Genomic DNA, 105,058 nt, shown 5'->3' with positions numbered 1-105,058 from the left:
ATGACCAATGATACAGCAATTACTAGTACATGATTTCTGGTAATTTTTGGTTTCAGTCAGAAATACAGATTATGATAACATAACGACTTTTAAAGTACTTCCCGTTGGTACTGTGTTGCAACTCCCATAGGAAGTTGTAGAGGTATGTGACATCAGAATAGACTACTTTTCCCATGGCAAAAATCAACAACAACAAAACTAAGCATAGGTCAAATTTTTATCCAAAAAGCCCCTGAATATGTGTTGATAACATGAGAAATATCCCTGGGCCGTAGACAAAACTCTACAATGCTATATAATATAATAAAATATTCCTGAAATTTGTGAAGGTCCCCTGCTGGCCTTGATATACATGACGTAATCAACTCTGGTAAACTCGTCTGTTTACTGATCCGGGATTACTTCGGGTCATGAAACGCTTTATTCAATTTTTGTTTTCATGATGTTTGTTAGATGAAGTCCCTGATAAAGATCTGATTTTGACCTTTTATAACTGAGTGGGTTAATTTTATCAGTCTGCAGGGTAGGTAGCAGCCTTACCAAATTGGCTGGATTTGGTGGGGGGGGGGGCAAAATTAATGCAATCTTGCATTTAAAATTGGGGAAAGCAGTCAATTTGCATAACTTTTGTAATTTACATTATATCCATTTTGGCATGCGCAATTTTGGATAACAATAAATATGGTATCTTTTAATGGTAGCTGATGAAAAGATGTTACATCCACAGTGAAACAATTAAGCCTCAGTAAAAAGTACGGTAAATCAAGTCTTGTTAGCTAGCATCCCTTTTAAGCTAATTTAGCCAAGTGTTTAAAATCGCTAATTTAAAATGCCGCTAATTTAAACTTTCCCCCATATTGGCTATGGTCAAGATGTCTTTTCAGCTAATTAAAAACCCGCTGATTGCCATGAAAATCCAAAATTGCTAAAGCAGCATGCAGCTAATTCAAAGCGCTTTACAGTAGTTGGTACAATGTACGTGCTTTCTCAAATACTTTTTAGAACAGCATAACGCTCTTTCTCTCCCAAACTATTTGCCTTACACTTTGTGCAAGTAAAACTAGTATTTTGGACAGGTATTTCCTGCCAGTTTTGAAAACAATTACATGTTTGTTCCCACTGTTTGTCGGACTCGAAGATTCTCGTTGTCTTTGTCGTTACAATGAAAATTGAATTTTTAACTTCGATCCAATGTACAACTTGTTCCTCATACTAAAACATTAACTGGCAGATCCCCAGACTTTATTTGGATTAGTCGGTAGCCCTTAAAAGCGAAGTTTGCGAATTATCACAATATCACTCTGAATCGTCAACAGCATTATACCAGAGCTTGGTGTTTCATCAGATGCGTTTAGTTTGGTAGGACAAACTTGAAATTTTGCTGCATTTTAAACCTCGTTTCTGTCAATGCGGAAATTGTACCCTCAATATCCTTGAAGACAATACCAAGCTCTACGTTTTTACTGGGCACGAGACTGTTCGGCGTGAATGTTGTCCAGAATTTAAGTTCTGGCGATGTGTTCCAATTTACGGAGGATCTCACAAATGGCTCCCTATTAATGAAGGCATAAAGGTTAACGTGCTGCCAATTTATTAAAGGGAGAGGGCGCATATTGAATATTAGGGTACGAGCACAGTTAAAGGCGTGGTGGGATGGGAGGGGGGGGAGAGAGAAAATGTTTTGTCATTTTTCACAGCGCCCCCTTTCAACATTAGGGACAATTTTGAGAGCCCCTTCCATTGGCAAGGAAATTTTACGAGGGCCAAACCCGTAAATATTAAGCTGTAGAGCCGACCATAAGCTCCCAATGTCACTGTGTGTATATCTATCTCAGGGAGTGTTCTCCGACTTGAAATTCTTGTATATGTCATTGTTTCCAAATTAATCTATACAGCCTAGGGTATCTGTTCAAAACTACCCGTCATATCACGATCAATGAAACCATCGCGAAAATGAATTAATGGTCATGACCATTAATTCATTTTCGCGATGGTTTCATATATCGTGTCTAAAACTGGGGTCGAATGTATGTATGGTCACCCATTCATTCAGTATCTTTCAACATGCCAAACAATATAAGCTTAAGTAGTATCTCTCATAATAAAAAATCGTGAAAAATGGCCCACTTTGTCCCTTTGGCAATTTGTAATTTCTGTAGCACAAAAATTTACACGGTAACCCCGAAATTTTTGTTCTTGATTTTGAAAGGGTATGGTTGAAATACTGCTGACGAAAAGTTTGAGCAAAAGTTTTAAGCCTTTCATTGAGGCGCATACTACCTTAAAGTTTACCTGCCTCTGGAGTAGCAAATTTGAATAAAGTTTGGGCCATTACTATAGTAAAAAAATTGCAAGGTGACTCTCAATTCTTGTTCTTGATTTTGAAAGAGCATAGTTAGGCACAAACAACCTTAATGTTTACCTTGCGCAGGTGCTGCACATTGAATTGAAAACAACGGTAAAACTTGGCCAATTTGTAATTTCTCTAGTAAACAAAATATTGCACAGTGACCCCTAATTTTTATTCCTGATTTCGAAAGAGCACCAATGAAATATTTCTTACGAAAAGTTTTGAGCGAAAGTTTAAGCCTTTAATTGAGACACATAAAAAAACTTAACGTTTACCAGCCTCTAGAGCTCTACTTTGAATAACAAATATCGGCAAATCTAGGGCCATTCGTAATTTCCTAAGCACGAAAATGTGCACGGTGACCCCGATTGTTATTCTTGATTTTGAAAGAGTAGGGTTGAAATATTGCTTGAGAAAAGCTTAAGCAAAAGTTTAAGTCTTTCTTTGAGACGCATACTACCTTAAAGATTATCTGCCTGTGGAGGCGTTTTACCCAATAATTGACCTGCTGGGCGGCTGTATGTTTGGAAAAGGTCAATAACATGCTTGAGTTACAACTTGAACTTCGAAAAGAGTTTATTTATTTCAATGTCAAGAGAAACAACAGCAAAATTCTGCAGATTTTGCAAACTTTTGACCTCTCCATCGGACGCTTTTTTTCAGTGGGGAGGGGGGGGGGAATCGTGGTGCCTCAAAACGCCCCCACACGGCCGAGTACTCCACTCTGCTTCCTTGAGGGGACAGCATTTACTGAAGCTATCTTCTCACCATAATTTACATATCCCTAGGAGTAAAAATCTGTTTTTATCACGTAACTTTCACATTTTAATCTAAAGTTCAACAGCTTCATGTAGGAAACATCAAATTCAGGTACTACTTTCATTACGGACTATCTTTGTGGGTAACCCATGTTATTTAACCTGACAGTGAACTAATCTTCAAAAGGTTTCAACTGACTTTAAAAAGACGGTTAGTCATCGTAGAAACAAAAGAAATCAAAACAACCAATAAATAAACAACTGTCTGTACTTGGACTTGACATGGGGTCACTTAAGGTCATTGACTTGACAAGTTCACTGGAGTAAAACAGGATATGCTTTGCTGGTTTGGGGAAATATCGAAAAGATGCCCGACAGTTTCGCAACTAAACGTCTTCTACAAAGCAAGTAACACTCTTAGATTTTTGATTGGATTAAGGTAGAATTCGCATTGAGGACAGTTATTCGGACTCTCAAAGTTTTTCTTATTCTTTTCTTATCTACCACTTGTGGGGCTTAATTTTAAAGCTCTTGGTGTACTAAAACTTTCTACCGTCTTTGGTTTTCGAAAATCAAACATTTTATATTCCTACATGGAGTTAACTCAGAGTTGGCCGCCAGTTTGAATTAAAACTATCGGTAAACGTACAGTGATCAGAAATTCAGTTTTTCTGGTTTTTGAATTTAAGGAGAAATTATGGGAGACTTTGAAATTGAATGATGGCCTAGTTTGAAGAGTTAAACGTATTGGGAACTCTGTTTATCTGAACCAAGTAATACTGATTCTACTACAGCAACTGCGACCACACAGTACAGCCTGCACCACAGCATAAATTTCTCCGCTTGTATTATCGGACTCCAAAGTCTTGTAGGGGATTGTTCCTTAATTAATCTATACACCCTTGGGCATCAGCTCAAATCGATCCGTCATATGTAGGTTCGCGACTTGAACTGATTGTACAATTTTGAGGTGTGACTCCGGTATGTTCAAGTTAAAAGTGATCCGGTGTGACAGCGAGGTAATCCGCAAGATATGAGTTAGAAGGGCACTAAATAACAGGAGACAGTCTTGAAAAAAGTATTTTCTGCCGTTAAGACTGATTTCGATGTGATTTGCATCTTAGCAATTTTGCAATACATTGAGGAGCGGTAAGTGAATGGAAAGCCCAAGGTCACGTGACCATTGCAACGTATCCCTGCTCTTCATAACTTAGTTTAGGGTTTTGCCTCACCTAAAAGCTGTCTTACGCTTTGGCTTATAATGCTCAATTTGGAGCATTCACCACCGCTAAAACACACACATGGATTGCTCCATTTAGAAAAGACGTCGGATATTATCGCTTGTCATTTTGTGTCAATTTTAGGGTATTAAAACCTTCTAAAGCTATACTGCTAATTACTTATTCACTTTATTTTAATATAACGGTGCTACTATCACGGTCGACACTCGTGGCTGAAGTTCTCCATTAACACGCGCCTTGATGTAACGGATGGATGTTGGCACTTTTTGCAGGTGTTCGATTACTAAAATTGGGGTCGATATAGCAACGGTTAGCTGCTTGAACTCTATGACGTACGCGGTCTGCTGCCGTCAAATACAAAGCTCTTAGTAAACCATGAATTTAATACAAATATAATGGTAATAAAAATCATTATTTTTGTAGGACAACGCGGACGGTAGATGGTAGCTTTTCTGCAAAACACAACAGGTTTGATTTCGGCGACCTAATAATTTCAGCTTGTGAAGTCTTTTATTAAGGCTCATACTAACTTAAAGTTTACCTGCATTTGGAGCTGCACTTTGATTGAAAACATCGGCAAATCTTGGGCAATTTATACTATGGGTTTGTCAAGCAGAAAACTCTTTCCACGGTGACATCTGATATTTATTCTTGATTTTAGAAAGAGTATGTTAAATTTAAAATATTGCTCGAGACGCATACAACTTAAAATTTACCTGCCTCTGGATCTCCACTTTGAATTGAAAAGAAGGGTAAAGCGTGGATTATTTAAATTTCTACTGACATAAAAAAATGCAAGGTGACCCCCCATTTTCTTTCCTGATTTTGAAAGAGCATGGTTGAAACATTGTTGAAGAAAAGTTTTAGCAAAAATTTAAACCTTGGATTGAGGCGCATACAACCTTAAAGTTTTCCCTGCCTGGAGGTGCACTTTGAATTGAAAATATCTGTATAAATCTTGGGCAAGTTGTTATTTCTCTAGCAGAAATATTTGCACGGTGACCCCAATTTTAATTCTGATTTTGAAAGAGTGTGGTTGAAATATTGCTCGAAAAGCGCTTGAGCGAAAGCCTAAGCCTTAGGATGTAACCACTCTCCCACAACATATCCTTGGCTGGTGTAGGTTATTTAAGGTCACAGACTGAGAATATTACCTAAATTATACAAATATGGGAGTTTCCTTGAGCAGAAGATTTATCTAACTAATAACATCCTTCAGAACTTTTATATCAAATTAGAAAGTTATCGGACAAGTAGTTTTTGAGAACAAATTTTCTTGACCAAAAATGATAAACTTGTCTTAAAATACGTTTTCTTGAACGAAAATGACAAAATTGTCTTAATAATACAAATTTGCATATTTCAGGACAATTTCCACATATCCAACTATTGTCACCCCTGGGCATCTGTATGCCAAATATGAACGCTTTCTGTCCAGCAGTTTTAAAGACAAAAGATTTTTTACGTTTTTTTTATCAAAAATAACAAAAATTGCCCCCAAAACGGTAATTTTGCCAATTTTGTCATAATTTCAACAATTTAGAAGGGTAATACCATTGCAAATATTCAACCCAATTTGAGAGCCATTGGACAGGCGGTTTAAGAGAAGGATAATTTTTACTTAAAATGAGGAAACTAACAAAAAATTTCAGCAAAAGTACAAAACTCAAGATATATTCACGATATACATAAAACTCTATAAGGTCTACATAAGGTACTTGCACACTAATTTTCAAAGCAATCAAAACAGCGGTTCTTGAGTTACTTATTTTTTACCATTTTCACATTTTTATAGCTCATTTGCATAATTTGGGCAATGCAAAATTCATTTGAAAGAAAATCTCATTAATAGCCCAGGATGCATCCACACACCAAATACCAAGCTAAAAGGTGCAGCGGTTCATGTGTTTTTTATGTTGACGGACATACTGTACGTACATACATACATACATACACACATACATAAAGACGCAACCGACTTCAGCTTATACGATAACCTCACATTGGTATATGAAAAGTGAGCTAAAAAACTGTTTTTATCTTATCCTTCACATCTTAATCTAAAGTTAAACAATCATGGCTGCATACGGACTTGCATTCACCTGATTTATATGAAAAAAAAATGGCAAAGAAGAAGATAATTTACTTGTTTTACAACCTACAAAGTCATTGAAATAACGTTGGGCCAGCCTCTCTCTGTAAAGGACTAAAAGTTTGGCGAAGTTGAGAACTGGATGACCCGGTTGAACCAAGGTCATCAACCATTTTGTACTATTTGTTTCTCGAGACATCTATAATGATTTTGACCTGAAATTCCCAATAGTTGGTAAAAGCATTGGGTAATAAATATCTTTAATTTGTGTCCTACTAAACCATGTGAAAATCTTCGAGGTATAACAACCATCCCCCTCCACCCCCATCAACCTTACAATTTGTTGAGCCTGACATTTGCAATTTAAAACAGCAGACTGGCATTTCAGTCGGAAAGAGAAACCTGTCTGAGTTGAAAATCACATGAAAAATACAAAGATAGTGCCAAAGAAAAAAGTTTGATTTTGGAGTTTTGTTAATGTTGACCGTTTTCAAGTATGAAAAATACCGCAATTATACAGTGTTGCTCTTAAGTATTTAAACCAGAAAAACAAGAATGACAAAAGTAAATAAGGTCTGAAACTTTAGGAACTGGAGGTCAACGTTAGCAACATGCATAGCAGAGAATGTTGCAACACAGCTAAAGTAATCCCTCTTAGTTTGAGCAGGTCTGTTAATATGTAATAGTTCATAAACAACGGACAGGAAATGACTCAAGGTCCGTGGAGTAGCCTGTTTCAGTCATTGGCATGCCAGCACTCCTGCACATTTGCAGGATTTCCCCTTTTTCTTACCTCATTTGCATATTTTTGACACTGACATGTTCATTTGAACAACGTCACATCTCAACCCCTGCATCTACCAGTACACCAAATACTGAGATGGTAGCTTTGGCGGTATGGGAGCCTTTGCATGTGACGGACATACATCCGCACATACATACATACAGACGCCACCGACTCACCATATAAGCTCTTTTTGGTATTTATACACATACCAAATATGAGCTAAAAATGAAAGCCCACTTTAATCGATCTTAGTCTGAGGACAGCGGAGACAGCAAGGCAGTAGTTTTCTGAAATAGATAGTCCTCAGGAATTTAAAAGCTCCTTGCATCGAATGCCCGACACTTTCCAACTAAATTTTCACTAGAAAACATGTAACACTCTTACTTTTTATTGGATTAGGGTAGAATGTGCCTCAGCTCATTTAATCTGACTCTAAACTTTTTTCAATTCTTTTCTGATGTACCACTAATCAGGGTTCATTTAAACCTCTTGAACGCATGATATCAAAATTATCAGGAGTTGTTTTGATGGTGGACTCCATATTGTGACAAACACTTTATTGAAAGTGAACCATTGACAAAAAAATCGGGAGAATACGAGTTCGAACTTGAGGTAAATGACACACGAAAGTTTTGTAAAAGTTGAGTTTCTGCAGTTGAGTTTCTCTAGATATAATATTTATCTAGGCAGTTTGTGATGTGTACTGTCAAGTGAATGGAAAGCCTGAGGTCATCTGACCAATGCCATAAATGTCCGCTGTTCATAACTTAGTCAACAATTAGTTTGATTGTCATAAATCGTGGTAAATGTGATGCTCAACAACAAATACAACAAAACCTATATACACAATATTATTGCAATCATTATAATATTTTATTGCATGGATCAATCATTCATATTCCACAAGCTACAAGTAAGTATTGCATATACATGGATACATTTCCAGTTTGGTAAATAATTTGATTTAAGGTCAGGTAAACATTTTCTTTGAATATTCTGCTTTGACAGATGGGTTAGCCAATGTAAAAACATATTTCATCTGAAATACTTATATTGTTTTCCATGAACAGAATTATTTTTTGAATCATACGACATGTTATGTTCCTGGTAGTCACAAAAATGAATAAATAAAATAATCTATCAAGGTGTTATGCAGGAAGATTTCAATGGTACATAACATTATATCTGTAAGGTTTAAATTTTGCAGTTGAAGTGATCATATCTAGTTGGTTGGAACTGTTTGACCATGTTGACACAGAAGAGATCTAGTTACTTGCACACGTCACTAGCTGCCCATATGACAATAAGAAATAAATTATAAAGAATTTGATTAAACTTCTTACTTGTTATAAATAGGTAAGTAAACTTTTTACATTAGTTACATCTAATTAAAGCAAATTTGTATATGATTCTAAAAACATACATTTTTTTAAAATCTTACAGTGGTTTTCATTTGGAACAGGTATACAGTCTAAACCAGATATGAACTGTAAATGCTCACGTGTTTCATTATATATTGAAGTTATGTGTAAATTTGAACCTTTGCCACATGTTTGCAACTTCATTGAAATTATTATGATCAACATAATGAACAATAATCACCGCCGATTAATTCTAAAAGGTCATGAAGTATACAAATATGTAATTAGCTGAAATAAAAATATTAAAGTAATTTTACTGCTCTTATTGTATCACCACTTTATCTAGCAAGTGTAATTACCGTTGGCCGAGTCCTTCAAGCCATATATGCCGAGCTGTGAAAGCTCATTAGATATGCAAATTGACATGAAAATGTGAAATGACTTTCGATATTGTTTTGATCTAGTACCTGGTATAATCATCAATGTACATAGCATGTTTTGCCAACTTTGATCAAGTAAATCCCGGTATATATCCCTTATAAGCAAAGTTAATTAAATATGTAAATTAGGAAGTGGCTTTAGTAAAAATGCTTAGTGATTGTCAGTAATGTTGTATCATGGTATCTGCAATATGTGTAGCAAATTTTGTCAACTTTGGTCAAGTCAATTCAGACATATATCTCTAATTAGGAAAGTTCATTAAATATGCAAATTAGGAATTGGCTGAAGAGAAAATGCTTGATGACTTTCAATAATATTGAATTATAGAGTCTTTAATATACATAGTAAGTTTCATCAATTTTGGTCAAGTCCATTAAGATAAATATACCTAATTATGAAAATTCATTTCATATTAAAATTAGGTTTTGGCTGAAGTAAAAATGTCTTTTGACTTTCAATAATGTTATATCACAGTATCTTTGATGTATATAGTAAGTTTCAACAACTACAATCAAGTTAATTCAGATATATATCCCTAATTGGGATAGTTCATTAAATATGCAAATTCGGAATTGGCTGAAGTAAAAATGTTTAATGACTTTCAAAAATGTTGTATCATAGTGGCTTCAATACATGTAGCAAGTTTCATCAACTTTGGTCCAGTCATTTCAAATATATATTCCTAATTAACAAAGTTCATGAAATATGCAAATTAGGAATTGGCTGAAATTAAAACGCTTAATGACTTTCAATAATGTTAGATCATAGTATCTTTAATATACATACCAAGTTTGGTTAATTTTGATCAAGTCAAATCAGACATATATCCCTAGTTAGGAAAGTTCATTAAATATGCAAATTAGCATTTATCTTTCATGTCACCCTTAATGGTTCCCACTGCTGATATATCTTGGTGTGATCAACATTTGTAGCAAATCTCATCAAATTTTGTGTAGTTGTTTTTAATATATATCCATTTTTTCTAAAATCATTAATTATGCAAATGAGCAAAAAGTATGCAAGCCAGACCCACCAAAAACTAATCAATTCTTGCCATTTGCTAACTGAATATATGTACCAGATTTGATTCTGATCTGATGAGCCGTTTTTGAGATAATGGACCAACAGACAGACAGACAGACACACAGACACACAGACGGACAGACAGACAGACAGACAGACAGACAGACATCGCTGCGACATATGCCCACATGTGTAAACACGTGAGCAAATAAATTTCTAAAATGTATTTATGGATGACAGACTAACTGTTTGATTTATGAATTATAAGCATTGCAAAAATCTTACTTGTGTATCTCTATTTTATAAAACACCAAAAACACAACACTTTGATTTCCGAGTTCATAAATGGTTTCATAGAATATAAATTATTTCACTACCAGACATTGCATAACAACATACTTTCCCTGATGAATTTGTGTAACTCATGAAGGACCCAAGATTCACTTTGCTATTCTCTGCTTGAACTGCCTTATACTCAGTCATATCTCTTCATTCTGTGATCTCAACATTACTATCTGCAGCAAATCTACAAAGAGAAGATGATTCTGTCAGTATTATATATATTTGCAAAATGCAGTGGGAAAATGTATTGCACACAAAGAGTGCAATGTCACAGCTACTATGAATGTCATTAGATATTAAAATGTTAATCTATCTGGCACTGGCAGTCATGTCAAATCTCTAACACTGTCTGGGACTGCATGTATTGATCATCAATTATTATGACAGTATAAGTGTCAGTAACAACGCCATTTGCAATATCAACGGTACTGTCTAATATTGTCACTAGACATGCCAATGTCAGTGGTACTGTCTATGTCACCAGACATGCCAATGTCAGTGGTACTGTCAATATTACTAGACATGCCAATGTCAGTGGTACTGTCAATATCACTAGACATGCCAATGTCAGTGGTAATTTCAATATCACTAGATATGCCAATGCCAGTGGTACTGTCAATATCACTAGACATGCCTATGTTGGTGGTAATGTCAATATCACTAGATTTAATGCTAATGTCAGTGGTACTGTCAATATCACTAGACATGCCAATGTCAGTGGTACTGTCAATATCACTAGACATGCCGGAATGTTAGTGGTAATGTCAATATCACTGGACATGCCAATGTCAGTGAAACTCTCAATATCACTAGACATGCCTATGTTGGTGGTGCTGTCAATATCACTAGACATGCCAATGTCAGTGGTACTGTCAATATCACTAGACATGACGTCGGTGGTTCTGTCAATATCAGTAGACATACCAATATCAGTGGTACTGTCAATATCACTAGACATGCCAATGTCAGTGGTACTGTCAATGAAAACAAATTTAACAAACAATTATGAAGTCTTTTGGAAAAATTTGATCACTGAATTGATGAAAATAATAAACTAAGACTAAAACATAATTTTAGATTAGAACCCTACTTAACACAGTTGCAAGGTGAGAAAAGAAAATTGCTCACCAAACTTCGCATTAGCAATCATGAGCTAGCAATTGAAAAAGGGAGACACTCTGTTCCAAAAACCTAATTACTGAAAGATACTGCAATCAGTGTAACACCAACAGTATTGAAAATGAAACACACTTTTTATTAGTATGTCAGAAATACAAAGTCCAAAGAAAGAACTTTTTCAGTAAAATCAATTTCCCAAATGATACAACTGAAAATCAGCATATTTCTCTACTCACAAAACAAGAGTTATCTTTAAATGAACAACTTGCAGATTATATTTTTACTTTATATAAACAAAGAAATACCTAGTAGTTATGTTTTATTATTAGCTACTATTATTATACTGTATTACTTTATCTTTATTGGAGAATATTTGAACTTATTTTTGTATCACACTTTAATTGCCACAAATGCGATGTAAATCCTATATTTACAAGCAAGCAATAAAATATTATTATTATTATTATTATTATTATATCACTAGACATGCTAATATCAGTGGTACTGTCAATATTACTAGACATGCCAATGTCAGTGGTACTGTCAATATCACTAGACATGCCAATATCAGTGGTACTGTCAATATCACTAGACATGCCAATGTCAGTGGTACTGTCAATATCACTAGACATGCCAATGTCAGTGGTACTGTCAATATCACTAGACATGCCAAGGTCAGCGGTACTGTCAATATCACTAGATATGCCAATGTCAGCGGTACTGTCACGAGATACATGTATGCCAAGGTATTGGGATATCATAAAACAATGTTGTGATCATCGTGGTCCAGCTGTTATGAGTAAGCATGTGTACTTGGCTGGGCCGATCAAGTTTCTGCAAAAAATCAATTCACCGTCATGGACAAGCTAAAGTGACGTCTTTCATAATGTCCATTATCCTAAGAAAATCAAGGCTATCAATGACAGGAAGAAAGTTTGTTTGGAATTATATTTTCTTTGTAAACCACAGTTCTTTGATGCAGTGCGGTAGTCTGGCAATATCATAGCAGATGTAGTGTATGCAACACACAGTCTACACCCCAGTCATGCAAGCAATGATGTTTTTCTGTTATAATGCAATCGGGTTAATATTGTAGCAAGGAACGTACAAAACATTGCAGATAAATCAATTTGGATGATCTATGTTGATCTATGCAAATTTCAAGTTTAGTGGACATCTGAAAATTATGCTTTTTGCCTTCATGTACAAGATGGCACGTTTACCAAGCTAGACGCTCACTGTTAAAAAAACAAAAGGTTTTATTACAGTTTCACATTTCAACCCTTTCTAAATTGCATCTTTCTCAGCAATATTCCCAAAACCTCTCTCCTTGCATCCCTGCAGCTAAATGCACTGAGGAGCAACAGACTGTCATCATTATGCTATTTTTTGCCTTGTTTTCATTTCTGCATAACTTCCAATGGCAATGATATGGTAGTACAGCAATTAATAGTTTCTGTTGTAAGTATATAAACCTATTCCTTAATTACATTGATATTAAGGATCGATATTTCATATCATTTACAACAGCTTTACATGTATGTTGACACAAGATCATTAAGTCAAATGATCATTTGATATTTTTGACCAAAGACAATAGCAGGAAAATTACCAAGTCAATCAAAAACAATGCTGGTAACATTTCATGACAGCGCCCTCTGGTGAGAGTCATGATTGAACTTTGGCCTCAGCATGTCATCGTGTTACCAGGTAATATATTCCTGATGCCAAATCACGTGAGCTATAATGGCTGGTTGTTGTTGATACATGTACAGCAAACGTCTGTGACCAGTTTAACTTCCTTGTGAATTACTAGTTTCAAATCAATTATCCGGTGTGAATCTACGGACCTAAAAGTCACCTTGTGTGGTGACATTCAGAGACTTGGGTATGTTACACTCTTTACTTGACATTTCAGAGTTTGTGCTCAGACTATTAATGTACTGCAAAATGCCATTCAAACTTTGATGGGCTAACGTAGTCTGGTTTTACCTTCCTATTAATATCACTAAATGCTTTTGACTATTCTGTCAAAGAATTATGATCAAAATGTAAATATGAAGACAAGCATGCCTGAATTTTCAGCAATTTTCTCTTCAAAGTATAAAATGGTCAGAAGCTTCAATACAATGGCCAGTTTGATTGTTTGACCTATTTTTTGACCTTAAGTGACCTTTCTGAAACAACTAGAAAAGAGGAAATGAAAGTGGTGGTGGGGACCTTTTATTGAATTTGTATTAATTAACCCCTTTCCTCCTATGTATTCATCATTAACTAAATTCTTTAAAATGTGATCTTTCTCTTTCACTCTGGTAGTCATTATTTGTAAAACTCAGAGGGGTAAAATCAAAGAAATCTAATCAGAAATCAATTGCACTAAGTAACAAACTTTGCAACTTCAATTTTCTAAAGCATACCTTGTAAAAATAGTGTCAATAACATTCCTATTTGACAATATAGCATGTGTGTGAATTATACTGACAAATGTATAGTTGTGTGCCCAGTGTAAATTTCTTGAACTGATTGTGACAAAAACATATTTTCCATAAATTATTTTACAAATTTATTTAGGATTGTGTGATTCATATACCAGATATGTCACATGCAGCAACAATTCCAACTTGACTGCAGATAAAAACATCTTACCGAGATAAATCTTGGTGAAAATTCAGATGAGGATAAATCAATAACACAGCATTCCAGTATTGTTCCTTAGGCCAGAGACAAAATATACTTCCCTGGATTCTTTGGCAAAGCTACAGAGGTAGCATTCCAGTATTGACCCTTAGGCCAGATACAAACTATTCCTCCATGGATTTTTTGGCAAAGCTAGAGAGAGGTGGCAAGCTACAATGTAGCTGTAATTATTACTAATTTCTAAATGCAACTCTACACATTTCTTGAATAACATGTGATCTCGAGCATTTAAAAAGCACAGCTTCCCTGGACTGAAAACTTTCTGATTTTCCGTTTATTAACCACACATGCCATACATTTGAATGCTACAACTATGCAGTTTGTATAGGCCGATTATAATCATGTAAGATTTACTGGTTGATTTACTGACCATTTAACGTGAACACAAAGTCCTGAGTGCAGGTTTCAGGCTCACCAGGTTTATGACCTGATCATCAGCTGCTATTAAAGCCCTATTACCTTTAACTCTTGAAATTTGTTGACCTCAAAATATCTGCCTATTCTCTCCTGGTTTTCTCTAAATTCTACCCTCAGAAGGGATATGGGCTTTTACTGCATTAGGAAACCATTCCATTGTAAAAACATTTGACAAGTACGGTAAATTCAAATTTTAATGGTCATTTTGATTTCTGACCATTTTCAAAACTTGATAATATTACAAAGGAAGCAGAACATACAATGTCACAGTTGAAAACATTCACCCCTATGTACCCTGGTCCCAGTATTACTCTGTGCAGTTAATGTGAATATCAGTATTCATGGTTTTTGCTTTTTTGCACTTGGTTGTGATGTAATGAGTGGGTACACATTTAATCGCAGTGTAATCTTTATCGTGTTCAAAATTGCACATACAGTCCCAGTGGATAGTAAATTAGTCTATACACACTCCTACATTAGTAAATTCTCACAAACTTATTTTAGTTTAGAATTAAAATCATAAAATAATGCTGAAAGATACAGCTACTAGGGCTTTAACTGTTGACATGAGTACACATAACATGGCAACCAATACATTGTGAGAGATGTTTTTCGAAAACAACGATGAAAATTACCTAATGCCATCTGGTCTTCAATAATTTCATAGAACATTCTTAATGCTGACCATTTGGATTTAATTGTTATTTTTTGGAATTTCAGTTATAAATTAACTTGAACAATCACTGATGGCCTTTGTCTAGAAATGCAAGCATATTTGATCATTATGTGCACTTAGAAATCATCTACACTTTTATCTTTATGAATGATTTGGTTATTAGTCCCCGCGGACGAAGTCCGGCGGGGACTTATAGATTGGGTCCCGTCCGTGTGTCCGTCCGTCCGTCCGTCCGTCCATCCGTCCGTCCGTCATCAACAGTTTCTCAGACACTGCCAAACCAATTTTGTTCAAACTTGGCACAAAGGCATAGCACTATGACCTACAGACGCACATCGATTTATTTTGCAATACGATCCAATATGGCCGCCAGGCGGCCATTTTATTACAATTTTTTCATGTACAGAGCCATAACTCAGGCATGTGTCAACCGATTTTATTCAAAGTTGGTACAAGGACAATGACCAATGTCATACATATGCACATTGATTTGTTTTGTGATACGATCCAATATGGCCGCCAGGCGGCCATTTTGTTTCGATTTTTTCATGTACAGTGCCATAACTCAGGCATATCTCAACCGATTTTGTTCAAACTTGGTACAAGGACATTGACCTATGTCATATATATGCATGTCAATTTGATTTGTGATACGATCCAATATGGCCACCAGGCGGCCATTTTATTACGATTTTTTCATGTACAGCGCCATAACTCAGACATGTTTCAACAGATTTTATTCAAAGTTGGTACAAGGACATTGACCAATGTCATATATATGCGTGTGGATTTGTTTTGTGATATGATCCAATATGGCCGCCAGGCGGCCATTTTGTTATGATTTTTTCGTGTACAAAGCCATAATTCAGGCATATCTCAACTGATTTTATTCAAAGTTGGTACAAGGACATTGACCTATGTTATACTTATGCACATTGAATTGTTTTGTGATACAATCCAATATGGCCGCCTTGTGGCCATTTTTTTTACGACTTTCCATGTCCTGAACAATAACTCAGACATGTATCAAGCAAATTTATTCAAAGTTGGTACAAGGACATTGACTCATAGTATACATAAGTACATTGATTTGTTTCTCGATATGGTCTGATATGGCCACATGGTAGCAGTTTTGTTATGGTTTTTTTCATGTCAAGAGCCATAACTCTAGCAAGTCTCAACTGATTTTATTAGTTTGTACCTGGACATTGACTTATGTAATACATATACGTGTTGATTTTTTAAACAGTAAGATCAAATATCGCTGCGTGGCGGCAAATTTGTTACGATTTTCTCATGTACTGAGCCATAACTCAGACATACCGGTATTTCCACCAGTATCATTCAAAGTTGGTACAAGGACATTGACCTATTTCATACATGCTCGTCAGTTGTTTCACATCATGTAGCAGTATCATGTCAATTATTGAAGTTTCATAATTAGGTTGATATGTCAGAAATACTGCATCAAATTTCATGAAACTTTGTACAGATGTTGAGCTCACATTGCTTTAACAGTGAAAAAGACATTTATCAGTGTCATTTTAATTAATTTGTAATTGCATATGTAATGAACTTTCCTAATTAGAGTGATATATCCACAAATACAACGTCAAATTTGATGAAACTTGATACAGATGTTGATCTCATAGTGTTGTAAATACTACATAAAACGTTATGAAATATGGTACCGGTTATCTATTAGTGTTAGGATAGAATGAAAAAATGTTTTGCAACATCCTGTCAACTAATTCCCAGTTGACTCATTTAATGACCTTTAGGATAGTGGCCTACATTGGTTTTATGTTTTTCATCACCATCGAACTCATTCTTGGCCATTGAGTGCCATCTGTATCAAAGTATTTGTATCACAGAACCTGTAATCAAAGTACCCATTAGCAAGCGGGGACTGGGTCATCAACGATGACTTGTTTTATTTACACTTTTATTGAGCGGCTGAGTTACTTTACAGTAATTTTCATTGGGGCTCATTCAGAAAAAAATTGAAATAATTACAGATAACAGAAATACGTTCGAGAAGAGAGAAACTAAAGGGAAACATATTCCTTCTGAAATAGTCTTCCAAGTTACATTTGAAGGTTTGATATCTGTAGGTACTTAGCATTCCATATGTTAGATCCTCAAAAGTGAAACCTACATTGGCCAGCTGTTGAAATACACCTTGGTACATCCTGGCATACGCAGACCGTGTATTCTGGTCATGAACATTGCAGTTTAGAGTAAATAAGCTGGATAAATATTGTGGACAAATTTCATTGATTCATTTAAACATTAAAGTTTCCGTAAAGTAAAAAGTACGCTGTCTAATTGACATAACATTAAGAGATAAGAATTAATGAGAATTAATCTTGTGATTGATAATCAAAGCAAAGTTAAAAAAGTACACTTAATGCTCAGATGAGCAAGTTTAGAAAATAATTTTTTTTTTGAAAAAAAATTAGAAATTATCCTCCAAAATATGTGTAAAATAACCTGAATATGATAAACCCAAGCAAGGCATCTGTAGCAAAGTCACATTTCAAACCTATCAGATAAGTAGTTTTAGACAATAGGTTGATGACCATAATGGAGGAGTATATACATTCTAAAACAAATGCTACAAATATGGGGTAATTAGCCTAATTCAAGATTCAAGAGCCATGTCCTGCAGTTTAAGCTAGAAACAGATGCATTTTCACTGAAATTTATTTTATTGATTCATGTACACTGATAACTCATCATTATAAGGGCTTCAACGATGCCTTCTATTCACATGAAGTACCGTAGTAGCCTGTGATATGTGTGTTGACTCATTCTACATATAGGGTAGAAATTGCAGGGAGGGAGGGTGAGTGTTTTACAAAATAACGGCGCCTTCTACATGTATGAAGTGGTTACCTGCGGTACTTGTGTTTATGAATTCTTCATGTAGGGGCTTAGCTCATTATAGTATTAGGGACTTGAAAGAAATCACAGGGAGGGACGGCAGGTGTTTTTACCAAAGTGTCCCTTAAAAAGTGTTCACAGTAAAAAGTGACCTCGCAAAATTAACAAAAGTAACAGTTGGCCAATGAGCTTCAAAGTTCCAGGAAAAAAGATCTTCAGAAAATATGTTGGCATCATTGTTTGTAGAGTTGACATATATATATATATATATATATATATATATATATATATATATATGTCAAAAATCAAGGGGTCAGAAATGGCATTTGTGTTAACTCTGTCTCCACCACTTTCACATATTATGAAGACAGAGAGTACGAACGTAAAGTTGGTGTCATCCTCATCCTCATCCTCAGGTGACCTTTCCAGCTGACGCTAAAATGACGCTACTCAGCATCAGCTTCAGCGTCGTATCCAAAGATTGCGGAGGTTACGATACCCGATGATGGATAAATGATAAAATTCGCCCATAACTTAAGAAAATAACAACTCCATTCTTTCTCAACTTTCTTTTGAATCCTAAAACTGGTTCGCAGGTAATATTTTATCGTTAGAATATCTCATATGGACTAGTTTTTTGGAAATGTTCGTAATTTTCAGTCCATGGATCCGCGGATGTGTTTGTTGGTATCTTCTTAACTCTTGCGTTAAGATTTTCCAAAAATTGGTGCAAAAAAGGTATACATGGTCCGAAATGTGTAAAAATCGCCACCATGACAGGTGATATGAAAGCCCTAATTATTCAAAGGACATATAAAACAATTAACTTGTATAACTATGACTTGAGGCCTAAAAAGTCAATGTATTAAACATAAAACCTTTGAACTTTAAGGAAATTAAGGGCTAAGAATGTTGCGTTATAACTACAACGTGAGAAACGGATATTGAGAGGAAAGGTAACTAAATATTATGAAATGCAAATCCCACTGTGTTTTAATTAACATTTACAGTGATATGAAACTTGGAGCACATTTTTAAAGTCGTTTTCACACTTATCACTCCATCAGACGCATTCGGGAATAATCAGATCTGACGCCGGTGGAGCTGAAGCTGTAGCGTCATCCTCATCCTCATTTTCGCGTGACCCCTGAGGCTAAAGGATGAGGATGAGTATGACGCGAGCTTTACGCTCGTCAGAGAGTACAGATATATTATAGAACAGAGGTCAAAGGTTGGCAGACTACATCTCTGATCTCCAGCCTCACCTAGGTGTGTGTGCGCCCCATCCTGACAGGTGTTAGAACAGCTGCAAGCCATTTGGATTTCTTGGATGGTGTCAGATACATTGTAGCAAATTTTATTGTGGGACCACAGGTCAAAGTTTAACAACCTGTCACTCTAGCCTGATCTAGGTGTCTAGTTTTATCTTGGTTTTACACTTTAAGTAAGGCACATGCAATGTTAACTTCTGTTTTTTTTGAAGTATTGAAAGTTTATTACTGGTATAGACATTTTTCACATACTCCAACTGATTTTTGCAGAAGTTGCTATAGCTTTCTTGTTCAATTTAAAGAAATTGTCAATGTTTTGACACAATTTTCACAATTTAAATGTATGATAGAGAAAGGTTTTGGAGAAAAGAGAAAGAAAAAAACAGATTGTTGATTGCTTTTTATATTTCAAATTGACCTATACTTTCAAGTTTGATTTTGGTAGCGTCCGTGACAAAATTACATGTCATACTAAACAGAAAATATTTTAGAAAGAAGTTCATTTTGATCACACTGAATGGTATTAATGTTGTTGCTATAGCATGGTTAATTCATGACAATAAAACTTTTAAGTACAGTATACCAGCGGAAGGACATAGAGAAGTTGAAAGTCCTATTAAAAAATATGATCAATATCGTTGTATTTCTCACTAAACTTGAGGTTGTGTTTATTCATGGAAAAATTAATTAAATCATACCAGGTATAGCTTATTTTAATGCCAATATGCATTTTTTATATTGTAATAACATAAGAAAGCATTAACAAATAATTGTTTAAAATTTTATTATGACATTTGTGTTTCATGTACAACATTTCTGTAGCGTCCGTGACACTGCGTCAACCATATAAAACAATGTGCACTGTGGTAAAACTAATGACGTTTGCTTCACCAAATTTTAGGAAGATATGCCCTATACCATAACCTTTCAACATATTATTTAACTGGACAGTTATCATGAACTTGAAATTTTGACCTAAGTGACACAGTCTAGCGCACCCTGATTGTGACTGACCCGTTTGATGAAGATATTCTATTGTACAGCACTTTGTCATTTTAAACATATTTTCAGGATGAGAAGCTCACAACAGAATCTGGAATTTTACCAAGAGACTAAAATGGCAAAATCTGCAGCACTCTTTTTAACATCATGGAAGAACAATTCATACGGCCCAGCAAATTGGAAACTGATCACAGATATCTGTGAAAACACACTGAAGAAGAAGTCTAAGTTGTCAGAAATTTACTGCACTGTCCTTGATGTTGAACTGAGTGAAGAACAGAGAGAAGGTGCAGCAAGACATGGAGTTACTCTGATTCCAGCTACAAGACCAAAATGGTCCACGCCAGATGAAGATCCACCTGCAATCATTTGGCTTCTACATCATGATAAATACTATCCAGGACTTGCAAAGTTAGAAGATATCACACATGTGGTTGGGCTGTATGCAAAGACACACAATGCTGCATCTGCAATACATGAAAGTCTCTTCCAACAAGCAAAACTTCATCTGGTGCCTTCCGAACCTGCAGCATTATTTGTTGGAAATTCCTGGAGTGCAGATGAGTTGGGTCTGACAGGATTTCACAGAACTCTTGTCCAAGATTTCTGTGAAAGGAAGGCCAAGGCAGGAGAAGATCTGAAAGCCTACTCTACTGTACTTGATGTCAAAATCAGTGATGACCAGAAGAAAGATGCTGAGAGTTGTGGTGTTACCTTGATTCCAGCACAGAGGAAAGAGAAAGCTGATCACAGAGATGATCCTCCAAAGTTAGAATGGTTGTTGAATCATGAAATCTACTACCCAGACCTGCAGAAATTAGAAAATGTCCAGTATGTTGTTGGTTATGCTCCAAAGACAGGACGTGCTGCTGCTGATATCAAGAGAAAGCTCTTTCCTGGTGCAAAGCTAGTTTACATCAATCACGCTTGTCCGGAACTGAACTACCTGCAAGCTGAAGAGTACAGTCACTCTGAATTTGAAGAAAAGATGCTGCAAATGGCAAGTGAGGCTGACCTGTTGTTTTCCATAGGTCCTGTCATCTATGAGTATTTCCAGAATGCATACAGGGCAGAATTTCAGGGTAGAGACCTGTCCGACATTCCACATGAGGAGATTCTTCCAAAACCAAACAGGTGTTTCTGGGTGAAAGATCCAAAGTTAAGGCCAGTCACACGACACCACATACTCACATATGGTCAGATGGATACACAGATGGCCATAGAAGGGTGCAAGTCTATTGCAGCTTCCATTGGTACAGTAGCCAATCATCGAAAAGCACATTACAGCAGCCACCCAGATTGGAAGATACAAGGGGTTTCTAAAAAAGCTGGCAGGACTGAACAGAAGATTTTAGCTGATGCATCGGAAAGTCCATATGTGTACCCAAAACTCCAGCCAGGGTACTCGGCAAAATCCCTACTAACATCTCTACAACAGTCTCATCTCTGTATGCCTTCACCATGCTATTGGGATTACAGCTTTCATGGTTTGGAAGCCATGGCTTTTGGTTTGCCTACTTCAGTTGATGAGGATTCTCACCTAGGTCACTTTGTTATGAAATATCTAGAAATGCACATTGATTACTGTGTTGTCAGAATTTGTGAAGACAAACTATCAAAGAAAATATCACAACATCTACAAGACACACCTCTTGCTTTCACGAAGGCAAAGGATCTGAAAACTGCTCTGACAAAGTGTGAAGCTATCACTGAAAGTTTTGCCAAATTTGCATCATTATTAACAGAATCGATAAAGAAAGAAAGTGAAGATGATGGTATGTATTTATGTTTAAAATTACATGTCTAAAAAGCTGCAAATCTAATACAAGGATACATGTAGCTGCAGCTGCTTGAGAGGAAATTTCTGCTGTACTATACTATGTCCCAGAAGATTCCCATATCATGTTCTTCACAAAGTATTATCACTTGAAATGTCATAATGGTTCAACTTGTCATAACTTTATAATGTCAAGATGTGCATGATGAAATTCAATATCACATGATATCAGTAGTGAAAGTAAGCAGAATATTTTAATTTGCCTTTTAAGAGACATCCACAGCTCATGAAAATGACAAAGTTATGGTCAAAAGCCAAGTAAATTTTAAAGGAACATATGAAAAAAACAAACTGAGAGATAAATTGTGACTGTGCTTTTGAAAACAATAACTTTTACATGTAAAATAAGCAGTTGAAAATGATTAGCTACAAACACTATAACTTATAAGTTTGCACTAACATAAAGCATAAGGGAAGTGTGTTGACCATTTTCCTTGTTTAATCTTATACTTCATCAGCTGATGTGAAACACTCAAGCTACATTGGACAATCAAACATTCAATCAACAAAGCAAGTTCCGGAATCATTGAATGGAACAATGTCAACACTAGCTGTGACTAAAGATGATGGTACTGGAAGCCAAGGCATCGAAGAAACACATGGTGATGTGATGGATAAGGAAGATACAGAGTCTGGCCAAGTAAAGACCACGCCGTCTGAGAAGGAAAATGAAAAACCAAATACTGAAGAGGCAAAGGTCAGAAATTGCAATGAAGAACACCAAGGTAATTTATGGCCACATCCAATGTTGCATGATCATACCCATCAGTAGCTGAGCATTGCTGTGCTAACAGGAGAGACTGTTAATCACACAATGCCGTAATTTATAACGAGTACTGTAGTTACAGCTTTAGCCTTGGGGACCCTGAAATCTGGTTGTTCTTGTTGCTGTTTGTATTGTTGTTTATGTTTATATTAGTGTTGCTGTTGTTGTTGTTGACCAATAAATTCAACAAACAGAACTGTTGTTGTTGTTGTTGTTTCAAAAGTAATGTAGATGTTATAGGAAACACTACACAAGGACATTATCGTTATTTGACCCGACACAACTGAGCCTCTGCCAACGTATACTCTCAATATGAAGAGAGTGTACGTTGGCAGAGTTGCATCGGATCAAATAATGATAGTGTCCTTGTACTGTTTCCTATAACATCTACATTACGTTTGAAACAACAATAACACAACAGTTATGTTTGTTGAATTTTATTGGTCAACAACAACAAGATTAATATAAACATAAACAACCATACAAACAACAACAACAACAACAACAACCAGATTTCCAGGTCCCCTATGGCTTTAGTAAACCTAATGTTCTCTAAATTGTCACACCTACATGAGATGTGAAATATAGAGCTACATGTACATTTTTAGGTAATTTCAGTTGTGAGTTCTGTTCATGTATTGTATTAATAATTATAAATGTACATTTAAAGTTCCAGGCACACTTGATCAAGTGATTACCTTTTAATGTTGTACAAATTCTACAATTGTATGACAGTGAACACATACCAGTATGGTAGCATTGCAATTTTCTTAACAGATTTGCACCAGTAGATTGATATTAATGTTGGTAATTCAATGTGTACCTTGATTTCTGGCACTCTACATGACCATGAAATGAACATCCAAAGTCAATGATTACAGGTATGATGTCAATCATGGACATGTTTTGCAGACTATTTCCATGACATCATATCTTTCGTCCCTTACAAATGCTCCAGGTAAGAAAAATCAAAACGTCAATTATCACCCCATAACATTGAAGATTCAGTTATACATCTTTAAGACGACTAGCAGCAGTTTAAATTGAGTAATTCCTGGCATTGGTCATCAGTAACAATTATTCACATTTAACCTTTAATTCAAGACACAAATGATAAACAATTTAATATGTTAATTTATCAAAAACAATGTTTTTTCTGATTATTTCCGCTATCTTTACATCAGATTTCCAAGTTAAAGTGGCCCTGGATGATGAGATACTTCAAAAAAGTCTCAGACAATCAGAAGAACAAACCCAAGCCATCTCTGTGCAACAGCAGCAGAATGATCATGAGGTGAAGGCTGCATGGAGAGAATGTGAACAAGGACTGAAACGCAGAGTGCAAGCTGTGCTGGCAGATGAAGAGAGTTGCAGTGAAGTAAAGAAAATCTGCAAGGAGAAAGTTGGTCTGGACCCAAATACTGTAACAGCAAAATCCCTGGGAATCTTGCTGAAGATTTTAACACTTTATTATCTCTACAGAGTAAAGCAGACTTGTAGATCTAGAAGTCTGGCCAAAGCACTGGAACCACTGCTGATAACAGATGAAATGAGAAAGATTGCTGACACAGTTGGAATAACACTGCAGTTGAAAGCTATGTATGACATGGTGAAGTTTGAAGAAATTGAACTTTTCTTCATTAACCGTAAGTTCATTCTGAATTTTGCTCATGAATCATCACACACAGTGTTTGCTTTGCAACATGTGCCAGTTTATGTTAATGTTTTTAACACTAGGGGTATACTTTTGTAAAAGTGCCATGGACCAAAACAGGTCTTTTGTTTGCTGCCTATAACTGTAACTAAATTTTCTTCCTTTCAGGTGATGGTGGAGGAGTTCAGCCGGTTACATTCCATGATGAAACAGAAGACAATGGTGGGCATTGTAACTTGGGTTCAGAGGTAAAAGAAAGAATATCCTGTCTTAGAACTTAAATGAACTACAGATAAAATATTGTGCTTTATAGTCCTGACCTGTTGAAATAATTGCAGTATTCAGCTTACTGTACAAGACTAGAGTTGTAAGCATCACTTCAATTGTCATGGCTGAGTGTTCATCTTAACAATACATGGTCCTAAGCCTTCAATGTTCATTCAATGACTCTTGCTGAAGGTGCTCAGACTAAGTCCAGAACCACTTCAAAAGATCAGAAACGTGCACACATTCATAATATAATTGAAATACACCCTCTAGTGGTCAGTACAGCACATTATTATACACCTGCGTCTGTAACCTCTGGAGTTTCGTCGTACAGTAAGTTTCGGTATCAGAGGACACGGAGTCCAATAACTTTAGGTGTTATTGGACGCTATTTGACCTTTGACCTCAAAACACCTTCACGTCAACACGGGGAAAAGGAAGATAAAATTTTACATTTTTCACAAAAATATAGACTTCTTAGCATTCAGTACTTCACAACGTTACTAGTGATGAATCAAAAACCTGTGAATTTGAGTGAAATTATGCTGTTGACCTACAATTTATATATCACGTACACTGCGCTGCGCGGGTTCGAAATTTCATTCTGTGCGCTCAGCGGACGCGCTGAACGCGTTCTCAGTTTGCTTGCGATCGCTCAGTGCAGTGCGGGACGGGCATGCTAAAAAAGCTTTAATTTTGACTTTTTCGAGGTGAAATTGGACTAAAAAGGTGCACAATAATAAGATTATTCCCAAAATACCGGGATTTATGTCCTCATACATCGTACGCTTCGGTATTGTCCTCGACGCTACGCCTCTCGGACAATACCTCCGCTGCACGATGTATGAGGACATAAATCCCGGTATTTTGGGAATAACCTTATATTATTGGTACACAAGATGTGTATAAATTCTCTCCATTCTCTAGCTCAATGTAGCTAAAGCTCGTCTGGTGACAGTGTAGTACTGTGACAATTCTTCTTCAAGGCACCCAAATCAATTAGAATTATCTACAATTATTTATTTATTTATTTTTTCAGCTTTGACATAAAGTCAGGATGAGTCGCACACGTGACTGACACCTGTAAAAAAGCAACCCTCCACAAAGGAACAAATTTTACAAGTTACACATACAAATTACAAACAGAAAAGACAAATGATTAAAGATAAATTCAAAAATATAACAATTACAAAACTATACAAAAAATGTCAAAAAAAAAACAAAAAAGAGAAATTAAGAGAGACGGCAACTTGGTACTTTCCCACCCAAGTACAAGTGTTATCAGGATAAAATTTATTGTTTAACAGACCCGTGTAATGTTTTAATAATATAGACTTGTATGACCTAACACTTGTTGAAGATTTGCCATGAAAGGGCATTACACTACATGAGTAAAAAGCTCTATTAAATCACCTTATAAGCTCTCTTTGGTGTACCAAATGAGAGCTAAAAACGAATGATGAAAACATTCAGTCTTAAAAAGTGGCATCTTCATGGAAGTATCAGCAGGGCATTTTAATGTGACAAACTGGCTTAAATTTATATCATACATACCAATAAAACATTTAGCTAAGAAGACACAGTCATATAATTCTCTCCTGTAGCTCAACGGGAGCAAATTCAATTTAATCAATGAGCTTTTATCATTCAGTTGTAAAATACATTTCATGTATATGCTAGTATGAAGGCTTTTGAAGCAACAAGAACATAATCACAGCTGCCTTCATATTACAGTTGCATTGATCAAATGATTCTAAGCAGTCACAGTATATATCAGCAGTATACATGATATTTAGTTCACATTTCAATATGTATTATGCCATTAAACCATAAATGGCAAAATTTTAGATTGATTCATAGGAAAATGTCAAGAGATTATTATGGCAAACTTAATCAGACTGAATGTGCCAGACTTAGCTTTTTGCAATTAACTTTTTCTGATTTGTTTGTCAGGGTGAAAAATCTGATTTGTCACAGCCAGCAAGTGATCCAATTGCTGAACCATCCCAGACCAACCTTGAACAAAGTGAGTATATTCAAAATTACCTGGTGCTTAAGCTAAACATTATACCAGAGTTCAAACCTTTGATCTAGCTTCTAAAAACTCAAATCACCTTAATTAGATAATGTATAGTTTAGATATCTACTCCAATGACAAATAATTGTCATACAAACTATATAAACATCCTAACATCAGGACTTTCATACTAATATACTTTGGCCTAGACTAGTATGCAGCATTACAGTGGTGGACTCACTTGAGGTCACAGGTCATAGCCCTGCAGACCAATGATGGCCTCTCTAATCCTGCATACTCATATGAACTTCATGATAAATATCTAGTATCTTACAACACTTGGTTTGTTCTACAGGAGAATCATATAGGCTAAGTAAGAGTATAATTAACAGAAAAAGTTGTTGCTGTTTGAGGTTGATTCCAATCTTGAAACCAACTCATCCATTGAGACTGGTGTACATTAAAGCCAGTGGTGGTACCACAGGGAATTCAGTAATCTTGTTGTTGTTGTTGTTGTTGTTGTTGTTATTGTTGTTGTTGTTGTTGATGGTGATGATGATGACGATAATAAAAAATATTAAAAAACAATGTGTCATTCCTTGCTGTTGTTTGTCGATGTTGTAGATAATTGTAAAAGAAAACTGTAATCGTGACCAAAAAACGACGTAGGTCGCCCAACGTCACTCCCGTCCTATTATACAACCAAGGGTGGAATCGAGATGCCCCTGATCAAGGCTCATCAGCCACCTTCAAGGCCCAGAAAAAACACCCCATTCACGAGCGATCGATTGAAATGTGCTATCATAGGCACTGAAATTTATCTCACTGACCTAATTTGGGCCCTTGAAGGTGGCTGATGAGCCTTGATCAGGGGCATCTCGATTCCACCCTTGGTTGTATAATAGAACGGGAGTGCACTAGTGACGTTGGGCGACCTACGTCGTTTTTTGGTCACGATTACAGTTTTCTTTTACAATTATCTACAACATCGACAAACAACAGCAAGGAATGACACATTGTTTTTTAATATTTTTTATTATCATCATCAACAACAACAATAACAACAACAACAACAACAAAAACAACAACAACAAGATTACTGAATTCCCTGTGGTGGTACCTGCAGCTAGTAGCAGATCATCATGAATTAATCACCAATCCATCATTACAAAATTGTTTTCTTCTTGAATCTTGTGTAGGATGTGTTGTTATGAACCCTACAATATAAGTCTATCTGTGTTCTCTGAACTCTGTTCAGATTAACAGGATATAGAAATCCTATATATACAGTCTAGGCAGTTCATTGGTTTTCCAAGCTGATGTAATGGAAAAGTAGTTTTTATATTACCTATAACTTGTATTACAGGTTTAGAGGAAAAACTCACACAACATGGTGACCCAACTCTGTCCATCACAGCAGCCTATTCATCACTAAGTTTACAGGCTAGAAGTTTACTGCCAATAAAACCAAGCAAATATCAACTCACAGATTCTGACATCAGATACTTGGCACTGGCAAAGTCCAAAGTTCAGTCTTTACAAAGGCAGCTTGACAAGGCTTTTACAGAGAAGTTAATTCTGCAAGGCAGGTTAACTGATGCACTAAATGAAAAATCACAATTCAAACTGCAATGTGATGAATATATGCAGCAGTATCAAAATGCTGAAAAAGTAGTTGCTACACAGCGTAGTGAAATCAATACACAAACAGCTCAATGTGATGAATATATGCAGAAATATCAAAATGCTGAAAAAGTAATTGCTACACAGCGTAGTGAAATCAATACACAAACAGCTCAACGTGATGAATATATGCAGAAATATCAAAATGCTGAAAAAGTAGTTGCTACACAGCGCAGTGAAATCAATACACAAACAGCTCAACGTGATGCACAGTATCAAAATGCTGAAAAAGTAGTTGCTACACAGCTCGGTGAAATCAATACACTAACAGCTCAGCTCAAAGAAAAAGACAAAGTAATAACTGGACTAAGGATACAACTAGAACAAGTATCTGGTGCACAATCTGATATTGAACTGCTGAAGAAACTTGCTGAAGAGAGACAACTTGGTGAAACAATTGTCATCTCTGAAATGGATGACACACGTGAGTTAAACTACCTGAATATTTATTTGTTTGTTTGTTTGTTTGTTTGTTTGTTTACATGTAAGAAGTGCAATCATAAATACAATCAGATTAGACAATTCAGGATATTTTAATTATGAAAATCAAAATCAGTATTGCCATTTCTGCCTTCTCTCAAGTTTCATGTCAATCAGGAATTTCTTGACATTTCCATGAGTAAATTATGTCCTTTTACCTATAAATGCAATATTTAAACTTTTCTTGAATAAAAGACAATATTTTTTCTCAGTGGAGAGTCAAATTGGCTTGAAGAGCACACTGATTATCATTCAAATACTTATTGTCATTGAGCGCAGCTAAGAGCCAGTCATGGCATTAAGGAAGATTGGAATGGATGGGTACTCATTCTTGCATTCATTAATTGCCACTGAAATTTAATCAACCCCACTTAATTTACATGTAGATCCTGGTTTACAGTGGAATTAATACCCCTATTTTAGACCAAAACGCTGTTAACCCACTCTATTGAGCAGCACATATACATACAGTATTGGCAAGAAATTTAAGTGCCCCCCACTCCCTTGGTCTTACCAAGTGCAATCATAGACAGTAGAGGGGGCTTCCCCCTCTGTCTATGGTACAATCTTGGACCAGTGTTCTCCCCAGTGCAATTAAACATAGTGGGATGAGTTTAACATATAACAATTCAATTGTTATGCAAATTAGCTGTTATGCTCTGAGAAATTCTGGGGAGAACTCTGTTAGCACTTTTTAATATACCTGTACATGACTACATGTATGTTACTAAAAAAATAAATCTCATTGTCTTTCTTCAAATTCATCATAAATTTCTGTCAATCCCTTCAAAATATTCATTAAACTCTGAGTGACTTTGAAAACAGTTTAATTTGTATTTCATAATGGATTGTTTTGCCAAGAAACACCCTTTCAATGTGCACAGGTGACAGCTAACAAAGCACATCAATTTTCATTAGGACAGAATTGCAAAGAATAGAAAGGATTTCCAGTCTTCATAGAGATGAATGGACCAATTATCACTTTTCAAAAAAGCTATCATGAGTTTTTCATTTATTTTTGTCTGTGATGAAATCAAAGTTTGGCTTGACACTCCATGCTGTTTTGTGCTTTGACTTGTTCAGGTTGTTTAAGTAATGCAAATGTAAGCATCAGAACAGAAGTTACCTGCTATCAAAACTAATCAGATGCAAAAACAATCCTATGATGAATTGTATCTCACACTGCTTGGGGCTTGAAATTTTAATTTTAGAATGGTTGTCCATGTAGATGAATAAAAATATATTTTGGTGGTCCACATTGGTCAGTTCGAAGTGTATTTCCAGGTCACAAAATTCTAAACAGCCAGCCCTTTAAAGCTTGTGAACGTTGTAGCGTACTGAGTTATTACACTTTTGATAATATTTGTTGTCAACAAAGAGTAATTTTGCTTGATGCTGGACACTTTCAGTTTTCACGGTGAGGACAATATGAGTCCAAAATGATTTGAACAGATAATCAACTGGCAAAAAATTGATGTCTGAGACATCACAATAAAAGTTACCCAGTTCAATAACAGTGATAAAGAGACTTAATATTTCGATATTTTTGAAAGATATGTAATATTTCTGTGATGGTTTCCAACTCTCACACGGTTAACAACAGTGGTTTAGGGAGGGCCATTGTGTTTTCATTTGGTAAACCAAAATGTCCAATGAGAACTGTGACATTTAAAAGATTACATTAACTCTCTACTATTGATAGAATTATATCGTTAATATTTAGAAGTGACTGATATTTCAGCAGATAATGAGTACACCAAACCTAAAATCACTGAGATTGAGAAAGAAGAAGCATCGCAACCTAAGATGACCAGTATGGAGGGAAGTGAGATGGAGACAGCCACACCAACACAACCTGAGATGACTGTCAGGGAGGGAAGTGAGATGGAAACAGGCACATCAACACAACCTGAAATGACTGCCGAAGAGGGAAGTGAGATGGAAACAGTCACATCAACACAACCTGAAATGACTGCCGAAGAGGGAAGTGAGATGGAAACAGTCACATCAACACAACCTGAGATGACTGTCAGGGAGGGACATGGAATAAAGACAGAAGTGGTCACCACAGCAACAGAGCATCAGACAGGTATCAAAAGTTTACCGCTACTTTATATGATGTTTGCAATGTATAGATTGGCATATCAATAAGGATAGAGAAAACATTGTAGTCGCAACTTCCCATGATATTAAACATTGTTGTGCAAGTTATTAAAGTTTTAACCTTGATTTAGCAAAGCACTATGTAAGCACCTGTATTTTTGGACTGATATAGTCATGAACACTGTCTTTATGGTACATGGGAGGAAATATTTCTGAGTATTTATTTTAAAGGAATTTATTATGATAATAGATCATAGTTGGATTGAGGAAGGAAAATAGATCATTCATCCATATCATGGGAGTGGAAGGGACAAGGGATAATTTGGTGGCAGAACACAAGAGAAAGCACTAGTGTGGGATCACTTTGTTCTCACACTCCCTCCTATGGAATGAATGAACATACAGGGTATACATTCATGGAATGAGAGCTCATTGGTCATTACTTATCTTCATGCTTGTAGCATTCATATAAACTGATGAATAGGATGTCACAATCGGACGAGTCATTTCAAAGTGAGCTTTTATGAATTCCTCACAAATGAAATATATTGAAGTAGACCAACAGAGTTATGTTAATGTGGTTATTTTAATATTTATTATATTATATTATAAAAGGTACAACTGTGAGAATAAAACTTGCACTTTTGATGTGGATGACTTTAAACTATATTTTTCTACAGGTAATGATAAAACTAGAATTTTGCAAGTATTGGAGGAACATAAAAAAAACTATTCGAACACACCTATCAGCTGAGATTGAATGCTTTGTACTGTGTTAGGAACTTCTGTCTGATATGAGCTAGACAGATGTTGAAAAATCTTGTAAAACACTTGAATCTCAACCCATTGTGGTGGGATTCTAGTGGTCACAAAAAAGTTTACTCACCACCGGCAATTTTTTATGTCCATCCACAGGGAAGAGAGATTCCAGTGGTATTTTTGGCAAGTTCTTCAAACGTCGTACTGGTCGCAAGGACAAAACTGATGGTAGTAAAGTGATGTCCATTGGTAAAAAGGAACTGAGTGGTTCAGTTACTGCCAGTAGTAAAGAGTTGTCTAGTAGTAGTGGTCCAGTGTCCTCTGTGATGTCTGGTGGTATAGCACTGTCTGGCAGTAAAGAGTTGTCTAGTGGTCCAGTGTCCTCTGTGATGTCTGGTGGTATAGCACTGCCTGGTAGTAAAGAGTTGTCTGGTGGTCCAGTGTCCTCTGTGATGTCTGGTGGTACATCGACACTGCCTGGTAGTAAAGAGGAACAAAGTGGGTCATATAGTGATGGCATTGGCAAGGGAAGTGATTTAGAGTCCATGGAGGAGATGGTTGGTGGTGGAGCATTTTCTAGTACAGAGGCACTATGCGGATCAGATGTTGACAGCGATGATGAGACCAGTGACTCAGAGTCCATGGAGGAGATGGTTGGTGGCAGAGCAACTCCAAGTTCAGCTGGTCAGTATATTATCATAGAGTGGTATAATTACACATACGTGCACCATTTTTGGCTTAAAAAGCAATATCTTGATCAGATCTAAAACTATATTTTTTCAGACCCTAAGATAAAGATATCTTGTACACAGGATTTCCTTTAACGGCATAGAATCATACTATTTCATGGCTGGGCATATGAGTGTAACAAAACCCAACATGACTTCTTTATTCATATATATTGCAAGGCAGTAGGTTGTTTCAAGTAACATGTACACACAAATGAAAATTACAAAGCAGTTTCAAGAATGCTGCAAGACTGACATGTAGCAATTATCTTTAAAAGGGACAAAGTCGGCCATTTTCTACACATTTTTCAACAGCAAAAATCCACGGTCAAATCAATAGCCAACCCAAATAGTGACCATAGATAGCTTCAAGGGTATAAAAAAAACCTTCTTGCTCTTTATGGCAATGTTCAATGTTTGTCTTGGTGTCCATGCGATTTGAATTAACCACCATTTTTGAACCCCATCACATAAGAATTACTACGTACACTACTTCACATCATCATTTGGAAGAGTGCGTGAACGGACTGTAACCCTTATCCTGTTTTAACCTTTGACCTTTCAGGACGTTGGTCAAGAAGAACTCTTAAGGGTCATCAAGGACATAAGTTCAAAGATGTGAGAGGTCTGGCATTCCACAATGATAAACTTTTGGTGTGTGACAGCGACAACAATATTGTACACATCCTGAACCAAGATTACACATGTGAAAAGGAGTTGGGCAGTTTCAGTGATCAGTTTGCCAAACCATTCCAGCCATGGTCCATTGCTGTCTCTCAGGACAACCTCTACTTCATCCTTGATCACAGTAATGAGCAAATAGTTGTTTGTGATCAAAATAATAAAGTTATCAGAATAATTACCCTACCGACAGACTCAAATCCCTGGTGCATAGCTCTTGTAAGCGGGTTTGTTATTGTCACAGAGGTCAAAGGTCACCATATCCTGAAGTACAGCCAGACTGGACAGTACATTTCAGAGTTTGGTAGTCGAGGTAATCGTAAGACACAGTTCGATGGGCCTAGCTTTGTCGCTGTCAACAGTAGGGATGTCATCATGGTGTCTGACTGCAATAATCACTGCATCAAGTGTTTTGACAATGACTTGAATTACTTGTACAAATATGCTCAGATCGGTACCGGCGATGGTCAGCTGTACTATCCAGAGTGTATTGCCGTTGATGGCGCTGATCATGTTTATGTCTGTGAGTTCAGCAATGGTAGGATTTCGATGTGGAGTGGAGATGGAACATGGAGGCGTCATCTATTCCAACGTGAAGTGAGCTGGCCCTGGTACATGGCAGTGACCGCCTACGGTGATAGAATTGCTGTTAGAGGATATCCCAGCAATGAAATCGTAGTATTTTCTAAGTCTAGACAGAGACACCAAGATGATGTGTAATGTCTAAATTTCATCAAAATATTGAAATTTGTTCAAAACTTTTGACGCACTAATTTTAACCCTTTGAGTGCTTTAAATTTTCCCACCCAAATTTTAGTGCAACATATACCAATTTTATGAATTTTTCTGTATTTATTTTGATAATTTTGAAGCAAATAGGCATCACATTGCAATGGCTACAGTTGTTTATCAAACTTTTAGCAAAACTCTGAAAAAATTTGACTGGAGTATATTTTCTAAAGGCGACAAAAATTGACCTTGGCACTCAAAGGGTTAATCGTCACTCAAGCGTGACGAAACGATCAAACTGCACTGTTTACATCACCCTCCAAACTAATAATCGGTTATTTCTCGCATTTAAAACTGATATTTGGGGGCAAAATATTCAAAGTTGTTGTCGCTACTTCTCTAGAGTTTGAACATGATGGTATTTAATAATTTCTGACACATTTTCACTGAAAAAATCAAGGAACTTTGACAAGAAGTGTATGAAAATTGATGGTGATTTGTCAACATCACAACACAGTAGTCATGTCAACAAATCAATATGGGGGTTATTTTTTGCATTTCAAAACAGAATTTTGAACTGAAATATTCAACATAGCTGTCACTTCATGTCTTAGATACAAATATGCCAAAAGTGGGTTGTTTTGGAGACTTTGTAATGAAATATTTGAGTCAATTTGTCAAGGTGTGTTCTGCAATGCAAGCTTACTGCTTACAGAACCGATCCCATCACATCTCAACTTGTAGAGAATAGTGAATCAACAGTTGCGTGTGTGAAATAATGTTTTAAAAAATTACCTGCATATCCTCTGTTATCTCTGTTATCTATGGTTTCAAGTTTTCCTATCGATGAACTAAAATTACGCCGACATATGTCATTATATCCAATGCCCCTATAGACATGATGTTGACCCGATGTCATCGCGATGAACTATGACAGTGGTTGTGTAGAGGGCGCTATCACACAGCTTCATGCACCTGAGACATGACGAGTGTGTACATGGAGAATGACTGGTTAGCTCTTCAACAGATACTAGTGGGCAGTAGGACGATTTTAATGTCAGCTTTTCATGGTGGTTAATTCATATGTTGACATTTGTATCGTAACAAGGACATATTTTCAGTATCATTTATTGATTTGATGTTTTCTATATCATGATAATAAACTCTGGTAGAGGGACTGTAAAAAGTCAACTCAAAAACTTTATTTGTTTTCTGTGGCATGACGCCAAAAGGGTCTGTTGAGATCTGCACTTCATACATGGAAACATATAGAAGGCATATTGTCAAACAAAATTTTGAGTCGCTAAAACTAAAACCAAGAATCAAATGGAGATACACTCAGTGCGACAGAATTCGGACAGGGTAGTAAATTTCGCCTAAAGTCGTTTCGTAAATGACCAGCAATAAGAAATCTTATTACCATACCTTTCGAAACTTTATTGTGGTTATTCTCAAACTCAGTTGATACGACGGGAGTGATATTTCGGGGTCAAAGTTGCCAAAGTTTTGACCCCATGTCGATGGCGTAGTAATCGGACTGCAATCCCAGAAATCGGACGTCGTGTTTGGAATGTGATTAGGAGCTAAGTATTGATAATTTGAAACTTCAAACCACCAATTTTTAATTTCGATGTGTTTAGTAAACTGTATATAAGAATATTTCATGATAATTAGTTATGTTTAATCCATGGACGACTCAACTATATTTCGACGTGTATAGCGCTAGATATCGGACACGGGCTGCCTCTGTGTGTGTTGCTTTCGGCACCTTGTATCGTACGGTGTGGCTAACTTCGCTAAGTTTGTTCAGTGAGTATTACTTATAATTGTTTCCATTGCATATTTTGTTTGTATTAGAATCGCACAGGCATTATTTAATACAAATAGCGAGTATATTTCATCGTACGACATTATTTACCTGTCAAGTTTTTACGCGGTAAGTCACTTACTACGTTTACACAATTATGCTAAATATTGTCTGTCCGAAAACTTGTACACTTCATACGTTCATTAAATGTTCTTTTTTCTAGAAACAACTGCGCAGTTTTCGTTAAAACTACATGCAATCGTAGCGAACAATGGAAAGAATATTTTCAAAATCATTTTTCTCCCCCACATTCGAAATTCAATGCTAAATAAGGACTTTATTCAAAATTTCAGTTACTGTGACCTGACGGCAATATGTTGACAGTATCACTGACGCGGTGTCAGACGACAATTTGTGACATCCGCTCGTAGCGAACTCAATAGCTTCTACCAAAAAAAACTATCGAAAACGGGACAACAGTGTCACCTGACTTAATATGACGTCACATGACCTGTAAAACGCTATCGATACGGAGCGAAGTGAGTGTAACTAACAGCATGTCACTAAATGTCCGAAAACTGAGGTCGTCCGAAAACTGTCACACTGAGTGTACTGTCGATCATTTTATTTTAATGGCTCAGTAAGGTTGCTGCTCGAGTCGATGTTGTGTAGGCTCAATAGGGACGTCATACCTGGCAATCCCGGTTGGCGATAAAACTGAAACCTACACCTCAACATAAGTTCAACTGAATAAATGAGTACAGTATAATCTTCAGGAAAGCGACATATGAGGCACAAGCATAAAGTCATTTGACTAACAATAAATTTCCTTCATTGCACAAAAAATTTCGTAAATTCTCGCTCAGAATCAAACTTGCTGTAGCGAAGACATAAGCTGTTGAGCTGTGCAGCGCTGTGGAATCCGATGTACTTCGAAAGTTGACTTAAACAACACTCAAAACAGAGTTTCCGTCAAGGAACAAAATTAGGATATATCCACGGGCAAGATATGTGTCACTGCAAATGTCAAAGTCCGTTAGACGAAAACACTGACGACCTAGACCAGGATTGACGAGTTGACACCAGCAGAGGCTGGTGACGGCAGCGCGCAGGGTTGTGGGCACAAACATGCAATGAGGTACACCCTGTGTGTCATAGAACGGAATCTTTCGCGCTCGCCAAGGTCGTAAACTTGTGTGATATTTTGAAAAATCACGGCATCTCTTAGAATTAGAATTACTTTTTCGATCGTGTCATTTCATTTACTTCATAAATCTATTTGTAAATATTCTCAATAACTCTGAATACTATAGCTATCCGTCGCTAGCATGGTGAATGCTATGTCCGGCGATGGCCGTTTTGCCTTGGCATTGGTACAGAATGAGCCAATGATTGACATGTTCACGTGACCGAATCCGTATGTCTGGTTGGTGGAGATACCATTCGATGTATCAAAATCTCAGCTTGATGGCATTTATGAATGAAAGTATCTCCTGGGTGACGGGGCGCTTTACTCTTTAAATGAAAGTAATCCGCGTAAGTAAAACACAAATCGCGACAAAATTAATGTTCTTTGTCACGATAATTTTGATCCCTCTACGTCAAAAGAAAAATAAGGAGACTGTTCATATGATAACTACGGTATATAATCCCATGGTATTTTTCTCAGTTTGACGTCATTGTATACGAGTGTTTTTTGCGGAGCCGAACAACTTCTCGCCTTCGACTCGAAGTTGTACAGCTCTGCGAAAAACACTCGTATACGATGACGTCAAACAGAGAAAAATACCATGGGATTATATATAAATGTCTATCAAAAACAAATATTAATTTGTAAGTTCCTGTACTTACATGGACAATGTGTCCCATAAATTGACACCATCCAAATTCTGTGATAATTTTGAAACATTACCACTTGCTGTGCGATCCAGCATTGGAAACCAATCACAAACATGGATTATTCCTTCTGGATTATTCCAGACTTTTCTAGGAGAGGACTATGGATAAATCCTGTGTCTCTGACACCACCTTCCCAGAGTGTAGCTTTGATGCTACGGAAAGCTCAGTTTGAAGTGTAATTCCTGTCAAGATGGCAGCAGGTCTTCCATTGTCAGTGGTGAATACGATGATAGAGTTGTTACAAAGAACAGTTTCTTTGAGGGTCTTAGTGGTATTTCCTCTCTTTAAAGCTTCCTGATAGGTCAATTCTTACCTCTAAAGTCATGTGATCTTCGTAATCTTCTTTCCCATCGTAATAAACAAAGAAGGAATCAAATCCACGGAATGTCGGTGTATACTGCCAGGCAAAGAATCCCAGATACCACTGAGTGGAAAGAAAATCAGAAATTGTGATATCAGAATGTGATTTTGAGACTGCTTTGAAAATTGACAGAAATGATGACATATGGACTTGACTTTGACAGCTTGCACTTTGGCACAGCATTAAATTATCCCTTTCTTTCAGGCTTGACTTTCTGGTAATATACCTTTCTGGTAAAATAACTTCAACTTTATCAGGGTGTTCATGCTTGAGAGGGTTAGATTGCATGATCACATGAGAGAATGTGTTACTGCTCTCAAAACAATGATTCTGAAATGCTAAGTACCATGAACACAAATGATAAAAAGTTTACTTCTATGTATGACAAGTGTATAGCCTACTCTGTGACATGTAGTTTGAATAATTTACACTTGGGGAAGCCACCAAGGCTGATTTTACATATGTGCTAGCTTTGGGGTCATACACTTATTCCGGAAAAGCCATTTTCACCTTTTATTTATAACTCATGCAATTTTTTACAAAAACAGATAACAATAGTGGTGGAAGTTGCAGTTTAGGGCTTCATCAACTATAATGTATTGTGAATCATGGGAAAAAATACCAGGCTTGGTGAACTTCCCCTTTAAATGTCTAGAAGTTGGCCCACAATTCCATGCAATTTGCTGGCTGATGGATTCTTTTCTTAGTACCAATGTATGGTTATTGTTACAGCATTGATACCCAGTGCCTTACCTTGCCAACCATGTGTGCAGAGTATCCCAATTTCTCAAAATATTGTGGAAATATAGGTTTCATTCAGTGGCAAACCAGATGGCATCACTCCCATTATGACATCATGCTGTAAACCTGACTTCAACAAAAACAACAATTCCATTGGTCATTATACTCCACTGGTAACATTCTCTATGAAAAAATTAAAGCTATATTAAGACAATAATTACCAAGATACATGGCCTACATCTCTGTCTTTCAATGGAGCTGATCTCATCACAAAATTTTTTGGCAATTGCAGATATCGGTAAAATTGAGACCTCCAAAATACATAAGATATTACAGGATCTTACTGAGTGCTCTTATACACATACTTGAAGTTCATCATTAGTTTAAAGACAAGTTTACAGGATTTAGCAGATTTGTATACCAGTATGGGTATAAAGCCTAAATCCTGTTTACCCATACTGGTATATATACCAGTATGGCTAAAGCCTAAATCCTGCTTGTCTTTAAACACGGTCCCTCCACAAAAGTGGAGGGAACGTGCTTTAAAGTAATGATGAACTTTAGCTTTTGCGTACAAGAGCACTCAGTAAGATCCTGTAATATCTTGTGTATTTTGGAGATCTCAATCTTACCGATATCTGTAATTGCCAACATAGTCAGCTTATGGAAGGAACCTTAATGCAAAGTTTCAACAAAATCTGGGCTGTGGTTACAGAACTTCAGCAAGTTTAAGGATTTCTTTTCTTTTAGTTTGCCTAATATGCATATTTTTGACACTAGCATGTTCAGTTGAAAAAATCTACATGTCCACCCCTGGATACACCTGTTCACCAAATACCGGTACTAAGAAAGCAGGTGCTGCTGTCATCCATCCATCCATTAACTTACCAACCTTCCCAATCCGGACCTACCCCTTCCACCTACCAATCAAGACAGATATCAAGACAACCAGACAGTCTCCATCCAGAAATCAAGACATCTATCCATTCAGACATCAAGACATCCATCCATCCATCCACACATCCATGCATACATTCATCCATCCATCTACCAATCCTTCAATTCATGCCATCGTTCTGTCCATACATCCATCTTTCTATCCATCCATCCATGCACCCATCCATCCATCCATCCATCAAGACACCCATCAGTTAAGATATTTATCCATCCGTCCATCCAGACATCAACCTATCCATATATTCATCCATCTATCCTGACATCCATCAGCCCAATCCGGACAACCATCCATCAATCCATCCATCCAAACACCCATTCACCAATCCAATCCATCCATCCTTAAATCCATCCATCCATACAGACATCCATCTAGACATCAACCAATCCATATATCCATCCATCTATCCAGACACCTATCAACCCATCCATCCAGACACCCATTCACCAATCCAATCAATCCATCTGTCCGTCCCGTAATTGATCCAGATATCAACCTATCCATAAATTTGAATTCATCCATCTGTCAAGACATCCATCCATACATAAATCAATCCATCTCAGACATCCAGATATCCATCTAACCATCCTTCCATCCAGACAGCCAAGTAACCTCCATCCATCCATTGAGACAGAAACATAAATCTATCAATATATACACCTAGACATACATCTATACATACATACATACATACATACATACATACATACATACATACATACATACATACATACATACATACCCAGTACATACATACATACATAAATACTTTCTTATTCATATGCGTACATACACACATACATAGATACATACATACATACATACATACATACATACATACATACATACATACATAACATGCACATAGTCATGTCATTCATACAGTCATCAATCCGTCTATCCATACCATCCTTCCGTCCTTCTGTCCATACATCAGATCCATATCTATCCATTAATCAAACCATACCTCCATCCATCTATCCATACAGGCGCATACACAAAACTATCTTCCTACCTTTCTATCAATACTTCCATTTCTCCATCTATCCCTTCATCCATCAGCCACTCATACATACCTACATACAAACATACACACATGTACAGTCAATCATCCATCCATCCATCTACCGATCCATCCAAGTGCCATCCTTCCGTCCATGCATCAATCTATCCCTATATTTATGCATCCATCCAGTCATTCATCCTACCATCCATCTATCCATCTATCCTTCAATCAATACATCCATCCATCCACCTATCTATCCATCCCCAGACATCCATCGTTCCATTCATCGAACAATACCCCATTCCCTCAATCCATACAGAGAGACAGACACATCAATCAATCAAACAATCAATCAATCAATCAATCTATCCATCCATCTATCCATCTATCCATCCATCAATACATTCATACATCAATCCAACCATACTTCCATCAATTAAAACAGAAAGACAGATACACACATACATACATACATAAATACACACATACATACTGGTACATACATACCAGTACATACAATTACATACATTTACATACATACATACATACATACATACATACACAGAGTTTTCTCTCGACTGCGCAATTGCGCAAATTGCGCATTTCGAGTCATTGTGTACCCTAAAAAAGTCAATGACTGCGCGGAAATCGCGCACACAACACAGCAAGCAAAGACGTCCACATATACTGACATATGAGGGTGACCAAAGGGCATAGTACAACGAACTGTGTGTATCAATGATGGAAGTTGGGAAAATTCGAGCTTTAGCATTGTATAGGCACGTGTATAACAATGCAACACCATCGTTTGATCAGCGCATGGGGATCGGTGCATATTTTCATTGATTCAAGCCCCCCAAATTCGGACCGAATCGTGCCCGAGGGAACATATTGTCGAATCCTGAGTCGGGGAAACTGTGACAATTAGACAGAAGATAGAGAGCGACCGAGCACATCAAAAGCTGACAAACGTCATCATGTCGATGTTTATGCATATGTGCTGCATACGACAAAGACGACACAACTGAACTGGGTGACGATCGTAATGATATCGAGGAAGCGCTTCATAGGAAGGCAAAATCAGCATCAAAGGTGACTGCCCCCTAAAATGTCAAGTCTACCCCCTAATTTTATTGAATGGGGCAGAAAGTGCCCCTTTCAATGAACATGCAGAGAAAACACTGCATACATACATACATACATACATACATACATACATACATACATACATACAAGATTACATACATATATACATTCATACATACATACATACATACATACATACATACATACAAACAATTCATACATTTACATACATACCGGTACATACATACATACAATTACATACTGTCATTGCATACATACATACATATATACATACAGACATACAATTACATACATACATACATACGTACATACATACAAGATTACATACATATATATACATTCATACATACATACATACATACATACATACATACATACATACTGTACATACATACATACATACATACAAACAATTCATACATTTACATACATACATAGTCATACAATTACATACTGTCATTGCATACATACATATACATACATACATACATACATACATACATACATACATACATACATACATCATACAATTACATACATATACTGTACATACATACATACGTACATACATACACACATACATACATACATACATGCAATAACATACAATGACATACATACATACATACTTACATACATTGTACATGTACATACATATACATACATTAACATACATACATACATACATACATACATACAACCATATACAGTCATACCGTACATACATGCAGTCATCCATTCATCTACCAATTCATCCATGCCATCCTTCCGTCCATACATCAATGTATCCATACATTAATACATCCATTCAGTCTCACCATCAATCTATCTATCTATCCTTCAATCAATCAATCCATCCCCTATCCATCCATCCATTCATCCTCCATCCATTGTCATGCCATCCATCCATATAGACAGACAGACAGACAGACACATACATCAATCTATATATCTATCTACATGTATCTATCACTATATCTATTCCATCCATCCATTCATCCGTCCACATACACACACATATACATACATACCGGTACATTATACCGGTACATACATACATACATGCATACATACAATTACATACCTACCTACCTACATACATACATATATACATACATATACATACATACATACATACATACATACATACATATGGTACATGTACAACCATACAACCATACATACATACATATATACATACATACATACATACATACAGACATACATACAGACAGACGAGGTATGTAATTGTCTCGAAATTGACATTGTACGAGCAGAAGTACTGGCTCGTACTTTCATATTACGAGTGACGTATGCAAGCTATAAGTCACACATGCCTTTTGACCTAATTTTTTATGAATACGCTTAGGACTATGTTGTATTCCATGGATGAAAGATTTTTGTTTATGTGAAAAGATTTTACGACAAACGAACACTTAGACACATTTTCTGTGTATATTCGAAACTCGGAAGTAGGAGCGGGTGTGAACTTCGTATGATTATTTTTTTTGGTCGTGAGAGCGGGTTCAGTGCAGTGGGGAGGAATACTTTTAGGCTTTGACTTTCGGACGAGTCTGTACGTACGGGTCAAGACTGGAGACGACGCGACACTCTCTGACTTATTATACGCCACGATGGTAGACTTTTTTTGCAGACGTCGATTGTAACAGTAAGCTGTTAAAGAAGAACCAAAGAAGAGGTTGCAATGTCCGAACATCATGGAAGAGACCTCGATTGGTTGTAATGCACTTGAACCTACCGCCGTTGTAAATCTTTTTTACTTTCTCGAATTCGAAAGTGCAATGATTTCACAGACATAAAACCTGCGTGGCTCGCGAGTCAGCTTATGACCTCGAAATAATCTGATCACCACATTATTTTAATCACAGTGTACAATGAATAATATGAAGGATTTTATGAGTTGGCTGGTGTTTTTGTGGCACCCGTGTGTACCTCATGTTGTGCAGTCTATTTGAAAATGACCTCTACTCAACAATGATTTTAAAGACTCATATTTTTCTGACCTCGCATTCAACTTCAAGTTTTGAAAAAGCACATTATCGGAACCACACTATTATTGGTGTGTATTGTTGAGAATACGGCCCCGCCTATTGAATAATGGTAAAGTCAGGTCACTGTGGGGTCAATATTCCTGTTTGTCATCGCGGAACTTGCAGAAGCCATACAAGATATCGATGCTTGATACTTCCATATTCAATTCGTTCGTTCGCGCTCCTCAACAACAAAAAAACATCACTCAAAACCAACAAAAAAACATCACTCAAAACCAACTCATCACATTCCAAACTTACCTAGCTGCACTCAGTTCGGTAGATAAGTTCCAGGCATCAGTCGTAGTATAAATGCTGACGTCGATTTGTCAACGTCAATGAAGTCGGCGTCGACGTAATAATGTATTTTTACAAATATATTTATTTATTTGGCGTTAATTAGAGGAAAATCACATCAGAGGGTGGATGACGTATGTATTACAATATCCCGGGTAGGCTTAACTGGCAGTTTTGTTTATCGCTATTATTGCCTACTCCCACCGTACCGCCCATCGTCTGTAACTTGCACGCGATGTTTGCACACGAACGAACGCCTAATGCCAGTCACTCAGAGTCGTCGGTTTTCTTGCTACCCAAGTTGAAATATATGCAATTATGAATGTCATTTTTGAAAATTCACTAATGCATGCAATACCAATTACGATGAACCCACAATTTATTGTTGTTGAGATTTTGTCAACAGTGTTATAAATATAGTGCTGCAAAGTCAGTAGTAGGACCTACCCACTTTGAAAGTACGGCACATTACGTCACTCGTACTTCGCTCGTACGAGCTCATAGGTCTGCTCGTAGTTCGTCCGTTTTGAGACGATTAGATAAATGGCATCCCTGATGGATACTAGGCGCTCTATAAATATTGTTATCTATCTATCCATCTATCTAAAGTTCCATTCAGGAAAGTTTGAGCAAGCCTTTCACTTTTGAGGCATGTACTACCGGTATACCTTAAAGCAGAGTGTTTGATCATCGTTGCCAGTACCATTGCAATAGTAACCTACTGTAAAGTTGAAACGTTCATCTAGAATTTTGCCTCGAAAATCATCACCAGCTTCAAGTTCAAGAAACCACATTTTCTATCTGTTAATACAACATAGAAAGATGTAAGCTACATGTACATACATTCATAGAAGTTGTAGGCATGGTAGGCATATTTTGTATGCTACAGTATTCTATATGTTTGTTTTCACATATTCTGTATGCCCTTACCGAAAATTATTTCTACTGCAAATTTGCCGTAAGTTTGCTGCAAATATGCAGCAAGCATATAGCTTGCAGGAAGGAGTTGCAGAAGTTTGCAGGTAGATGTGACCCTCCTGCAAACCCTTAAGTCAGTTTGCTGCAAATTTGCGGCAAACCAGATTATTGCTGCAAATATGCAGCAACACATGATTGACATATTTCCCACTATTTCATTACCAGGGAGTACACACTACACACTGAGTACTGTTGCACTTCGTGACCAGTCATGTGTAAGCAACATAAAATTGATCTTTCATTTATATTTTATGTTCCTTTATTTCATAACAGACAATTCACTTTTTAAATTATAATAACTGGTAATGCTAGATAATGAACAGCTTCAGTTATGCTGGTGAAAGCATTGCATGGATATAGAGTGCATCTATAGTATATACTGTAGTGACATGATGTAATAAAAGTGCCCTTTGACAATCTGGTTGGGTAAATTATGGTTGGATCGAAAACTGAATTTTAGGGAAACAAATTTTTGAAACAGGGACTTGTCTGTCTTGCAAGTTACACCCTGTATTTTCTGCGAATGATACCAAAATGCAAACAGTTTCGAACGAAATGTGCGTTTGATGATGGTCTGTAAGGACACGTCGTAGACTTTTGTTACTGCAAATCTGTACAGTAATGTTTCCGCTACTACCTCCAAGCAGAGTAGTGGCTGTGCTCCAAGCTATTCATCCCATCAATATAGTACAAGTATACGGTACGTACAATGCACTGCAGCTTTAATAATACAGTCTGTCCCATCGATGCCGCTGACAAAATCTCGCCTTCTGATAACATGGGTCGAGGTAAAAGGCTTTTGTCCATGTTTTCAGCGTTAGAGTTATATTGCCGAGTACAAATTTGAGGTTTAGGATTACACTCCATCCCGAGTCGCTGTATGAAAATTCAAAGCGCTGCTTCACCAACGTCCAACACGTCCTGTGTATCAGCTGCGAGCAGCCGACATGTTTACACTCTCCGGTCACGGTTCATCAAGGTCAGTTCGCGCATTGATATTGATTCTTCGTGCTGAAATAATTTTTACTCTCTTTTTAGTCTTTCTATGATAAAAATAACCATTTTCATTAAACTAATAAATTAAATGCTATATAAGGTATGAAATATAACGGATTGGTGCAGATGTAGAGCATTCTCGCTTGCCAGAGCAATGATTTCCGCTCTGCTGACCTGCGCAAAAATCAATCTCTTGACGGGTAGCGCTGAGCTGTTGCCGTAAAGAGGCGCGTGGTTTACGACGATGATGTAGAGTCAATTCCAGCATTTACAAACGGGACTACATTATCAATCGCGTAATGATTTATAGATCGCAATTCCGTTATCGTCATGAGGCTTGATCGGCGCGAAGTTAGATTTTAGTACCATCGGCCAGTGTCGGCTGCGTACTTGTGAGCAGGGAGTTTTCTAGTGGACAATTTCGTGATCTTTCTATGGAATCGCCAGCCAAATGATATCACATAGTTGCAAAAACGTGTATACAGTACCAGGGACAGGCGGAGTTCTAAATTTGTGAACGCGAGCGGCAGTAAAGATGCCGACTATATTTTCTGAGTACGGTATTTACACACAGCACGGTGAGATGAGACCTGCAACCGGACCGGGAATCGTCCAGCGTCTGCAAGCCGTTCAGAAATGTAAGTCAATGTACCGTTCGTATGTACATCGATCGCTATAATTATGTTCTGTAATCGTTGTATTGCAATCTTTACCTAAAGATAAATTTTCGTTGAGTACTGATTCATACTGAATTCACTTTCGTTTCACAACAGTTACTTACTAACAGTAAGTGCTGAGATTTTTGCAGATTGTCGCCGTCGTGTAAGTAAACAACATACAGCGAGTTGTCCGCTGTCGGACATTTTAATCATTATTAATTTAATTTCGATCATGAATATTTATGCATTTTCTGCTTCAATTTTTCAACTTCATTTTGTCTCATTTTCAAATAATTATCGATTTCTTTCATGAAATTTACAATGTTTGGTCAAACGGTAAAGACTTACACTCTTCCCTGAACGATTTATATTTTCAGAATCCATTGCTGGTACACTAAAGGGGACAAGAAATTCAGAGAACAGAAAGCCAAATCGCAGCCTTTGACAGTAATGTAAATGTTACATGAAACTTCTCAAGTCAAAAGAAAATCTTGACATCATCATGACACTTATGTGGCATGAAATGAACATGGCATATAAAATAAATTGTACCACAATTGAATTTAACCTTTTTTTCTCTGTCATCTTTTTGTTTATAATAACTTTATTTGCGCTGACGCCTGACCATTGTTTCTCATGAAACTGGTATTTCAGAGTTTAGTTGGATAAATAATATTTATACATTGGCGGACTGTGGACAGCACAAGATGTGTTTTTTTTATCCACTAAACTCTGAAATACCAGTTTCACGAGAAACAATGGTCAGCGCAAATAAAATAATTTGCTGTATGGAGTTTGCGGCAAATTTTCAGTAACATTCAAATTAATTTGCCGCAAGTTTGCTGCAAGGATTGTGCCGCAAATTTGCTGCAAAGAGTTTGCAGCAACGTTGCGGCAGGGAGTTTGCTGCATATTTGCAGCAAGTTCACAAGAAACCTAATTTGCATCTGAAAAATGAACCACCCGCATATTTGCGGCAAATAGTTTGCTGCAAATTTACTGCAAAGCTTGCGGCAAATTTGCAGTAACAGTTTGCGGGAGGCCTAAAATTTCGGTAAGGGTGTTTACTATCTTAAGACTTGAAATACATTCAAGCATAATATCAACAGCTAGCCATTTCCATTGTACCGGCAAGGGATTTTTTTCATTTTTAACTGAACTATGTGCACTTCCACAAAGCAATAAAAAATCTTTAGTAGTTATAAAGGAATGTTTTGTAGCTTCCGAAGAAAATAACTTTCTTGTTTGTCACATTTTTACTGTGCTTATATCATCTCTAATGCTAACCACTGCAAAGTTTGGATCAACATTGCCCTATGCAAATTTACCAATTAGCTGTCTTTTTCTAGTGACCAAGCTGGTCTTGTAGTCTTGCACTCAGACTCAGTAGAGTTAAAACGAACAACTTAGGAGGTCGGACTGGTCTCAGCCATGTTTTGAATGCAGAGTTTCTCAATGTCAGCTTTGCTCCAATTGCTTTTTGTAAGTCATTTTTGAGAATGGAAAAATAACAAACAGAAAAGCTGGTTGTCACCGACAATTAGCATTTTATTTGCCAGAAAAACAAGTCAGTGTTTGTTCATTTAATTCAAAAACTGGACCCATTGACATCACAGCCTTCTTGTGACTTTCATTGCATGCAGTCCCGTCTCAGTGACAATGCCATTCACTGAACTCAAGGACTGAACTGAACACGTTACCAAGTGGTAGTGCCACTTTAAAGCTCTTGGAGAAAGAAAAACTGTCACCATCTTAGTTTTTTGAAAATCTAAAATTACATTTTCTTCTATAGAGTTAACACATGAGTGGTGGCCATTTTGAATTTTAAATGTTGCAAAATGTTGGGTTATTTCATTGTTAGTTCCAAACTTTGAACAGTGACCCCCAATTTATATTTTATTGTTGATTTTGTCAGAGAGTGGTTGAAAGTTGTGGAAAGCCTGTGCAAAGTTTTAAGTCTAGACTCAAAACCTACCTATTTAAGAGAGCTTATTGTGATTAATTCTGTTAAGTGCCAGTGAGCATCCCTGATGGATACTAGGCGCTCTATAAATATTGTTATCTATCTATCTATCTATCTATCTAAAGTTCCATTCAGGAAAGTTTGAGCAAGCCTTTCACTTTTGAGGCATGTACTACCGGTATACCTTAAAGCAGAGTGTTTGATCACCGTTGCCAGTACCATTGCAATAGTAACCTACTGTAAATTTGAAACGTTCATCTAGAATTTTGCCTTGAAAATCATCACCAGCTTCAAGTTCAAGAAACCACATTTTCTATCTGTTAATACAACATAGAAAGATGTAAGCTACATGTACATACATTCATAGAAGTTGTAGGCATGGTAGGCATATTTTGTATGCTACAGTATTCTATATGTTTGTTTTCACATATTCTGTATGTTTACTATCTTAAGACTTGAAATACCTTCAAGCATAATATCAACAGCTAGCCATTTCCATTGTACCGGCAAGGGATTTTTTCATTTTTAACTGAACTATGTGCACTTCCACAAAGCAATAAAAAATCTTTAGTAGTTATAAAGGAATGTTTTGTAGCTTCTGAAGAAAATAACTTTCTTGTTTGTCACATTTTTACTGTGCTTATATCATCTCTAATGCTAACCACTGTAAAGTTTGGATCAACATTGCCCTATGCAAATTTACCAGTTAGCTGTCTTTTTCTAGTGACCAAGCTGGTCTTGTAGTCTCGCACTCAGACTCAGTAGAGTTAAAACGAACAACTTAGGAGGTCGGACTGGTCTCAGCCATGTTTTGAATGCAGAGTTTCTCAATGTCAGCTTTGCTCCAATTGCTTTTTGTAAGTCATTTTTGAGAATGGAAAAATAACAAACAGAAAAGCTGGTTGTCACCGACAATTAACATTTTATTTGCCAGAAAAACAAGTCAGTGTTTGTTCATTTAATTCAAAAACTGGACCCATTGACATAACAGCCTTCTTGTGACTTTCATTGCATGCAGTCCCGTCTCAGTGCCAATGCCATTCACTGAACTCCAGGACTGAACTGAACACGTTACCAAGTGGTAGTGCCACTTAATGAGGGGAACGCTCCATTAACTTAGAAGTACCTGAGTAACCTGAGTTGGTTATCAGAGGATTAATCTCTATGTCAACGTATGCGAACAGATTATCTTTTAGTGTAAACAAAACATTAGCACTGCCGGAACTACTTTTAGCATAGCCCACGCCGGTTGGCGCTTAACTTGATGACGGCTCTGGTCTGTCTGGCACTCCAGATTTCCGACCAGCGTTAAAAGTGCCGTCCAGCACTTGCTGTTACTTTGAGGTCATCATTTAGTTCATAAAATTGCATGAAGAGTTTACAAAAACAATGGTACTATAGAATCCCTTTCAATAAAAAGCTGTTTAAACAATACCAGCAGTTAATTAACGTACGCAGATTTTGCATACGAAAAGCTATTTAAGGTAGCTACATACCTTTTAGACACTTTCAAATTTTTATTTTTTTCTCAATTGAACACGTCCCAAACCCCAATAAAGTATACATTTTCTGAAAGCCCTGATATAGAGCTATCCGACCAAGCACAGTACACGGTCATTATTTGCATAAGAGTCACGTGACAAGCGTTTTGCTGAAGCTTCAAAAAAACGGTTTTTCCCGCCTTATGCAAACACGCTGCAAGATTTCCGGTTAGAATTTCTTCATTGACAAGCCTTGACAATATCCTTCAAAACCGTGTCTGCGATTTTTGTCCCGGAGGCTCCATTCAAATTATATGGCGTGATAATTAAAATTCCTTGAAAAGCACCTTCATCTAACACCTTTAAGAGCGCATTAAAAAAAAACAAAGGCATACAAAGAAAATCCCAGACACCGTTTTGAAGGATATTGTCAAGGCTTGTCAATGAAGAAATTCCAACCGGAAATCTTGCAGCGTGTTCGCATAAGGCGGGAAAAACCGGTTTTTGGAAGGTTCAGCAAAACGCTTGTCACGTGACTCCTCTGCAAATAATGACCGTGTACTGTGCTTGGTCGGATAGCTCTATATCAGGGCTTTCAGAAAATGTATACTTTATTGGGGTTTGGGACGTGTTCAATTGAGAAAAAAATAAAAATCTGAAAGTGTCTAAAAGGTATGTAGCTACCTTAAGCTGGTTGAGGATATACGTTCACAAAAGAGCCGTTCACATTAGCCAAAAAAGACTAGGTCCTTGTCCTAGCCAGGTTCGTGGCCGACCAAAAAAACAGGTGTGAACGGTTCTGGCCGGCCACTGTCCGGACAATTTCTGTCCTAGTTGAGAGGGGTGGTTTGTGGCCGACCCAGGTCTCTGGCCGAGCAGTAAACAGCGTATGTGAACGCGTTTTGTCCGACTCAGGTCCCAGTTGACGCCCTCTGTAGTTGACATGCAGTGTAGTCTTTGACCTATTCGACGATTCAGTATCATTTTAGACATGGCGAGTCGAGGAGTCAACTGGGCTATGGAAGAAATCAAGTGTCTTTTAGGCATTTGGAACGAAGATATGGTGAAAAGTCTAATGGACGGCACTCAAGGGATCGAATCGCCTACAATATCATCTCACAGCGTTTGTAATAAAGGCAAAGCGGCTGCACACATGGCCTACACTATTTTTTTGTTCTCTGTGTTTGTGTTTGATTTTGTGTGTTTGGCTATTGGTGTAGATATAAGCCATGGCGAGACGTAGCCGTAATCTGGCTGTCGAATGACAGGGTGATCCTTTGACGCTACATTTCGAAACCAGTGTGTGGTTTCTTCCTCAGTCGCTTTTCTTTGGAGATTGCTCTCCTTAGATTTATGTTTCAATGTTCCTGGTTTAATTATTGTCAGTGTTTTGTTCATCCAGCAAGGAGGCTAGAGTACTTATGTTCGGGTCAGTTTGTTGTGTTTCATTTTGTTCGGTCGTTTCTCTAAGATTGTGTACTTGTGCATTTATGAGTGTGTCGCCAATGTTTGGATTTCTTTTGTAAGCGATGATCGGTTTCATTGTGAATAAATTATTTAGTGTTTGGTCTTTTTCTATTTCTTCCCAGTTCTTCAGGAGTGCTTGTTTGATGTCTTTTGTTTTGATGTGTGGACTATATTTGGTAGCAAATATCAATTTATTTGTGTTGTTGTTGTGCGTTTGTTTGTGATTTAAATGTGTTCTTCGTGTAGCGTAATTTGTTTCCGCATTGATGTTTGATATTTCTTGTTGTGGATATTCTCGCAGTAATAGCTTTTCATTAAATGTTTTGACTTTGTTGTTGAAGTCTTCTTCATTGTTACATGTCCTCATGTACCTTAATGTTTCGCCTTCGATTAGGCCCTTGAAGGTTGATTTTGGATGACATGATTTTCTATGTAGGAACTGGAATGTATCTGATGAATGTATGTTGACCTGTATAAGGTCAAAGGTCGGCTAGACGCTACCAAATGATCTAGGCTAGGACAGCGTTGAACGTAATGTGAATGCGGACAAAAGATTAGCTTATCTTCTCACATTCTGCCGGATTAGTTCTGGCCGGCCCTGGGCCTAGATGTGAACCCCATAAAAGATCATTGCCCTTTGAACTAAAGTTTTCCTGTCACACAATATCTCTGTACGATCGAAAGGAGACAAACTGACGATTTTTTTGCTTTGTATGAATGTTAATAACCCTATAAAAGAAAGTACGGTAGCAAAAATCAGCACAACAAAACAGGACTTTTACTAAAACATACTCTTTCAATTTCAGTTCAGACTCAATGAGTGGCACTGCGGAAAGGTGCATGCAATGCAATGAAAGCCACGAGCAAACTTTGGTGTCAACGGATCCAGTCTTTGAATTATCAATGAACACTCACTTATTTTTCTGGTCAAAAAGCCAAAGGCTACTTGTCCATCGCAACAAGCCTCTCTGTTTGCAGCGTGTTCATTTTTAGCCGGATGCCGGCCAAATTGACCGGCTACTTCCGTATTTTGACCAGCTACTTTTCAGCAATGTTTCGCTCTCTAGCCCCGAAATTCTGGTTTTGATAATAATATTTTGATATTTTTGTTGTCTTGCAAGCCTGAGATAACATTTCAGAAGTGCCGATGTGAATATATGTAGTCTAGCAATTTACGCGGTGAACTTGTTGCGATCTAGTATCAGCCTGTAGTACCGCGATCTGCGAACGTGTACTGTACTGGGAATCGCTCTCGAGGTCAACCTTGCTTTCCCGACTACAGCCCGAATTATTCCGATGTTCACATCGGGTGTAGCTTACCATTGGACTGACGTTACGCCCACGAATAGCCGACCATTTCCGAATAAAGCCGACGTTTGTTTCTCTCAAACGCGAAAGAGAAGAAAGTCAAACGCGGAAGAGAAAGTCGATGTTTGAGAGCTTTGGTTTTCTGCCTAAGAGTAGGGCCTTGTCTGATGGGTTTGGCAGCTTTTTGATCAAATGTAAAGCGACCAAAAGTAACTGAGGCTCATTTTTCTCATACTTTTGAATCGCCAGGTCAATCCATCCATGGTCGATCATAGTGTCAATATTCAAGTCGATCGACATTGCGTTTTGTGGAGGGGCCGTGGTTATAAGCGGAAGGGAAAGTCTATGCTTGAAAACTTTGATTTTCTGCGTAAGAGTAGGATTTTGTCTTTTGACTTTGGGTGAAACAGTCATATTGAATTTTCTACTCCACCCTGGGAAAGTCACTGAAATTTTTCCATTGTCTTCTGGCTCTGTGTCACAGTCAATTACTCGTGCTACCGTCCACCGGCCGGCCTCGTCAACTGCCTCTATCATTTCTCCTTTCTTATATGTAAGAGTGGCCATACTGTTACAAACGGTTTCTGGCTAGCAATTCATTGATTTTGTTCTTTTTATCGGACATGTCACAGGATACGCGCAGCTCTTGGAGTAAGGACACGTTACGATGTTTTAATGTGCATGAAAAAGCTGGACACGTGGAAAGAATGTTCCATGCTGTTCTGATCACATTTGCATATATGATCAATGCGCGTTACTGAAGTAAAGCGTCCGAAAATAGGAAACTTGAATGAAAATGAATGAAGAACGATATTTTGTTTCACCATATTTCTAAAACTTTGTTTAGAGCCTAAATTAAAGAAGAAACTAGATTACTTGCATTGAAAAGTGGGTAGTTCACTTTTTCCTGTCAACATAGTTCCATGTGAAAGCATATGTGTGTGCACGTGGTATTGAGTGAGTCATTACAGCCCTGACGTTCCTATCATAGCACCAGCTAGATAAGATAAACGCAACAATGGAACATTAACACCTTTGGGGATTAAAAGTCTTCTGCTTATCACCCGAGTTGACAGGCAGCAACTCGGGTTTCAGGTACCATCCAAGTTAATGGAGCCTTCCCCTAATGTTAAAGCTCTTGGAGAAAGAAAAACTGTCACCATCTTAGTTTTTTGAAAATCTAAAATTACATTTTCTTCTATAGAGTTAACACATGAGTGGTGGCCATTTTGAATTTTAAATGTCGCAAAATGTTGGGTTATTTCATTTGTTAGTTCCAAACTTTGAACAGTGACCCCCAATTTTTATTTTATTGTTGATTTTGTCAGAGAATGGTTGAAAGTTGTGGAAAGCCTGTGCAAAGTTTTAAGTCTAGACTCAAAACCTACCTATTTAAGAGAGCTTATTGTGATTAATTCTGTTAAGTGCCAGTGAGCATCCCTGATGGATACTAGGCGCACTATAAATATTTTTATCTATCTATCTATCTATCTAAAGTTCCATTCAGGAAAGTTTGAGCAAGCCTTTCACTTTTGAGGCATGTACTACCGGTATACCTTAAAGCAGAGTGTTTGATCACCGTTGCCAGTACCATTGCAATAGTAACCTACTGTAAAGTTGAAACGTTCATCTAGAATTTTGCCTCGAAAATCATCACCAGCTTCAAGTTCAAGAAACCACATTTTCTATCTGTTAATACAACATAGAAAGATGTAAGCTACATGTACATACATTCATAGAAGTTGTAGGCATGGTTCTGTGTATGCATGGATCTGAGAAACACTTGAAATTTGCTGATGATGTTTGGAGTGAAGTCTGTGGTGGCATCCAAAAGCATGTTATTTGTTCAAATATGAATACTTCCCATAATGTTACATTTCTAAAGGCAGTATGCGACTCAAAGGCACAAGACTTAAAACTTCAGCCCAAACTTTTCTCAATGACTATTTCAACCATTCTTTCAGCAAATTAAGAATAAACGCCATGGTTCACCATGCAAAGTTTGGTACTTGGGAAAAAAATCACCCAACATTTACCAATATTTTAAAATTTAAAATGGGTGTCGTCTCTGAGTTAACTCTAGAGGGAAAAATAAAATTTCTGATGATTGAAAAACTGTGATGGTGAGAGTTTCTCTTTAATGGGTAAAATGTGCAGTAGAGCAGGAAAGCATTGAAAAAATTCAGGATTCCAAACATCTGTCTCCAAGGAGCATTCTATCTGAAAGGAGATTCCTCTTTAAGAAGTCTGACCATCAGAAAATTTAAGTTCAGTTTAGCTCTTTTTTTGATAAAGTGGCATCTTTGAAGTCTGCATTAATACAATGATAATGAGTTTGAGAAGCACCAATATCTGTGGTTTCTCTTACCTGAAGGACTGTCATGACTTGAGGGACACACATCCATCTGTTTTGTGGATCCTTCGAGACAGAAGTAGCCTTTCGTGCATTCACAGCAATCAAAGACACTTGGTAAATTTGTGAGATTGCTGTGCTCTACCAGAAGGACAAAACAAAACAAAACATTTTTTCTAATCTCTTAAATTGGTTGATTTGTATCTATTAAAACACTTGGTGACTCAACATTGCAATAATTTTACAATGTTTTGTATATTTGTTCTTTCATCGTCAAAACAGATACTTTTACTATGGGTACAGGGACATGATATGACATTAGACTTTTCATACAGTCTGGGATTTTTTTTCTAGTCTCTCAAAATTGGTTAATATAATTATTCAAAATACTTGGTGACTTCACAAATTAAAATAATTTGACAACGTTTTGTAGACTTGTTCTTTCATTTGATACCAAATTCATTGTCAAACCAGGTACCTTTACCATGGATAGAAGGGCGTGATGACCTTTGACATTTCATACAGTCTGTAGCAATTCACAGCCTTTGTAAAAGAATATCTGCCAACTCAGATACATCATTGACATTAAGAAAGGCATGAAAATTTTCACAAAGTGATTTTTGTGTTTCTTTTTTCTAAAATAAATCAAACTTTTCTCTAAAATTTTCATTCCAGCAATATCTAGTGGGTGAGTATACATTTGCAGTATCAACTTCTGGTCGGTTGATAAAAGAGTTTTTAACCACCCAGCAGAACTCAATTGGAATATGATCAGACTCTGGCCTTTTACACACACAGAAATCACTGAACAAATCAAAGTCATCAGGATCAGAAAGTACATAGTCTACAACACTGGCGCCAGATTGTTTCATACATGTAAAATGACCAATTCCTCTATCTCTGTGCAGTCTTCAATTGATAATTCTAAAACCAGAATTTTTACACAAGTCTAGAAGTAATTTACCAAAGTCATTAACTGTAGAATTATTTGAGAATCTCAGTATGTGGTAGTTGTTCATCTGAAAAACTGATACCGTTTGGAAAAATAAAATCATGACCATCATCTTGGATAAAGTCTCATTCCTCTATAGTTCTAGCATTAAAGTCACCACAGATAAAGAATTTATAGTCCTGAAATTAAACTTGGCCAGCTCATTCTCTAAATTTGAACTCTACAACGTGTTGAGCGGTCTCAGTCAGAAAAATGTAACAACTTAGCCGGCTATTGAACCACTCTTTTTTGGGAGTGGAGATTTAGCCGACTGGTTCTGTCTCTGGCCTCTCAGCTAGGCGACTGATGCCGTATGTTGTGGGTTCGAATCCGATTGAAAACTATCCGTATTTGAAAACGTGATTCATTAGCATAACCATTAGTCTTGATCTCCAACCTACACTGGACAAAGGAAAAGGTCAATCCATGGCAACGGGTTCTGTTTTCTTTGTCAAGAGTTGGTAGGAGACCAAGGAGATCAAGACTATACACCCCCCACCCCCCCGGGCTCACTGCATATCTTACAATTAACATCAAACTGAACCAATGCTGTGAGACTTGATGGGGAAGTCAAATGTCATGCAAATAATGTGCTACCTGTTGCTCCTTCTTAAGTAAACGGTCCACCAGGACAATCTTCTTCACTGTCAGACTGCTTAGGACAATTCTGTCCCTTTGGCCAAGCCCTTCCAATGGCACTCCCTGTAATAAATATTAACAGTAGATGAAATTACATTACGTTTTAAAACATCAATACACTTACTAGTTGGCAAATTTGAACCAACACCAAACTGGCCCATGGTGAGCCAGTAACAAAGACAAATTGGTGGATTTTTCAATAATTCTGCTATTACAACAATTTTTTTGTCAAAGGATCCTAGTCGGCAATATCTTGATTACAGCCCTCTACACTATGTTACAAAATTGAATTTAAACCAACGACAGTTAAATTGGCCATTTTCCTATCTAACCCTTACTTTGTAGAATTATCACCAGTATGTGTAGTCACTCGTTCCATTGAATACTCAACAGTCAGCCTTAATTCAATGAACTTTTGTCTGAATTGCCACTGTAACTTACATATTTTTGTACCATACAATAGACCACCAGCCTTAATGTACACAAGAATAAATAAATATATATTCTCTTAGAAGGCAGGTGTACAAAATATCTTGCAATCAGTGCTTGACTGTTACATGATTGTATATTATTATTATTTGTGTCAATATGGAGATGCATTTACAATTTTATTCACTAAATAAAAACTACATTTTGACAAGTTGTGCAATAAAGCAGCATTTCAGATTGTAATAACATATTTTTAAATTTTTCAATGGATGGAAATTGATAAATGTTGTGAGGTAGGTATTTTTCCCTGAGTTCTTTGTAGAATGGACATACTAGACAAAAATGAAATTCATCCTCAACATTCTTTGCATCCTAAAAATTACAAATTCTCTCTGAGCATTCATTATGTAAATGTCTATCACTGTCAATGCGTAATGAATGTGCTGAAATTCTAAAGTGACTAAGAGAGTTTCTGAATTCATCATCTAGAACATCTAGATAATGCTCTCTACAAAAGTGACATTTCAACCTGAGATTAGTATCAAGTTTTCAAAATGTAGAAAGACTAGCTTGCCATTCTTGAACATAAATATCTCTAAATCTTTCCTTAAATAATGTAATACTGTATTAACACAACCTACCCCCTGGTTCAACCAAGTTTCTCCCATTCCAACTGAAAAAAGTAACTGTTTGATCTCCTTAGCCCAACAATTTTTATCCAGTTCAGCTTGAGCAAATTGAAAATCATAACAATGTCATGGAATCTGTTGGTGAGGCATATGCCACTATGGTATATTTTAAGCTCCATAAGCAGTATCTTATGGTTATTTTTTCAGAACTTTTGTTTTATGGTTTCCCTACACTTTCTGCTTTGAATCCCTAAACTGTAATTTAATGCCAAATATTTAACATATCAGTCTTTAACGGGTCTTATTCAAAGAAAACTCTTGGAAAAGTGAGGATATTTTGAGATCGGTTTATTCCACATTTGCAGCTATTGGGGGTTTAAATATGAGAATAACAATACTATTGAGTTGAGGCTGTAAATTCTTAAAGATTTCTTGAGTAATTCCAGATTTTCAATTTATTGTGTGTGGTGATTTTCATGCTAGAACTCCTGGTATTGATTATATTGAATCTGATAACACTGAATTTCTTTTGAGTGACAACTATGTAAAAGATGAAGGCATTCCCACTACAACTTCTATGGTCATACCATGCATTTCTATGGTTATTATTTTTTATTGCTAGATTTTTGCAAATATACTGGAATAATGAGAATTAATTGTTAATGGGAGAATATTTGATGATTGTAACAGAGGGAATTTTACATGTATAAAAGCGTAAGGGTGGAGTGTTATTGACTACATCTTAACTAATTATGCAAATTTGTGTCTAATAGAATTGAATCTAACCATCAACCAATTATCTTAATCTTTAGTGTACTTCCAGTAAAACTGCTGGTGGGAAAACATATTGAAAATATATTTGGAATGCAAGTTACACAGATACATTTAATGCATTCTAGGAAGATGGACCAGGGGAAACTTTCTTAAAGATATTGTTGATGCCCTTGGAAAGAGTGAGATTTCAAAAGCTGCTACCATTTTATGTACTTCTATTCAGTCTTCAGTTGAGAGTATGAAAGTTGCTGATCTAAATGAGTCTACCTCTTCAGTCTGCAGGTTTATCTAATAATACAGGCAGGTCTAATTCAATGACTGTCATTGCATGAAGAATACCAGTACAGTTAGTCAAGCTCTGAATCATTCTAAAAATAGCAGGTCCATAGAATATTGAAAAGTAAGAAAAAATGTTTTTATGAATCTGAGAAATTTTGAGCAGACAACAAAATTTTGGGAGTTAGTAAACCCTAGAAAGTCTGGGCCTTCATCAAATATCAATGTTAAAGATTGATTTGACTTTTTTCAAATCTGATGTTTTCTGAAAATATTGTTCATTCCTCTACTGATGACGACGATTTTGAAGCAAAATCATTCCTCCAGAATTTAACCTTTAGCGATACTGCTGATTATGCATATTGCTATACCGGTAGTTCACTGTAACTTGCAGAAGAAAGAGCCTACCCTTTTCCCCCCAGAGAAAAATACTGATTCACTTTTAGATAAAACATAAGGCCAAAAGTACCAGGATGTAAAGTTTACATGTAAATGGCCCATTGAAATCTGTCAGGTTGTGATATCCGTCTGCTTCAGCATCATTGCGAAGACATACTATCTAAAAGCCCACAGTTTATTAAGTCTGTAGCTTTCCTATCGATGGCAGTCTCACAATGCTTTTTCTACAGATCTCTACAGACCAGCAAAAACTTACCAGCTAGACACTACTTTCCAGCCAGATAAGTGACAGAGTCTTTACCAAGCTGACTGTTGTACAAGCGCCGGCTATACATGGATACTCTGTGGAGACTGTGGTCCCTTCAGGGCAGTACTGCACCATGAGGACAGATGTACTCACTGTATATCCACAGTAGCATCAGGACATCAATATCCTGATAAATATTGAGAGAAACCAAAATTTATAAACAACAAACAGATTGGCAAGTTTCTGTACATTTTGACATCTACAAAGTGAATCATACAGGGATGCTTATTAACCCTTTCACTCCCACTTTCAAGTAAACTGGTCCAGATTTATCACTGAAAACAAGTGGGTTATACCACTCTACTGGTGGTAAAAGGGGTGAAAGTCACCATATCATTATCAACATTCCATTTTTTCTGTTCATGTTCCTTTCAAAATTTCAAAATTATTCATAAATTTATTTTGTTTTCAGTCAAAGCCATCGAATGTGAAACAATTTCAGCTAGATGTCAAAAACATGGCACAGATTGCAAGATTGGAAAAGGTTCACAGTATCTGCAATGCAAAAATAAATAAAATACCATGCTTCCTGGAAAATCATCCTTTATAACGATAAAGATTAACACCTCATGTTTTATCAAGTTACTGTGATTGGCTCAGGGTCACTCACATAATATCCAACTACAAGTGATAAAATATGGCTCAGGTGATAAAGCCCTGTTGCGTACCCTAGAATGTCACATGTACTGATATAGCCTACTACTATGATCTGGAATACAGTGTGTCATTTGTGGGTGTCCCACATGCACATCATCGTGTACCTTCACTTGGTATTTTGCAGAGCAATGGCTTTCAAAAAGGTACAAGAACTTAGTTTTACGAGATGTACCGGTACACTACACGAGGCAAGCATAAACAACACTCTTTGCTTGTAGACTTTACTTGAAGGGGCGCTGCATCCAAAATGGCATATTTTGCTGAAAATCACCTTTTTTGGCAAATAATTAATTTTAATTAATTTTTCATGAAATTTTAATATCGGTTGGATTTACCAAAGTTTGTCAAGAAGCTGTAATTTGCATGATAAAGTATTAATTTATGCAAATGTATACAAATCACCCAATTTCCTGGCTATCTCTTTTCTCCCAATTTTAAGATTTCAAGAGATTTCAACTCCATTCTGGCTGGGTCAAATTTTCTGATATATTTACACTATGTTTTTTAAATGCTATATAAGAAAATGCCTACTAAAGTATTTTACTGGGCTAATTTTTTGAGTTTCAGTCTTTCAACCCAATATAAGAAAATGCCTTTTTTGCTGGGCTAATTTTTTGAGTTGAGTCTTTCAACCAAATATAAGAAAACGCCTATTTTGCTGGGCTAATTTTTGAGTTGAGTCTTTCAACCCATTTTAGAATGAGGATAGATAATGCAAACTCTTGTTCAGGCCAAACACAAATAATTGTGCAGTTCCGATAACCCAACCTCCCCTATTTTTACCCACCGACCCTTGACTTTTTAGAGCTATGTAGATGCGGAAGTAAAGAAAAAGAAAGAAAAACCCACAAAATCACACACGCAAGAAATAAAGAGCAAATCATGTGAGAACTAGTGCAAAACCTATGAAGTCATTCATCATTGCAAATACGTTACAAACAATATGGCAGCCAGCGATACGCACAATGTGTACTGTATTACATACCTTTCACAAATCCCATCACAGCGAGGAAAGATCGTTGTTGTCTGCTGTAAATTACAAACAGACTTTCGAACAAATTCTTGAGGAAAACGACCAAGGTTTTTCTCAATGTAAAACATACTCCACTTGAGTTCAATTTGCCATATTGCAGCTGGGCCATGGTTTGAAGTCCAGCAGATATACTGGTATATCCAAGTTGGCGACGCTACAATGAACTTCAACGTGAAAAACATTCACTCAGTGACCATGATTTACTTTTATTTTGAGGGACTGTGGAAGATGAGGAATTATGAGAGCCAAGAAAACCCTTGTTGCATTTTAAGTTCTGATGGTAAGCGACCAGCAGTTTGCACCACTGAAGAGAAGCAGGTCTGAAACTGGACTGTACAATTTGTTGTCAAAAGAATTATTATTCAGCCAGTTCAGTTTCTTTGACATCCGAACAAACATACATGTCAACCAGTAATCCAATCTGATGATGGAACTGTTAACAGCTGCAGGGTTTGAACCCCTGAAAAATGCATATTTAAAAATAAAAATATTTTGAAAAAAATCCCTACCGACCTATCTACCCTAATTTTGAAAACCATGTTATCGGAACAGTACAATTTATTTTGTTCGGCCTTAAAGTGAAACATTTTATTTCAGAAAATAGTATCAAGTTTTTGACTTATATTAATGCTTATCATTAATACCAAAAATGACATTTTTTACCCCAAATATAAACCCTTTCATTCTTAAATTACTGCCACCATACTAAACTTTTGATTCTCTGCTTTTTGAAAATATATTCTTTGAGGGGGTTTCCTTGTAATCTTCAATGAGGAATATTCCTTTGAAAATAACTGTGTTGGCAGTGTGCAGCTCCACCTTAAAGGCGGAGCCTCCCTTTAATAGGACGCCAAGGTATGGCGGCGTTCATTGTGTAAGTGGACACCAAACAGGCAACACGCGGGCACATGCTCCAGAAAATGCCACTTTTTAGTTTTCCCAGCCGCAAAAACACAGACAGACTGCCAAGCGGTCAGCGCGAAGTTGCTGCCGATCGAACTCTGTGGCTATATTCAAAGTGTAACGCGACTAGGAGACATTTTTTAAGGAAATTCGAGCATTTGTGGTGGGTAATCAATGATCATTGGCGATTTGAATGACCGTCAATCAAAAGCTTGCATAAACTCTGTTTGCAGGATTAGCAAAATGTGACAAAAGGTTGAGATCAGTTTGTGTCAACAATGTTATAGAAATCAAACATTGCACTGGCCAAGTGTTTGACTAGGAGAGAACTCCACTAATGCGAGAACGTGGGATTGAAAAGTGCGGCTTTAAGTTGACCTTCAACTTCCTCTAGCATTGCGATCAAGAAAGAAATAAACCAGATATGAACTGTAAATGCTCACGTGTTTCATTATATAGTGCAGTTATGTGTAAATTTGAACCTTTGCCACATGTTTGCAACTTCATTGAAAGTATTATGATCGACATAATGAACAATATTCACCACAGGTTAACTCTATCGGTCATTAAGTATTCAAATATGTAATTAGCTGAAATAAAAATAGCGTCAATGACACTGTAGCTCCCATCCTGGACTATTTAGTGTTTGTTCTCTGGTCAGATATTTGAACATGTGTGAAAGGGATAAAGTGCATGAAGTGAAAATACTTAAATGAAATGTACTGGAGACAGTGAAATATGTTTAATGTAATTATTCAGAATATAAAATGGAAAAAATACAGAATTAGATATATCGAATACTGTGATACAACCATTAACTCAACAAGTCATTTACAATGACATAGTCCCCACTTGTAATAGGAGTATTAGTCTTGATGGGGCAGGAAAACGTGGTCATTAAGAAGTATCACTGGAGTGTATATGTTGAGATCTATGGGCACATAGATCTATGTCGTTGTTCCCAATTTGAAACACATGAGGCATGTCTAAGTTATGGTTCTAAATCGGGAAAAAAGATCAGACCTCTAGCAGTATTGGCCAGCCAAGAAATACATATGCGCATTATAAATGAGGTACAAGATGTGACATCTTAAGGTCTAATATCCTATCAAAATTGGAGGGTATAGAACTTGTGGTTACTGAAATATGCATATATATGTATAATCAAGGTCAAAGGTCATTGAGGTCACATGACATTTTGAAAAAAAAAATTATATTGCTAATTAATCCCTATATGCCAAAAAATCAGATCTCTAGCTCTATTCGCTTGCCCAGAATTAGATGTGTACATAATTAATGAGGTAAAGCTTGTGTTGTCATAAGGTCTCCCATCCTACTAAATACAAAGGACATAGCACTTGTGGTTACTTATTTATTGACATAAACATATATTTTAGGTAAAAGGTCATCGAGATCACAGGATATTTGGTCAAAAAATTTCTCTCCTATAGTTATCCCTATATACCAAAATTCAGACATCCAGCTCTATTGGCTCGCTCAGAATGAGATATGCACATAATTATTGAGGTACAGTATGTGGCGTCATAAGGTGTCCAATCATACCAAACATGAAGGGTGTAGCACTTGTGGTTACCGAGTTATGGAAAAATATGTATATTTGAGGTCAAAGGTCACCGAGGTCACATGATATTTTGTCAAAAAAATTGTTTTGCTAAGTTATCCCTATATACCAAAAATCAGACCTCTAGCTCTATTGGCTCGCTCAAAATTAGATATGTGCATAATTAATGAGGTACAATATGTGGCGTCATAAGCTGTCCCATCATACCATACATGAAGGGAGCAGCACTTGTGGTTACTGAGTTATGGACAAATATGTATATTTGAGGTCAAAGGTCACCGAGGTCACGTGACATATTGTCAAAAAATTGTATTGCTAAGTTATCCCTATATACCAAAAATCAGACCTCTAGCTCTATTGGCTCGCTCAAAATTAGATATGCGCATAAGTAATGAGGTACAATATGTGGCGTCATAAGGTGTCCCATCATACCATACATGAAGGCTGTAGCACTTGTGGTTACTGAGTTATGGACAAATATGTACATTTGAGGTCAAAGGCCACCGAGGTCACGTGACATTTTGTCAAAAAAAATTGTTTTGCAAAGTTATCCCTATATACCAAAAATCAGACCTCTAGCTCTATTGGCTCGCTCAAAATTAGATATGCACATAAGTAATGAGGTACAATATGTGGCGTCATAAGGTGTCCCATCATACCATACATGAAGGGTGTAGCACTTGTGGTTACTGAGTTATGGACATATATGTATATTTGAGGTCAAAGGTCACCGAGGTCACATGACATTTTGTCAAAAAATTGTTTTGCTAAGTTATCCCATATACAAAAATCAGACCTCTAGCTCTATTGGCTCGCTCAAAATTAGATATGTGCATAATTAATGAGGTACAATTTGTGGCGTCATAAGCTGTCCCATCATACCATATATGAAGGGTGGTAGCACTTGTGGTTACTGAGTTATGGACAAATATGTATATTTGAGATCAAAGGTCATCAAGGTCACATGACATTTTGTCAAAATATCCGAGATATCTGCGTGAACGGATGGACTCACGGATGGACGAACAGACGGACATGACCCAATCTATAAGCTCACTGGACTTCATCCGTGGGGACTAAAAATTGTGTCACTGCATCCTTTTTGCAATATGAATACGATGAGAAACTAAATTTTTATTTTTTGTGGCCTTATACATGGGAGTCTATGGAGATCTGCCTTATACATGGGAGTCTATGGACGTGTAAACTAAAAATATGGAAATTTCACCACGATTTGCCCAAATTTGGGAAAGGTCACTCCTATGCACTTCCATACCAAGTTTCAAATCAATCGGACTTGTGGTTTCAGAGCAGGAGATTTTTTGACCAAAATGGGAGAAAATTACAAAAAAATTCATGAAAAATAGCAAGTCCAAGATACTGACCCAAGATGCGCACAATCATTTCATGTCAGCCCAAAGTACTTACATGCTAATTTTTCATGTAATCTGCTCAGTGGTTATTGAGTTTTTTCAATTTTGACTGTTTTTACATTTTTTCACTTAATTTGCATATTTTTGGCAATGACAACTTCATTTGAACAAAATCTCATCTACAGCCCATCATCCATGTACACACCAAATATCAAGATGAAATGTACAGCGGTTTTGGAGTTTTTGATGTTGACGGACAGACATACAGACATACAGACATACAGACATACAGACGTACAGACATACAGACATACATACATACAGACATTTTCCTAGCCTATAAAAATAGCTTCCATTGCCATATATACATATGGCTATGGGAGCTAAAAATAATTAATTTCTTTGACTGCTGTCATTGTACAGGGTTTGCTCTGGCTACTCAAGCTGATTAGCCTTTTTGGCTGATACAGTGTGAACACAAGTAGCCAGATTTTTCTTTTGAGAGGTGAGGTCAAGGGTCACACACATTCATCTCGAAGGGTCAAAGGTAATATCATTAAATACTCAAGAGTAATGATATTTCAGGTCTGCCACTTTCTCATCATCATATGTATCCTCAGAGCTGCTTTAATAGTTCAATAAAAAGAATGCTTCGTATCAAAACTCATGCATGACTATTGAACACCACTTGAACTTTCAAACGTCATCCAAAGAAATTGTGAAGTACAAAAAAATACAGAAAAGAGTAACATCCTCAAGATCTTCATGAACGTGGCATGGCATGCCATGATCACACTGATATTGATACACGTCCGTGCATGGCCAAAAGACAGCAAAACTCAGTAACAATTTCCAAGCTAAGTAAACAGTGTTTTACAAAGCTGTTTTAAATCAAACTGGTTTGCACAATCCCTCGATATAGAAGTGACATTTTGGTGACATTTCAGCTTGAATCATACCTTGAGATAAAATATAAACGTGAAACAAAGACATCATGTGTGCTGCCATTCACGTTCAAGAGCATGGTGTGAACCCGTGAACTGGCATGTGCATTGGCTGCACGTAAAAGCAACTCTACTTTCCAAGATCAAACGGTCCGTGTCTTGTTAAAACAACAGCATAGCAGTGAAAATTGTAATGGTCACCGGTAAAACCGCTCTTCACAGATGAAAGGATGATCGCTGAAAACAACTGAAATTGCATGTTTAGACTTGGACTATGACAACCTCCCGGGAAAACAGGACAGCGTGAACGTGAACAATGGCGGACGTAACTAGAGTGGGACTATTTGGGGGACATTTCGGAGGGGCACAAGTACATGTATTGGGTACACGTGCCATTTTGCTCACGATACTATCACGGGAACTTCGATGTCCCATTAGCTTCTTTTATCTGAAAAGTAATTTTACCAACTTGTACGACCCATTATACTCTGAAAACAGTGGCAGGGCTTATACTTAGATGAGTACGAAAGTACTATGGCGGAAGACTTCCCAAGAAGTAAAACAAAACACCGCAATGCAACAGAACATCGTAGAACAAAGTGACCGAACGTACAAATTTTGAGTCGCCAGTCTGGCGATTGTTCTGACCGTCTGAGTCGCCAATGAGTGAATCAATTCGCCATTTTGCCGTCTGGCGAGCGGTAGCGCGAACACTGTTGTATTGCCACTTTATATAGCAAGTGTAATTGCCTTTGGTCAAGTCCTTCAAACTATATATTCCAAACTTTGAAAGCTCATTATATATGCGAACTATAAATTAGCTGACATGAAAACTTAAGTGCGAAATGACTTCCAATATTGGTATAACCTGGTATGTTCATCAATGTACATGGCATGTTATGCCAACTTTGATCAAATAAATCCAAGTATATATCCCTAATTAGGAAAGTTCATTAAATACACAAATTAGGAATTGGTTGAAGCAAAAATGCTTAATGCCTTTCAATGTTAGCCTACATAATACCCTAGTATCTTTAATGTACGGTACATAGTAAGTTTCATCAATTTTGGTCATGTAAATTCAAATTTAAATCCCTAATTTCAAAAATTCATTAAATATGCAAATTAGGAGCTTGATGAAGTAAAAATGCTTAATGACTTTCAATAATGTTGTATCATAGTATCTATAATGTACATAGCAAGTTTCGTCAACTTTGGTCGAGTCAATACAGATAAATATCCCTGATTATGAAAGTTTATTAAATATGCAAATAAGGAATTGGCTAAAGCTCAAATGCTTAATGACTCTCATTAATGTTCTATCATAGTATCTTTAATGTACATAGCCAGTTTCATCAACTTTGGTCTCGTCAATTCAGATAAATACCCCTAATTAGGAAAGTTCATAAAATATGCAAATTAGTAATTTGCTGATGTAAAAATGCTTAGTGACATTTAATAATGTTCTATCATAGTATCTTTAATGAACATAGCAAGTTTCATCAATTTTGGTCATGTAACTTCAAATATATATCCTTAATTTCAAAAGGTCATTAAATATGCAAATTAGGATTTGGATGAAGTAAAAATGCTTAATGACTTTCAACAAGGTTAAATCATAGTATCTTTAATATGCGTACCAAGTTTCGTCAATTTTGATTGAGTAAATTCAGATATATACTCCTAATTACGAAATTTCATTAAACATGCAAATTAGTAATTATCTTTCACGTCACCCCTTAATATCTTTCAAAGCTGATATATCTTGATGTGATCAACATTTGTAGCGAATGTCACCAAATTGTGTGCAGTCGTTGTCAATATATATCAGTTTTTTCTAAAATCATTAATTATGCAAATGAGCTAAAAGTAAGCAAGCAACACCCACCAAAAACTAATCAGCTCTTGCTATTTGCAAACTGAATCTATGTACCAGGTTTGATTCTGATCTGATGAGCCGTTTTTGAGATATTGAGTACACAGACAGACAGACAGACAGACAGACAGACAAACAGACACACAGACACACAGACAGACAGACATCGCTGCGACATATGATCACGTGTGTCAACACGTGAGCAAAAAATTTCTCCCTTGCGAGACTCAACACTAAAAGTGTTTATTCGTTATAATAAAATTAATAACACAAGACAGCATAGCAAGATCACAAATTGTTGCCTGCCCTAAGACTGGCACTCATGACAGTAATATTGATGATACCATTACCTTTAGCTTTGGCATCATCAATATTGCCATATCTTGAGCATCATCCTTTGGGCCGGCAAAAAATTATGGTCTTTCCCTTGGTAGCATATATTGTTATTTAATTATAAATTGACCACACACCTTGAGGGTTGGCTCCACGGCCTTTGTCTTGGCTTGTTCCTCCGGTTCTGTTGCCATAGTAACTAGCAGACATGACAGCCTATTCAACCCACTTTCACTGTAATAATCTGTCAACAGAAAACAGAATCAAGGTAAACAGAGTCAACAATGGCAACTTTGAGAAATCTATTATATAATACTAACTTTACACTCTGTGCAAACAGTTTTGATAAACTCAGAGCGGTTTTTTGCTCACGTGTTGACACACGTGGGCATATGTCGCAGCGATGTCTGTCTGTCTGTGTGTCTGTCTGTGTGTGTGTGTGTGTCTGTCTGTATGTCTGTCTGTCTGTGTACTCAATATCTCAAAAACGGCTCATCAGATAAGAATCAAATCTGCTACATAGATTTAGTTTGCAAATGGCAGGAACTGATTAGTTTTGGTGGGTGTGGCTTGCTTACTTTTTGCTCATTTGCATAATTAATGATTTTAGAAAAAACTGATATATATTGACAACGACTGCAAACAATTTGATGAGATTCGCTACAAATGTTGATTACACCAAGATATATCAGCTTTGAAAGATATTAAGGAGTGACGTGAAAGATAATTACTAATTTGCATGTTTAATGAAATTCCCTAATTTGGAGTATATATCTGAATTTACGTGATCAAAATTGACGAAACTTGGTATGCATATTGAAGATACTATGATTTAACCTTATTGAAAGTCATTAAGCATTTTTACTTCATGCAAATCCTAATTTGCATATTTAATGAATTTTTGAAATTAAGGATATCTATTTGAAGTTTAATATACATGACCAAAATTTTTGAAACTTGCCAGGTACATTAAAGATGCTATGATAGAACATTATTAAATGGCATTTAGCATTTTTACATCAGCGAATTCCTAATTTGCATATTTTATGAACTTTCCTAATTAGGGGTATTTATTTTAATTAACGAGACCAAAGTTGATGAAACTGGCTATGTACATTAAAGATACTATGATAGAACATTATTGAAAATCATTAAGCATTTGAACCATAGCCAATCCCTTATTTGCATATTTAATGAACTTTCATAATCAGGGATATTTATCTGTATTGACTGAACAAAAGTTGACAAAACTTGCTATGTACATTAAAGATGCTACGATACGACATTATTGAAAGTCATTAAGCATTTTTACTTCACCCAGCTCCAAATTTGTATATTTAATGAATTTTTGAAATTAGGGATATATTTGAATTTACATGACCAAAATTGATGAAACTTGCATGTACATTAAAGATACTATTATGTAGGCTAACATTATTGAAATGCATACAGCATTTTTGCTTCAGCCAATTCCTAATGTGTGTATTAATTAACGTTCCTAATTAGGGATATATAGCGGTACATGTACTTGCATTTATTTGATCAAAGTTGGCATAACATGATATGACACTGATGATTATACCAGGTTATACCAATATTGGAAGTCATTTCGCACTTACGTTTTCATGTCAGCTAATTAATAGTTTGCATATCTAATGAGCTTTCAAAGTTTGGAATATATAGTTTGAAGGACTTGACCAAAGGTAATTACACTTGCTATATAAGTGGTGATACAATTATAGCAGTCAAAGAAACTAATTATTTTTATTTCAGCTAATTACATATTTTAATACTTAATGACCTACAGAGTTAATCTGTGGTGAATATTGTTTATTATGTTGATCATAATACTTTCAATGAAGTTGCAACATGTGGCAAATGTTCAAATTTACACATAACTGCAATATACTGATATATAATGAAGCACATGAGCATTTACAGTTCATATCTGGTTGAATAGATGCAGTTGCCAGACAGACAGGCATCATACACACCAGATTTTTTGATAGGTTCTTGGCTGGTGCTGTCCAGAAGGTAAAAATTATCAATACAATGAAGTATATATTGTTAGAAATAATATCGTGGTTACAAGGTTTCTAACATTATCCGGGAACAAGATTATGGTGAAATTTGCACACGGCAGGGCGAGTTTCTCTGATAATGTGGCCTGTATGTGCCTTAAGCATTCAGTGCAGATCCGCACTGAGCAATATTTTACGTGAAAAAGTATAGGACTGTATTGTAGCCTTGGCTGAGGCAAGGAGTGAGCTGCATGACAGAAGCCCAAGCTCCACAGCCAACCTAAAGGCTACAATTATTGCAGCTACATCAGTAAAAGCTAATGTCTCTGTCAGGTCGAGATCTAATGTGTATATACTTGAACTTGAAGGTATCATGGCAGGGACCTAAGTACTACCTGTAAAAGTGTACTTAAAAATTTGGTCTTACATAATTTAATAATTTGGTCAAAGGTCAAAGCCAGGTATGTTTGTAAAAAGTGATAAGTAATCTTAGTGTAAATATCCTGTCATTTGTCCCAAGCTGGGCCTCCCCATCTCCCTTCGCCTCCCCTTATCCCTCAGTCTCCCCCTTCGTTAGTCGTTTTTCCAGTGATGGGGTATACCCTGAAACATATACAGAAACATTTATCGTTAATACTGCAACCTACTTGTTCCTACCTTGTCCTTTGCGGTTCCTCAGAGGGAGGCGGGCCTTCTAAGTTTACTGATTCCGTCTTCTTGCCTAGGCATTGCAACTCTAGCTCAGCTGCTCCTCTGACCTCACCCAAGTTGCCGGGTACAGCCAAGGTCATTTGTCTGTCGCTGCACATACGCAGTTCACGTTATGATGCATTTCAAAATGCTGTGTGCATCATTTGATGCCAATAAAACACTGTAACAACGCCCTGCTGATAACTTAACACTTCCGTAGGTAAAACAAAACCACGATGAACCTGTAAAACTTCTGTGTTTTGGTTCGCCGTCCCTCTGGCCTCGTTCTGGTCCATCATCTGGATCATTGAGATGCGCCCTCTACGGCAAACTATACACACTTGTCCTATGCTGTTTTGATAAACACCAGAGGGTGGCAAAGATGGAACAAGAAACAGGAGTAATTTAGCGTTTACTTTCATATATTCCTTCTTTGCTGGGTTTCAAATGATATTCACTGACAATGGGAATCTACTAAAAATCATTTCATTTTATTCCCATGTTTACATTTGGCATGATATTATATTCATCTGTTGCTTCATTAATAAGGAAATTGTACAGTTATCTCGCACTACAGAGTGAACTTCAAAATAAATGCCTGGCCATCCTTTAACATCTACCTCCCACAAGTATCTTCTTCATCTCTACCTGAGCCAAGCACGCGTCATTTCCATTTTGCTGATACATCTAATGACAACACAAGTTTGTATGAATTCGAAGGCACGGTGCTTATAAGATTGAGTAAATGTACATAAACTATTGTCAGAACGGAAACATCACCTCTATTTCACAGAGTATTTTTGTGCACTGAAATAGGTTTTTAAAATTAAGGTAAATGCGCAGATATTGGACTTTCTGATCTACCGTTTGTAGAGACTAATTTTGAAGTCCTTTGAGTAAGGAAAACTTTCACCATCTTAGTTTTATGAAAATTTAAAAAAATTACTTTTCTCCATAGAGTTAACGAGGGAATTACGGCCATTTTGAAATTCAAATATCAGTAAATCTTTGTTAATTTGTCTCGCTAGTTCAAAGCTTTGCGAGGTGACCTCCGATTTTTGTTCTTGATTTTGAAAGTGAATGCTTGAATGATTCCTAGCGGAAAATTTGAACAAATGTTTATATGTCTTCACTTTCGAGGTGTATATTGACAATGTCCTCGCTACAATCGATTTGCGTAGATCACAGTTGCTACCAGAGCGTTGACCATAGCAAACGGTGTGTGACAAATTTTGGATTTTTCTTTACTTTTAAACTTGATCCGATTCAAAATAGTACTCTGTCTAATATCTGTAGGTAAAGTATTCCATACTTTAGATCCTCGGAAATGAAACATAGTTGACCAGATTTTGAAATACACCTTGGCACATAACAGTCCTGGTGATATGCAGACCGCGTATTATGGTCATGAACATTGCAGTTGAGAGTAAATAAGCTTGATAAATATTGTGGACAGACACCATTCATATATTTAAACATTAAAATTGCAGTAAAATAAAAAATACGCTGTCTAACTGACGTAACATTCAGAGATGAAAATAAATCCTGCGATGGAAAGTCAACTTGAAAGGGGAGTTCAAAAAGTATACGTAATGCTCGTTTCTGAAGAATGAAAACTTTATCAATATTTTTTTCGGTTGCATTACCCCAAACAATACAGCAATAGTCAAGAGCGCTCTGGAACAATCCAAAATATAGCACCATACGATACTCATAGTGGATATGTGATCGTAATCTACGTAATAGACCTATACGCATACTTAATTTCTTACACAAAGTATCGATATGAACATCCCATGATAAAGTTTCATCTAGTGTCACACCTAAAATTTTCCCAGATTGAACTCGGGGAATCAAAATGTCAGAAATATATAACGACAACTGGTTATCAGTCCCATTTATGAGATTCAACCTGTAAGGGGATGTAATTAAAAGAGACTTTGTTTTACTTATGTTTATACGCATACGATTCGCCATCATCCAATTTGAGATGGGACGAATATCCCTATTTGTGGCCTCATTAACCTCGCCAATACATTTACCCCTTGTAAGTAGTGTTTGATCATCAGCGTACATATGCAAGGAAGAGGAGTCAACACATAACGAAAGATCATTAATAAAAAGCATAAATAATAAAGGTCCCAAAATAGAACCTTGTGGGACTCCTGCAGTTACATGACGTTTGGTTGATAAGCTACCCATATATTCGACAATGTGGTAACGATTTGACAGATAAGATCTAAACCAGTTCATTGCACCATCTGATAATCCATATACTGATAATTTTGCTAACAAGATATCATGATCGATGAAGTCAAATGCCTTTGAAAGATCCAGCAAAAGTACACTGTTCAAATAACCATTCTCAACATTATGCAGTATTTCGTCAGTCAAACGAATTAAAGCTGTCTGACATGAGTAATTCTTACGAAAGCCAGACTGAGTATCAAGAAGTAGATTAGAAGTAGACAAGTAATCAAACAGTGCATTATATACATGTCTTTCAAGGATTTTTGAGAGAGCTGGTAGTATGGAAATTGGTCGATAATTTGACATATCAAAAACATCACCAGAACCTTTGTAAATGGGAACGACTCGAGCAGATTTGAAAACATTTGGAAAGATAAAACTTCGAAGACTGACATTGAAAATGCGAGTAAGAGTATCAGTGATTACAGGAGAAGCAAATTTTAAAAGTTTACAATTCACATTATCGATTCCTGTAGATTTTGCTTGTAACAGAGACTTGTATACAAAACCATTCTCAATTAAAGGTAAACAGAAAGTATTTCTCTGGCCAGTATTTACAAACCTCTGTAAGATCTCAAAATCCATTGTACCACCAGAATTACCAGAGTTTTGAGAAATTGCCAAAGAGTGTTTATTAAATTCATTGGCAATATCTGAATAATTCCTTAAACAAGTCCCATTAGAAATAAACGCAGGGTATTTATAATTGTTACCATTGACCACGTCATTATAAATACGCCAGATAACGGTGGCATTTGTATTACGATCTATGAGAGTGTTTTTGAAAAACTGCCTTTTGGCCTCTATGGTAAGGTGCACAACTTTGTTACTAAGGGTTTTGTAAGATTTCCATAGATCGGGAGAAGAGCAGGACTTGGCATTTTTAAGTGACAAATCACGTTCCTTCATAACATCTAAAATCCCATTTGTAAGCCATTCGGGCTGCCTATAACGTTTAACCCTGCGGTCAATGATGGGACAGTTCAAATCACAAATTGTATTGAAAATTGAAACCCATGTATCAAATAAAATATGAACATTATCAATATCATTAAGTAAATGCCAAGGAGCATTGCACAAATCATTCAAAAACTTTTCTTCACTGAAATGTTTGAAAGACCGATATTTGATATTTATATGACCACTTGGAGCTTTGATATGCGAGTTCAACTTACGGTAAGTTACAACAGGATAGTGATCTGAAAGACCTATCTCAATCACATTTGTATTTGTGAAGTTTTCATAATTGGTGACATAAATATGGTCAAGACATGACTGAGAAATTGGTCGAGTAATACTCTCCACAAGCTGTACCATATTTAAAGTTAACATTGATTGAAACAAAGGATGATTTTTTGAAGACTCTGACAAAAGGTCAATATTGAAGTCACCACATACGACCATTTCTTTGCACAGGAAAGATCCCTGTTCGATATTCTGTAGTATTGCTAAGTCGATTTCATGACAAGAGGCAGGTGGGCGGTAAACAGTGGTAAACAGTGGCAATAAGAACACTTCTACTTCTTGGGGGTGTTATTTCAAGCCACATTACTTCAAGATCAATGGATTCTGAGTCAGTGCGCCTCTTACATACTCATCAGTACAGCTATCCTTGATATCCGTGTTTGCATGTCCAAAAATGCTAAAATGAAAACGGAAGTGTTGTTCAGCCAGTGATAAAAAATAATAACTGTTGTATCAATGGTGCCAAACCAGCATTGTTAGGATAGTACCGAGAAAAATAAAAATAAAAAGCCGCGTCGCCGCATCACTTTTGCTGAATGTCAAGGACCAGAAAAATTGTTTTGTTTGTTTGTTTGGCTTTATTGCCTTATTTCGTTGACTTCAAGAAAGTTCCAATGCTTTCAACTCTTCAAACAAAGTCATCGACCAATCTCACACATTCTATCATTGCTCCGCAAGTTCATCAGCCATAAATGCTGAATATTCTGACCACGAGATATATTAAAAGCGTAGAATACGAATTTATATCCTCAAACAACATCAAGCTTCATTGCGATATAACGACTGCCAATTGATCATCGTCCACTGCAGATATTTGCAATTATTCATCCTTAATCCCCCCCGCCCAAATCTGGCTGATTTTCTTACCACCCAAGTTGTCTTTGGATAAATAACATACTCAGAGAGGACGGACCCGAGATTGATGGCCGTAAATTAAGTTACTTCAATTATTAGTCTGCCGACTTGAAATTTATTGTGTTCGGCAGGAAAACTGCCATCAACGTTCCGCATTATCCATCAATATAATTTCATTTTTATAACGTTCATATTTGTAAATGGATTCATGGTATACTCTGAGCCTTGAGTTCGGCGTTTTCTGGCCATAGATTGTTTTGTGTTACAGTTTAACAATGTTAACAACATTGCCATGACGACCCAAAATTAAGTCACCGCCCATTTGAGAAACGTGCGGACACCCAGCCGTTACATCCACTCACTAGTAGAATGGAGAACTTCAGCCGTGACTGTCGTCCATAGAAATAGAACCGTTACAGTAAAATGCTGGTGAATAGGTAATTCAGTGGTCGCAAACAAAACTTTTGAAACATTCTGAACAATATAGAAAATGTCGACTGTTCACCAATAGAGGTTTGTGAACCATGTAACACTTATGCAATTCGAGGGATCGTTTTTCAATTTCCGAGCACGCACAGCATACACATTAAAGGGATACTGCGATCAAAAGCTCGCATTGGACCCATACGACCCATGTACACACTGTATCCAAGGTACGATGGTGACTGATGCAAGTTAAAACATGTCTGTTATAATCTACATCGTATTATTTAAATATTGCAGCTATGATGATGAGGCGCATCCAAGATATCGTGCACGAAACATTGCTTTTAAACAAGAAACTCGAATAGGCGCAGTCCCGACGACCGCTTCCCTTTAATATCCTAAATTGAAAACAAAAGTGACAGCAGATAATGTCGAACTTCTAAATGTATCAACTACTGTATGCGTTTTATTGGTCATGACATCTCCACGTTGAGCGCTATAAACAAACCGTAACGTTGCATCTACCTGAACCAAAGCCTAACCTTCACAGCCGAGGTTAACAGCAGTGACCACGTCACTCCTGGCTTCCCATTCATGCCGTTCCAACTAGAATATGTATTGCAAAACTGGTAAGATGCACCTAACATATCATCAAACGTAACAACAAAATATCCCGAGTTATACAAGACTGTCTCTTACATTTAGGCCTTTTAAATTCACACTCTGCAGATGTACCTCATTGCTAAACCGCGTCACGTTTAACATTGTGGTCCTCACGCTATAGAAGTCTACAATCAGTTACAATGGTGATAATATCAATAAGATGGGTAGATTTGAACAGATACTCAAAGGTGTATAGATTTATTTAGAAAAGTCCTGTACAATAATTTGGATTCGAATTATACACCCATAGTGGTGCGTAGAGTGTCGCCTTGGTTGGCCGTGGGGGCCGTGTTTCTTCATGGAGTTAAACAAGTTTTAAAATACTTTCAACTCTTAAACAAAGTTATCGATTCGTAAAGTCCATCAGCCAGAAATGCTGAATTTTTTACCATTGTATTTTTCGACAGACACACTATCCTCCAACGACATTAAGCTTCATTGTGATTGGATGTCTGCAAATTAGTCATCGCCCAGTACAAAAATCTGCACGTTATTCATTCCTAATGTCCCCAAAACGCTGATCTTCTTACCACTCAAGTTGTCTTTGGATACATTACATACTCAGAGAGAACGGACCCGAATGATGGCCGCAAATTGTGTAACTTCACACAGTTCAAATTATTAGTTTGCCGACTTCAAATTTGTTGTGTTTGGCAGAAAACCAAAATCAACGGTCCGCATTATCTATATAAATATTACATTTGAAAATGAATTCATGGAATACTCATCAAAGTCACAGTTTTGCGTTTTATGGCCGTTGGCGTATTTACATCAAAGAGTTCATCGAAAATACTATGATTGCTATGACGACCCCCGTGAGAAATATGCGAACATCCATCTGTTATATCTGTTATGACGACCCCCGTGAGAAATATGCGAACATCCATCTGTTATATCAACGCGCGTGTGCAGAAATTCAGCAGTGACTGTTGGCCACGATGGTAAAATACCAGTAAATAAGCAATTAGCAGTAGTCGCTAACATATTTTTCCAAAGGATTTAAAGGAAGGAAGCCGGGAACTCTTCTCAAAGAATGCCAGGGTCCCTTAGAATGTATCTAGGGGTCGATGAAAGTTAAAACATGTTTGTCAACAATTAATATCGTAAAATTTTAATTTTGCAGCTACGGGTCTTTTAGGTTTGACCGTTTACACTTGTATGTTCATCACACTTGTTTTCTTCTAAAGTACACACAGAATGTGTTGATAAGCCAGACATTAACGTTACCGACTCATTTAATCATTCTGTGTGAGTGGTCAATTTGTATATGTGTGTGCAGTCAATTGCCATTCTGTTTACGTGAAAGAGGTCATAAACTGGCACGCTGTGTTCTGGAAATTAGTGTTCCGTCTCCGCCAAGACCATATAATCCCTGGTATGTTTTGCTTGCAAATTAGAGATACCTCTTTCGTAAGACCCCAGAGACTTTCATGTTTTTCTAACCAGTGATTAAATAAGTCGGCAGCTTTAATAATGTCTGGCTTACCAGCACATTCTGTGTGTACTTTAGAAGAAAATGTGTGTGAAGAACATGCAAGTGTAAATGGTTGACATGATGCATCTAGATATCATGCATGAAATATATCGTTTGTAAACAAGAAAGTCACACACAGGCGCAGTTCCGACGACCTCCTCCCTTTAATATAACTTTTCGATAGATTTATTAACTTAAAATCGAAAAAGGCAACCAGTATTAATGTTGAACTTCTTTTCTAAATGCACGCTTCTGAATGTTAATTTATCGCCTTGACTGCTCCAAGCGTTATAACCAAACCGTAAGACTGCACCTACTTGCCGGCTGGGCGAAACTTTACACCTTGATAACGTCAACAGCGAGGTGTTCGGCTGTCATTTGGTGTCTTCACTGTGTAATGTGTCAGTTGACAAATATAACGGACAGCAATTCAGACATTTTCAAGAAGGATGGATAGCTGGAGATTTTTGAAGTGGGGAATGACTAATGTGGAGTAGTCAAAACATCATGCATCTTTTTTCTCTCTCTTTTAGGTTCCTTCTTTATTTATTCGCAATGAAAAAAAGTTTACATAAAAGAATGTATATACAACAGTTTCTCAAACCTGGTGGTAATGCTACACACTTAAACTATAACACAAAAAAGATGAAATTAAATCAAATTCCTTCGTTGTAATTCACATTGCAATAATTGTCTAAGATGTGACTTGTTTGTTTCTGTACAATGAAATTTGTGTATTGTCCATTTTGCTACTAACACAATTAAGTTGAGTTTGCTATCCAAGTTTATATTAACATCTTCTCCACATACTATATTTTGCCATGATAAATGTATCCATATATTATATAAGTTCTGAAACACTTTCCTTTCTATCGTTTTCCACACTTCTCTAGCAATAGTACATTCAAAATAACGATGTTGAGCTGTATCATGCAAATTACAAAACTAACAAAGAGAGTTTTCCCTAAGTTTCCAAAGGGGCAATTTTACGTTATTTATGCATTTGTTGTGCAAAAATTTCCAATGAAATGCACGCACTTTATTTGCAAACGTAAGTTTGTTAGCAAGTATCCAGCTATCTTGCCAATTAGGCACCTGCTTGAAGTCTCTTCGCCAATTCATCATACTGGCTGGTTGCAACAATTGACATAGCAAATTAAAGTTTGTACACATCTTTAGTTTTTAGTTTCTGTAGTTCTACCTTCTCTTTGTCAATTAAAATATATTCTACTTTATGTCTCAATCTTACAAAAAGTTTAAACTTAGAATTCCACAAAATTGCCTTTGCATCACTGCCAACTTTCTCTTCATGTTGTGGAATAGAGTTCCACGATTCTAATACATGCTGATAAAAAAAGGCAACCTTAACTGCAAAGGTTCTGATGAAATTACATCTCAGACAAAAAATATCTTAACATCGAAAAACCTGATAAAGGTTCCAATAAATGATCATCATACATCTTGTTGTTGTGGGCGGATACATTCTGAGTTCATATGCCCATTGAAAAAATACAAGTGTCAGAAAATCTGCAATACAGCCGATATTACAGAGCCAGTACTTCTAGGCATCGGCCGGTCCACACGGCTTGGTTAGGACGGCGTAGCATACTCCCAAAATATTCCTAGAAAGATAGTCGATTTAGGAGAACTCTTTAACATGGTGATCTCTCTCTCTCTTCAGACAGAATATCGTTGAAGAAGGCCATGATTTGTAAACTTGATTATCTTTTACACTTGATTATTTTTTATTTTTTACGTTTGAGTTTAAACTGAGCAAGCCCGGTGCGGCGGTTATAGGTTTTAAACTGGATGTATGAACTACATTTCTTTTTCACTGCATTCGTCCATTTCCGGCAATTTAGCCCAGAAAGTTATTATTTGTGATGTAAATGCGTTTGCGTTTGTCGAGAAAATAAGACCTTGCGTCGGCGGGAAGGGGCGAGGGAAATGGACACCATAATGGGTACCACATAAGTTAAAATATTTACCCATTCATATCAGGGATTCTTGCTTAAAATTATACCAGATGTCTCACAGAACAAAAATTGATAAAGGTTGATGACCCCGGATCACTCAGGGTCATCAAGGTTACAACTTCGAAGAATGTTGCTTCGCAGACGGAGAAGAGTGCCCGACGTCGTTTCAGTTAAATAAAAGGTTGAAACGAATAAATTACCATTCAATTCAATTCAATTCAATTCAATTCAATTCAATTCAATTCACAAAGACATGATACAAATCACATATCTGCATATATTATAGCAAGGGTGCCATCAATTTCTGCATATCGCGTAGCCTATAGGACCTGTCAAGCTTATTAGTCCCCACGGACACCGTCCGGGGGGACTTATAGGTTTGGTCATGTCCGTGCGTCCGTCTGTGCGTGCGTCCGTGCGTGCGTGCGTGCGTGCGTGCGTCCGTTCACGCAGATATCTCAGAGACGCCAGGAGCGATTTCGTTCAAACTTAGTACAAGGATAGTACCCTACCTCATACAGATGCACGTCTTTGTTTCACAGTGCGATCAAATTTGGCCGTGTTAGAGGACTTTTTAGTTTTCACCTCCATAGACTCCTATGTATAAGGCAGTCCATAGACTCCCATGTATAAGGCCAAGAAAAATAAAAATTTAGTTTCTCATCGTATTCATATTGCAAAAAGGACGGCTGACTCGCAGCGTGTTTGCAAGGTTATATCTGATTGGTCGATTGTCACTATTCACAGCAACTTAGGGAGTTTATTTGTATTATTTCATTATAACGGTACGATTCTGCCAACCAATTGGATAACAGCTTCGAAATCGCTGCGAGTCGGCCCAAAAAGGATGCAGTGACACAGTTTTTAGTCCCTACAGATAAAGTCCAAGGGGCTTATCGATTGGGTCATGTCCGTCCGTGAGTCCATCCGTTCACGCAGATATCTCAAACACTTTGACAAAATGTCACATGACCTTGGTGACCTTTGACCTCGAATATACATATTTGTCCATAACTCAGTAACCACAAGTGCTAAACCTTTCATATATGGTATGATGGGACACCCTATGACGCCACATATTGTACCTCATTAATTATGCACATATTTAATTTTGAGCGAGCCAATAGAGCTAGAGGTCTGATTTTTGGTATATAGGGATAACTTAGCAAAACAATTTTTTTGACAAAATGTCACGTGACCTTGGTGACCTTTGACCTCAAATATATATATTTGTACATAACTCAGTAACCACAAGTGCTACAGCCTTCATATTTGGTATGATCGGACACCTTATGACGTGCATATCTAATTTTGAGCGAGCCAATAGAGCCAGGGCTCTGATTTTCGGTATGAAGGGATAACTTAGCAATACAATTTTTTTGACAAAATGTCACGTGACCTTGGTGACCTTTGACCTCAAATATACATATTTGTTCATAACTCAGTAACCACAAGTGCTACACTCTTCATATTTGGTATGACGGGATATGACGCCACATATTGTACCTCATTAATTATGCACATATCTAATTTTGAGCGAGCCAATAGAGCTAGAGGTCTGATTTTTGGTATATAGGGATAACTTATCAAGACAATTTTTTTGACAAAATGTCACGTGACCTCGGTGACCTTTGACCTCAAATATACATATTTGTCCATAACTCAGGAACCACAAGTGCTACATCCTTCATATTTGGTATGATGGGACACCTTATGACGCCACATAGTGTACCTCATTAATTACGTGCATATCTAATTTTGAGCGAGCCAATAGAGCTAGATGTATTATTTTTGGTATATAGGGATAGACTATAGGATAGAAATTTTTTGACAAAATGTCATGTGACCTCGATAACCTTTTACCTAAAATACACGATTATGTCAATAAATAAGTAACCACAAGTGCTATGTCCTTTATATTTAGTAGGATGGGAGACCTTATGACAACATATGCTTTACCTCATTAATTATGCACATATATAATTGCGGGCAAGCCAATAGAGCTAGAGGTCTGAATTTAGGCATATATGGATTAATTAGCAATACAAATTTTTTCCAAAATGCCGCGTGACCTTGATGACCTTTGACCTTGATTATGCATATATATGCATAACTCAGTAACCACAAGTTCTTTACGATTCAATTTTGATAGGATAATAGACCTTAAGATGTCACATCTTGTACCTCATTTATTATGCGCATATGTTTTTCTTGGCTGGCCAATACAGCTAGAGGTCTGATCTTTTTTCCCGATTTAGAACCATAACTTAGACATGGCTCTTGTTTCAAATTGGGAACAATGACATAGACCTATGTGTCCATAAATCTGAACATATACACTCCAGTGATACTTCCTAATGACCACATTTCCCTGGCCCATCAAGACTAATACTCCTATTACAAGTGGGGACTATGTCATTGTCAATGACTTGTTACTCGAAAGTTCGATACGCGTAATGCCCATATCGGCCATAGTTTTGATTTTAGGAAAACTCAGCGACAAGGATGGGTAATACATATGATAAGAAAATAAGAAAAGATTGAAAGCTCCTCAAGTTGTCAAAATCTACACGACTTTATGATTTGCAGGTTAATTTTGGAAAGCACTGGCCTACTATCTATTTCGGGGATCTTTGGCGATATAGTCGATCTTCTTAGATGGATAGAAGGCTACCATGATTTTCCAGTTTGTATATCTTTGGCATTTGACCTCAAACATAGACAGTGGAGGGAGGGATGCCTCAACTAAGCAAGGAGGCTGGTTGTTGGTCTCAAAACTCGAGTATCAGAACTACTGTTCATGGGAACTATATTTATCGATTTTACTTGATTTTTAGTTCAGAAAAATTACTTTTCATGATCTACATGGGAAAAAGCCTTTGCCTTAGATTTCGGATGCCAATTTCACAGGGCCTAGCATCGGCGGAAAGAGAGGAGGTGAATGGATACCCTGGAGGTTTTCATACTATCAGTAACGCACACCTTAAAAAAACATTAAACAATTTATTTGACCATTTGTTAGGAATTTCAGTTCAAAAGGACAGAACAATCCATATCAAAACAAACAATCCAAAGTGTTCGATGAACCCGAGTCATCCCAAGTCACAAGGCTTGTAACTTCGCTCAACTCATATTTCTTGGCTGAGGGAAAAGCACTATGTACCTACGACATTTTAAAAAAGTTTTAGAACGAGTCAATTTAATCTTTTTATTTACGATTATTTTGATACAAATCACACGCCTCAATTAATGAAAGTAGGGGTCGCCTACACCAATTTTTTGCATATAGTGTATGCCTTTAGAGGCCCTCTCAGGAAGATTGTAACTTTGAGTTAATAATTCGATACCTCGACACGCCTGATACCCATGTCTCTTTGACTGTTTTTTTGACAAATCTGAGCAAGAAGGGTGGCCAATATACGGAGAGTAAATCAGATGAGATAGCGCCCTCAGGGTGTCCACATGACATGAAGAGGAGTTTCTTAAAAAAGCCCTCGATGACTGTATTTCGGAGAACTCTCGGGGGGGGGGGGCGTTAATACGCAGTCTGAATTATGAAAAGATGTTGGAAAGCTGCATTTATTAATATGATACGATGATAGTTCATATGTAATACTGGATGTGAAGACTGAAGAAGAAAACAACATCTTCATCCGATATATGAGTATTTATTTTTGATAAACGTGACCACACTGTACCTCAACAGATGATATGTTTAACCTTCCAGTCGACAAATCGATTAAACTTTCTTTGGATGTTAATTCGTGATGTAATTACGTCCGGATCAAATTATAATTTTGCATAATGAATAAGTTCGCCCTTGCATACACGGACTCGGAGGTTATCAAGTAACGATAAAACCTTAAATATTGGTAGAGTTTCTATCCCATAACATACAGTGTAGGCCTATTTTAAGAAAGCGTTTTTATACTTCAGGAAAACGGTGAAGAACTTAATCCCGAATTTATCAATACCTCTGGCTATCCAATGATATCCCTGACACAAATCAAGTGTGGTAAACTTGTAAAAGTTGATGACCTTTGGTGACCTTGCTTTCTCACATTCCTGGCCGCTAGGAGTGCGGGATCGACAGTGTGGGAAAAATCGATCCCACACTCTCAGAAACCGTCCCACACTCTGCAGTAAATATTACACAAGCTCTGATTGGATGACAAGCAGTCTGTTTTGTTCCACCCGCAAAATGTTATCCAATGACACGACGAGTAACACACGGACCAGAACTGCAAAGTAAGCAGGTCAAAGTACAGTGGCAGACGACAGAGTTGTCACAATTTTTGATAATATTGTACGTGTCCAATATGAATTTATCGCATTTTGTGGTCATGTGAGAAAAAGAATCTCACACACCAAGGACCTGGGATCAGATTTCTCACACTCGTTGGGGATATTTTGTCTCACACTCGCCTGCAGCTCGTGTGAGACAAAATATCCCCGACTCGTGTGAGAAATCTGATCCCAGGTCCTTGGGGGTGTGAGATTCTATTAATCCCATGATAACCCTGACACAAATCTAGTGTGGTAAGCTTGCAAAGGTTGATGACCTTAGATGACCTTGAGTAATCAACCTTCTATGAGGATTGTTTTTATGTACGGCTGGTACTTGAAATCACTAGCTGTGGATCCGATTTTATCAAATTGATCCCATATAATGGGTCATTGTCAAATTGTTGAAGTTGTCATATTGCGAGGCGGAAGAGTCCCATACAAAAATGTAAATCTGATTCAACGTTTTCATAGAATGTATCAGGGCTTAGATATCAAATTCGAAACTAGGTATAGCTTGTGAAAGTTTATTCTGTTTTACTGAGTATTAATGTGTGATTCAAAATGTGAAGAAAAGTAATTACGTGTTTTGTATGTTGATATCTGGAGCTTTATTAACAACTGTCAATCAAATTCTTCTCATAAAAAAACTTGCCTCGGAAACAGAACAATTTAACTGCAGCACTTTGGAATTTGAATGACGCTCCTTCAAATTACTCCAAAAAAATGGATGTCATCAAATATTCGTCCGGAAAATAAAGAATGAAAAGTATCGTCAACATTATCCTGATGGTTATCTTGGAACATTTATCGAACGATTGCTACACGCATCAAAGCCTCTTCACCAGGTGAAACCTGGAAATCCCAGTTATATTCAGAACGTGCCTGGTTACGTCAGACATCTCAGAGTCCAAGCATATTGCTTCTCTGTATTTAAATGATTTTCTGAACACAAAACTCTTTGGACAGTTTGTTTCTTATTGAACCAACAGTTATGAAATGCCACAATATAAATTGTATCTCGCGATGTTACTTCTGTCAACCCATAGAAGTAACGATGATCGAAGAACGTGTGGGTATATAGAAAACGTTCATAATTTTCGTTCAAACGAGAAATTGTTTTATTACTTCTGCCGTGTTTATCATAAATGTTCACTGGAATCTATGCACATATGCGCTCACTCATCGTTAGATCGTGTTCTTTCCAAATGACATACTGTTGTAAGCAAGATCATGACAGAAAGAATATACGAAACTGTTTTGTAAAAGAAAAATTACGAAAAGGTTTTAAAAAGCTACATGAATTACTCCAAGGCATACATTGATCGTGTTCAAGATTTTTTTTTTTCAAATGACAGAGAAAAAAAAGTAATTGTAGTATCATACCCTACTCTTCTTTCGCACTATACCTAGTATAGGAAAAGACAAATGTGTTTTTCAAAGAAAGGTGTTCAAATCGAAAACTACATCGATGATGCTAGAATGTTACGACTTAATAAGAAGCAAACAACGACTCTTGACCCGATATACGTATTTCGTTCTGATTCAACTGCCTACATCGTCATTTATCAGATGATGTGTTTAATCTTCCAATCGACGCATCAATTGAACTTGATTATTCCGTCATTAAATTCGTGGTGAAGTTTAAGTCAGAGTAAAAACTACCATAGTGATATAACTGAAAGAGTTAGCCCTTGCAAACATCAAAGTAAATTACGAAAAAACTTTAAATATTAGTTCTATCCAACATATCTACCTGAAAACAAAGGCCAATATTAAATATATATTACAGTAACTATGCTTTAGGTACACCTTAGTTAGCAATAAAATAACGGCCCTCTAGAGAAACAACCCGAATGTGTCAAAATTCCTTGTCGGCCATGGCTCAAATCAACTGTGGCAAGATTGTTAAGGTTGGTGACCTTGGGTATTAAACCTTCTGTAAGGATTGTTTATATTCAGCTTGAAACCCCAAGCTACGGCTCTAATTTTGTTAACATTGAACCCCTATAATTGGTGGATATAGGTGTTGTCAAAATGGGCAGAGCAGTAGAAAATGAAAAAAAAAGTCACGAATTGTTTTCGTTCCGTCTTATACGGAGTTGATGATAGAGAACCCCCTTCAGTAACGTTTCCTATCTTTCGCAATGTTGACCAACCAACCCATAAAATCCCTGATAAGTCGACGGATCGGCATAATTAGTTGTGGTGAATAATTAATTACAAGATGTTTATATGCGAGATAAACGTCCTTGTAATGGTGAAAAAATGAATAAAGAGTCGTGAGGCTGGTCAAGGTCATTTATTTCATGTACTCCGATCAATCAGATCATGAAGAAAAGGAAAGGCACTGATAGAGAAAACAGAAAAACTCAGTACACAGTACACCTGTGGTCTGAAACAACTTTTCGAAGGATTTAATAACTAAAATTAAAGAAAACAATGAAAATGGCAACTAATACTGCCAAAGTCCTCTAAAGACACCAACTGCTTTGTTTATTTTCATTGGTTGGGACCGTTCGAAGGTGAGCGTTATAAACCAAACCGTAGGTATCCATTTACCTCCGGCGAAACCATACAGACTAAGTTATGTACAGCGGGGATTTATGGCGGCGGTAACCTAACGCTGGCTTTCCGTACCGTTCAGTCATCACTAAACGACCCATGCTAAATACACGATATATCTAAACGAATTTAAGGTAGTAGGCTCCTCGAAAGTGAAACACCTAAACTTTTGCTCAAACTTTCTTCAAGGAATATTTCAACCAAACCTCTTTTAAAATCAAGAATAAAAATCAGACGTCACCATGCAAATGTTGGTGCAAGAGTTTCTATTTTCGAAACGTTTTCTGACGCTAACAGCTTTAGTGAATAAACCTCTATAAGTGGTAGATCAGAAAAGAATTGTAAAAGTTTGGAAGTCCGAATATCTGTCCCCAGGCATATTCTACCTTAACAGCAAAAATGCCGAATTTTACAAGACTTTCGGGTATTATTTGGCTCCTGTTGAATATATATTACACCGATTTTCCTCATTTCCAAACCGAGTCACTTTTAATGTTGTAATCGTCATGCCATGGAAAATACGATGAGTTTGAATTGTGATAATTTTGATATTATGACAGGTTTATTTAAGGTAGTATGTGCCTCGAAAGTGATAGACTTAAACCTTTGCTCAAAATTCCCTAAGGAAATATTTCAACCATGGTCTTTCAAAATCAAGAATAAAAATTGGGGGTCACTGTGCAAATTTTGGTACTACCCAAATAAATTGCCAGGTATTTACCGATATCTGAAATTCACGATGCTGTCATTCATGTGTTAACTCTACTGAGACAAATACAATTTTCGCCTAAGACAGTGAAGAGTTTCACTACGGCAAGAACTTTAAAAAACAGTGTCAATGACACTGTGCTCCATTTTACAGAAGTACTAGTACTCAGTACCAGTACACACATAACTTTGCATTCCTAAAGAATGGTCAAGGCCTACGTGACTAAGAAAAATCCAGAGCAAATCAATCTTATACCCAAGAAGATACAAAACGCTTCGCCTCATAATGACCTGGGGCAGTATTTGAAAGTAATGGGATAAATAGTTTCTGCGAAGAAGATTTTTCGGCCGAAAATGGCAAATGTTGCCCTAAAAATACAACATATGTATATGGTCATTCCTACAGGAACCTGTAAACCAAATTTTGAAGCAATTTGACCATTAGTTTCAAAGAAGAAGATTTTTTGACAAAAATGGCAAAAATATGGAAAACAGCCAATATTGACATAAAACCAATACCGCTAAAAAGCTAAGTATGAAATGATAATAGTGGTTCCTGAGTTCTTGACATGGTGCGACCTTAGGAAGACAAGGTGAAATTATGATGAGATTTTCATATCATTAATATTTTGGCAATTTTTTCCATATTTGGTCAAAAAAATTCTTATCTGAAACGTGTCATCCTATAAGCTATGAGTTTGGTGTGCAGGTTCCTAAGGGTGTCCTAGGGGTCATTTGGTGAAATGCATATTTGTATCCTGATATGTAATGAGCAAATGTCCAAAACATAACTTTTTGCCGGACTGAATTTCCCGAATTTGAAAGTTTTTGCATACGATTCTGTCACAATTCTTTCCTAAATATACAGACTACTGTTCGTGTTTCATTTATCGATAACGATGCTAGTGGAGCCTTATAAACCGATTCGTTGAAGGATACGGCGAAACCCTAGACAAAGTTATAAGCAGGGCATATTTATAGAGTTGGTCACCTGACCTCGGGCTTGCCATTCACCAACTTTCAAAGCCGTACCTACGTATCGCAAAACTACCTAAACACACATAATCTCTAAACAAAATCAATCGCAGAAACCCATCACCATTACCTGACTTTCGCTTGTTGTTTGGCTCAAGGTTCAATGCATATTCCGTCGATTTTCCTTGCCACACAGTTTCACTTCAAAGTGTCCGTCACACCTTGCAGTACAAACAATGCGACCTTTGATAATTTTCATATCCCGCCTCGAGTTCAACATGCACGCCAGTGTCTATGGATCAATCACGGAGCCAATCATTACAATAATTTACGATCAGATCGTACCCACTTAGAAATCCTTGCGTTAAACTTTTAACTCCAGAGAACTTGTAAGGTCAATGACGCTAAGTGACCCCATACCAATCGAAAGTGCAGACAATTGTTTAATTGTTGCTTGTTTTGTCTTGTTTTGTTTTATGTTTTGTTTTTTTTTGCGATCTCTATACTTCTTTTTTAATGCACTTGAAAGTTTGTGAAGATTAGTTCACTGGCAGGTGGAGTGCAATAGTAGTACCCGAGTTTGATTTTTCCTACATACAGCCATGCCAAGTGTTTAACTTTAGATTGAAATGTGAAAGATACGTGATAAAAACAGCTTTTCGCTCCCCGGGATGTGTAAAGTGAGGTGAGGAGTTAGCTTCAAAAACTGCTGTGCCATCGAATGAAGCATAGTCGAGCGTGTGGGGGCTTTTTTGGCACCAAACCAAAACAAGCTCCGCCGGAGAGCCAAAAGTTCCCAAGTAGGCCAAAGTTTCCAAGTATTTTTCTCTTAAAATTTGAAGTTCAAGCTTAAAATCAAGCGTAATAAAAGAAGTTCAAGTTTCAAATCAAGCATATATCTAACCTTTTGCTAACATATAGTCGCCTGGCAGATCAATTTTGGAGTAAAAGCCTCCAGATACAGGTAAACTTTAAGGTAGTGTGCGCCTCAATGAAATACTTCAACTCTTTCTCAAGCTTTCCTCAAGGAATATTTCATATATACTCTTTGAAAATCAAGAATTAAATCAAGAATTAAAATTGGGGGTCACCGTACAAATTTTGGTTCTATAGAAACAAATTATCGAAAACTTTCCCGATACTTTAACTTCAAACAGGCAGCCAACTCTGTGTTAACTCGAAAGAGAAAAATAAATTTTCGATTAAAACAAAGACGCTGAAAAGTTTTTATACAGCAAGAGCTTTAAAATTAACCCCAACCCCACACAAGTGGTACATCAGAAAGAATTGAAAAACCTTATTTTTAATCTTTTCTCATTTTATTGCCATTATATTCATATTTTACAGAGAAAAGGGATCCTCAAAAGGAGAAATTACATTAAATTGATTATGCTGACTAGCATGTGGATTCTTCAATTTTTCTATTTTGTACCGTTGAATAAATTCATTTTTTCAAAATAATCTTTACAGAACAGATTCTAATTCATATTTTCCAGTTCTAATGTGGAAAATTTAACACGCTTAATCTGATTTTTCTTCTAAAATAGTAAACTTTATTGAAAAAGTCAACAAGAACTGTACTTCATGGAACACTTCTAGCAACAAAAGTCGTGGCAATGTAAACTTGTCAACAAGGACTCCACTGAACACATACACTTCAGCTACACACGTCGTGGCAATTGCACGAGTTAACAAGAGCTCTGCTTCACTGAACACATACACTAGAGCATCATATGTCGTGGGATTGTACATAACTCAACAACAGTTGCACTTCATATAACACTTCAGCTGCACATGTCGTGGCAGTGTACAATGGTCAACAAAACCTGTACTTCACTGAACACATTCACCTAAGCTACAAACGTCGTGGCAATAACACAGTCACCAAGAGCTCTGCTTCTGAACACATTCACTACAGCTACATATGTCGTGGGACTGTACATTACTCAACAACAGTTGCACTTCATTGATCACTTCAGCTACACATGTCGTGGCAGTGTACACTGGTCAACAAGACCTGTACTTTACTGAACACATTCACCCAAGCTACAAACGTAGTGGGAGTTACTAGAGTCATCAAGAGCTCTACTTTACTGAACACATACACTACAGCTACAGATGTCGTGGGATTGTACATTACTCAACAATAGTTGCACTTCGTATAACAGTTCTGCTACAAATGTCCTGACAGTGTTTACTAGTGAACATGAGCTGTTCTTCACTGAACATATGCACTTCAGCTACAAACGTCGTGGCAATGTACACTAGTCAACAAAAGCTGTATTTCATTGAACCTGTTGCTATAAATGTTGTGGCAGCGTAAACTAGTCACGAAGAGCACTACTTCACTGAACACATGCACCACGGCTACAAATGTTATGGTAATTACAAGAGTCATCAAGAGCTCTGCTTCACTGAACACACGGACTACAGCTACATGTGTCGTGGGATTGTACATTTCTCAACAACAGTTGCACTTCATTGATCACTTCAGCTACAAATGTCCTGGCAGTGTACACTAGTTAACAAAAGCTGTACTTCATTGAACACCACAGCTATGAATGTACCGGCAATGTACACTAGGCAACAAGAGCGGTACTTCAATGCACGCTTCAGATACAAATGTCGTGGCAATGTACGGTACACTTTATTGATATCCATCACTTTGAAGATTCTGAAATAAAAATTTGAAGGGAATTAGCACCTTTAACATATTACATTAGAAGTACATCTATCTTTATCAAGTCATTGACAATGACACAGTCCCCGCATGTTAATTGGTACTTTAATTACAAGTCCTCCGGGAGAAAGTAGTCCTCTTCATTAATTAGGTATGTGATTAAAAATACTGCATACAGATGGGGCTTAATGGCCAAAAATGAGTTCCATGGTGGTGAAAACATAAAACCAATGTGAGCCGTCATACTAATTACAAAAGGTCATTAAAATGAATCAATTAGTTCTTAATCGACAGGATGCTGCCAAACATTTTTGCATCCTATCCTAACACTGACAGATTATCACCGGTACCATATTTAATAGGGTTTGATGGATTACTTTGGACATTCACCCTAAAAACAAAAATCCATTATGTAAATACAAACTAACGATTAATCTATAAATGATACCACTAAGTGTCATTGATTTGCATTTACAACACTACCGGTATGAGATTAAAATCTGTACAAGTTTTATCAAATTTAATGCAGTATTTGTGGATATATCACTGTAATTAGGAAAGTTTATTACGTATGCAATTACAAATTAGGCCAAAGTAATTAAATTCTTTGTTTTGCGTCCACTCTAAATGGGAAAAGGTACGCGTCTAAGCGGCTGAAAAACACACACAAGGAAATTAACACAATGTAATTTGATTGCAGCAAATAAAAATTGTAACAAATTTCAGTTCAGAGAAGCTAAGCGGTCATGTCCTAAAATTTCCTATTCAAATACATTGTGTGTTTTTCATGAAAACCTTAAAAACCTACATGGGTGGGGACGCAAAACAAAGAATTTAATTACTTTGGCCTTAATTAACTTGACACTGATAAATGTCTTTTTCACTATTAAAACAATGTGAGCTTAACATCTGTACCAAGTTTCATGATATTTGATGCAGCATGTCTTGACATATCAGACTAATTACGAAAATTCAATAATTGACATGATACTGCTACATGCTGTTAAACAACTTGATGTGCATATATGACATAGGTCAATGTCCTTGTGCCAACTTTGAATGATACTGGGGCAATATGTCAGAGTTATAGCTCTGTACGTGAAAAAATTGTAACAAAATGGCCACCAGGCAGCCATTATATTGCATTGGATTGTGAAACCAATGGACATGCATATTTATGACATGATAGGTCAATGTCCTTGTACCAACTTTGAAAAACATCAGTTAATACATATCCAAGTTGTGGCTCAGGACATGACAAAATCATAATTAAATGGCCACAAGGCAGCCATATTGCATCAGATTGTGAAACCAATTGACAAGCATATGTATGACATAGGTCAATGTCCTTGTACCAATTTTGAATAAAGTTGGTTGAGATGTGCCCGAGTTGTGGCTCCATGCATGAAAAATCGTAACAAAATGGCCGCCGTGCGGCCATATTGTAATCATATCGTGAAACAAATTGATGTGCATATGTATGATATAGGTCAATGTCCTTGTACCAACTTTGAATAAAATCGAAAAAACTTTGAATATTAGTACAGTTTTCTATCCAACATATATACCTGAAAACAAAGGCCAATATTAAAGATATATTACTCTGCTTTAGCGATAAAATAACGGCCGACTAGACAAACAATCCAAATGTGTCAAAATTCCTTGTCGGCCATGATATTCCTTTTAAGGTTGGTGACCCTGGTTAGTAAACCTTCTGTAAGGATCGTTTTTATACGGCTTGAAACCTCAAGCTACGGCTCTAATTTTGTCAAAATTAAACCCCTATAATTGGTGGATATAGGTGTTGTCAAAATGGGCAGAGCAGTAGAAAATGAAAAACCAGTCAAGAATTGTTTTCGTTCCATTTTATATGAAGTTAAAGATAGAGAACCCCTTTTAGTAACTTTTCATATCTTTCGCAATGCTGATTGACCCATAGGGCAAAAAAATGTTTCTGGTCAACGTGCGCGTCACTTGAACAACAGGGCGTCATTTTTTTCCTGTTTGTGGCCGGCAAACTACATACTGATTGCTATGACACCAAACCAAAACGGCTGAAGAGAAAGAGAAAATTCTTAGGGGCGCATGATCATTGACTGCATGAACAGTATATATATGTGACTGTATTGATAAAACTATAAAACTGACCCTCCTCCCTCCCTTGAGGGGGGGGGGGAATTCGCGTCGCCGCACCATTTTTTAAAGAAAGACCTGATCAGAAAAATTTCCTTTTTTTTGGCCTAAAATCCCTGATAAGCTAAGTCCATGGATCAGCATAATTAGTTGTGTTGACTAATTAGTTACAAGATGTGTATATGAGAGATAAACGTCCTTGTAATGGGTTGTAAAATGAATAAAGAGTAAAGAGGCTAGGTTAGGCTATATAATAATTTATTTTATTTACTTCGATCAGTCAGAGCATGAAGAAAATGAAAGGAACTGATAAGGAAAACAGCGAGAAAAAGTCAGTACGTCTTGACCGCCTGTGGTCTGAAACAAGTTTTCGACGGATTTAATAACTAAAATTTAAAAAAAGAACAATGAAAATGGCAACTAATACTGCCAAAGTCATCTAAAGACAACAACTACTTTATTTATTTTCATCGGTTGGGACCGTTTGAAGATGATCGTTATAAATCAAACCGTAAGTATCCATTTACCTCCGGCCAAACCCTAGACTAAGCAGGGATTTCATGGCGGCGGTAACCTAACGCTGGCTTTCCGTACCGTTCAGTCATCACTAAACAACCCATGATAAAATACACGATATATCTAATCAAACTTAAGGTAGTAGGCTCCTCGAAAGTGAAAGACTTAAACTTTTGCTCAAACTTTCTTCGAGGAATATTTCAACCAAATCTCTTTTAAAATGAAGAATAAAAATCGGACGTCACTATGCAAATGTTGGTACCAGAGTTTCTATTTTCAAAACGTTTTCTGACGCTAACAGCTTTAATGAATGAACCTCCAAAAGTGGTAGATCAGAAAAGAATTGTAAAAGTTTTGGAGTCCAAATATCTGTCCCGAGGCATATTCTACATTAACAGCAGAAATGCCGAATTTTACAAGACTTTCGGGATTTATTTGGCTCCCTTTCAATATAAATTACACCGATTTTCCTCATTTCCAAACCGAGTCACTTTTAATGTAGTAATCATCATGCCATGGAAAATACGATGAGTTTGAATTGTGATAATGTTGATATTATGACAGGTTTATTTAAGGTAGTATGTGCCTCGAAAGTGAAAGACTTAAACCTTTGCTCAAAATTCCCTAAGGAAATATTTCAATCATGGTCTTTCAAATCAAGAATAAAAATTGGGGGTCACTGTGCAAATTTTGGTACTACCCAAATAAATTGCCAGACATTTACCGATATCTGAAATTCACGATGCTGCCATCCATGTGTTAACTCTACTGGGACAAAAAAAAATTTCGCCTAAGACAGTGAAGAGTTTTACTACGGCAAGAGCTTTAAAAAACAGTGTCAATGACACTGTGCTCCATTTTACAGAAAGACTAGTACTCAGTACCAGTACACACGTAACTTTGCATTCCTAAAGAATGGTCAGGGCCCACGTGACTAAGAAAAATCCACACCAAATCAATCTTATACCCCAAAAGATACGAAACGCTACGTCTCATAATGACCTGGGGCAGTATTTGAAAGTAATTGGATAAATAGTTTCTGAGAAGAAGATTTTTCGGCCAAAAATTGCAAATGTTAACCAAAAAATACAAAATATGTATATGGTCATTCCTACAGGAACCTGTAAACCAAATGTTGAAGCAATTGGACCATTGGTTTCAAAGAAGAAGATTTTTTGACAAAAATGGAAAAAATATGGAAAACAGCCAATATTGACATAAAACCATGATGAGATTTTCATATCATTAATGTTTTGGCAATTCTTTCTATATTTGGTCAAAAAAATTCTTATCTGAAACGTGTCATCCTTTAAGCTTTGACTTTGGTGTGCAGGTTCCTAAGGGTGTCCTAGGGTTGTCCTAGGGGTCATTTGGTGAAATGCATATTTGTATCCTGATATGTAATGAGCAAATGTCCAAAACACAACTTTTTGGCGGACTGAATTTCCCGAATTTGAAAGTTTTTGCAACCGATTCTGTCACAATTCTTTCCTAAATATACCAACTACTGTTTGTGTTTCATTTATCGATAAATATGCTAGTTGAGCCTTATAAACCGATTCGTTGAAGGATGCGGCGAAACCCTAGACAAAATTATAAGCAGCGCATGTGCATAGAGTTGGTCACGTGACCTCGGGCTTGCCATTCACCCACTTTCAAAGCCGTACCTACGTATCGCAAAACTACCTAAACACACATAATCTCTGAACAAAATCAACCCATTACCTTTACCTGAATTTCGCTTGTTGTTTGGCTCAAGGTTCAATGCATATTCCGTCGATTTTCCTTGCCACACAGTTTCACTTCAAAGTGTCCGTCACACCTTGGAGTACAAACAATGCAACCTTTGATAATTTTCATATCCCGCGTCGAGTTCAACATGCACGCCAGTGTGTATGGATCAATCACGGAGCCAATAATTACAATAATTTACAATCAGATCGTACCCACTTAGAAATCCTTGCGTTGAACTTTTAACTCCAAAGAACTTGTAAGGTCAATGACGCTAAGACCCCATAGTACCAATCGAAAGTGCAGACAATTGTTTAATTGTTGCTTGTTTTGTCTTGTTTTGTTTTATCTGTTTGTTTTTTTATCTGTATCTATTTTTTTGCGATCTCTATACTTCTTTTTTAATGCCACTTGAAAGTTTGTGTAAATTAGTTCACTGGCAAGCGGAGTGGAATAGTAGTACCCGAGTTTGATTTTCCCTACGTGCAGTCATGCTAAGTGTTTAACTTTAGATTGAAATGTGAAAGATAAACAGCTTTTCACTCCCAGGGATGTGTAAAGTGAGGTAAGGAGTTAGCTTCAAAAACTGCTGTCCCATCGAATGAAGCATAGTCGAGCGTGTGGGGGCTTTTTTTGGCACCAAACCAAAACAAGCTCCGCCGGAGAGCCAAAAGTTCCCAAGTAGGCCAAAGTTTCCAAGTATTTTTCTCTTAAAATTTGAAGTTCAAGCTTAAAATCAAGCGTAATTAAAGAAGTTCAAGTTTCAAATCAAGCATATTTAACCTTTGCAGGTCAAATTTGGAGTAAAAGCCTCCAGATGTAGGTAAATTTTAAGGTAGTGTGCGCCTCAATGAAATACTTCAACTCTTTCTCAAACATTCCTCAAGGAATATTTCATATATACTCTTTGAAAATCAAGAATTAAATCAAGAATTAAAATTTATGGTCACCATACAAATTTTGGTTCTATAGAAACAAATTATCGAAAACTTTCCCGATACTTTAACTTCAAACTGGCAGCAAACTCTACGCCAACTCAAAGGAGAAAAAGTAAATTTTCGATTTTCAAAAAACAAAGATGCTGAAAAGTTTTTATACAGCAAGAGCTTTAAAATTAACCCCCAACCCAACACAATGGTACATCAGAATTCCCAAGGCTCATTCTATCTTAAAACGATCAAAAAAACTCAGAGTGTAACATGGTTTCTACTAAACTGTCGGGAATTCTTTGCGGGGACGCTTGTAAATCCCCAACTACTATTCATTTCGGAAAACCACCGCTTTGCCGTCTATCTCCTCAGATTAACATCGATTAAAGTGGATTTTAATTTTTCCAAGTGGAAACGGACGAAATCTCAGCTCAAACTAAAGCATGTATGGCGTGTGTAGAACTCAAAACCCGAATATCAAACTCCTTTCTTTTTCCACCATCGTCGTATATTTCATGCGATTTCCAGCTCAGAAAGGTTTCTTTTTCTTACTGATATGCGAGTCGGCTGTAAAATTGCAAATGTCGGATTAATATCATTAGGTCGTCGTCGTCGGGCGGGCGGGGGGAGTGGTATTTACACTGAAGAGGTTATCAGACGGTTAGGAAGGACACGAAATAGATCTGTTGACCATTGGGAATTTTGGTCAGTTCATATTAGATATCTCACGAGCCAAAATAGTCTGAAAAGGTTGATGACCTCAGTTCAACCCGGGTCATCAAGCTCACAACTTGGCGGAAAGAGACAGACAGAGAGACAGAGAGAGCCCGACGTTCTTTCAATGACTTTATTCCAACGATCCGTATTACGCACCAAAACATTGATTTTCTGATCGCTATATTAGTAAGCGATGATTTCACGGTGTACACAGGGCGTGCACGGGAGGGCTTTTTGAAGTCCGTAGACCGTTTTACATCATAAAACTCAACGAGGTTACAATATGTTACTATGACGACCTCAAATATAGTCATGGTCTACTTGAGAAATGTGCGTTTTTACCGGTTATATCCACGCGGATGTAAACGGAAAACTTTATAAGAAACTATCTATCCTCCATGAAAATAGTACCGTTATAGTAAAATGCAAGCGAATATGTAATTAGCAAAAGTCCAAAACATAACTTTTTGGCGGACTGAATTTCCCGAATTTGAAAATTTTGGCGACCGATTCTGTGACAATTCATTTCTAAATATACCACTGCTGTTCGTGTTTCATTTATCGCTAAAGCTGCTTATAAACTGATTTATAAGGCTGCGGCGAAACCCAAGACAAAGTTATGAACAGCGGATATGTATGGCGTTGATCACGTGACCATGGGCTTTCAATTCACTTACTTTTAACGGTACCATACGTGTCGAAAAACGGCCTAAAGACACGTCATATCTGAACAAAATCAACAACAGAAATCCCCGAACTTTACCTTACTTTCGCCCGTTGTTTGGCTCAAGGTCGATGGCATATTCTGTCGATTTTCCTCGTTGCTACAAAGTTTCCGTCACGTCTCGCAGTACAGATCAAGGAAACCTTTGATAATTTTATATCCCGCATCCATTTCAACAGACACCTCAGTTTCTATAGACCAATCATGGAGTCAATCATTACAGTCATTTAGAATTGGTTCATACCCCCTTAGAAATCCTTGACTTTACAGGAGGTAAAACAAGTCAATTATTTTCTCATTCGTCAAAATTTTCGTACAAATCAGAAGTCTACATTTTTGAGACAAAGACCATTGACACTCAATTTTTGCATATGGTGAATGCCTACGGAAAACTGACGGTATATAATTCCCCGCTACCATCGTAATTATTCGATGGATGTAATGTCCATGTCGACTTTAGGTTTGACTTAATAAAATCCTAATCGGGTTAGAAATAATATACGGTGCGGAAATCCGATGAAGTAGAGCCTTTGACTTTACACCGTATTTCCCAAAACAGAAAAGCATGGCATGCGTTGGATTTTTTATTCAAGTGAACTTGTAAGGTGAATGACGCTACGTGACCGTATGTTAATCCCAGGTGCAGACATTCGTTTGTTTGTTGCTTGTTTTGTTTTTCTGGTTTATTTGGCGCTCTCTAAACTTGTTTTAACGTCATTTGAAAGTTTGTGGAGATTAGTTCACTGACAAGAAATCATGGCCATCTTTAGGCGATATTTTGTCTCAGGAGAGAGACGGCATCGCAGAAAAGTTAACCGAAAAATGTAAGTCTTGTAGGGATTTACAAGGCCCTCCCAAATTTCAGAAACAGGTGGATTCGGACGACTAGAGGGTGATAATCTTATCTTATTTCTTCACGTTACAATAATCATTCTTTTCGCCGCTCAAATCAAGGCTCAAGATGACATGGACATTACGCATGTCAAGGTACCAAAGTTATCAGCTCAAGGCTACAATCGTAGAGAGGTGGGAAATATACAGACAGGTCCATAGAGGCGTACACGATATGCAAATAACTTTGTGCATGAAAAGATATTTGACTTGTTTCACAAAAGTAATTGAAAATCTATCTTTTTGGACCTTTGGTTTCGTAAGATGTTTTTATAATTTCGACAACGATTCCCTGATAATTGGTCATGTGATGTGTAAATGTTCTAAATAGCGGTAACCAACCCTGTGAAACTTTTTGGATATCCGCCCTCCTCTAGCACTCTGCCGATGCCAGGCTTGTGAGCTCGATGTTTGCAACATTTTGGAAAGGCTGGCTCAATAATATGGGCCATAATGCACATAATGCAAACTTTATGAATTCTGTATGTTTTCATCCTACATAAAACATGTATTATGAACTCAGACCATGTATTGCCGACAACAGTAGGATAGATTAATAATATGATTTGATGACTCCAAGTTGATAATTACCCGCTACAAAAATCTCAATCTATCCAGACTTTTTGTACACAAAAAGTCTGATTTGCTGTCAATTCTATTTGTCAACAGACACATTACACACTGTTAGCACCAAATGACAACCAAAAATATCCGTGGCACATTTCGACCAGCCAATAAACCAATTTTCACCTTCAAAAACGAAAATCTAAATGATGCTAATTTTCAATTTTCAAATGGTTTAATCATCTTGATTATTAACAATTAGGGCTATTTTTAAATTTAAAATCTTTGGTCTGAGATTGATATATAGGAAACAGGTGTATCTTTGTGGGTAATCAGAGCATTCTGCATGATAGTGAACAAATCTCATGAAAGATTTGACCAACATTTGAAAATATTTGGAACTTAAAACTGTTTTTACGTGTCTTTCACATCTTAAGCTCAAGATAAACAAGAATGTTTGCAGACTGAAAGTCTCTAATTCATGTACTTCTTTTCTATAAGGAAATCTTCGTTAGCATCCAAAAATACTCAGGATGACAGTGATGAACAGATATCAAGAATGGCTACACCGACATTGGAACAGATTAGAAAGACCAAAAACGAAGGTAAAATGAAAAACAATTGTCTCCGCTTTGCGTTGACATTTGGAATAGAAGTACATGTATATCACGCATGCCATGGTTTGCGGTCTATGGTTCCCACTATCAAATTTGGTGAAAATATTGAGCTGATGACCCATTGGTTTAGTGGCTAAATTTCTTCTTTCAATAGCACTGTTTGTTTTATGTTGTATTGAAATCTGCGGCTGTATGGTCGGAAAAGTTAAATGCTGAGGTAAACTGTCAGCTGAGTCTACAAGTTTATTTATTTAAATTTCAAGGTGAAAACGGCAAGAGTCAGCTATACTCATTGGTAGCTCATATGGCACTTTTGACATTGGGCCAAAGAGCGCCCTCATTTGTACGGCTGTTTGAAGGCTCTCCTAGGAAAACTGTAACATTTTCTGACATTCACTCCTGACTTCACTGTACACTTTCATTCCAGCATAAAACTGTTTTATCACGTATATTTCACATCTAGAGCACGAGATAAACAAACATAATGGCTGCAGGTCGAAAAACTCGAAGTCGGTTACTACTTTCCTCATCACGTATATCTCCTTATCACGTTACACGGATTTGTAATGTTATATCTATTTATTAAAAGTGTCATGTGCGGCCTCAAACAGCTTGGTTGCCACACCATATATAGATATGAATAGCTCAGCACAAATGAAATTTAAGTATAAGATGCTTCTCATCTCATTGAGATTGCACGGCAAACATAGGATGCCAGTTTCTGTACATCAAATGAAACAAATACACAGCACAAATTTCTGGCTTTAGAGAATAACTGATTCCTAATAACATTGTAAAGTGTACAGTCAAAAATAAAATGGAGCTCATCTTCAACTACATTTGAACAAAAATCACACACTCTTTCCTCTTTAGGCTCATTAATTTGTGAAACATCCATTTTCAATTTTCAGAGGTAAAATACAAACTTTTTTTGCGCTAAAAGTGATCTTTTTTTATCTATTTCTCCAGTCCATATTCCGTCTTAAACATCAAATGTTTGCAATTTTGGCTTTGCACTTAGTTGGGATGCCCAGTTACTAAGTTACTTTTTTAAAGCATTTTAATTTTAATGACAACAATACTACAAGCCTCTAAATTGCTAATTTTTTTCTGCAAATCAATTTCTGAAGATATCTCCAGCCATGTCTTTGGATTTTAAACTGATATCCCACGCAAAAACTTGCTTAATCATTCTGTTATCAGACACTAACCTATTCCACAATCTTTCCATATTTGACTTATTCCTTAATAGGCAGGAGTTCCAGCCCATATCTCCATTCACTGCAAGTACAGGGTAGGGGGAGGCAAATTTCAGCTTAAATGTGCAGAGCACCCCTGTATGAAAATATTTTCAGTACCAACCTTTGCCCAAACCCACCCCATTTTTTTTATTTAGGACGTGATATGTTCATGGAAAGTACCACTAAATATAAATATGAAATACAATAATCATTGACTTTGCTTTCTGCTTCAGAATGAAAAAGATTCTACTATGGTGATAGCAAATTCCATGTTGTAGGCAATGAGTTGTGTAGGATTAATATCTGGTATTTCAACTTTGAAAAGAAAAAAGAAATGTACTTGTTATCTAAACAAAAGTCAACAAGAGCTGCAGATTCTAATCTGAAAATTAAAGTCTAAATTAAACTAATTAAATTAAATTAATGAGGTTAAAGCCCCCACTCAATTATCGGATTTATCTAATGTAAATATTATTTACTTGATAAAATATTCAATAGAAAACAAAAGAATGACAAACTGTTAATGGGCTGTTGACACATTCGCTAATGCGAGAACCTGGGATTGAGAAGGGCGCCTTTAAGAAAATTGAAATCTTCACAAGGTATCTAGCTTCTTCTTGTGACCACAGCAGTTGTGTGATATCTTTACTTACTACTAGTATCTCTGGTGCAGTTTTACTGCTCTGATAGTCTGTGACAATAGTGCTGCAAGTTCAAGACCTCCAGCACCCCTCTTTTGGTTTTAACTTATATATATGAAACGTCTTTTGATAAATATCTGCTATGATAAATATTCAGACTAAGGAGCCCAACAAAAATCTGTGCTAATGGAAAGGTATGTTTCTCAAGTCACTGGGGACCCATGGAGGCCATCCTTTTTTCTTTGGTGATGGAGGTCACCATATGTTTGAAATGCTCAAACTGGGGAGGGGGGATGTCAGTGTTTTTTTGAACCAAGAAGCAGGCTTATAATGGCTGCAGTGGTGCATTGTGGGAAGAAACCTGCCATTGCATCAACAAACTGTCAACCAAAACAGAAACCATGTCTGTATAATATTATACTTAATCTGTGTGAATATCATAACATTGCTGATCATTATCCACGTATAAGACATCATAAATGTTCTTTGTCATTTTCATACTTTGTCCAATGTACTGATTCCAAACTATCAACAACCAGTACTCTGGTTGTGAGGGACACTTTTGTGTGTCCACTTAATGTCATTGTTATGGACACTTTTGTCTGTCCATTTAATGTCATTGTTATGGACACTTTTGTCTGTCCACTTAATGTCGTTGTTATGGACACTTTTGTCAGTCCACTTAATGTCATTGTTATGGAGCAGTAATTTAATAAATCTAAATATAGTTATGATTGAATCTGAGGTGCACATACTGCATCAGATATCCTCACAATATACAGAATGTTATGGCTCTTGATGGTACTGATAGCATGGGCAACCCTTTTTTAGAAATTATCAAAGTGTTATTGAACCAGTTTTTGCCAGCAGTCTTCAAAATTTGCACTTTACAAAGTTTACATAATGTATGTGTACATAGAAGACCTGATGTATTATAACTTGATATGCAATATGGTCTACATGATCACAGGCATACTATGCAACCTGGTGACTGTGGTTGCAATAGAGATTTAATTGGATTTCTCTGCTTTGCTAATTTTACAAAAGTGACATCCCTCTGCTTTGCTGTTGACATCATGAGGGGATTGGCCGGCACAAACCATGTATCTAGGCTACTGCCCTAAACGCGGAACATTTCCGCATTACCGAATTAATGGCTTATGACTCCCCAGAGAGTAAATAAACTACCGATCAAGTAGAACAAAAGACCACAATGCTTGTGAATATGACACCAGCCGTGATATTTGTAGAGCAATCACCGATCTACAGTCAGTTCACACCTCAAGTAAGGTATCTTTTCATATGGAAATTGTTTCGAACCTACAGCGTTTTTGCTTGGGAATCTTGGCATGATGGATATTTGTGAAAGTGCAAACAATTTAAAAACATTAACAATGCACCTTGGTTAAAACAAATCATATTGGCATTGCCTGCAGATTGCTGTTTTGTACTGGTTTGATTTGCATCCCACCTATTATGCCTTCCATGAGAATTGTACTAGAGCATATACTTTCATACCAAACAGTTCTGATGTGAGACTTCTTGGGTAGAGGTTGAGTAGCCAGAGTCAACTGGGTATACACAATTATTGTCTTCTGAGTTTCAACCTGTATACATCTGTGACAGTGAAATGCTGTGGCAATGATGAATGCATAAAATTCTTGTAATGCTCAATTATTACTCTAAGAAATTTCCTTAATTGTATTTTTCATATGTGCTAAATAGACTGAGTGAATACAACTCAACAGCTGTAGAACCTCAACACCCACCGGAATATCAAAAATTCAATTTTTAATATCATAAAGAAGCCTGGGGGTTCTATGGAATAATCTGACATACAGGGGTGCAGTGTAATAAATGCATTTAAAATCACCGGGAACCCCTGACTTTTTGTTTGTTTGTTTGTTTATACATGTTTGTGTTTACAAAGATAGTCAATAAATGAAACTTTAAAAAGTTTCTAATGGAATCCCACGTATGAAATAAAGCATACCCTGCCTTTGCCATGAGGAAAAAGCACTCATGTGTTTCCACCACTCTCTGAATACTCACCCTCTCTTATTAGAAAGGGTGAGTCAGGTTTGCAGCAGTCATGCCATTAAACTGGAAATTGCCAGTAATTTGACATGAAATTCCACAGTCTATTAGTCCACTTATATTTGTAATGATAATGATAATGATTGTATTTCACCAGAAAAAAAAATGTGTCAACATTACTGGTGGGGACCAGGGAAGTAGTTCTAGTGACACTAATCAAGTCCCTGGCTCTGAATTGTGTCAACATTACTGGTGGGGACCAGGGAAGTAGTTCTAGTGAAACTAATCGAGTCCCTGGCCCTGAATTCATACAAATGGGTTTGTTATGACTTATATCTATTGAAAATTATAATTGACGTATGTACTCGTGAAATATATATCAGTGAAAACACAGGCATCAGAGTCATCATTGTTAACATAAATCTGTACCATGAAATAATTTCCTTTTTTCGTTGACAGACAGTCATGGTGAGAAAACTTATTTATGTGTGATGCTGTTATTACTATGGCACAATAAAAACAATGTTTTGTTTAAAAAAATTGAGTGTTTATTATTTAGAACTTGTTATTATGATTTGAAGGCATATTTACAGTGGGCAATTACTACCATACATGAAACAGTTAGTAACCTCGTCTTACTGAAAGTTCTGTGTTCCATTTGCTTAAAATTCGTCCTGTAAGCTTACAACATTCCTAACTCAAATATATTACAAAACTAAAAAGTTTCATTTTGTACTTTTAATATCTTAATATCTTAAAATCTA

At 36.8% G+C, this 105,058-nt stretch overlaps 3 protein-coding genes and 2 long non-coding RNA genes across 8 annotated transcripts; 3 read left to right on the top strand and 2 right to left on the bottom strand.

Moving 5' to 3' along the window:
• Positions 1 to 10,814: 10,814 nt before the first annotated feature.
• LOC139133767 (clumping factor A-like) lies at positions 10,815 to 11,138 on the bottom strand. Its single transcript, XM_070700536.1, has one exon. The coding sequence runs from the start codon at positions 11,136 to 11,138 to the stop codon at positions 10,815 to 10,817; it is 324 nt and encodes a 107-aa protein (XP_070556637.1).
• Positions 11,139 to 11,144: 6 nt separating this feature from the next.
• Positions 11,145 to 12,290, top strand: LOC139133766 (uncharacterized). Its single transcript, XM_070700535.1, has 2 exons — positions 11,145 to 11,359; positions 11,999 to 12,290. Exons 1-2 carry the CDS (start codon positions 11,145 to 11,147, stop codon positions 12,288 to 12,290), a joined length of 507 nt encoding a protein of 168 aa, XP_070556636.1.
• Positions 12,291 to 13,237: 947 nt separating this feature from the next.
• On the top strand, positions 13,238 to 35,358 carry LOC139134102 (uro-adherence factor A-like). 4 transcript variants are annotated; one of them, XM_070701016.1, is made up of 10 exons: positions 13,238 to 13,402; positions 20,533 to 22,238; positions 22,759 to 23,025; positions 24,251 to 24,712; positions 24,889 to 24,968; positions 26,941 to 27,013; positions 28,371 to 29,111; positions 30,912 to 31,256; positions 32,186 to 32,713; positions 33,323 to 35,358. In XM_070701016.1, exons 2-10 carry the CDS (start codon positions 20,534 to 20,536, stop codon positions 34,156 to 34,158), a joined length of 5,037 nt encoding a protein of 1,678 aa, XP_070557117.1. In that variant the 5' UTR covers positions 13,238 to 13,402; position 20,533; the 3' UTR covers positions 34,159 to 35,358. The 4 variants fall into 4 exon arrangements, with proteins under 4 accessions (XP_070557117.1, XP_070557116.1, XP_070557115.1 ...); XM_070701015.1 differs by having other exon boundaries at positions 30,909 to 31,256; XM_070701014.1 differs by lacking the exon at positions 13,238 to 13,402 and having other exon boundaries at positions 18,497 to 22,238.
• On the bottom strand, positions 33,930 to 71,791 carry LOC139134103 (uncharacterized). The gene is made up of 9 exons (XR_011552718.1): positions 71,420 to 71,791; positions 68,879 to 68,985; positions 59,990 to 60,167; positions 57,185 to 57,289; positions 55,612 to 55,737; positions 38,988 to 39,105; positions 38,187 to 38,297; positions 34,963 to 35,142; positions 33,930 to 34,067 (listed from the first exon to the last, which is right to left on the bottom strand). It is a non-coding gene; the product is annotated as an uncharacterized lncRNA (long non-coding RNA).
• Positions 46,691 to 47,591, top strand: LOC139134101 (uncharacterized). The gene is made up of 2 exons (XR_011552717.1): positions 46,691 to 47,003; positions 47,402 to 47,591. It is a non-coding gene; the product is annotated as an uncharacterized lncRNA (long non-coding RNA).
• Positions 71,792 to 105,058: the final 33,267 nt, after the last annotated feature.

Source organism: Ptychodera flava, chromosome 5, assembly GCF_041260155.1.
Source record: "Ptychodera flava strain L36383 chromosome 5, AS_Pfla_20210202, whole genome shotgun sequence".
Classification (NCBI taxonomy): Eukaryota; Metazoa; Hemichordata; class Enteropneusta; family Ptychoderidae; genus Ptychodera; species Ptychodera flava.
Note: the sequence above shows the minus strand (reverse complement) of the source record. Positions and strands in the feature narration are given on the sequence as shown.

Coding starts and splice junctions, on each gene's coding strand:
- LOC139133767 (XM_070700536.1), bottom strand. CDS start 11,138: ATGTCTAGTGATATTGACAGTACCACTGACATTGGCATGTCTAGTGAT.
- LOC139133766 (XM_070700535.1), top strand. CDS start 11,145: ATGTTAGTGGTAATGTCAATATCACTGGACATGCCAATGTCAGTGAAA. Junction 11,360..11,998: donor ATATCACTAGACATGCCAAT/GTCAGTGGTACT, acceptor TTATATCACTAG/ACATGCTAATATCAGTGGTA.
- LOC139134102 (XM_070701013.1), top strand. CDS start 20,483: ATGAAGATATTCTATTGTACAGCACTTTGTCATTTTAAACATATTTTC. Junction 22,239..22,758: donor GAAAGAAAGTGAAGATGATG/GTATGTATTTAT, acceptor ATACTTCATCAG/CTGATGTGAAACACTCAAGC. Junction 32,714..33,322: donor AGCAACTCCAAGTTCAGCTG/GTCAGTATATTA, acceptor TTGACCTTTCAG/GACGTTGGTCAAGAAGAACT.